The sequence below is a fragment of the Leptodactylus fuscus genome, chromosome 2, assembly GCF_031893055.1.
Source record: "Leptodactylus fuscus isolate aLepFus1 chromosome 2, aLepFus1.hap2, whole genome shotgun sequence".
NCBI lineage: Eukaryota > Metazoa > Chordata > Amphibia > Anura > Leptodactylidae > Leptodactylus > Leptodactylus fuscus.
In genome coordinates, this window is record NC_134266.1 from 80,323,636 (window position 1) to 80,467,814 (window position 144,179).

Sequence of the window (144,179 nt, forward strand, 5' to 3'; positions counted from 1 at the left end):
CAGTAGTAAAAATTGTGGGTGCACGTAACCCCAATATATTCTTTGAATTACCAGTCAGAAACTGGCACTATATGGCAGTAGCAAGAAATGAGGGTATTTATAACCCCAATATATTCTTTGAATTCCCAGTCAGACAATGGCACTGTATACCAGTAGTAAAAATTGTGGGTGCACGTAACCCCAATATATTCTTTGAATTCCCAGTCAGACACTGGCACTATATGGCAGTAGCAAGAAATGAGGGTATTTGTATTCCCAATATATTCTTTGAATTCCCAGTCAGACAATGGCACTGTATACCAGTAGTAAAAATTGTGGGTGCACGTAACCCCAATATATTCTTTGAATTCCCAGTCAGAAACTGGCACTATATGGCAGTAGCAAGAAATGAGGGTATTTGTATTCCCAATATACTCTTTGAATTCCCAGTCAGACAATGGCACTGTATACCAGTAGTAAAAATTGTGGGTGCACGTAACCCCAATATATTCTTTGAATTCCCAGTCAGACACTGGCACTATATGGCAGTAGCAAGAAATGAGGGTATTTGTATTCCCAATATATTCTTTGAATTCCCAGTCAGACAATGGCACTGTATACCAGTAGTAAAAATTGTGGGTGCACGTAACCCCAATATATTCTTTGAATTACCAGTCAGAAACTGGCACTATATGGCAGTAGCAAGAAATGAGGGTATTTATAACCCCAATATATTCTTTGAATTCCCAGTCAGACAATGGCACTGTATACCAGTAGTAAAAATTGTGGGTGCACGTAACCCCAATATATTCTTTGAATTCCCAGTCAGAAACTGGCACTATATGGCAGTAGCAAGAAATGAGGGTATTTGTATTCCCAATATACTCTTTGAATTCCCAGTCAGACAATGGCACTGTATACCAGTAGTAAAAATTGTGGGTGCACGTAACCCCAATATATTCTTTGAATTACCAGTCAGAAACTGGCACTATATGGCAGTAGCAAGAAATGAGGGTATTTGTATTCCCAATATACTCTTTGAATTCCCAGTCAGACAATGGCACTGTATACCAGTAGTAAAAATTGTGGGTGCACGTAACCCCAATATATTCTTTGAATTACCAGTCAGAAACTGGCACTATATGGCAGTAGCAAGAAATGAGGGTATTTGTATTCCCAATATACTCTTTGAATTCCCAGTCAGACAATGGCACTGTATACCAGTAGTAAAAATTGTGGGTGCACGTAACCCCAATATATTCTTTGAATTCCCAGTCAGAAACTGGCACTATATGGCAGTAGCAAGAAATGAGGGTATTTGTATTCCCAATATACTCTTTGAATTCCCAGTCAGACAATGGCACTGTATACCAGTAGTAAAAATTGTGGGTGCACGTAACCCCAATATATTCTTTGAATTACCAGTCAGAAACTGGCACTATATGGCAGTAGCAAGAAATGAGGGTATTTATAACCCCAATATATTCTTTGAATTCCCAGTCAGACAATGGCACTGTATACCAGTAGTAAAAATTGTGGGTGCACGTAACCCCAATATATTCTTTGAATTCCCAGTCAGAAACTGGCACTATATGGCAGTAGCAAGAAATGAGGGTATTTGTATTCCCAATATACTCTTTGAATTCCCAGTCAGACAATGGCACTGTATACCAGTAGTAAAAATTGTGGGTGCACGTAACCCCAATATATTCTTTGAATTACCAGTCAGAAACTGGCACTATATGGCAGTAGCAAGAAATGAGGGTATTTATAACCCCAATATATTCTTTGAATTCCCAGTCAGACAATGGCACTGTATACCAGTAGTAAAAATTGTGGGTGCACGTAACCCCAATATATTCTTTGAATTCCCAGTCAGAAACTGGCACTATATGGCAGTAGCAAGAAATGAGGGTATTTGTATTCCCAATATACTCTTTGAATTCCCAGTCAGACAATGGCACTGTATACCAGTAGTAAAAATTGTGGGTGCACGTAACCCCAATATATTCTTTGAATTACCAGTCAGAAACTGGCACTATATGGCAGTAGCAAGAAATGAGGGTATTTATAACCCCAATATATTCTTTGAATTCCCAGTCAGACAATGGCACTGTATACCAGTAGTAAAAATTGTGGGTGCACGTAACCCCAATATATTCTTTGAATTCCCAGTCAGAAACTGGCACTATATGGCAGTAGCAAGAAATGAGGGTATTTGTATTCCCAATATACTCTTTGAATTCCCAGTCAGACAATGGCACTGTATACCAGTAGTAAAAATTGTGGGTGCACGTAACCCCAATATATTCTTTGAATTACCAGTCAGAAACTGGCACTATATGGCAGTAGCAAGAAATGAGGGTATTTATAACCCCAATATATTCTTTGAATTCCCAGTCAGACAATGGCACTGTATACCAGTAGTAAAAATTGTGGGTGCACGTAACCCCAATATATTCTTTGAATTCCCAGTCAGAAACTGGCACTATATGGCAGTAGCAAGAAATGAGGGTATTTGTATTCCCAATATACTCTTTGAATTCCCAGTCAGACAATGGCACTGTATACCAGTAGTAAAAATTGTGGGTGCACGTAACCCCAATATATTCTTTGAATTACCAGTCAGAAACTGGCACTATATGGCAGTAGCAAGAAATGAGGGTATTTATAACCCCAATATATTCTTTGAATTCCCAGTCAGACAATGGCACTGTATACCAGTAGTAAAAATTGTGGGTGCACGTAACCCCAATATATTCTTTGAATTCCCAGTCAGAAACTGGCACTATATGGCAGTAGCAAGAAATGAGGGTATTTGTATTCCCAATATACTCTTTGAATTCCCAGTCAGACAATGGCACTGTATACCAGTAGTAAAAATTGTGGGTGCACGTAACCCCAATATATTCTTTGAATTACCAGTCAGAAACTGGCACTATATGGCAGTAGCAAGAAATGAGGGTATTTATAACCCCAATATATTCTTTGAATTCCCAGTCAGACAATGGCACTGTATACCAGTAGTAAAAATTGTGGGTGCACGTAACCCCAATATATTCTTTGAATTCCCAGTCAGACACTGGCACTATATGGCAGTAGCAAGAAATGAGGGTATTTGTATTCCCAATATATTCTTTGAATTCCCAGTCAGACAATGGCACTGTATACCAGTAGTAAAAATTGTGGGTGCACGTAACCCCAATATATTCTTTGAATTCCCAGTCAGAAACTGGCACTATATGGCAGTAGCAAGAAATGAGGGTATTTGTATTCCCAATATACTCTTTGAATTCCCAGTCAGACAATGGCACTGTATACCAGTAGTAAAAATTGTGGGTGCACGTAACCCCAATATATTCTTTGAATTCCCAGTCAGACACTGGCACTATATGGCAGTAGCAAGAAATGAGGGTATTTGTATTCCCAATATATTCTTTGAATTCCCAGTCAGACAATGGCACTGTATACCAGTAGTAAAAATTGTGGGTGCACGTAACCCCAATATATTCTTTGAATTACCAGTCAGAAACTGGCACTATATGGCAGTAGCAAGAAATGAGGGTATTTGTATTCCCAATATATTCTTTGAATTCCCAGTCAGACAATGGCACTGTATACCAGTAGTAAAAATTGTGGGTGTATATAGCCCCAATTCTATTGCTAGGGGACTTGCAGGGTATTTCTGGGGTGAAGGTGGGGGGGCACACCGTTGGAACGGGTATCGGGGTATATATCGGGTATACGGGAATACACTGACAGTGTATTCCATTCAGGATCCTGGGAAAGCTGGGTTGCGGCGATTGAGCCCGTCAGTGCCACGTTACACTGACAAGCTTCTCCCTGGAATTTAGCTCTTACAAGAGCTGTTGGTTGTCTTCTCCTTCCTATCCTAGCCTGTCCCTGCCTACCCAGAATCTAAGCCCTAGCTAGCTGGACGGAAACCTCCGTCCTCGGTGAATTGCAAGCTCAGAATGACGCGAACCTGGGCGGCGCTGTTCTTTTAAATTAGAGGTCACATGTTTTCGGCAGCCAATGGGTTTTGCCTACTTTTTTCAACGTCACCGGTGTCGTAGTTCCTGTCCCACCTACCCTGCGCTGTTATTGGAGCAAAAAAGGCGCCAGGGAAGGTGGGAGGGGAATCGAGTAATGGCGCACTTTACCACGCGGTGTTCGATTCGATTCGAACATGCCGAACAGCCTAATATCCGATCGAACATGAGTTCGATAGAACACTGTTCGCTCATCTCTAGTTGCAGGTATTTGTGAATAAAGTATCCATTTCTTCTTCACCATACGTAGGTACGGAATGTAGCACTTTTATTTTTGCATTTTCATAATGACATGAGGCAGATTGATACTGTTGTATTTTACATGACAATATTTCAGCATACATTTATGAATGACTCAGTTGGGATGGACAGGATAAGTTTCACTTTCGTTTCTCCTGAGGTTTTCTCCCTCTCTGGTTTCTGCCCCTCCTGCTTTGTGTGCATATAAATGATAAATGTTCTTTCATTTCAGTGTTACGTGTCCTACGGCAGACAGACAGTTGTCACCTGAACCTCACAGGATACTAACAGGAGGAAAAATGGCTCCTAAACAAAACATGAAAGAACGGAAAAGGGCTGGAGAGAAATTCCTACAACATCTAGATGAAACTGACAGAATGAATGTGACTAATAAAGAAGAACTGAGAAGTATCTATAATGAATTCAGAAGACTGTAAGAGCATTGAATATTATTATTATTATTTTACGATTATCTCATGTAGGTTTTTTATTAAATATAGCCAGTCAATTCTTTGACCAATTGAATTTCTGTGCTATGTATATCTCGTATTAGTTTGTCATTTGATCCAGACATCCTGGTAATGTTTTACTTTTTACAAATTGCATACTAATATTTCGTTTATCAACAATAGAACCATTAGCACAGGCTTTCACAGGACATGTTGTTGTGCAACTCTGCGCAACTAAAAACATCCAAATTTAGGTGTTTTTTTTTTTTTTTTGCTGCAGTTCACTTGCAGGAATGTTTGGCTTTCCGACTTTACATGCCCCATGTGGCCCGGGCTTGAGACTTAATGTTAAGCAATTATAACAAGATAATGGCATGCATTGCATTTTTTCTTCAGAGTTTTTCTCTGCATATTTCTTCCTCTTTTAAATATATAAGAATGATGCTCACGATTTTGCAGCTAAAATTAACATGCTTTTGTTTTGTTTTTTCAAAATCGAACAGGTTTTTGAGTACAAAACTTTTCGTCAGCCCTTTTTTTCCACAATGTCTGGATGAGATTACTGAAATCTCGTTGACTTTGCTAGTCCTGTAAAATGTCACATTTTGATCTGCTATTAGGGTTGAGCCAATCTTGAGATTTCAGGATCGTTTTTAAAATCCGATTTCTGATTATTCATCATATGAACCCAATTCCGATCCTAATTCAAATCAATAGGATTTTTTAATGATTGGAGATCGGATTTTAAAAACGATCCTATTCACTACACAGCATGGAGTCCAAAAATTGAAGGCTTAAATTTTTGGACTCCACGCTGTGTAGTGATTAAAAAATCCCCCGGCTACTTAGTCCCCTTCACTTACCTGCACAGAAGCGCTGTCGCTGCCACTCCCCGTTCTTCTCGCTCCTCTCATTCACATGTTTTCAGAGAGCCGTGCGGAATTCCGTTTCCGATCTTTTTTTATCTTTTTTTACTCGATCGCCAATCGGAACCCGATCTTTTCCGATCCCGATCGCTCAACCCTATCCGCTATATCTTCACAGCAGACAAAGCAAGCTGCAGCAAAATAAAAAACTGCAAAAAAGATCGCTATGGAAATACATTGCGTTTTTTTCTCAGCATTTTTCACAAAAAGTACGCAGAGTTTTCGTCTGCAGACTTTCTATCTCTATTATACCTATATGGAAAATGAAAAAAAAAAGAGGCATAGTACAGATGAGGGGCAGAAGAGAACTACATAGTTCCTCAAGCAACAAGTGTTATCCCCAAGTATATAGAGAAGGCCCTATATTTGTGCGTGCTCTTACCACACATACATAGCTATGAAATGAAAGATAAAGCTCTCAGAATAATAATAATAATAGCAAATTTTATTAAAGACACGATTAAAACAACATAAAAATATAAAAAGATCAGCTAGAAACAACAGTGCTGATGTCGGTGCCAGCAAACGCAGGACAGAGGCTCAATATCAATATTACAGAGAATGATGAAATATATGAAACATTATATTATGTACTGCAGAAATAGAAAAATAATTGCCCAGGGGATTGCCTGTGTATATCACATAGATAGAAACGCATTTGCTGACACCGACACCAGCACTGTTGTTTATGTCTTGTCTTTTTATATTTATATGTTGTTTTAATCATGTCTTTAATAAAATTTGCTATTATTATCATTCTGAGTGTTTTCTTATATTTATCTTTCGTTTCAAAGCAATATGGAAAATGCCAGTAAGCAATTTTTAAATGGCAGCTTTTCCTCTGCGGATTTTTTTATGCAATGTGTGGATGGGATTAGCCAGGAACCCATCTACTTTGCGGATACTGTAAAACATAGCTTTTTTAGACGCGTCCAAAACGCTGCGTTTCCACAATGTGGTGCTCTGTATACAGAGTAATTTCACATTGCCATTTTACTGTACATTGTTTTGATCCGTCAAAGGATCAGGAAGTAATCAAAATATGTGTTAGAAACAGAATAGTTTCACTGTGTATCAGATATCACTGACTGCATTTATCAACCCATTAATAGCACTAACAGACCTTTTTTTTTTTTTTTTTACAAAAAAACATTTTTTGCTGGAAAAACCCTTTTTTTTTTCTCTTTTTCCATTACTATTGCGGCTGGTCATAGACCCCCCCCCCCCCCCTTTTTTTTTTTTTTCACTATTTTATGGGAGATTCTATACATTACTATTGGAGCTGGTCATAGACCCCACACACACACACCTCCCAAAGAAAAATGTATTTATTTATTTTTTTTGCTTGACTCGACTGTAAGCCGAGGGGGGCTTTATCGGCACAAAAACTGTGCTGAAAAACTCGGCTTATACTCGAGTATATACGGTAAACAAAATTTCATCCACTTGACTGGTATTGTAAAATGCAGGGGGTTTTTTTGCTGTGTTTCTTTTGTGACCAAAACACTGTACTTCCGCATAATGAGGTCTTAGCCTCAATGTGGTGTGTATAGGGGCCTTATGAACATGAAAACTTTTCCATTTTTTCACATATTTGAAGCCATAACTGTTTAATTTTTTGCAGGACAACTTGTATTTTTCATTGGACCATTTTGGGGTGATTTATAACTGATAACTACATTTTCTTGAGACTTCCTGGCAATTTTGGCACATTTGGTAGCCCGGAATAATAGCAAAAAACAGAATACAGGTGACATGTAATTTTGATTGCGCACTGTCGGCTTTCTAGCGGTATATAATACCGCACATTGATGAGGACATGAAAGGTCCTGTTTAAGGTTGAGGGCCCATGTTGTGGAAATGAAACTTTTTTTTGTTGCAGATTTTGCCTCTTTTTTTGAGCCAAAGCCAAGAATGGGTACAAAAGGAATGAGAAATATATAGGAAGTTCTTATGCTTCTACCTTCTGCTCAATCTACTCCTGCCTTTGGCTCAAAAAACCGCAGCAAAATCTACAACAAAAAAAGCTATGTTTCTGCAACTTGGGGCCTCAGCTTAAGCGGTCAAACGTCTACTATCAGAATTTTTCCAGCCGTAATACTAATCTGCTACTTACCATGGTTCACTATTATACAATGATGATGGGCAGGTTAAATACACTGAGTGGCCAGAAGTCACGGGAAGGTACCAGATGCGCGTTAATAGTGGGTCGCCCCTCTGTAAGCCCTGATAACTGCAGCAAGATGATGAGGCATGAACTCCACGAGGTTCCAAGATTTCTGGAAGGATATTGATCCACGCAGTCTGCATTGCAGCCCACAATTGGTCCTGTGTAGTTGGCGTTGGGTCCATGGAACGGACACTGGTATTCACAGCATCCCATAAATGCTCTATGGGGTTGAGGTTGGGCAAGCGGGCAGAATAATTGAGGTCGTGAGGTCACTGGTGTGTCCATTAATCTAGTCCCGTGCCACCAACAAGCGATGACATGTTGCATTGTCCTGTTGGTACACAGCATCCCCATCAGGGAACTCCAACACCAGAAAGGGATGCAGAAGGTCTGCCATAAGTTGCATGTATCGAGCACTGGTCATTGATCCCAATTGGGCCCCAGACAATGGGGCCCAATTGTGACCATCTGAACATGGCCCAGACATGATGGAGCCACCTCCCCTCTGGAAACGTCCCTGTTGGCATGCAGAATCCATGGCTTCATGGGGCATACGCCACACTCTCACATGCCCATCGGCTCTGTACAACTGGCACCGTGATTCATCAGACCATGCCACATGCTGCCACTGTTCCATGGTCCAATAATGATGGTTGCGGGCCCATGCCAGTCTTTGAGCTTTGTGTTGCAGCATCAGCAAAGGGACACGGGTCGGATGTTCACTGTTGAAGCCTATGCGGTGTAGTTCTTGGCGTACAGTCCTGGTGGAAATAGATTCCTGGCGCCCCACATTCAAATCGGTGGTGATTTGACCTAGAGTAGATCATTGAGAGCCGTACGACTCTGCGGAGGTGATATCCATTCATCAAACACTTGTGGTCATCTGGTGTGCCGGATTACGCGGCTGCCAACGTTGTCTCTGTAATATTGCAGGTCCACCCGAGACACTGTTGACCTTGGAAAACCAAATTTCCGGGTAATCTCCAAAATGCTATGCCCCATGCGTCTTGCACCGATTATCATCCCATGTTCAAAGTCACTTTACTCGCAACATGCTGCCATGTTCACAAGACACCTGTCGGCAGCAGACTGCTCAGATATCCTGGCGACACTAGCGCTATAGGCCACATCGCATCACACTGATTGAGCGTCATATCCGACACAACCGGCACTGGGACACACCTTCCTGTGACTTTTGGCCACTGAGTGTATAACCTGTCATGTAAATAGATCCTTATTTTCCGGACAGAAAATCAGCTACCTAAGTTGCTCTGTGTGAATTCACCCTATTGTTCTCTCAGAATATTCACAGCATATCTTTACACCAATATCAGTTTGTTGGAGGCCGTAAGCCACAGCACCTATGCAAGCACTACATCTATGTATACATAGCTGTGTCTGTACAGGATATTGCAGTGACTGGAATAAAGCTGCGCTATGTATAAGGGTTGGTTCACACTAGCGCTTGTATTCCATCCGCAAGGAGTCCGCATGGAGACCCCCTGGAAGGAATACCAACGCTAATGCAAGCGCTGTGTAGTTAAGCACACGGAGCCCATAGACTATAATGGGCTCTGTGTGCTTGCCGCGCACTGCCCGCACAATTCATTCGTGCACAGCAAGCACACGGAGCCCATTATAGTCTATGGGCTCCATGTGCTTTGCAAGCACATCGCTTGCATTAGCGTTGGTATTCCGTCCAGGGGGGGGTCTCCTTGTGGACGGATTACAAGCGCTAGTGTGAATCAACCCTAAGAAAGGATGACTAAATTGCATACTTGACATAGGGTAACCCCAGAGGAACCTATAGAATTGTTACAGAATTTTTTTCTGGATTTAAAAAAAAAAAAAAAAAGTGTTTAAATAACACAGTAAAATATGGTGTGAACAAAGCTCTGCAGTTTCATGGGTAATTTATAGTGTTGAGCGAATAGTATTCGATCGAATATCTCGCCGGCATAGGAATGTGTGTAATCGGCCGAACACCAAGGGGTTAAACGCATCAAATATTTAAAGCGTTTAACCCCTCGGCGGGTTACACACATTCCTATGCCGGCAAGGTATTCGATCGAATACTACTCGCTTAACACTACTAATATACAGGAATCCTTATATAGTCTGATTCAATCCTCTGATGTTATGACACAGTAAAACACTCAAGGGGGAGAATAAATAGTAAAAAATCCCAATTTCTGAACAGCCCCCCATACTGTGACTGAAAACTAATGGGTTAAAACTCAGCTGCAGTGAAACTTCATAATTCTAATCCGATAAGTGACAGCAGGTCAGGTACATGTAAGAAGCTGAAGCAGTGCAAAATATTACTGCCACTGTGCGTATTGCTATGATGGTATTATTGGTAATAGCCTTCACATCCAGGTGCACCCTGGGAGTCCATTTAATTGATAAAAAGCAGAAAGACAACACCAGTGCATGCCCATAGTCAATGAGCCTGGTTGTATAGCCATGTATTGCTCTGCAGTTACACAGAGGCGGTGGAGCCCAATCTACACATCAGACAGAAAAGGGTAGGTGTTTGATGACATTTTAATGTGAGTCATAAAAAAAAATAGCTTACTATAGCTAGGTTCACCTCTGTCTTGGAGTCCTGCAAGGAGAACTTTAATCTCTAGCAGTTTCAATATAAAACTGGTGGACCCCCTTAGGGTCCATTCACATGGAGGAAAATGGTGAGGAATTTGGTGTGGAATTTTCCACACTGAGAAAATAAGACTGCCATTGATTTCAATGGGTTATGCTAGCTTTTTTTTCCACTAGCGCTAAACGGAACCCATTGAAGTCAATGGGATTCTGTTTTGCAGCGCTGACTCTGACACGAGTTTACTTGTCAAGATCAACGGCGCGTTACATCGTGTGAATGGACCCTAAGGCTAAGGCCCCACGTGCAGTGATAAATTGGTGCGGGAAGAACTGTTGCGTGATCGCATTGCGATATTTTTTTTTTTTTTTTTCTTCTGCGCTTTTAAGAGAAAGTTCAGAGTTTTCCTCTGTGGACTTTCTCTTAACATTATATCTACAGGAAAGGTGCCGGCGTTTCCGTAGATATAATTGACATGTTGCGATTTGCAAAGCCGCAACTGGTTTGCAAATTGCAGCGTGTCCGCATTGCGTTTTTTTCCGCAAAGTGAGCATGGGATTCGCATGAATCCCATCCCCTTTGCTTGCACTGTAAAACGCCGCAATTTTTCCCAGTATTTCCGCTGTGAGCAAATCGTGGCGTTTACGTCCCGCGGGGCCCTGGCCTAAAGGTGCTATTGACATGAAAAATTATTTTTTTTTATGTAGATTGTGAACCCCATATAGGGATCACAATGTACTTTTTTTTTTTTTTTCTCTCCTATCAGTATGTCTTTGTAGATGGGAGGAAATGCACGCAAACACGGGGAGAACATACAAACTCCTTGCAGATGTTGTTCCTGGCAGGATTTGAACCCAGTACTGCAGTGCTAACCACTGAGCCACTGTGTGGCCCCGCTATTGACATGAAATTCTCACCAGATGTCAGTAACAACTCCTCCAATCCACACAGGCAAAGAAATCAAACCATAATGTCAATAAATTATGTGTAATAATGAGAAATGACACAGGGAAAAGTTACTTACTGAAATGTATTTAATATCTTGTAGAAAAGCCATTGTTGTTGATAACAGCTTTAAGACGCCTTCTGTATGGAGAAACTAGTCACACACGTTGCTCAGGTGTGATTTTGGCCCATTCTTCCACACAAACACTCTTCAAATCCTGAAAGTTTGGTGGGCTCCTTCTGAGCTTTAGTTCCCTCTATAGATTTCCTATTGGATTCGGGTCAGGTGATTGGCTGGGTCCTTCTAGAAGCTTTATTTTTTTTTATCTAAACCAATTGAGTCAAAGCCCCACATGTCAGAAATGCCGCACAGAAAACTGTTGTGTTTTACAGTCCCTGCAAAGTGGATGGGATTCTTCTCGCGAATATATGTGCCGCAGACACGCTGCAACTTAAAAAAAAAATATAAAGCCGGCTTTACACGCACTCCCATTGAAGTGAATGGGATGTGTTTTGAAGCGCTCGTATATACATGTCTAAATGAGCGGAGCGTAAACTCCGTGTGAAGGGGTCCTTAGAAATCTATTTACTTAGAAAATTAGTAGTAGGTTTCCGATTGGCGGGTCCCCTAGAAACACTTTTTAGCTAACCTACATATGTATACAAGTGTTCTCGCCATCAAGAAGTTGCAATTGGCAATCAGTATGTCATATTTGCAATGTACTGTATGTAAAGAGCAGAAGAAGATACTGTGTTAAATGTGACTGTTTTTTTTAATTTAAAATTCACTTGGCTTTTATAACGAATAACGAAGAAATCATAATACTTGATATTGATGATTATATATATTTTTTTTTTTATTTCCTTATTAGACATGGCCCTCTACCAAATTTTTCTTCCGTACTCTATAGTCTTAAAATGGCAGGAAAGGCTTCCAGAAGAGGAGACTCCATTCATCTGAGCCAGGTGTGTTCTGTGCTAGGACATGTATTCTGTCTGTAGGTCATCTTGGCCAAATTGCAGGGATTTTTTAACATGATGCTGTAGTCACAAAAAGCTGCCATTATGTAGCATGTTGAAAAAGTCATGCCGAAACATTAGTTTGGCTGTGACAGAGGAACGCCTCCTCAGTTTTGTTTGGCAGGATGTTTCCTTTAAAGTTTTGCATGAACTATAGACGAAATAAATGTCTGAAATATTTCTGCATTGTTTGAATTGAATATTATTTTGCGCATTATGTAGATGTATTCAACTGAACCAAATCGCACCATATAACTTTTAGTTCAGCTTATTAGTGGTAGGGGTTTTGTGTAGCACAGATGCTAAAGGAGTAATAAGTAGAAATGAATGGAAGCACCTTTGCCAGCAGACTTTGCCGGCGGCCGGCCGCTTACCCCCCGCGTACCGGCTGCTTCTATTCATTTCTATGGGAGCGTGCTGTGAGCGTGCTGTTTGGAACGGCTGTTCTGAACAGTGTTCGCTCATCTCTAGTAATGAGCAATTTTTAGGCTAGGGCCCCACGGGACGGAAACGCTGCAATTTGCCTGCAGTGGAAACACCGTGGGAAAAATCACAGCGTTTTACAATACAGGCAAAGTGGATGGGATCCCACGCCCACTTTGCAGTAAAATCCGCTGTGCGGACACGCCATGACTTCCGAAACCGGGGCGGTTTTGAAAGTTGCAGCATGTCAATTATACGTACAGAAATTCTGGCGGTTTCCCCATAGGTATAATTGTAACAGATAGTCAGTGGAGAAAAACTCTGAACTTTCTGTTTTGTTTCTGGCATGCATATCAACTTTTGTATTTTTGTTGAAATCACAAAATTAAATTTTTGGTTATTTTTCACCCTCAATGTGTGTGCAGCAAAATTACTACCTTAAAGAGGTATTCCCATGTCGCATACTCACTAGTCTTCACTCCTGTAAAATCTTCTTTCTTCCTGGTTTCTTGCATCATTTGGTGGGCGGGGTTTCACATGCAACCTGCCGTTTAGCTCCGCCCCCAAATTCGTGTGTAGCTCCGCCCACCCATATTGGACTATGAAGTACAGGCAGCAGCAACTCCATTCTGTGTTAGATACAGAGACTGCCTGTCTCTGCCACAATTGAATTAGCTAGCCTGATAACTGGGAGAACAGAAGAAATGAAAGCAGCTCCTCTCCCCTATCTGAGAGCAGGACCTAGGTCACGTGGTGCAGACACAGGAATAGCTAGAAACACAGGCTCGCTCCCTGCACTTAGCCTCTCCTCCCTCCCCCCTGAGAGCAGCAGATACATCACTTGACTTTTGAGCAGATAAGTCAAGGGCTGTGTCAACAATGAATTGAATAACGTAAGATAGTGGACAAACAAAGCAGTTTTGCTGAAGCAATGTATTTAGGAAAAGTCTTACATCCACATTAACAAGCAGTATAGATAGGATCCTTGTGATGGGACAACCCCATTAAGTTTTAAATAGGCAGTGGAAGAAAAAAAAAAATCAATTGGTCTTTCCTCAGTGCTCTGGTTAACCATGCACGGTCCGGTCTTCATGGTCCCATGCTGACATGTGGCAGAAATCCCAGCCAATCACCAGCCTCAGTGAAGGGCATACGATGTCACTACCTGTGACATCATGCGTCTCTTACTAAGGCCTGCTGAGGCCGCGATTGGCCTCAGCAATAATGAGGCCACTGAGGCCAATCAGAAGCTTCATCAAAAGGGATCCAGTGAAGAGTTTCCAAGTATATTCACCCAGTCACATTGGAGCAGATTTACTAAATGAACTAGAATTCTTAATTTGCACTACAAAAGTGACCAACATTTTATTTATTTATTTTTTTTACCAGAAAAATCGATGTTCTGATGGAAATGCTAAGGATGGCAGCCAACAACACTAATGGCTATAGATGAGCCCGAGTGTTTTGACTGCAGGAGGCAGATTTCCCTGTACAACCACTAGAAAGCGTCACATGACTTCATTGCATCTCTGTGCACGCTGGTGTCATGTGATGCCATTTCATGTATATAATGTCAAGTGCTGTGTATACCTGACGACATCTCTTGGTTTTCATATTTTTACAAATACAAAATGAATTAGACAAGGCCTCATACGTGTTTACAATTGAAATTGAATGCACATTAGTAGTAGTTGTACCTGCTGTATATGTTTTCATGTTATTCAGTTGACAATCTTTGTATAGGTTGCAAAGAAAAAATCGGTGTTGGCTGATCAGTATTCAGCTAGTTACCAAGCCCAGGAACCATCATCTAGTCAGCCCGCTCAGGATGGGAACAATTATACAAGAGGACAAGCACGACTAATAATTCGGTGGCTGAAACAAAGTCGGTATGTATTATGCCATATTATAACATGTTTTTGAATGGTAAAATAGACTAAATGCAGGAGGGTCCGATTTCCTTATTTTGCAGGCAAGAGTTCATCCGGAACAAATGTGGAATTGTGATTAAATCGGGCCATGATCTCGCAGATGGTCGGATAAGGTTTCCCTTGGCACCGAATGAACCAAAGATGGTGCCCATATATATTGAGAATACTTCTGACGAAACAATTACATTTGTCCAGTACAAATTTCTACGTAGAATGAGAATCTTTTCTCTTCAAGATGAGCACAATGTATCTACTATCAATACTAAAACTTTGAATCCAGGTGAGCAGATCTAGAAGATCAAATCAAACTCTTTGCATCTTTTAACACCTTGCACATTCTGATCTATTCTGGCACAGCTGCCAAGGACAGTGCAAACCACCGTAATAGTACGATAATAATAGTGTGTTAAGTAGTCACAATGTCCAGTGACAGTAGCCAATCTTTTCATGTAGCCTAGGGAAATATGGTACCAATAGCAGCTTTGTGGGAACAAATCCAATACCTCTAGCAGTGACTGGTGCCATGCATAGCACTAGTCCGTGATCCAAGTTACTAATTGCATCAGTGTATTTATTTAACTTTTTTTTTTTTTTTTTTTTTCTTTATAATGTAGATTGTGAGCCCCATATAGGGATCACAATGTACATTTATTTTCCTATCAGTATGTTTTTGTAGAATGGGAGAAAATCCACGCAAACTTGGGGAGTACGTACAAACTTCATGCAGGTGTTGTTTCAAACCCAGGACTTCAGCTCTGCAGTGCTAACCACTGAGCCACCATGTTGCCCCTATGTGTGAGTGTGTCAAGAGTGTCAGTATGTCTGTAAATCTTGTGAACTATTTGCATGCATGTTTGTGTATTGTGAGTGGACAAATGGCACCATCTGGAATACCCAAACTTCATAGCTCCATGTGTCATTGATGTGACAGCCAAGCGTTAGCTACAAAGGTGAGTGAGTGCCAGCCTATGTGCTACAAAGGGGCAGCTGACCTTGAAAATAAATCAGGGGGCTAACAGACATGTGCCTAAAACAGTTCAGTGAGCCTTACTTCATATAGGGCTTGAAAGCAGACAGATGGTCACTGCACCTATGCTAACAAACATGTATCGGATAAAAAAAAGCTTCAGCTTGCTCACCCTACAAGTATTACTGGAAAAACACAGGCTGGTGGCGGCAACATTATGGTCTAACTTTTTTTTTTTTTTTTTTTATTCCTGGCATTCTTCCACGTATCCAGGTGGAAGGTACAGTGAGCTAGTTAAGGCGTGAACCCATGTACAGTACATGTATACATGTTATCTTCTTTGGCACAGATGGAATTTTCCAGCAAGACAACGTGACATGTCACATGGCTAGAAATGTCCAATATTGGTTGGAATAGCATAACCAAGACTTCCAAGTACTTCCCTGGATTCCACTGGCCTCTGCTGCACATGGTGTATACTCTGGATATTTAGGCAGTTTTAGTACAGGGTCTTTTAGTGCTGTAGCACTTTTTATATTAAAGTTGTAGAGATGGGTGATTGAAAAATTCTCATGTCCCAAAGAAAAAAATACTATATTTTTTGAGGGGTGTAGTTTCCAAAATGGGGTCACTTTTTAGGGGTTTGCCCTGTTCTTTCACTTTAGGGGCTCTGCATATGCGACATGGTGCATGAAACGGATTCCAGCAAAATCTGTCATCCAAAAAGATCAATAGCATTCCTTCAGTGCCCATACAACAGTTTACATCCAAATGTTCTTTGTTGTCTGGCTTACCATAGCCATTCTATCCTTTGTGGCGATCAGTGTCTGATAAAGGTCCAGGAGGCCCAAACGTTACAAATTGACATTATTGTATGGATTTCTATATTGTCAAAAATCACTTCGATATGGAGAGCATTGGTCATTGTATGCTTATGATTAGAAGTGAGTTTTTCCTTTTAGAAGGAGTGCCATATTACCATAACATTAGGATATAACCACTCTGAAACTGCTCATGGTCCTGAGAACTCAGCACCCTATCTCTCCAGGGAGTAGTGAGTCATGTCACCCATTCTATGATGCTAGTTAAGATAGAACAGGTCAGGGACCAAGAAAACCATGTGTATAAAAAAAAAAAAAAAAATTATAGGCAAATGAAGCAGGCTTTTAGGAAAGCTTTTAGAAGTTTAGGAAATCTCATGAATTTGCGTAAGCTAGCCATATAAATAGGATCTTTGATCTGGGAATACCCCTTTAAGGTTACCTTGGTGACCTGGGAAACTTTTGCAATGCTAGTTCTATGGACTTATCCAAGCATCTGAAGAGCTTTCTCCGCAGCCAGGTGCCTGCTATTGATTGTACCTGAACTGGCTTTCATTGTTTGATGTACAGCTTCATTCTGTCCATTGACTTGATACTGGAAAACCAATTGTCTCCTGAAGTTTCTCATGTTTTTTGGTTTCTGATTGTGGAGCATTTATTTCTTGTATGGTTTCTGTGGTGATAACTTGGAATCCATATTCAGCACAACTCCATCTGGTTGGTGCTGGTGAAGGGGTTTGGGCGTTTGGAACCTCTCTCAGTGCTGTATAGGATTTAAACCACTACTGCTCTATCAGCCAGATCCTGCGAATTTCTGGAGGGTTTCTATCAGAGGCCTTTCAAGGCCCCTTCAGAACTGAATTGGTCTCTTGAAAAAAAATTAGTTTTTGCATTTTAAAGTTTCACTCTTTGCCTTTCAGAAGCCATCATTTTTTTTTTTTTATCTTTCCACTGATAGAACTGTATAAGGGTTTAATTTATGTGGGACATTCTATTTTGTAATGGTATTGTTTTTCTATTCAATGTACTGGAAAGCTGGAAAAAAAAAAAATGGAATGGCGTGGAATTGGATAAATTCTGTTTACGCAACTTTCTTACAACCTTCATTTTTTAGAGTTCACTTTGAAGCCAAAATGACGTTTTCTGTGTTTTGTAGATCAGTGTGATTATGGCAATATTACATTTATAGTTTTTATTACATTTTAATACCTTTAAGAGATACTGGCCTCTGCCCGTGACTTCGTCTGCGGGTTGTTAGCGTCGATGTTTCGCCTATATTCAGCAAATTGCTGCCATCGATGGTTTGCCTGCTCCGGCATTTTAGCAGCTCTCAAGCTGTCCTGCTGCTGACCTTGTTCCTCACACTGTGATTGTTCCAGCATCTCAGCAGCTGTCTGGGACACCACATAATGAGCATGTTGTTGGTGTTGATGATCCGCCTGCTCCAGCGTTTCGACAGCTGTCAAGCACTCGTTCCTCACGCTGTGCCTGTGATTGTTGTGGTATCTCAGCAGCTCGCTTGGAAGCCATATAATGAGCGTGTTGTTGGCGTTGATGATCTGCATGCTCCAGTGTTTTGGCAGCTCTCAAGCTGGGCTGTTGCTGAACTTGTTTCTTGCACTGTGCCTGTGATTGTTCCAGCATCTCAGCAGGTCACTGGAACGTCATATAATGAGCGTGTTGTTGGCATTGATGGTCCGCCTGCTCGAGAGTTTCGGGAGCTGTCAAGCTGGCCTGCTGCTGAACTCGTTCCTCGAGCTGTGCCTGTGATTGTTCTGGTATCTCAGCAGCTCACTGGGGCACCATATAACGAGCGTGTTGTTGGCGTTGTTGATTCCCTTCAACTCTGCTTGAGGAGAGCTCTGTGACTTCTGGCTTCCTTCATAACTGCCATTTGCGACAAATTAGATTTTCTTTTTCCAGGCGTGTTTAAAATGGGCAAACTGCCAATTTGGATTAAGGGCGATTGCTCAGAGATAACAGCCCTGGCTTTCACAGAAGGTGAGATAAGAGCAGTGTAATATAGTATGTGACCTGAAATTCATAACTGTCATGAAGCCATGTCATTTACTGGGATAAAAAGTAGCCTATATTTTAATCGAAGTTACTATCTATCTGTGTGCCAAATTTCATCCAAATCCGTTGAGCCCTTTTTGAGTGATTGAGGAACAAACACACAAACATCCAAACCCACAAACTTTCACATTTATAATATTGATAGGATAGGATTCAAAGCTTTAAAGCTTTTATTTTTAAACACCACCACCACCTTAGAGGTCTTGAACCCCAGGGCATCTAATCGCTAACACAATACATTGCAATGTTAATGCAGTGTTTTGTACAATACAGTGGATAGTCATAGATAGTGTGGTTTGTCTGGTTTCTTTTGTGTTTTAGAATCTCTGTAATAGGCTCCCAGCTGTTATGGTAATGGATCGCTGCCCCGTATTACGTTCAGCGATCAACCCCAAGCTGCCAGTACCCATGTACTGCTGGGAAAACGGTGCTTTGGGCAGGCTTGACCAAGACATCAGATGAGTATCTGCGATCAGAGTGGACAATAATCATGAATATTGTGCCTCTTGGAAAAGGGTTAAAAGAAAAGGCAAATAGTAGACGCAATTACCATAATCAGCAAATTGATTAGAGGAAAAAAGTTTCTAGAGGTCTAGAGCTTAATCATTAATGGGAGCTGACGAGTGCCCATTGAAGAAGTAATATATGACTTTATATAGCTGATCTTTTTAGAACCGCTTCCTGTTCAGAAGGAAGCTGTAAGGCTTTAGTAGGGTTTCAGAGAATTTGTATTCCAGTTACTTGAGAAATTATATTAAAGGTTTTGGTCCAGTAACAATAGATCACCAGACACTACCACTACAAACAGTATACATGTAAGATCATATCGCCCCCACCCTCTTCAGCACACATTAATTTCTTATGGAGTTCTTCTGAAGCTGCTAATTGGCCCCAGCAGTCATGCGACCACACAGGCCTCAGGAAGAGACCTCATGCCGTCATCCGTTTTGCCCAGACAACCTTTTTTTAAGTAGCACCATAATATTTAGTAATGTTTGATAGACAGTTTGTGAGTCATAGTTCATACACCCATACATGATTAATAGTAATATAGTGTAGTTGCCTCAGAAAGAACCTTGGCAAACTGATTATTAATGTTCAAAGTTTATAATATTAGGTGTAATCATTTTAATACTGAATCGCCCTCTTATCCAGGAAGTATAGCTGTGAGTATGATTGCAAAATGTAAGGGATTGAGGAGAGGAGCAGGGCATAATTATGTTCAATATAATAGTGTTTGAGCTCGTTCATAACACTTTCAGTTTGGAACTCTACCATTGGTCCATGCTAAGGGGAGCAACAACTTATCTTGCTGTGTAGCAAGGTCCAGGTGTTTATAAGGTAGTTAGGAGTTATTTGTTTGCTTTAAAATGTACTTTTCCAAATTCAGAGATGAGATCTCACTTATCGTAAAATCCGTATTTATCACTCGTATTTGAGACCTACTATTGGTTTCGTAAAGTGTATCTAATGAACAATGAGAAGCCAAAAACAGACTAAACCCTCCTTAGGTATCCCTAATGTTGAATTCCTTCTCTGCATCCAAAACTAGGAGCAGAGAAGGCTTAGGCCTAGTTCACATCCATGCATGTGTTTCTAGTCGAGGAGACCACTTGGGGACACCCACCCAATGGAAACCAAATCCGCATAAAAAGCGGTTACCTTAGGGAACTGGGTACGCCTTAGACTATAATGGGGTCTGTGTGGTTTCCGCATGAAAAAATGGAAGGAAACTGACCCAAACACAGATGTGAACCGGGCCTGTAAACAACTCTGGACAAAATGGCAGGTTAGCAAATTGTGTGGTTGTGTTTGGGTTTGTGGGGTTTGTCAGGTGCCAATCTGCTCTCCAGTTGACTAGTTTGTCAAGTAAAGTAAACAGTATCTTTACATGTCATCTAAGATCTGCATTTAATAAAGAATAGAGATGAGCGAACACTAAAATGTTCGAGGTTCGAAATTCGATTCGAACAGCCGCTCACTGTTCGAGTGTTCGAATGGGTTTCGAACCCCATTATAGTCTATGGGGAACATAAACTCGTTAAGGGGGAAACCCAAATTCGTGTCTGGAGGGTCACCAAGTCCACTATGACACCCCAGGAAATGATACCAACACCCTGGAATGACACTGGGACAGCAGGGGAAGCATGTCTGGGGGCATAAAAGTCACTTTATTTCATGGAAATCCCTGTCAGTTTGCGATTTTCGCAAGCTAACTTTTCCCCATAGAAATGCATTGGTCAGTGCTGATTGGCCAGAGTACGGAACTCGACCAATCAGCGCTGGCTCTGCTGGAGGAGGCGGAGTCTAAGGTCGGACCTGAATGGAGACTGGTGTGGAGCGATCTTAGACTCCGCCTCCTCCAGCAGAGCCAGCGCTGATTGGCCGAATTCCGTACTCTGGCCAATCAGCGATGGCCAATGCATTCTATTAGCCCGATGAAGTAGAGCTGAATGTGTGTGCTTAGCACACACATTCAGCTCTACTTCATCGGGCTAATAGAATGCATTGGCCAATCAGCGCTGGCCAATGCATTCTATTAGCTTGATGAAGCAGAGTGTGCACAAGGGTTCAAGCGCACCCTCGGCTCTGATGTAGCAGAGCCGAGGGTGCACAAGGGTTCAAGTGCACCCTCGGCTCTCCTACATCAGAGCCGAGGGTGCGCTTGAACCCTTGTGGAGCCTCGGCTCTGCTACATCAGAGCCGAGGGTGCGCTTGAACCCTTGTGCACACTCTGCTTCATCAAGCTAATAGAATGCATTGGCCAGCACTGATTGGCCAGAGTACGGAATTCGGCCAATCAGCGCTGGCTCTGCTGGAGGAGGCGGAGTCTAAGGTCGGACCAGAATGGAGACTGGTGTGGAGCGATCTTAGACTCCGCCTCCTCCAGCAGAGCCAGCGCTGATTGGCCAAAGTACGGAATTCGGCCAATCAGCGCTGGCCAATGCATCCCTATGGGAAAAAGTTTATCTCACAAAAATCACAATTACACACCCGATAGAGCCCCAAAAAGTTATTTTTAATAACATTCCCCCCTAAATAAAGGTTATCCCTAGCTATCCCTGCCTGTACAGCTATCCCTGTCTCATAGTCACAAAGTTCACATTCTCATATGACCCGGATTTGAAATCCACTATTCGTCTAAAATGGAGGTCACCTGATTTCGGCAGCCAATGACTTTTTCCAATTTTTTTCAATGCCCCCGGTGTCGTAGTTCCTGTCCCACCTCCCCTGCGCTGTTATTGGTGCAAAAAAGGCGCCAGGGAAGGTGGGAGGGGAATCGAATTTTGGCGCACTTTACCACACGGTGTTCGATTCGATTCGAACATGGCGAACACCCTGATATCCGATCGAACATGTGTTCGATAGAACACTGTTCGCTCATCTCTAATAAAGAACTTGGATAAACATTGGTAGAGGGTGATAGAGGGTTTTCCCGGTTGGGGGAGGCATAACTAGGGTGGCTACAAGCCTTTTGGACAGTTGTGTGTCCCATTCACATATTGCAGAAAAAAATCTGCTGTGGAAAAGCTGCGGTTTTAAAAGTTGTAGCATGTGAATTATACTAAAAGTCCGTAGAGTCAAAACTGCGATATCTCAACGAAAAAAATAAAAATGCGAAAATGTTTAATGCGTTTTCGTGGGGTTTTTTCCGCTGTGTGTGTATTTTGCTGCAAGGGTAGCCTAGACTTTTCGCTGAAGCTCCCTCAACTTGGCAGTAATAGAAAGAGTCACCAGTTTATTTTGATTATGATCTCTAAGCTATGGATTTTAGGGTGGTCTTTCACTGCTTGGTCCCTCTTCACACAACCCCACAGTTCTACTGCACACAGTATCAATACGCAGCTTTACTGCACACACTCATCCAGTTGTGCACACAGTATATTCACATAGCTCAACACATACACAAAGTACATATATACACACTGCTCTGCTACACAAAGCCTGCTCCCCTTGATATATTTACACAGTTCTACTGCACATGCTCAAGTACACACACAGCCCTGCTATATATAAATGCACAGCCTGCTGCACACAGTTTATTCACACAGCACTCTAAAAACAAACTAGTATATCATAATACCCATTATTCCCTCCAATAGTAAAGCCTTGTTGCTTCTCCTCCCATGCATGTAACTGGTCGCGTGTTCATTACATCATGAAAAGTCTGTGACTTTAGAATCTGACACTGCTGAAGTCAGTGGTGCAGAATCTATTAAGGATGGTAAAAGCTCCTAAATTTAAGGGGGCCACACGGTGGCTCAGTGGTTAGCACTGCAGCCTTGCAGCGCTGGAGTCCTGGTGTTCAAATCCCGCCAAGGGCATAAAACCATCTGCAAGGAGTTTGTATGTTCTCCCCGTGTTTGCATGGATTTCCATCCCATATTCCAAAAAAGACATACTGATAGGGAAAAATGTACATTGTGAGCTCCATGTGGGGCTCACAATCTACATTTAAAAAAAAAAAGGAAAAGCTCCTAAATTTAAACAATACCTCCAGTTTTATAAACCACTTATCATAAATGATTGTTGCATTTGAATGAATGTTCTGCCTTTTATTGTCAATCTGCCTACTTGTTTCCATTATATTCATCTCTGTATTCAGACTCACACGTACAGCTCTATGGAGAAGGAAGGAGTGGAATAGAATGCTCCTGCCAGCTGATTAATTCATCTATTCTGTGCAGTAGTAGCCTCTTATCTACAAGCAGTGTGCATGGAATAGCACAATATAACATCAATTTGATTCTTTATTTTTTCTTTCTCCCCTCTTCATAGACTAATATTTAGAAAGTAACTCTGCTTGAAAAGTGGAGAGGAAAACCCATTTCTTTAATAAGCTATATTAAGTTTCATATATTAACCTAAACGTTTCATGTATGACAAGGTATTTATAACTGGGGGTACACTTTAAGCGAGCACAAGTTATATAGAAAGTTGGGCAGATCCTCCAACATCAGAATATTCCTACATGTGAACACCCATTGAAATTTTAGCAACTTTTTGGAGGTGTTTTAGTAAATCAACTACCGTATACAGTCATGGCCAAAAGTTTTGAGAATGACACAAATCTTATATTTTCACATGATCTGCTGTCCTCTGGTTTTTATGTGTGTTTGTCAGATGTTTTTATCACATACAGAAATATAATTGCAATCATATTATGAGTAACAAAAGCTTATATTGACAGTTAGAATGAGTTAATGCAGCAAGTCAATATTTGCAGTGTTGAGCCTTCTTCTTCAGGACCTCTGCAATTCTCCCTGGCATGCTCTCAATCAACTTCTGGACCAAATCCTGACTGATAGCAGTCCATTCTTGCACAATCAGTGCTTGCATTTTGTCAGAATTTGTAGGTTTTTGTTTGTCCACCCGTCTCTTGATGATTGACCACAAGTTCTCAATGAGATTAAGATCTGGGGAGTTTCCAGGCCATGGACCCAAAATCTCTCAAAGCCATTTAGTTATCACCTACCTTTGCTTTATGGCAAGGTGCGCCATCATGCTGGAAAAGGCATTGTTGATCGCCAAACTGCTCTTGGACGGTTGGGAGAAGTTGATCTTTTAGGACATTCTGGTACCATTCTTTATTCATGGCTGTGTTTTTAGGCAAGACTGTGAGAGAGCCGATTCCCTTGGCTGAGAAGCAACCCCACACATGAATGGTTTCAGGATGCTTTACAGTTGGCATGAGACAAGACTGGTGGTAGCACTCACCTCGTCTTCTCCGAATAAGCTGTTTTCCAGATGTCCCAAACAATCGAAAAGGGGATTCATCAGAGAAAATGACTTTACCCCATTCCTCAGCAGTCCACTCCCTGTACCTTTTGCAGAATATCAGTCTGTCCCTGATGTTTTTTCTGGAGAGAAGTGGCTTCTTTGCTGCCCTCCTTGAGACCAGGCCTTGCTCCAAGAGTCTCCGTCTCACAGTGCGTGCAGATGCACTCACACCTGCCTGCTGCCATTCCTGAGCAAGTTCTGCACTGCTGGTAGTCCGATCCCGCAGTTGAAACACTTTTAAGAGACGGTCCTGGCGCTTGCTGGTTGGTCTTGGGCGCCCTGGAGCCTTTTTGCCAACATTGGAACCTCTCTCCTTTGAAGTTCTTGATGATGCGATAGATTGTTGATTGAGGTGCAATCTTTCTAGCTGCAATACTCTTCCCTATTAGGCCATTTTTGTGCAGTGAAATGAATAAAGTGCACATGTTTCTTTAGAGATAACCATGGTTAACAGAAGAGAAACAATGATGCCAAGAACCAGTCTCCTTTTAAAGTGTCCAGTGGTGTCATTCTTACTTAATCATGACAGATTGATCTCCAGCCCTGTCCTCATCAACACCCACACCTGTGATAATGGAGCAATCACTGAAACGATGTTAGCTGGTCCTTTTAAGGCAGGGCTGCAATGATATTGAAATGTGTTTTGGGGGATATAGTTCATTTTCTAGGCAAATATTGACTTTGCAAGTAATTGCTGTTAAGCTGATCACTCTTTATAACATTCTGGAGTGTATGCAAATTGCCATTAGAAAAACTGAAGCAGTAGACTTTGTAAAAATTAATATTTGTATCATTCTCAAAACTTTTGGCCATGACTGTATACTTGAGTATAAGCTGACTTTTTTAGCACATTTTTCATGCTGATAAAGCTCTCCTCGGCTTATACACGAGTCAGGGTCCACGGAGCACAGAAAACTGGAAGTGGAAGGTCCTTTAGTGCTACTGCTCTGTGATTGGCTGGTCACGTGACTGTGATGTCATCAAAGGTCCTGTAGCTACTGGTATGTAACATCTGCAGATAAGGTTGAGTCTAAATCCTAGTAGCTCCGCCCACACCAGATTCCGATCACATGGTCATGATGTCATCAGAGGTCCTTTAGCACACTAGGATTTAGCATCTACCCTGCAGATGAGTGGCCAGGATTCATTGTGTCTTATGGAGGAGAGGAAGCTACAGTAAAGTGAAGCACACAGGGACCTTCCTTTAGTTACTCTGCCTAGTAATGTCAGGCATTTGGGGTTATTAATTTAATTTAGTTTCAGTAACTCCATGCGCCTCACATTAATAACAGTTAACCCCATCATGTCCCTCATATTAACCCCTGTGTGCCCCATATAAGGGTTACTAATATGTGAGACACATGAGGGTACTAATGAAGGACCTTAATTATGAAGATACCTAATTATTACCTCCATATGTCCCACATATCAGAAATTTATGTGAGGGACATGATGGGGTTAACTGCTATTACTATGAGGCACATGGAGTTACTAAGCTGCAATGCACATGGCCAGACTTTTTATCTGTAATGGTGGATTTCCCCCCTCGGCTTATACTAAAGTCAATAAGTTTTCCCAGTTTTTTTGTGGTAAGATTAGGGGTCCCTGCTTATATTCAGGTCGGCTTATACTCGAGTATATACGGTATATTGTTTTAATTCCATGTTCTTGGTCTTTCCTTCACTTTAGGAGATATATACAAAATTTCTGTGAATGCTGTAGCAGCGTATTATGGCTATTATCCTGTGACTATTGTGTTTGAGTTCACAAGAGGAAGTGCAGAATCCGAGCAGAAATTTCTTATTGGGAGGTTCATTTCTGCAGTTTCTAACAGTAAATTAGCTGAGGATCTGGCACCAACATCTAGATATGTCCCCTATCAAAGAAGCCTTTTAAAGACCTTCACAAGAACGGAGGAGGATGGAATCCCACCTGACAGGTCAGATTCAGTTCTTTCAATAGTAATTGAATTTTTTTTTTTCTTTTTTTTCATTCTTGTATCTTTAAATATTGCTTCACTATTTAAATAGGATCTTTCACCAAGAAGTCTCTTTTCATCAATTAATAGCTTCTGCTTCACTGATTCTGACAGAGTTAATGCTGTTAATTTTGGTGCCTGATAAACTATATATACTCTGTATATTCAGGAGGGCAGTGTCAGACTGGAGCCAGCAGAGTGTGAGTCTGAGCTTTGGCACTGGCTGCCTCTGATTGGAGCTCTGAATCATGTCCCCCTGCCTGACACTGCCTTCTGGCATTACAAAGCTTAAATAGCATATTGGACACCAAAAGTGTATGTTCTTTGTGCTCAAGAATGGTGGTGGCTAGAGAAATTCAAACTGTGCTGGAATTAGTGGAGTGGAGCTCATTAACAGTTCTAAGAACTTAAATTAATGGAAGTGGTGGGAGGTTGAGTATCCAGGACCAGAAAGCAACTTGTTCAGGTTAATCTGAATATCTAGACATTCCTAAGGTATAATTGGTGATCTGTTCTAATTCTTTCCCCAGGTCTGTAGTCTATTCTTTGGAACAGAAGGTTCCACTTGATCAGTTTCGCCCCCTGTTAAGCCTGAGAGAAGCTATAAGACACGGACAGTTCTCAAGGTACAGTAGGATGCAAATGGTATTTATATTTAGTTTGGTTTATCACTGTGCTAAGATGCCAGATGCAGTTTTAGAAGAGGGTCTGTGAATATTTGCACATTTGTTTCACAACATGCAAAATGCAATTCTGTCTTCTAAAACTGTGGCTGGTGAGGGATAACGCTCATGGTAATAAAATTGGGTGATCTAAGGTAACCACTCTGCCTTCAACTATGGAGCACGTTTCTGTATTTAGAGAGATTAGTTATTTAAGTTAAAAAAATAAATCCACATTTTTTTTTTTTTTTTTGGGGGGGGGTTGTGTGTGTTGTGCTATGTATACATAGTTGGTTCTCAGTAACACTTGTCTTGTCCTGTATTATCAGTACAATTATCTCATCTAAGTCTTTGTGGCTCTGATCTTTTAAAGGGAGTCTACCAATATCAATGTTTAAATAAGCATATCTCTGCATAGCCTTTAGAAAGGCTATTCTATGCATACCTTTCATTCATTGATCAGTGCCGCTGTGTTTGAATTAGCCTGGATTTTCTCATATGCAAATTATTCTGCAGGAGCTCCGGAAGCCTACTAGTGATGGACTTGTCAGGTCACATGCCCCTTCATCTGCAGAAGAAATCTTAATATATTACAGATTCAGAGCAGGATCATGCTTTATCTAGCACTTTTGGGAAAGTAATGATGGTGACAGCCTCTCTAAACAAATCAGTGGAAAAACTCATCACAGCTCAGAAAAGCTGCTTATGCAAGATGGCTGCCCAGTTTTCAGTTCTAGAAATCTGAATTTATAAAAAAAAAAACAAAAAACACTTTAGCTTAAATTTTTTGACCCGGAAAACCTCCAAACCATTACAACAAACAGAACAATTTTGTGATCTGTTTTCCTGCAAAATCATAAGGCCACATAACAATCAGATTAAAACCTGTAGTTTTTGACCAATGGCAGTGCCGCACCATGTGACTACATGCTCTACCCTAATGCTAGTCATGGACATGAGATTTGTCTTATTTGTAATAATACATTGGCATAACAAACACTTAGTGATCGTTTTTTGGCTGGCTAACAACCAGGGAATAAATCTAACTTGGCAGGTGGACAGTTATTGGTTGTGCAAAAGTGTGTTACAACCTAATGGCGAGAAGCGTGAATTGTGTGTTTCAACTGATATTTATGTGAAAGAGTTTTTAATATGCAGAGTTATGGCTCAACTTTATCATATAAAAGTGTATAACACTTATGAATACATAAGTCTCCGTACATTACTATATTTGAGATTCTACTCTTCATCTGTAAGAAAAGGCTTTTTTTTTTTTCTGTAGATTGTGAGTCCCACATAGAGCTCACAATGTACTTTTTTTTTTCCCTATCAGTATGTCTTTTTTTTTTTGGGGGGGGGGGGGGGAAATATGGGATGGAAATCCATGCAAACATGGGGAGAACATACAAACTCCTTGCAGATGTTTTTTTTGTCCTTGGCGGGATTTGAACACCAGGGCTCCAGCGCTGCAAGGCTGCAGTGCTAGCCACAGTGCCACCGTGCAGCCCCTGAAAAGGCATTTTCTCCTCAATATTCTTCACATTAATAGAATAAAAAGAAATCTGCAACTAATATATTAGAAGATATTCTATAAGCAAGATTTTCTTAATTTTGCAATTAGGAAACTGGAACAATTGCAAAAAAAAAAGTGCTAAAGTGTCATAGGCTAAGGCCACATATACTAGGTCCACTAAGCTATTAGCCACAACAGACACCACCTACATCAGTGGACCCACCTACAAAGCTCAAACTGGTTGGTTTTCATTGCGAGCTTTATTCCTGCAAACGTGCTAAACTCCCCCTGAACAAAGAACTGACTTGCTGCAAGTTGAAAATCTGCAGTATTATGCTTTTTTTTTCTTTTTTTTTAGCAGTATGGTGGAATCTGTATAAAACCTCTTCACTTAGTTAACCTGCTGTGATTACGTCACGTACGGTCCTAGTCCATGTTCTTTAAGTGAAAATGTTTATAATTCTATGATTTCAGTAACTTGCTGCTCACACCTCTTGCGTTTAACAACTATGATGAGAAATTTCACTTGCTGCTACACCTTGAAGAGATACAAATGGAGATTGACATCCGAAAATATGATAAACATCGGCAGAAAATGGAACGTGATAGAAGGGACAACCATCTCTTAATTCTTGATGTAAGTGGGCTTCCGTTTTAAATTGTGATTTTTAATAATGGCTGTAAAGACAAATGGAGGGATGGGGGAAGATGGAATTTGTCAAACCCTGCACTCCAGAATTCTGGCATAGATAGAAGATGTCTGCTCCACCCTCTCCAGTTTTTGAAGAAGTTACAAAAATTCACTCCCAGAATCAGCATGACAGTCCTGGATTTGCCTCTCTGCTGCGGAGTACAGTGGTGAAGCAGTGCTCTGCATTATCATTCAGCTCCTGTCTTTCCATAGAAGCAGGCATGGGCAATGTAGCATTGTGAAGAACAGGACAAAGTTACCGTAGTTGTCGTGTTTTTTTTTTTTTTTTTTGTTTTTTTCCTACTCTATTTTACTTGGTGGGAAGGGGGGGAACACAATGAGGGAGCACTGAACTGTGTGGGAAACAATAAGGAATCCTAGTCTGGAGGCCTCGTTTAGGGAGCATTATACTGTGTGGGGGCTGCAAAGAGGACATTATTCTGTGTGAGTATCACGGGGAGGAGGTGTTGTACCGTGTGAGGGAAAAAAGAGGGGCATTATAATGTGTGTGGGGCCTAGGTGGCACTGGACAGGGTCAAGGAGACATGAGTGGTGGTAGAGGCATGGTTTATATATAAATTGAGCCATACTCCCCAAATTTTGTCTCTATTTCAGTTCTCTGATAGCTAGATGGTATGCAAACTAAAGTACTGGGTCACCATTTTACAGCATAGTCCCCTCTGGAAGATAACTTTTTATGGCGTATATGCTCTCACCTTAACACTGCACAATTATGTTTTCTTTTCTGTTGTCTTAGGTGCCAGGTGTAGCTGAAAGTAGACCTTCTGTACTAAAGGGAGATCACCTCTTTGTAACTAAGTCTGATGAACCCGAATCTCCTCAAAAAATTAGCTACAAGGGCTATGTGCATGGTATCGAACTGGAGAGGGTCAAACTTGGATTTTCTCACAAGTAAGCACTTCAATGTTACCTTCATGTATTTTATATACCTTTTAACTAAAGAGACCAAGGATTTAAAAGGGGGTTTTCTGAATTGACTAGAAGGGGTAAATGTGATCAAACTTATTCGGTTACCATTACAGCACTGCTGCTCCTGTATAATCTATTTGCTTGTAATGGTATATGGCACAGGACTGCTGACGCCTGTCTTTTACTACAATATTTACATGGCTACATTGCAGGTGTTGGTGACCTCAAGTCTATTGGATCAATGTTGTCAGTAATCTGTATAAATTGTAATGTTGGTTAGCTGCAGATCCCTTCTTCAAAGCATGCTCCTCTCCAAATTGCATTTCTGGAAGACTGTGGTGTTTTTGAGCCATCATGGTTTTCCATGGCAACATCCTGAATGCTGGCAAAAAACTCCCTACATTCTTGGTCCCACTGCAGAACATGCACTTTTTAGTGTAATTTGTGACTCTGAGCTGATCTTTTCATGTACTTACTGGTTTCTTTACAAGTCCACCCCTAGATGTTTCCAATATGTATATTTGCATTCTGATGATGCAGGTTGATTATCAATATACTAATTGAAGGCAAACTGTGATCTTTTATTTATAACCTACTACTTCGTCCTGGCCGCCTGGGACTTAACGCAAATGGTCGTAATCATACGTCCTATGTCGCCCTCCTGCTCACTATGTAACTAATGGCTAACTTCAACTCTATTACCCCACAGTTGGCGCTAACCTCTCAAATGCAGCTGTCAAATATGAGCATGGCATTTAAGGGGTCCACTTTCATAATGCCCCACCTGTGGGGTGAGATCGGGGGTGCCAGTATGTATTTTCAACAGCTCGTGGTCTGACCAGTGACTCCAGGCTGCCAAGACCCCACATATCTGGGGGCGATGATCCTGCTGTGATGGGAGAGTCTGAATTTCTCTATATACTGCTATCCATGTGTATTGCAGTTTATTGTACTGAAACTAGTTCAATAAGTTATAGGCACCCAAAAAATGGTGTCATTACAAAATGCATATCATCCCGCAAAAAACAGCCCTCCTATAGATATGGCTAAATCACAAGAAAAATAGAAAAAAAAAATATAGCTCACACAATGTGAAGGCAAAAACAATAAAAATCACCAAAACGTTAGAACAAAACTGGCAGGTGGGAAGAAATATGTAAGTGTCGAAAGACACCAGAAGTGATCATAGGAGCTAATGGACAAATAGTAGGGAATTTGGGGTTCCCAATGCACTTCGCACATGTCGCATGTCACAGGAAACTAATGCACACTACACCCATTGATAAATTCTTAAATGAAAGATGGCTTTTCAAAATGGGGTCACACCCTTGTGGATACCACTGTACTGGTACCTTAGGGGCTCTGCAAACATAACATGGTGTCCGCTCTAAAAGCCACATAGCTCCCCTTCCTTTCCCTTTTTGTTATGTAGATTGAGCCCCATATAGGGATCACAATGTACTTTTTTTTTTTATTTTTTCCTATCAGTATGTCTTTTGTAGAATGGGAGGAAATCCATGCAAGCACAGGGAGAACATACAAACTCCTTGCAGATGTTGTTCCTGGCGGAATTCGAACCTAGAACTCCAGCACTGCAAGCCTGCAGTGCTAACCACTGAGCCACCATGTTGCCCCTTAGAGCTCCCCTTCCTTTCTGTGCCCTGCTGTGTGCCTAAACAGTTTGTGCCCACATGTATGACACTGTTGTACCCAGGGTAACATACTTAAACTTCTCTTTGGATACAACCCGGCACAGAAGGGAAGAAGTGACATGTGGTTTTTGTAGCATAGACATTTTGGATGACATGATTTTTTTGCAGAGCCCTGAAATGTCATGTCAATTTTTCCAGGAATACACATTTCAGTGTCCAAGATGTTGTGCCCAGCTTTCATCATAGATGAACATTGCAAAAGCCATTGTACCTTACACAAGCTTGCTGCAACATATCGAGCACTGAAGTGGCATTTCTCTGGAAAAAATTAAATTTCTTTTTCCACTTTTCATCATTCATTTCTGGAAACTAAATTAATGCAAAACTCAAGGGTTAAAAATGCTTGCTACCTCAATTGTTCCTTTTGATGATTTTATTTTTCTGTGTAAAGACTGTAATGAGCGAGAAGAAGGGGGGAGGGGATGCTCGCTACACTACTTCATAAATCCAGTGATGCAGTTTCCAAAATGGGTTGCATCTGTGGATTCCACTTCACTGGCAACCCATTTGAATGGGTTTGTCCTGCATGTCCGACTTTGTGAACTGTTAAATAAAAAAATTAAAAAAAAGTTTCACCGCGGAGACCACAAAACACGAACGGGTGGACACTGTCTGCCGGGTTTCCGTCTCCTGTCGGCAGACAGTGACAAAGGTGTGAAGCCGCCCTCCCCTGTATTTTGCGGGTCAGCGTGATCAGCGATACCAAACTTTTATATAGAATTTGTAATGTTTTGATACCTTTTTTTAAAAAAATTATCGCAACTATTAGCTCAATACAGCCAGCACCTGACGCTCTCTCCATGCACCACTTCACACGCAACCATGTACATATACATGATTTTACATGAAGGGGTTAAAAACTGAGACTTTTTCTCCTTCATCCCCTTGTGAAAATGAGAACTTTGGGGATAAAGTGTAATTTTAGTAATTTTTCATTTCCACATCTCAGTTGAGTATTGTAAGCTGCCATTTTCTTGCGGATGAAGGCGGTGCTGGAGAGTTCTCTCGCAGCATTGGGGACGCCCCCAGTGCTGTTTGAGTTTTGGAGCCCTGCCCCCAGTACTGTGAAAGAACTCATTTGCATACTGACGAAAACCGGATATATTAATATACATGGTAAATGTATTTGAGTAGTATGACTGTCTGAAAAGCAGAGCATTTCACTTTTAAACATCTCTAAATCTGCTCCTGACTCCCTTTGAAATACATGGGGGTAGTTTTGCTTTAAACTTACCCTAACTAATTTTCTATTTATTTATTTTTAGTCTTGTGCAGAAATTTATTCCTGGAATGCTGTTTGATGTCACCTTTACTTTTAACCGCTTGCCACTGATGATCCAACACAGGGCAGCAGATCTAGCCAAGAAGAAAAACCTGCAAGAATGCCTGTTTCCAACTGGATCACGACAACAACGCCTTGTTAATATAGACAGACTGAGGTAAACCTTGTCTTCATTTCTGAGGAAAGATGAGTGCATATGATATGAATCTTAATAGGCTCTCCAAGATTTAGGTTATTGATAACCTCCCCCCAGTGTACATTTCAGGTGATTGGCACAAGGCTATAATTCACTGCATAGCCATTACTATATAGATGACCAGATCCTTATCAGTCTGACATATCACTGTTCTCAGGGTTGGACATCAAACTTAAAGCCTCCAATTACTCCTTTACTGTAGCAGCAATATACAAACCTCCTGCTATTGAACCAAAGTTACTTTTTTCATGTGCTATGTGGCACTGGTAGTTGACCCTTGGCATATTATGCAGGACACTGCTAAATGTCTGTATCTGAAGGTTGCATAGATGGCTGTTTTCATGTAAAGATAGTGGCTTAAATGATCATGATTGATTTAAAGAATTAGAGAGTGTGTGTGTGTGTGTGTGTGTGTGTTACGTTACCAGTGCAGCAATATAAACCTAGTTAATGATGATATAAACAATATATAAAACTATTGTACAATCATAACAAGCTCCAAAAAATAACTTAAGAAATGTCTGACACAAGGCCACGGATATTAGGGGGGCCTGGCGGGTCCCTATTGTTGCAGAGTGCAGTCGCAGAAGAAAGCTTCAGAGTAGATTATATGGGTTAATCTTCAGTTTACTTATCAGAACATGAGGTAACATCCATCAGCATCTCTATATACAGCAATATAACAAGGAATACACTGGAAAGGAGTAACCATAGATAGATGCAGAATTCTGAGATATAGACAAGTCTCCATAGCATTATCATTACATGTATTCAGCACATAACAATAATAACATCGCCATCTAGTGTCCGGAAGCTGTAAGTTCCTCCAACACAGTATAATACAATAAGTCTATATCTGTTGCACATCTGTATATACCAACACCCTTTCTCAACAATAAAGACTTATTCAGTCAAACTTAATTTCTTCATCAGTTTCTGATGTCTTTCAGCATTCAATGCCTTAGTGAGAATATCGGCTGTCATGTCTTCAGTTGGACAATATTCTAACTTCAGCATTCCTTGCTCCTGGTAATCCCTCAAAAAATGAAACTTTATATCAATGTGTTTTGTTCTTGGATTAACTCTTTCCGTCTGAGCAAGAACAATGCAACCTTGATTGTCTTCATACAACTTTGTTGGTTCCAACAGTTGTTCTCCTAAGTCTGTCAGTAGTTGTCTCAACCATAAGACTTCTTGAGCTGCTTGTGCTGCGGCAACATACTCCGCTTCTGTTGTCGACAGTGTCACTATTGATTGTTTTTTACTAGCCCAACTAATTGGTCCACTTGAGAGTAAGAAAACATAACCACTGGTAGATTTTCTGTCAAGTGTATCTCCAGCCCAGTCTGCATCCACATATCCAGTTAAAATGCATTTGTTACTTGCAGGTAGTTTTAGTTTAACATCGATAGTTCCTTTCAAGTAACGTATTACTCTCTTCACGGCATTCCAGTCCATTTTATTTGGTTTTGACACCTTTCTGCTCAAGATTCCTACTGCTGCTGAAATGTCTGGTCTTGTAACAGTTGCAAGATACAGTAATTTTCCCATTGCTTTTCTGTACTGTTCGTTGTCTGGCAACATATTTTGTTCACTGTTCATCTCCTTCAGATAGTTGATTTCCATTGGAGACTTTATTGGTTTCGCATCTTTCAATCCAAATGTTTCAATAATGTCCTGAATCATGTGACTCTGGTTAAGAAGATAACTTCCATCTTCTTCTCTTTCTACTTGTATCCCTAGGTACTGTTTCACATTTCCCAAATCTTTGATCTCAAAGTGTTGATCCAGAATTTTCAGTATTTCTGTTACATCCCTTTCTTTTTCAAAACAAACTAAAATATTGTCCACATATATGAGTATATAGATCCATCTGTCTCCCAGTTTCTTTGTGTATAGACACGGATCTGCTTTACTTCTTTGAAAATGTTCATTTGTGAGCACTTCTGCGACTTTATCATTCCAGGCTTTAGCGGCTTGCTTTAAACCATAGATACTTTTCTGTAGCTTACAAACCATGTTTGGTTTTCTTTTATCTTTGTATCCTGGAGGTTGTTCCATGTAGATATCTTCTGTTAAATCTCCATTTAGGAACGCTGTCTTTACATCCAGATGTCTCAATTGCATTTGTTTTGTTGCTGCAACTGCAAACAAGGTTCTAATTGTAGTATATTTGACAACTGGTGCAAAAACTTCATCATAGTCTTCTCCATATTTCTGAGTATAACCTTTAGCTACGAGTCTCGCTCGATATCGTTCAGCTGTGCCATCCGTTTGATATTTTACCTTAAAAACCCATTTACATCCTATAGTTTTTCTTCCTTCTGGTAATTCTGTCAGTGTCCAGGCCTTATTATCACGCATGGATTTCATTTCTGTTTCTGTTGCTTTTATCCACTTGTTAGCTTCTTCTTCTGAGAGTTTTGATATGTCTTCCCAAGATGTAGGTTCATATATCTTGTTTGTACTCTCCTTGTATGAAAGACGTACAGGTGGTTTTCCCTTGTTCTCTCTTATTGAATGTCTTGGTTCATTGTTTGCCTGTTCTTGTATCTCTTTACTTTCAGTGTTTTGATTTTCGGCAATTTCTACTTCTTTCTCATCAGATAGTCCTGCATTGATATCACTGCTTTCATCATTTCTCATTTCCAGTGATGTCATTATGTCATCATTTAGATCCTCAATGAATGTCACACTGTTACTCACTGTAACTCTGTCTGTCTTGGGATCTAGGATTCTGTATCCTTTGCAGTTTTCACAGTATCCAACAAATATTCCTTCTATGGCTCTGTTTTGAAGTTTGGATCGTTTCTCTTCTGGAATAAACACAAAGGCTTTACAACCAAAAACTCTTAAATGCTTCACACTTGGTTTATTACCTTGCCATAGCTCATATGGGGTCTTTTTCAGTTTCCTTGAAAAAAGTCTGTTTTGCAGATAAGTGGCCGTCATTGCTGCTTCGCCCCAATATTTCTCTGGTAGTTTGGAATCTGTCAGCATACATCTTATCATTTCAGTCAAAGTTCTGTTTTTTCTTTCTGCTAACCCATTCTGCTCGGGTGTGTATGAAACAGTCTTTTGATGCTCTGTTCCATTCTGTTTTAAGTAGTTTTCTATTTGGTGTCCTGTAAATTCACCTCCATTATCACTTCTAATGATGATTGGCTTCCTTCGAAACTTGTTACTCGACTTTGTCACATAGTCTTGTAATTTACTGAAATCTTCACTTTTGTTCTTTATTAAGTATGTGACTGTGTATCTTGAATAGTCATCTATGAAAGTCACCATGTATCTATTACCTCCTGATGTGGTCACTTTCATGGGTCCACATACGTCAGTATGTACCAAGTCAAGTGGTCTTTTGCTTCTTGTTTCACTTTCTTTAGACACTGACACTCTTGTAGCTTTTGATTTTATACAACATTCACACTTCATGGTCATTGAGCAATTAGATATTAATAGATCTTTTGTCAGATGTTTCTTCTGTAATGCCATTATACTTTCAGGATGTCGGTGTCCTAGACGTCTATGCCATACATGAATACAATTCTTGTGATCATGTGTACATAACTTCACCTGTTCCTGTACAGTGTCTAGATGATATAATTGTTCTCCTGCAGTTACACTGACTATAACCTTGTCTCCTGCTAGGATTGTACACTTATCATCTTTGAATTTTACAGTAAGTCCTTTAGCTGTTATACGTTTTACGGATAACAACCCTCCTTCTAGTCCTGGAACATACAATACATCCTTTACTAGTACTTTTACATTATTTCCAGATTTATCAGAACAGATCAACATTCCTTGTCCAATACCTTCTGCTGTTATTCTGCTCCCATCTGCAAGATAAATGGCTTCCTTCTTATCTATATCAAGCTCAGTAAAGAAACTTCTATTACTTGTCATGTGACTTGTTGCTCCTGAGTCAATAAACCAATTTGATGATAATGATGATGACTTTTTATCAGCTGCTTTAAACGTACCATTGCAGTGATCTGCATGTGAGTTAGAAATGGAGCTTTTCACTTTCTGTTTACTGTCTCTCTGTTGTAATTTTTGTTGTTCTGCTTTCCATATAGTACAATTTTTCTTTAAATGACCCTTTTTCTTACATCTGAAACTCTCTTGTTTCTGTCTTGTGGCGCTTTTTATCTGTAACTTTAAGAGCATTCCCACTAACCTCTTCTGTGGATTCTTGTGTTTGCTCTTTCCTTCTCTGGTATTCATCTATGAGTCTGGTCTTTACAAACTCTAGTGTGATCTCTGCTTCAGGTCTTGTTTCTAGAGCGTTTATTAGAGCAGTATACGAATCTGGTAAGCTGCATAATAATATCGCTGCTATATGACTTTCCTGAATATCTTCACCAATAGATCTCAGCTGTGTTATCACTTCCATCATGGTGTATATGTGCTCATGCATGTCTTGCTCTGCACTTAATCTCATCTTGTACAGTTTCCTTAGCGAAAATAACTTGTGATTTAAGCTGGATCTTTCATGTAACTTTTTCAAAACTTGCCACATTCCCATTGCTGTATTCTCATTCATTATGTGAATGAGCTGATCATCCTCCACTAATAAGCTGATAGTAGCTCTAGCTTGTCTGTCTTTCTTCTCCCATGTCTGATCATTCTCATTGGGTCTATCTGTGGTGATTACCTCCCATAAATCATCCTTAGACAACAACATCTCCACTTTGAACTTCCATAACTGATAGTTCTCATTGTTCAGCTTAGCTACTGTAAGTCTGAGCTCTGAGCTGCTGTTCATCTTTAACTTATCTTACTTGGTTGTACAGACTTGTTCTGGAGAATTGTTTTGCATTCACAGAGTCCTCTTGTCTTCTCTGCCTGGTTGCTAGGCCTGGGTCTGTCTGGGTCCTGGGTGCCTGGGTCTGTCTGGGTCCTGGGTGCCTGGGTCTGTCTGGGTTCTGTGCCTGTGCCTGGGCCCATAACCTGTTGCAGAGTGCAGTCGCAGAAGAAAGCTTCAGAGTAGATTATATGGGTTAATCTTCAGTTTACTTATCAGAACATGAGGTAACATCCATCAGCATCTCTATATACAGCAATATAACAAGGAATACACTGGAAAGGAGTAACCATAGATAGATGCAGAATTCTGAGATATAGACAAGTCTCCATAGCATTATCATTACATGTATTCAGCACATAACAATAATAACATCGCCATCTAGTGTCCGGAAGCTGTAAGTTCCTCCAACACAGTATAATACAATAAGTCTATATCTGTTGCAAATATGTATATACCAACACCTATTGGGGTGGTTTTTGTTTTCTTTGTTAATTAACAGGCCGTTACCTGCTGGAGTAACCCCTTCTGTTTTCCCCTTCTGTGTCCCATATCATATTGCTGAGGCCCTGTGGAGGGCAGAAGGGGAAGCTGCTGTGAGCACGAGTGGAAATCAGTAAATGGGCATGCAATCCCCAACAAATACTGTTGTTTTACTCTGGTTTCTTTCCCAATCCCAGAATATAATGATTGGAGGGCCAGGGAAGGTGAGGGGACATAAAAGAACCAATTATACTCTCCTCTCCTTCGCTTTGGCATGACTCCCTGCAATCTTTAGGCCCCTGTAGTGACATCCCAGATGTAATGTGACATGTGCCACCATCATTATATGTCGTGGCACTGGCCTTGCCCAGTGAAGTCTGTGTCAACACTGAAAAGGGCCAGAAGCCACAGGGAGTGTGCCGGAGCCTAGGAGAGGTAAGTAACAGTGTTTTTTGTTTTTGTTTTTTTGTTTGTCACCTCCCCTTGGTCTCTGATCATTATACTATGGGAGCAGAATACTGTGTGCAGGGGCTGCTGTGCGACATAAGTGTGTGTAAATGGAACTTTATACTGTGTGGATGCCAGGAAAGGGGGCACCATGCTGTGTGGGGGTCCCCCAAGTCAAAACTATTCTGGGGTTGTCAACCTTTGCTTGTTATGCCCCTGGACTGGTCTAGCCATTTAGATATTTTTATTATGCCCGCCCACAAAAACGCACACCCCTAAATATTAAAAAAAAACAAATAATGTAGTAAAACTATAAAATTGCATAATTGAGACTTATAATAACTTTTATTAAAACTTACCGTGCTTTGCCTCTGGTCAATTGTCACAATCAAAACCTCAAACGTTCCCCAAAATGGTATAAATAAAAAGTATATCTGGTCAGGCAAATGCTCCTCAAATAGCTCCATATATTTCCACTCAAAAAGAATCCAAAACTTTGGGAGGAAAAAAAAAATTCTTTAAGGAATAAAAACAAAACTAACAAAAACTATATAAAATTGATATTGTTATATTCATGCCAACCCATAGAATACTTGTAATGTCATTTTGACTGCACAGCGATTGTCATAAAAACGAAGTCCTTAAGTATGTTGCACAAACTACTTTTTCCGCTAATTACACCTCATTCTAATTTTTTTTTTTTTTTTTTTCCAGCTTCCTAGTACATTGTATAGAATATTAAATTGTACCAATATGAATTATAATTTGTCTTGCAAAGATTAAGCCCTTGTACGGCTTGGTGAACGGAAAAATTAAAAAAATTATGGCTTTCGGAATGGAGGGGGGATATTTTAAAAGAAAGGAGGGGGGGGGACGGGGGAGAGCTGTGGCAGGAAGGGGTTAATATTTTGTGGTATCTGATTTTTAGGTCGTATAAGAGTACAAGCAAAAATCTACAAAGGTGTACATGGCCTTTAAAGAAGTCCGACTCACATGAAGCCTATGGGAGTTGCAAATAGTGGCAATAGTAATAAATAAGGTACCTCTTCTCTACCTGGTCCTTGGTTTCCAGCGGTGGCTGTTGTAGTGTGCCATTTGTGAAGAGGTGTTAACTGAGACCTGTGATTGTCGACAGTGGTCACTTTGCATAAACTAGACGTCACTTCTAGACATGAGCGAACAGTGAAATGTTCGAAATCCGATTCGAACAGCGGCTCAATACTCGACTGTTCGATCGAATATCGAACCCCATTATAGTCTATGGGGAAAAAATACTCGTTAAGGGGGAAACCACTATTCAACTCAGGAGGGTCACCAAGTCCACTATGACACCCCAGGAAATGATGCCAAAACCCTGGAATACAGCAGGGGAAGCATGTCTGGGGGGCATCTAACATGCCCAAATCACTGTATGACGTCTGGATCCCTGTCAGCTTGCGATATGCGGGAGCTGACTTTTTTCCCATAGGAATGCATTGACCAGCGTTGATTGGCCGAATGCCATACAGAGTACAGCATTTGGCCAATCAACGATGGTTCTGCCGGAGGCTCGTCTGTGAGGAGGCGGAGTTTGATATCAGACCAGAATGGAGACTGCTGTGGACTGATCTTAGACTCCGCCTCCTCCGGCAGAACCAGCATTGATTGGCCGAATGCTGTATTCTGTATTGCATTCGGCCAATCAACCCTGGTTAATGCATTCCTATGCCGAGATGTAGCAGTGCTGGCCGTGCGCTCAGCTCGACTGCATCTCTGGTTTAGCCGAGCTGAGCGCACGGCCAGCACTGCTACACTGGAGATGTGAACCCTGCTGCACACTCAGCTCTGCTGCATCAGAGATGCGCTGAACCCTGCTGCACACTCGGCTCTGCTGCATCAGAGATGCGCTGAACCCTGCTGCACACTCGGCTCTGCTGCATCAGAGATGTAGCAGAGCTGAGTGTGCGCTGAACCCTGCTGCACACTCAGCTCTGATGCATCTCAGCAGCCCTGAGTGTGCAGCAGGGTTCACATATCTGATGTAGCAGTGCTGGCCATGCGCTCAGCTCAGCTGCATCTCTGGTGTAGTTGAGCTGAGCGCACGGCCAGCATTGCTACATCTCGGAATAGGAATGCATTGACCAGCGTTGATTGGCCGAATGCCATACAGAATACAGCATTCGGCCAATCAACGCTGGTTCTGCCGGAGGAGGCGGAGTCTAAGATCGGTCCACAACAGTCTCCATTCTGGTCTGATCTTAGACTCCGCCTCCTCACAGAAGAGCCTCCGGCAGAACCAGCGTTGATTGGCCGAATGCTGTACTCTGTATGGCATTCGACCAATCAACACTGGTCAATGCATTTCTATGGGAACAAGTCAGCTTGCGCATATCGCAAGCTGACAGGGAACCCGACCAGATAGAGCCCCAAAGAGCTGGGTGAGTAACATTCCCACCGAAATAAAGGTAATCCCTAGCTAACCCTGCCTGTACATCTATCCCTGTCTCAGTCACATAGTTCACAGTCTCATATGAACCGGATATTAAATCCACTATTCATATAAATTGGAGGTCACCTGATTTCGGCCGCCAATTACTTTTTCCGATATTTTTTTATTTATTTTTTTTCCCGATGCCTCCATTGTTGTAGTTCCTGTCCCACCTCCCCTGCGCAGTTAGGGTGCATTCACACTGAGTAAACGCTAGCTTATTTTGTAGAGTAAAATTACACTTGTAAATTTTGCTATCCCATTGACTTCAATGATTTTTTACTGGCGTATTTTTTACTGGCGTATTTTTTACTGGCGTATTTTTACACTTGTAAAAAAATATCATTGAAGTCAATGGGATAGCAAAATTTACAAGTGTAATTTTACTCTACAAAATAAGCTAGCGTTTACTCAGTGTGAATGCACCCTTATTGGTGCAAAAAAAGTGCCAGGGAAGGTGGGAGGGGAATCAAATTGTTAGCAAGTTTGCCACGTGGTGTTTGACTGGAATCGAACATCTCGAACAGCCTGATATCCAATCGAACATGTACTCGATCGAACGCTGTACGCTCATATCTAGTCACCTCTAATATCAGCCAGAAAACATGAAACTGCAGCTGTCATTGGAAACTAAGGGACATGAATACAAAATCGTAGCTTGGTTGTAGTAATTATATAATTTTGCCATAATTCCTAAGCTGGGCTTTATGACCATAAAGTGTTTTTGTTTGTTTGTTTTTTCCCTAGTCTGTATGACAAAAAACTTGAGAACAACCAAGAACAGTACATGGCTGTTAAGCAGATTTTGAGTGGGTTATCAAGACCAGCTCCATACCTCTTATTTGGCCCACCAGGCACTGGGAAAACTGTAACTTTGGTTGAGGCCATCAAACAGGTAAGGCTGGGCTAGCATGGAGGACTGCATTTTTTTTAATTTTTTTTTCTTCCTCCTCCCTCTGTTGTCTGTGTGTAATCACTATTTAGCACAGAGCTAGTGTGACCTTAGTTTCAAGGTCTTAACACTTTTTTTTTTTTTTTCTAAATATGAATCACCCCCCACTTCAAACATATTCAGTTTTTGTTTTTTTGAAGTTAGTAAAATACATTTGTCTGTAATATATTTCAGGACAAATATGTCTCGGGTTCCTTTCACACTGTCAATGTTTAGAAAAGTATTTGTAAGCCAAAAGCAAGAATGGAACCTACAGAGAGAAATTTACAACTGACATATTCGTAAGTCTTCTGTACCTTGGACCCACTCCTGATTTTGGCTTACAAATACTGATACAAAATGTTGACCATGTGAAAGTGGTTTTGATCTTTTTAGTTTTTATTTTCTAAATTGGTAGAAGAGGCAGATTATTTAGGGTCCTATTGGTGGGACCCCCTACAATCTTTTCTTTCTGTGTATAGCTTTCCTGTGTTTTTGGGTTATGTATTCTCATTAACCTTTTTCAGCTTTTCACCATTGTAGTAGGGTGTGGGAGCTGCACAGTTTCTGCAAGCCACTGTACAGTTATGGCGCAGGCGTAGGGTAATAACTTATACTCTGGCAGCCTAATGGATGAATCTGGGGTCGGTGACTGAACTGAGAGCAACAGTGCCTACAGTGTGTGTGCTTTTTTTTTTTTTGTTTTTTTTTGTTTTGTCTGGAAGGGATTGGACTAGGCTTATTAGCTACTAGCCGTGAGCATGAGACCTTATTACCTGCCAAGGGAACTATCACATGTTATCATGCTAGCTGCATATGTTCCCTCCCCCCCCCCCCCCCTCTGCTAAAGCTGACGCTGCCTGTGAAGTCCTCCATGCTGTTGTGAGCGATCTGCAGTTATCTCACCCCCATGCCCTGCTTCTAGTGTCGGGAGATTTCAACCATGTCTCTCCGGCATCCACTCTAATAGGCCTCGCTCAGTACGTAACCTGCCATACAAGAGACAACAAAACACTGGATTTGCTCTTTGCAAATGTAAGGGATGCATATAACTCATCTGCCCTACCGCCCCTAGGCAGATCAGATCACAACCTGGTACATCTGCGACCCACTTACATTCCACTGGTGCGCAGAGATTCGGCGGTTACCTGTACAGTGAAAATTTGGTCAGAGGGAAGTGTCGAGTCTCTAAGGGACTGTTTTAATATAACATTATGGGAAGTGTTTCAAGACTCATTTCCAGAGGATATTGAGGGACTCACACACTGCACAACAGACTACATAAATTTCTGCGTGGACAGCACGGTACCAACTAGAAAGGTGAGGTGTTTCTCCAATAACAAACCATGGATCAACTCTGAGATTAAAACTCTTCTCAAGGAAAAAAAAAAGAGAATTTTTAGGTCTGGGGACAAAAATAGCCTGGGGGCGGTGCGGAAACAGCTAAGACAATTGATCAGAGAAGGGAAAGCCAACTACAGGCGGAAGATAGAACTATAGATGGGGGAGGGTAGAATCTCGGAGGTGTGGGATAGTCTTAAGGCTATATCTGGGCACAAACAAACAACTAGGAGGCATCAGATAGGAGGGGACAGAAAGTGGCTTAACGAGCTTAATCTATTCTTCAATAGATTTGACTCCAAGCCAACACTCTCTTCACCAGCGTGTCAGTCAACTCCCCTCTCCTCACACACCAAGACCCAACCCCCACCGACCTGCAGTCAACTGCAATCTGACTATCTGATCCTGCAGGAGTCTCAGGTGTGTAGGGAAATCAAGAAGATTAAAGCAGACAAAGCTACAATGACTACTGACCCGTAGCACTGACATCCCACCTGATGAAGGTCCTAGAGAGACTGGTCCTGACACACCTACGCCCCCTAGTGAGCTCCGCTCTGGACCCCCTCCAGTTTGTCTTTCGGCCGGGCATTGGGGTAGATGATGCCACCTTCCACCTTCTTCACAGAACTCTCTCTCACCTAGAGAAACCCGGGAACACTGTGAGAATAATGTTCTTTGACTTCTCAAGTGCGTTCAACACCATTCAGCCAGGGATACTGAGGGAAAAGCTGAACCTTGGTGGTGTGGACCATCACCTGTCCAACTGGATCCTAGACTACCTGACAAACCGCCCTCAGTATGTGAGAGCTCAGGACTGTGTGTCTGACACTGTGATTTGTAGTACGGGGGCACCACAAGGTACAATTCTTGCCCCATTTCTCTTCATACTGTACACTGCTGACTTTAGGCACAACGCCTCCAGCTGTTACTTACAGATGTACTCCTTCCTGAAAGATTGGAGGCTGTTACAGAAGCGGACTCCAATTGTTACTGGAATGTAGAGTCCAAGAAACTGATAGTTCCACATTCTTCTGGCCATATATTACATTGTGTAATCTAATGATATATCTTGTGTATATATGTTACTCCTGCATTCTGATATCTCACATTACAGGTACTAAAGCACATCCCAGGGTGCCATGTTCTAGCATGTGCTCCATCTAACAGTGCATCAGATCTGCTCTGTGAGCGCTTGATGAATCACATAGATAAGAAAGATATTTACAGAATAATGGCCGCCAGCAGGGATTTCCATTTTGTTCCAGAAAATATAAAGGTATGTTTCACTTCGTATGTAATGCTTTAGGATTATCTCTAGGAACAAGAACTGAAGGCAAGGTTGTAAAGGGGATTTTTATGCAGCATTGTGAGAGCTGGATCACATCATGTGGAGTAAGTTGCTCATTGATTGCAGCTGCTTTCATTATCAAAAGGGCCGCTGCAGAATCGGTGGTGACTTCTGATTGGTTGCCTTAACTTGATAGCATCTCTTGGGATAGCGGGCATGGTGACTTGATGGTACTGTTAGCTTGGAGCCCGGGGGTAAGGAGGTGAAATCTGACCAAATGCATAATATGAATGTAATTTGCATGCTCCCTCTATGGATCGCCATTTTTTTCTTCCAAGTACCCTGGCCTCCTTTGATTTCCCAGAAAAAAAAAAAAAAAATTTCTGTGAAATTGGCTTGGTGTGTGTTAGTCTACCACTTCCCCAAAGCACATTTAAAGCATAACTAAACTTTTGGACAAGTTGTGATTTTTCTGGCAGTATTTGTGTCTTTAATAATACATTTTGTAATATACGTTACTGACAGAATTTGTCTCCTTTACGTGAAACCCCACATTTCTTTATTCTTTCCTTTGCTTCTGTATTACAAAAAAATACAAAATTAAAAGTTGCTCGAAAGTTTAGCTACGGTTTAACAAATTCCACCCCCATACAGAGCACAGTACACTGATAAACCTACTTCTGTTATATACGTCACTTTGTTAGGTTTGGAGAAAAACAACATTAAAGTCTTATGTAAATGAGGTAGTTGGTGCACTGGAGGTGGGCATTCAGACCTGGTAGCACTACTCTTACTGCTCAAGTAGTGGGAAGATCTATTCTCTCATAATTGGGGGGCAGTGGCACAGGCAGAAGATGGTAGTGGTCTGAGCATCAAAAGCTATGCACCAGAAAGCCAAAGGCCCGCCACAAGTGCACCAAGTGCTTCATTTGCAGAAGACTTCACCCGTCCCTCCTTATACCTACAAAAGTAATAGCATAACGTTTCTTATGTATGTCATCACAGTAATGTGCCGTGTAACACGGTGGTGACTGTTTAATATGTTTAAGGAGGGGGTAGACTCCCTTTAACAAAGGAAATTTAGACTGAGAAATGGGACCAGTGTGAATTACAACAGTCTATACAGCGCTGCAGAAGCCTGTACCATTTTTATAAATGAAGACCAGGCAGCATGTACCCTCTAAAGTGCTCTCTGCAAAGTTATAACTAATATCTTTACTTGTCACTTCAGTGGTTTGGCATGAGCAGACTCCTACATAAGTATATTTATTTTATTTATTTATTTTTTGCATCCACAGCCTTGTTGCAACTGGAATGCTAGAACTCTGGCATATGAATATCCTTGTAAAAATGAGCTTATGAAATACAGAGTTATCATCACAACTCTTGTTACAGCTGGAAGGTATGGGAAGAGCTACGGCATGATTCCTCTATAAATAATAGATAATCATTTACAGTCTACAGTTTTTTGAAAATGAAGCAGACTTATTGATCCGCTGTTGTTGCCAGGCGAAATTGCAGAATCTAAAAGGGAAATGCAGTATTATGTGGCAGTAATTCAGTAATTTTTCAGAATATAGTGTGACTTCATACACTCACAAAAATACTGGCATTCTTCCTACAGTTTTTTTCCTCCTTTTATGCTCCTTGCATCTAAACATTCTGCTAGTTACCGATGGAAACACAGCAGTTTTGCCCCTGTCCATTGAAAGTTATTCTATTAAGTAGTGGTTGTCCAAAGCAAGGAATCCATTTAGTGGTATTTTAATGTCTTGTTATGCTGCCATCTTGTGTTCTCCAGACTTGTTTCTGCGCAATTCCCATCTGGCCACTTTTCCCATGTGTTCATTGATGAGGCTGGACATTCAGTTGAGCCTGAGTGTGTAACAGCTATAGCAGGTATATCACTTCCATTTGTTAACTCTTTCAAAGCTGCAATTATACCATTCTGTAGTTTTCTGCGTGTTAAAGCCAAATTTCTTCTCAAATTATGTCAAATGTTGTTTTTAGGTATTCTGGATGTGATGGTAGAAGGACAGTTGGTTCTGGCTGGTGATCCGAAGCAACTAGGTCCAGTATTAAGGTCACCACTTGCTATTGAAAATGGATTAGGTTAGTACTTCATTTATTTTTTTCATTGGATGAGTCTCACGGACAACAATGTGTGACTTTTTTGATATTCAGTGTCCCTTTGAGACTTCATAACTGGTGTTTCACTTGTCATGCAGATATATCATTGCTTGAAAGGTTGATGACTCAAAATCCGCTTTATGGAAAATCCAATGGCTCTTACAATCCACAGTTTGTCACAAAGTTACTGCTGAATTACAGGTCTGTAGTATCATATGATGTGTGTAATTAATAATATGCCTGTAATATATTGTTTAGCTTGAGTTTTTGTTAGCTATAAAAAGCGACATCCCATTTTCATAAAGAATGAAATGAAGTCAGGGCTCGTTCACATCTGCGCCCAGGAGTCCGTTCTGCAGGTTTCCGTTTCCTGCACAAAACTGGGCAGGAGACGGAAACCTGCCAGCGTCTTTTCAAATCCATTAATTTGAATGGGTTTGAAAAGTGTCCGGCCGCGAGCACCGGTGAGCGTTTTATGCGAAACAGTTTTTTTTTTTAAAACCGGACACAGTCGGGCATGTAGTACTCTGTGTCTGGTTTTTAAAAAACTGTTTCACCGCAGAGAGCATAAAACGCTCACCGGCACTCACGGCATGACAGGTTTCTGTCTTCTGCATGCAGAAGATGGAAGTCTGAGAACGGACTGCCGAACGCTGGTTTGAACCCAGCGTCAGTCTGTTTTCTACCCTAAATGTAAAAGTAGATCACAACATTGGAATTACTGCTGTAAACTTGCTGTTTTATTTATGCAGTTGCATACGTAGTGAAGGATTTTGGCAGGTAAACTAAAAGTCGGATTTCTAGGACTCATCCTAGTGCTACTGGTATACAAACCATAAAAAAGTCACATCCTCACATCAGATCGGTTATCATTTGCATCAGTTTTCTGGCGTAAATGATGCTGGAGGAGCTGGTGTGGAGTTCTTAAATCTATGACGAGATGCACTTCATTATAAATTGGGCACAGAATCTGGCAGGTGGAAAATGTTGGTCTTGATAAATAAACCCTTCCATTTTCTGTATTACTCAGAGGTGTCAGTCTCAACTGCAGCATCTGAGAGGTTAAATAGCTGAGTGTGTGCCTGCTTTAATGGCTGAGAAGATTATCACTGCAGCATAATGGTACAGTGGTTGGCAAGAATAAAATTACATCCCCAGATCCTGAGGGCCTGCTGAGAGTTGTGGGGGAGTAGGGTAAAAAGTTGAAGCAGTTTCACCTGCTGATCAGCCCTTTCCTGGCGCCCATCTACTAAATACCACCTCTGATGGCCACCATACAGTGACTTTTGGCTGCTACTTGCCAAATTACTCCAGCAGGTAACAGCTGCTGTTCATTTTTACAAACCTCACCTCTGCCCTAAGCCTCCTTTTGATTCCCTTCAGTCTCTCCTTCAGATACCACTGTGTACCCCTGATCATGTTCCTATGATAAACCATGTCAACGGCATCCTAAAGCTGCTCAGTGGCATGACCTATTTGGCATTATGGGGTCCTCTGAAGGCTGAAGAGAAGATGGGGGCTGCTGTGGGCAGGAAAAGGGATTGGTAAATTAATATTTGTCATTACTGGCTGGAGTAATCCAGCAGTTAATGGTCTATAAATTCAGAAGGGGTCTGGAAGGCCCCCTAAAGGTGGGGGATTGACCAGTACCCTGCTTAGCCAATCTGAGCCTGAGTAAACCAATTTATCCGTGGATGCACCAGCATAAAGAACATCAAGTTTTCAAGAAGAATCCCTATGTTATCTACAATTGAACTTAAATGTGTTATTCAGTTTTTAAAAATATGGGCCAAATAGGAAGCATAATTACAAATGGCACTTCCTGATATACAGTATATCCTGTTCAAATTCAGCACTGTTTAACTGATTTATTTTTAGGCCATTGACCTCAGCTGTGATGTTTCATTTATTAGCCCACTACCTCTCACTGTGAGCAGTGCAGCCAGCAAACATAATTTCTCAGTAGCATGTGGCCTACTTGCTGTTTGAAGTCACTCATACTGACCTCAGATGTGGTGATTTTATTAACTGATCAAATTTTTAGAGCAGTGGTGCTGCAAGAAGTACAGTAGTGTGACACAACACAGACCCTGTAGCAGGGAGGGAGTTTGCTGTCATCACAGAGAAGGGTGGAGAAGGAGAACACAGAGAGTAAGAGCAGGCAGATGATTCATGGGACGTGTAGTTTATCCATAGCTTCACTACATGTCAATAGAAGCAGAAAGTAAAATAAAACCAAGCAAAGGGTGCATAAGGGTACAGTAAGTATTTGGCACTGCTATGGATGTATTTGCAGTTCATTTTTGGAATTTGGATAACATCTTTAACCTCCGTGCTGACTCTTATCTTGTATCCACTACATAATCCTCCCATAGATTTACTGGTTTGGCTAAACCTCACATCATAGCATTAGGATTTTTGAAAAAGTTATGCATGATTAAGGGGCTGTCCCTAGAGGGCAGCAAGCAGAGGCCGGGTTTTCCTAATTACATCCTGGAAAACAGATTTGCATATTTCCCATAATCCCCCAGTGGAGCGAAAAATGGCTTTGTAAGTCTCCTTATCCCTGGAAAGGTGCTGTTTCCTCAAGGAGTGATGTTATCCCCAGAACATAATCCTCCCAGTCGGTGTGTAGCCTCAGATGTGCTGATAAGCCTAATTCAGTCAGCATCATCAGTAACGAGTTTATGAGCTAGCTAATGGCTAGATACTTTAGTGTAACTGGTTGATGATATAACCATTTGGCTAGCAATACTTAGCGAGAACAAAACTAGTTCAGCTGAAAGAGTGGAACAGTTTCTTTGAGGCATCATTCAATTTATAGGTAAACCAAACATGGGTCAAGCAGGTAGCAAGTGGCCTGCATTTCAAGCGTTGCCTTTTCCCCCATTGATTTTGTTTCTCTGTATAGTGTTTGTTAATGACAAATGCCATTTTCCACTAGGTCCCATCCTGACATCCTCTCTGTTCCAAATGAACTTTTCTATGACAAAGAGCTGCAAGCCAAAGCTGATGAAATGGTCACACGTGCTTACTGCAATTGGGAGAAGTTGCCTATGAAGGTGATTGCTTATTCCTTCTGATGAAATGACAGCACAGGATTACAGTTTACATTACAGTTGGATTAACTAGATGGCAAAACAGAAGGAAATATTAATGTGTAATGTCACACCTTGCTTAATTTCTTTGTTATATTGTTTTTTTCTTTGCAGAATTTTCCAATCATATTCCATCATGTTTTGGGAAAAGATGAAAGAGAAGGAAACAGCCCATCCTTCTTCAATGTGCATGAGATTGAAGTGCTGGTGTCATATCTTCAGGATTTGCTAGAATCACAAGGAAAGAAAGGCATACCCAAAATTTCTCCCAAAGAAATTGGAATTATTTCTCCTTATAGAAAGCAGGTACAATTTTATGAGTTTATAATTTTTTTAAACTGAAAATTCCCTTGTATTACATCAGAATACATATAGTTCCTTTTAGAAATAAATGGGCTACGGAACTGGTTCTTGTGCCTGCAGCCTGTTGCTTTACTGTGTGTGTGGGGTTGATTGAGGTTCAGGAGCACACCGTGCCATCAACAGCATTGATTTGTCATACAGCGTGTAGGATCCTGTACAGTGACATCCAAATAACCCCTGAACACAATGCTTATGTTGAGTGTCATAATCCTGAATGCACACTATCGCCACTTGCTTAATAAACCTAATGCTAGGAAATCCTGTGATGTCTGGAATGATGTCACAAGGATTCCCTTTACCGAGGGGTCTTTGCATCTTTCTGAAGGTTTCAATATACATCTTTTGTGCAGTTCTGTTTTATACATATCACTGATAACTGTGACCTAATGGGTTGTTCCCTTTCTGTATGTATATCTTAGGATAGCAGGGAACATATAGATAATGTATTCCCCTAACAATCTATGCCTTTCGTTTTAAGAAAAAGAATTACACTGTAAAAGGTAATAAAGTAACAAAATGACATTAGAAAAATAGTAAAAACCTTAACAGTAGAGATGAGCGAGTAGTATTCGATCGAATACCTCCCTGCCATAGGTTTCCATGTAAGCCAGACAAGGACCCGCTGGACTGTGGCTCTTATAGGCCTATCAGCTTGTTAAATATTGATTATAAACTCTTGGCTAAAATGTTGGCTAACAGGCTTAATTCGGTGATTCTGGACTTAGTTCACTCGGACCAAACAGGTTTTATGCTGGGTAAATCCACGTCTGATAATCTTAGACGCGTCCAGGTGGTTGCTCAGATTTGGTCGGTCTCTTCTGGCGACTCGGCGATAGCCTCTTTAGATGCAACCATGGCCTTCGATTCGGTTGAGTGGCCCTTCCTTTTACAATCCCTACGTAAATATGGATTTGGGGAGGGCTTTATTACTTGGGTATCACTTCTGTACCGATCCCCCAGAGCGGCGTTGTCCATTAATGGTTCACTGTCCTCTTATTTCTCGTTGGGTAGGGGTACGCGGCAGGGCTGTCCACTTTCACCACTGTTGTTTGCCTTAGCTATAGAACCCTTGGCCATGCTTCTTCGACAGGACCCTATCTATCCTATTTATTGGCTCCCGGGAGGAAAGAGTTGCGGTTTATGCTGACGACCTCCTTCTTTTTCTGTCTGATCCTTCTGTGTCGCTGCCCCGCACCATGGAGCTGATAGATGTGTTTGGTAATTATTCAGGCCTGCGTACTAACTGGGCTAAATCTTCCTATATGCACGTCGGCCACCCTTAAGCAGCGGTGGGGGGGAAATGATGTGTGGGCTGCAGATAGTCTCGCCCTGTAAATATCTCGGTATCATACTCCCCAGGGACCATAAGCGGTTCCTTGATTTGAACATATTCCTTCTCCTTTCCCACTTTAAGACTAAGTTTCAAATCTGGGTTGCATTGCCCCTATCCGTGGTGGGCCAGATTAACCTTATCAAAATGATTGTCTTGCCCAAGTGCCTATATGTATTGAGCCACTCGGCAGTGCCCGTGCCCCTCCGCTTCTTTAAACAGTTGGATTCTTTGATTACCTCTTTTGTGTGGGGCCACTCTAGACCCAAGTTGAGGCTATCCGCTCTTCAGAGACCAAAACCGCTGGGGGGTGCATCTCTCCCCGACCTGTTCCTTTACTATCTAGCTGGTCAACTTCGCTTCGTTAGGCCCTGGCTTTCCCTGGAGCAGCTCCAGGGCCCAGAGGCGCATCTAGCCCATCACCTGGACTTGCGTACCCTGTGGCCGGTGTTTAGAAAATCCCCAACTATTTGGGGGCAAACTTTTGCCCCTTCACTCTCTGGCCGCACAGGTCTGGAAGCAGGCTCGGAAAGTGTCTTCCTACTCTGACACCCCTGAAGACACCCCCCCCCCCCCCCCCCCCCCGTGGGATAATCCTGGTCTGCCTGACCTCTATGGGTTACCTGATGCCCGGTCTTGGTCCCGGTATGGTGTACTCTTCCTTTCGGTCCTATATGTACAGGGGTTTTTTGTTGCATTTGATTCCCTTTCTACCTCGCGCAAGATTCCCCACCACCAGTTTTTTTTTTTGTTTTTTTTTTTCTCCAGATTCCTCATGCTCTCTCCTCTGTTTCCTATCCAGCCGAGTGCCATTTCTGAATACCCGTTGATTGGTGTGCTACATTCTCAGGGTCCACGGGGTCTGATTTCTGCCCTTTGCGAATATCTGATTTATGCTAAAGTGTCCTTGTCTGAGACCCTGGCCCTGATGCGCTGGCGCAACAATATCCCGGAGCTGACGGCTGAAACGTTTCATGATGTTTTGGAATCTCCTACGTTTCTCCTTCGGCTAACAATAAGTTGATTCAATTGTTTATCTTGCATCAATGTTACCTGACCCTGACTCGCCTCCACAAGATGGGTCGTTTGCCTGCGTCAAATTGCCTCAGGTGCCCGCACCCTCCTGCGGACTTCTGGCATATGATATGGGATTGTTCGATTATACAGGCTTATTGGAGGGGGGGGGGGTGGATCTCCTGTCAGCCGTCCTGTCCCATTTTCTCCTGAAATTTACTTATTTGGAGTTCTGGATGATGAGACCTGGCACCATCATGTCCGGAGTTTATTCTATGCCAGGAAGGCTATTGCCCTCCGGTGGATGGCCCCTCGGTCCCCGTCGGTGTCTCAGTGGCACAAACTGGTTAATTCGATCCTCCCCTTCAACCAAATTATATACAAAGGCAGGGGCTGCTCTCAGAAATTTACTAAGGTCTGGGGAGCGTGGTGCGCTGCTCCCTCCATGCGCTCAGCATTGGGCGCTTACATACCCTGAGGACAGATGTCTGCCTGGTGAATCCGTTGCCCCTTACCTATGGGTGAAATTGTGTATTTGCTGACACTATAGTGCCCCTCCGTTTTCGCATTTTTCTCTGCTCGTGGTGGAAGGGTGGGGGTGGGATGGTGCCGTGGCAGTTCTTTGATTGTTTATTTGTGTTTGTTTTTTCTATGTTTTTATTCTTTTTCCTGTTCTGTACATGTTTTTCTTGATTACCCTGTTTATTTTGTTGCGTCTCCTTCAATAAAACGAGTTAAAAAAAAAAAAAAAAAAAGACAGCATGCTAATAATGGAACATTGTAAGGGCAGCTCAGTGACTCATTGGTTAGCTTCTTTGGGTACTCAGGTTTCTTTCCACGCGACAAAATATATGGACTGGTAAATTGGCTTCGTGTAAAACAACTGACGACTCAAAACACAGGGGGTTGTGTGTAATAGGTGAGTTATTGGCTGCCATACAGATGCTCATCTACACCCAAAAGTCAATGGGTTAGAGGAGTGCAACTTTTTTTTTTTTTCTAGCCACGGTTAGTAACCATAGGTATAGCATTATCCAATTCAAGTAAAATAAGCATTTATTGTTTTCTGTTATGTGATGTCTTTCAGGTAGAAAAAATTCGGAAAGCCATTGATAAAGTATTCAAAGCGGTAGCTGACATTAAAGATCTTAAGGTATGGGTTTATATGGATGTCTCCACAAAGTGCAGCATCACATATTACATACTTGGACAATGCGGACATTATATCATGCCTTGTACGACGACAAAGTCATATGATCTGTCTCCCATTCATAAAATCCTAAAACTGCACCTACTGACATTCTTTTTGGTAATAAGGGGGCATTCACACGGAGTAACGCCGGGCGTCTGCCGTAACGTCGGCGTGTACGGCTGTGATACACACCCGGCGTTACTCCGTGTGAATGCCCCCTAAGCCTGCTATTTAGGCCTTAGCTCACTGGGGCCCCACAGTAACTATAAGGAGATGGGGCCCAGAAAGCAGGATAGTGCCTACATGTCATCTAAAACACCCAATGTGTAGGTATTTAGTGAATGAATGTATCCCCAGAGGTCAAATGTTTTCAAGGCTCTATTTACGAACATGGATTCTGCTTATACTAAATTCACACTATTGTTCAGGTCTCCATTGTTGGGTCCACATGAGGACCAAAAAGACAGAGCTTGTCTGCTTAAAAGTGGTTACCTGTGGGCCCCATAATCTTATAATGGGGTCTGCAGGGTCTACGTCGGGTTTATTTTGAAACCAGTGGAGAAGTCCTCCTTGCAGATCTCCTCTCTCCAACGATTTTTTAGATGGAATATGCAGTGGAGTTTACTACAGACACTCCAACACAGAGCCTTGTACACAAGTCATGATGCTATGTCAGGTCTGTGATCAGTAAAATCCTGTAGTGTCCGATATGGTTTTTGGTGGAATCCAGTGAGGTGCTGGAGGTTTTTCTATTCTTGCCATCAAAATGCCAGAAAGCTAAATCCTAGTGTGGAAAGAACAGTTCATATTAGTGTACAGATGTGGCAAAGCTTAGAGTTAACCTGAAGCTGACAAAGGCCAATGAAAAGTTATTGAAAAACCATATTTGAATAACTTTTCATTTGCTTTGTTGTCTTCCGATATGTTGCAGCAGTTTAAGAAATTGCAGGAATTAGGATTGTCTGCTACATTTGTATATCACTAGTCCTCTGGCAGCTTTAACATTGGATAATAATAATTAGATATATGAAGAGAGAAAAATTATTAAAGGCAATAGAACTATTTACAGTATATACTAAACTTGTAAGTAAATCAATGAAAATGATGGATGTTGTATCACTTTAATAGATTGGCTCTGTGGAAGAGTTTCAGGGTCAGGAACGGAAAGTGATCCTGATATCTACAGTGCGGAGTTGTCCGGATTATGTCAAATTTGATGAAGAATTTAGTCTTGGATTTCTAAAAAACCCCAAGGTAACTTTTGGTAGAAATGTTAGGCGTGACTATTCATATCTCAACCATACATTGTACAATACATTACAGAGCTCTGTAATAGCCTTTTTTTTTCTAGTAACAGTATGAAGTGATCTGTTGTCTTGTGAACCTTTGTTTCCCTTTCGAATCTCTTTTGCTCATGGACTAGGGCAGGGGTAAGCCACCTTCGGCAAGCCAGCTGTTGTAAAACTACAACTCCCAGCATGCTTACTTGCTCTACTGTTCTTGGAACACCCATGGAAGTGAATGGCGTATGTTGGTAGTTTTTCCCAGCAGCCGGCGTGCCAAAGGTTGCATCCCACTTTCTTTGTTTAGAGTGTGTGTCTTGGTGGTTTCAACAGCAATTCTATTTTATTTGCTGGAACTTTATTTTACTGAGGTAACAGTTGCTAACAAAGCACAGTTATAGAAATACAAAATGTCAGACCTTTTATTTCATGTTTGTTTATTTATTTTTCTTCCTCTGTGGGTATCTTGTGACATGCTCCTGTTTTCTGGCAGATGTGTGTAAGGGCAAAGGACAACCCTTTAAAATCTGAGCAAATACTTCTTGAATACATTGTCAGAATTGTGCCAGCTACTGAAATTTCAACATTCCAACTGTGCATAATGTAATGTGTTATTGCATATAGTTTCTGCCAGGATTGTGGAGTCAAGTTTGGGTGGAATCAGCAAAAATTTACTGACTCTGCTTCAAAATAAAATGAATAATTTACTTTAAATTCTGTTATAAAGTAATATTGTATAATTGGATGCATAGTTTGTTGCACATTTACTCTTAATAGGAATTTAATTAACTTGCATCTCCCCCTTAGTTAGAGGTTCTTTACTGAATCTGTCTGACCATGGCTGTCATCCATTTATGAAGGAGTCTGAGATGGGTTGTCTAAAAATAGAAGCATCTGATGTCAATTGTTTGGCCTACTATTTTGCCAGCCCTGCTTTTTGCTGTATATACATGGGTTGTTTGAGAACAGTGGTAACTTATATTATTGTAAGGAGAGTTTAATGCATTACATCCCATCACATCTTCACTACAACTGTTTTCCTGTTTTTAGAGGTTTAATGTCTCCATTACAAGAGCTAAAGCCCTCCTAATCATGATTGGTAACAGCATCATTCTTAGGAAAGACCCCAACTGGTCTCGGTAAGTAACAGCTGATACTTCATTGTCCGTTTTACCCAGTCTGTCTGAAGGTATGTCTACATGGGAGTTATGAAACCTCATACCAATCCTAAGTTGAGGTCACCAATATCAAACTGCAACAATAGAAAATTGGCCAAAACCAACAAAAGATACACAAACTGTTATATAAAGATTAATATCAATTTTATTAATTAAAAAAAATCATACAAAGTTAATATCCAAATAGGAAGGCAGATAGAATAAGCCAAAGAAATAGCAAAACAGAAGAGATAAGCACCAAGGTACACAGAGGACCACAATAATGAAAAATATATTAGAATGGCAATAGTTAGACCAAAAAGTATATATGTGAGATCACACAGCTACGCAAAGCCAAAATATACTGATTAAATAACTGATCTACGTATGCCACAATTATTTTTATGATAAATCTAAACCTAGACTAGCCAGGTATTAATCAGATAAACATCACCAGGGGCCAGCAAATTTGTGCAGTTACAAAGTACCAGACAGTGTATACAGGTAGTTTTTTGGTTACGATTAGAGATGAGCGAGTGGCAGCTTGCATTTATGGTCAATTCATTCCTATGAGAAAAAGTAAGCTCCCTCGTAACAGCAAGCTGCCAGCACTCCCGACTATCAACGCTGGTTCTGCAGCAGGTTCGTCCTTGCTAGTTGGGAAAGCTGGCAGCTTGCTGTTAGGAGGGAGCTTACTTTTTCTCATAGGAATGAATTGACCACCGTTGATTGGCCAGTGTACAGCATTCGGCCAATCAATGCTGGTTCTGACGGAGGCTCGTCTGAGGAGGCAGAAGTCTAAGATCGGACCACAGCAGTCTCCATTGTGGTTTGATAATAGACTCCGCCTCCTAACAGACGAGCCTCTGGCAGAACCAGCGTTGATTGGCCAAATGCTGTACACTGGCCAATCAACGCTGTCCAATGCATTCCTATGAGAAAAAGTAAGCTCCCAAGCTGCCAGCTCTCCCTGAACAGTACGTGATTTAGTGTGCAGCGGCTCGGAACCGCAGATGACTGTATTGTACTGCATATGTACAGTCTTCCTCGCTGCACACTAAATCACGTTCATCCATTCCTACGTGGCGTCGTATGGTATGTTTCTGACTTACGACGTTGATCCGTTCTTACGCAGCGTCATAAACCGAATTTCGACGTAAGTCGAGGACTACCTATATACTACAATAGTCACACACAACCATGAAAAATACACTGGTGTCAAAGCACAAATCAACAAAAGGCCAGAATAGCGCTGAAAAAGGTTTCATAGATAATAAATACCAGCATGTCAATCATATAGAGAAAGCGCTATTAATAAGGCCCAATAGTGAAGTATATAATCTATATAAATATACCTGCGATCATGGTTCTAAATATGTGGTCCAAGTCCAGAAAGAGTTCAGAAACACCTCAACGCGTTTCACCTAGCATCTAGGCTTCCTCAGGAGGTATAAAGGTCCTCTGTGCACCTATGGTGCTTATCTCTTCTGTTTTGCTGGCCCCTGGTGATGTGTATCTGATTAATAGCTGGCTGGTCTTGGTTTAGATTTATCATAAATATCATTGTGGCATACGTAAATTTAGTTATTTAATCACTATATTTAGGGTGTGGATTTTCCACTGTAGCCCCCACCTCTGGTTCCCTGAATTATGCAAGAGCCTTCCATTCCGTACTTCAGTTAGAAGTAGTTAGAGAAACAAAGAAAAGAGTACAGAAGGGACACCGTCTCAAAAGTCAGTTTCTGCGTAAGAGTTCACAGAAACGAGCCAAAATTTAATAAAATATATTACCACATTTATAAATGTCACAAATGCTACTGGACAATCAAATTGTGGAGAAGTTTAGTTATACTTTATTATTAATGGTAGGATTGTTCATAGAAACAATTCCATCATATATCGGACAGTGGCAACACAGCCAAAACCTAATGTGAATGGCCAGGTTAACTGTTGACTGTTTCAGTGTCCTATGTTCAGTGTTGCCTCTACGAAAGTGTCCATTGTGTACTGCTTTAAACCCTTTGGAAAAGAAACGCTGGCGCAAATCTGTTGGTTAGCAATACTAATATAACTAATAACACATAAGACTGACCCCCACAATCACAGGATTCAAGAAGGCCCTGAAGACTCAGCTATTCAGGAAGGCCTACACCCCCCAATAACACTACTGTCACCTCACCTGACATCTGTACAGTCTCCCCCTCTCCTTCTGTCTCTACCCCCCTTCCCTCATAGATTGTAAGCCCTCGCGGGCAGGGATCTCTACCCCACTGTGCCAGTCGGTCATTGTTAGTATTATATCTACCTGTATATTTTGTGTATTGTATGTAAACCCTCAAATGTAAAGCACCATGGAATTAATGGTGCTATATAAATAAATAATACTAATATAGCATATAACTGGATTCTTATGTTATACATTTATTGTACATCCACTTCCATCTTTCTTTAGGTTTTTAAAGTTTTGTTCTGATAAGGGTGGTTATCGTGGCTTCCAGGCCGGTGACCTTGATGACCTGGATGAAACAGAACTTACAGACCTCTTTGGAAACCTGAATGTAAATAACTCTCAGCCTCGTAAGTAAAGAATCCCAGGTGTCTCTTTACTGTTCCTGAATCCATCTTGTGTACTGCAAACCATCCTTGGAAGGATATGTTCACAAGTGATGGATTTTCCAGAAAAATTGAGGTTGGCTTTCAAAATTCTTCTTAGATGTGCCTGCAGATAAGCTTGAGAATTAGCTTTGTTGTCATTCAACTGGGCTAGCCAAGAGCGTTTTTAAAAAAAAATTTTATCAGATGATTTTTAACTAACAAACAGTCGACAAAACAACAGCAACACAATAACAATTCAAAGGAGATATGGAGACACAATCCAACATATAAAGGGGGAAGCCCATCTCCCAAACATCCTTCGATTAACAGCAAATAGCGCTCAGGGGATCAGGAAACAGATAAAGTAGAAATTAGATCTATCCCTAATCCTAGACTGGGAGGAAACACCAGGTGTATGAAACCAATTCTCCCCCCACACACACACACACACACACACACTTTTTATCAAATTTAGTTTGGGCCTTTATTTTTGTATATACTCCCCTCTCCAGCCTGATATTATTATTATTATTATTATTATTATTATTATTATTATTATTATTATTATTATTATTATTATTAACTCTATATATCAATACCAGGAGGGTTTTTTAATGCATGAGCTTACTGCCGTCAGACACCGCTTTTGTAAGTGCTCTGGGCACTGTGCATAGAGCAGCTCCATATTCCTTTGAGTCTCCTTTAAGTGACTGCTCTAGTTTCTGTGTAGCCTCTATCCAGGAGACTACTAGAGTCAGAAGGGAATGGCATTCATCCTATTAATATTATAAATGTGAAAGTTTGTGGGTTTGTGAGTTTGGATGTTCGGATGTTTGTTCCTCAATCACGGAAAACCCGCTCCACCGATTTGGCTGAAATTTTCCACAAACCTAGTTAATACACCCGATTGCGCAATAGGCTACTTTTTGTCACAATAGCACACATACGTTTGTGCCAGGACCCCCATAAAACCCAAACTCACACCACCATCTCTGCAATCTCACACACTTTGGACCATAGCAAGCCACAAAATTCCTATTGCCCTCTACAGCCTCGCCCCTAACCCCACACAATCACATATACAGATACTTTACCACTTTGCCCCTCACCTTAATGATACTCCAGGAGGCTACCTCTTTAACGCTCCGGAGCAGCCATGTTTGCCGACCCCCACCGCTCTGACAATCCGCGACACCGCCCACCCATGTCAATACCCCTAGGCGGTCTAATAAATGCAAAAAAAAAAGTTTACAAAAAGTAAAAAAAATATAAAAAAAATAAATAAAAAGGATTAAAAATTCAAATCACCCCCCTTTCCCTAGAACACATATAAAAGTAGTTAAATACTGTGAAACACATACACGTTAGGTATCCTCACGTCCGAAATCGCCCGCTCTACAAAGCTATACAAATATTTTTCCTGTTCGGTAAACGCCGTAGTGGGAAAAATGGTCAAAAGTGCCAAACCGCCATTTTTTCACTGTTTTGATTCTGATAAAAAATTGAATAAAAAGTGATCAAAGCAATAACATTTCCCGAAAATGGTAGAACTACAAAGCACACCCAGTCCCGCAAAAAAAGATGCCCTATACATCCCCGTACACGCACGTATAAAAAAGGTACGGCTGTCAGAATATGGCGACTTTTCAAAAAATAATTTTTAAACACAGTTTGGGATTTTTTTAAGGGGTCAAAATGTAAATAAAACCATATAAATTTGGTATCCCCGGAGTCGTAACGAAACACAGAATACAGGGGACATGTCATTTTGGTTGCACAGTGAACGCCGTAAAACCAAAGCCTGTAAGAAAGTCGCAGAAATGCATTTTTTCTTCAAATCCACCCCATTCTGAATTTTTTCCCTGCTTCCCAGTACATTATATAGAATAAATAATGGCGGCATCATGAAGAAAAATTTGTCCCAGGAAAAATTAAGACCTCATATGGCTCTGGGAGTGGAGAAATACAAAAGTTATGGGGTTTAGAAGGAGGGGAGTCAAAAACCAAAATCAAAAAATGCCATCGGCGAGAAAGGGTTAACTTCAAATACCTCTGTCCCAAAGTCACTATGTACAGTTTCTCACAACACCGTATATATAGCAGCTCAAATACAAATTAACTTCAACACAAAAGGCTCACGTATTCTCTGAATTACAGCAAAAACAAGATACAAAGTTACATTTCATATCCCATACCTTATACACACTACGAAAACCTTACCCGCGCCTGTATTTACCCACTCCTACAATCACCGCAGACGAAGTCGCGGGTAACAGCTAGTTTTAATATATTCTTCAGTTGTCTTGACTGCACCATTTCAGGCCAGTTAGATCTTCCTCAAGTTGCACACGTGTCTAGGGGCTGGACAGAAGTTGACAGAAGTCATAGGTTAAAGGGGTATTCCCATCTACATAATTATTTAAAAATTTGTAGATAAAAGTTAAACATTTTTGCAAATATAAGTAATTAAAAAATCTGCAGAGTTTTAAAGATTTTCTCTAACTTTCTTAGTGGTGACAGTCTGTTGTCTTGATCGGTTGCCATGGATACGACCGCTAATGCAGAATCTTTCTAAGGTCAGAAAATCCGCCATGATTTCCTTATTGTGGCCGGGCTATCTTCTGATACATGTAGTGTCCCCGCATGATAACCCAGCTACAATAAGAAAATCATAGCTGGGTCCTAACCAGTCCCAGACCATAGAAAGATTCTGCATTAGCGGTCGTATCCATGGCAACCGATCAAGACAACAGACTGTCACCACTAAGAAAGTTAGAGAAAATCTTTCAAACTCTGCAGAATTTTTAATGACTTATATGTGCAAAAATGTTTAACTTTTAATTATCTACAAGTATAGATATGATTATGTACATGGGAAAACACCTTTAAAAGGAATTTCTTCCAAGGAGAACCAGCAATCTCAAATGGCATAAAATTCAACTTTGCTTTACTCTTCACAGGTTTTTTTTAAAAATATGCAAAAATTATTTCTTCAAAAAATACATGACATACAGGTAGTCCTCGGGTTCCGACGGTCCCGGGATACGACGTTTCGCGGTTACGACAGCTCCCTTGTAACAGAAAACTGCCAGCACTCCCAGCTAGCAAGGACTAGCCTGCGGAAAATCAATGCTGGCAGCTTGCTGTTACAAGTGAGCTTGTAAAATAAAACCCTGAAACAGAATGTGAAACTTACCGTACGGTGCAGGGTGGGCAGGCGGGCATTCAGGCCTCCTCTTTCTCCGATGTTCCGTCCTCCTCCGGCGCTCGCAAGCTGATAATGGCCAGGGCACATGCGCAGTATCATGATGCTTCTATTACGGCTACTGCGCATGCGCCCAGGCCATTATCAGCTTGCGAGCGCCGGAGGAGGACGGAACATCGGAGAAAGAGGAGGCCTGAATGCCCGCCCGCCCACCCTGCACCGTACGGTAAGTTTCACATTCTGTTTCAGGGTTTTATTTTAAAGGGGGGGGGGTTGATCCGTTCCTACGCGGCGTCGGTATGGTAGGTTCCGACTTACGTCGAAATTCGGTTTACGACGCCGAACGGATCAACGTCGTAAGTCGAGGACTTCCTGTATATAGCAATATTTGACTCACATGGATGTGGAGAAACGCCAGGGCTGACGCGTTTCGGTACCATGTGTACCTTAGTCTTAGAAGTTGCTGTGACCCTCAGAGGCACCATTTTGATCAGGAGTGCCACTTGGGATATATTGTCGTCTTAACTAGTTGGAGACTTGGAAGGAAGGGAATGTGTAGCAGCTCAGTGGTCATTGGAGCATTTCAATATCTGATTCATCCCAAAGTGCACGCATTCCTTCAGAAGATACTCTGCTTGATTTTTGGCTCAAAAAACTGATCTGATCTCTCATCACTCTGCCGTAGATTAAACGGCCAATTTAGCGCAGTTTCAGCAAAGTAAAACGTCACTATTCTAGTCTCCTCTCCCACTTTCAACCATTCCCTCTTGTTATAAAGTGTCTTATTTATCTTGCTTACTTATACAGCACCATCATATTCTGCAGCACTTTACAGACATTGTCAATCACTGTCCCATATAGGGATCTTCTTCTACATTCCCCATCAGTATGTCTTTGGAGTGTGGGATGAAACCATAGGAAACCCGCACTCCTTGTAAATGTTGTCCTTGGCAGGATTCGAACCCAGGACTCCAACGCTGCAACGTTAGTGTTAACCACTGAGCGACCATGCTGCCCTATACTCCTTGGCATCACAGACTTGGCCCTCTCCTATATCACTTACCTTACCAGCTGCACATTCAGCGTCTCTCACTTAGACTGCCTCATCTCCGTGTCCTTTGTCCATCGGTGTAACTAAAGGCTCTGCTCTGGGATTCCTCTTTTTCTCCTTCTTCACTTTTGGCCAACTCATAGAATCTCATTGTTTTTGGCATAACAGTGGTATTGAAAACTCTTACAAATATCTCTCTGGCCCAGACATTACCACTTTGTTGTCCAGAGTGTTTAGCGCCATAGCTTCCTTCATCTCCTCCCACTCAACATGGATAAAACCGAGTACAGAATGCCTCCCCCACCACCACCAATACCAATCACAATTATTCAGGCATTTTACCTTCATTACAATTAATAGCGAATTAGGTCATGTCCTTTTTAAACCATGCTCCTTTTACAGTATGATTAAGTGGTGGGCAAACCTCACAAGATTCATTTCACAAGGTTTCTTTGCTGTCTTTGGCACTTTTGGCTGACGTAATGGACCGCTGATTGGACTTTAGAGTCATGTGACATTGTGACACCATATGACGTCAGCCAGAAGCACTGAACACTGCAGGGAGTCATGTATGTGAGGTGAGTAATACTGTTTGTTCACCTTCCCTGGGCTTCCACTTATTATAGAATGGGGTATTAAGTGAACCCCCCAGTATAATAGCAGTTTTGGTTTGGCCATGTTCAGTCCCAATGAAACGGCAAATATTTTAAAAACCAAACCGAAATAACTGACTTGAACAAAATCACATTGGCTATCTTGGTTGATGTTCAGTTTTGATTAATTTGCTTAGCCCTATACTTCAAGCCTCACATCCAAGTCTTCAACACCTCCTGCCGCTTCCTACTGCTGTAGCACCCTTCTTCATGGCCTCCCAGCAAATGCTCTCCATCCCCTTCAGTCTACCCTAAATTCTGCCTCTGTCAATTCTTTCACTAACCGTTGCCCAGTGAATATTTTAAAATGTTAACGCTGCCATACAAAGACATCTACAACCTGTCCCTTCCATACATCTTTTACCTATTGTTCCGCTACCTAGCCACATGTAACCTCCAATCCTCTCAAGATCTCCTACTACACTCCGCTCTTATCTGCTCTTCACTCAAATGTCTCCCATGCTCGGGAACTCACTGTGGTGATACATAATACGTAAGACTGTCCTTCACAGACACAAGACCTTGAAGTCTCACCTCTTCAGGATGGCCTACAACTTTCAATAACTCTGTTGCCATACCACCATTTGAACATCATGTACCCCCACATACTGTCTCTAACCCCCCCCCCCCTTCCTTTTATAGTTTGGAAGCCCTTGATGGGCCCTCTATCCTACTGTTCCAGTTGGTCACAGCTAGTATTATACTTGTTTTGTGTATTGTACGTAAACCCTCAAATGTACAGCGCTGTGGAATTAATGGTTCGCTAGAAATAACAATACTGGGATATATCATGTAGTGTGGACTAACCGTATTTACTTATGTTCTATTCTTTTGTAGATGAGCAGAGTGGAGAGAGCGCAGTGCAGCAGCAGGGAGAGCCAGCATGGAGAAATGAACATTAGCTGATGATGCTTTCAGGAGATCTTTGCCTTCTTTCTGACGACAAAAGAATGTGCAACCAGTCTTTGGAAGTTGTTTTTTTTTTTTTTTTTTTTCTTTTCTGATCGTTAATACTTCTTGCACATTCAAGAGCATTTCCATGTAAAATGTCCTCTTAACAGGTTGTGGAATATTCTGTTCATGATTTGCTTGGTAATATTTTCCTTATCCAAAACCGGCTATAATTCTCGTAGGTGATGTCAGCCATTTTTCATAGGCACCAAATCTAGATGGTTATCTTTTTTACCTTCTTTGTGTTATAGATTTACTGTTTCCTATTGTATGAAAATATGCGGGAGTCTGTGGCCTTACTGGTTCTCAAAGTTTTTTTCCAGTTTCACTTCGTTTTGTTTCTAACATTTTCACCAGCCATTACAGTATTTCTTGATGGCAAGAATAGTGTTGACTCTGGTGGTATTCATACAGCCAAAACCCTGATGGATCTTGAGGTCAGTGGGTCTATCATAATTCCCCAATATTGATTTGCTGCCTTAGTTGAGTGGAAGCCAAGAGCTAAGTGCAAATGTAAGGGCTTGTCTGTAATAACGAAAGCAAAAAAAAAATATTGCACCAGGCCTGGGCAGTAGGATTGTGTCCAGTATTGCTTTCATATGGATGGGGCTGAGCCGCAATACCTGGAAAAGCCTATGGACAAGGGTGGCACAGTTTGTGAAGCAGATGTTGTGTTTCTAAATCTGATCGACCCAAATTGAATTTCAGATGAAAAATGTTCATTTGACAAAATCCTGCAACAGAGGTTAAAATAGAAAAAAAAAATCTGATCCTGCTGACTTTTTACTACCAGTGCTTGCCAGAACCTCAAGCACAGCTTAGTTTTCCATATATTGCAACTGCAAAAATTGTTAATTTGTGGCTGACGTTTACATTTTTAAACCAAAAATGATCTTAAACAAATTTGTAATTAATTTATTAATGGTCTGGGTGAATGTAAATCTAGTCTGATTCTCGCACCACTGGCAAACTCTAACCAAGGCTCATACTATGCCTGTGGTGGTGCTTGGGATAGTTTATACCGTGTCACTATGAATAATGCACAACTCACATTGGATGTTTGCACTACAGTTGGTTACAATTTGTTAAACTTTTTATGATGGGAACAAAATTGTGAATCACTGAATTTTTGCAATAGTTTGTGTTTCCTTTCACAAATTTGTTATGAACATGAACTTTCACTGCACATTTTGCTAATGGTCCAATCTGATGAAAAGGTTTCTGATTTTCTCTATATTCAGATGTCACTGACACTGGTAATGAGGAGGGGGGCACAACAAACAGCATGGATATGAATAGGCATAACCTTGGTTAGATTTTGACATACAGGTGACACCAGACATTTTTAGCTGATCAGTGCCACCTGTCGGCTCCCTACCGATCACATATTTTTGGCCTATTCTAAGGATGGGCATTCAATTCCAAATTTCTGGACAACCCCTTTCAATTAATGTTTTGCTTACTGATAAACTCTGCACCATGTCCGGTTTTTACGCTTAAATTTTGATATGTGTTTCTTGTAAAAAAATAAAAGTTTAAAGTGTTTTAAAGTGAGAATTGACTTTGTAGTTTTAATTATATGGATAACAATCATTTTATTTATATAGCACCAACATATTCCACAGCACTTTACAAAATGTAAGGTTCAAGTACAGACAAAGACATTACAAAGTAATAAGTCAATTCATACAATGGGACTGAGGGCCCTGCTCGCATGGGCTTACTATCTGAGTAAAGTGGGTGACACGAGGTAGCATTGCTTATGCAGTGGGCCAGACATTTTTGTGATAGACACATAAGTATAGCTGTATGAACCATCACCAGTCAGTGTCCTTTACTGTGCAGATGGTGCCTGGACATACAAACGTACAGTCCGATACAACATCATATCCTATAGGAGCGTGAACAGAGGAGGGTTCATTTTAGGGATTCTAATTGCAGAAGGGTTTATATTAGGAATTGTGATTGATAGGCATTCCAGAGAAGTGGTGCAACTTGGGAAAAGCTTCTGGTAATAGAGGATGTTAGTCTTAGGTCATTGAGTGAGCATAGAGCAGGGTTGGGTGATAGAGATGTGGGAGGTGCAGCATTATGGAGATCCTTGTAGATGAGGGTGATAGGTTTATTTTGTATTCTGTAATGAATAGGCAGCCAATGTAGCGACTGGCACAGACCAGAGGCATCGCTGTAGCAACTAGACTAATAGATGAGCCTGCCCGCTGCATTCAGAATAGATTGTAGAGGATAGAGTTTAGTAAGGGGAAGACCGATTTCGTAAGGAGTTACCAGACATGTCCATCCACTCTGTGATAAGATGATTCGTATATGACATCTGCCTTTCATGAATTACTAGTGGCTAAACTGCCAATGTTTTAGGTGTCCCCCTGCATGTTATTTTGAAAGACTGCCCTTATGATCGTGAGTCAATTCCACTGACTGGTCTTTGTCTCACCGTTCCTCACTACGCTTCTATGTATACCTCTTTAGCTGCTTACTGCACATTGCCGATAACAGACCCCTCAGACACGCCCCTGGGCGGTACTATTAGTACTACGGAGTGCCGCTATCAGCTGCTCTTCGGCTGACTCAGTGCCCACACTACTGCGCATGCTCTTGGGCGGCACTCTCATTGGTTGAGCGACCTTTTTATCAGAGGACTCCAGCAGCACGCGCTCACTCCTCTGGCATGCATGCCATTTACTACTGACGGGCGGCGTCCTCCATCACAGAATTCACTTTTTTTTTTTCAAACCTAAACTGCGGACCCTGCCCTGGGAAGAAAACTGAGGTAAGGCCCTAGCAACGAGCACTCTGGGATCTCTTTGGGATCATGATGTATATATGTATGTACAAACTGGTCAAACTCATTAATCAAGCCTGCATCCTTTGCAGCCTGCTCCAAACCCACTAGGAGACCATGTACCACAAGGTGACCAATCAGAGCTCAGCTAAGAAGAATGTTGCCCACAGTGACCAATCAGAGCTCACTTACTAAGAACATCAACTGTTAGCTCAGAATGTGATGTCATAATGCCACAACTTGTATTCCGCACACACAGTGCACCTGCTGTAGTCTTGTCCAGTTGGCACAAAGATGCACACCTTTCAGCTGTAGCTCCTGTGGTCCATCCAAATTTACATACAAGGGTAAAAGAGATAAACCAAGATATACTTAGGAAAGCAAGGTAAGCAAAGAATATGAAATAGGTCAAGAGATGTAGATAAGTGGGGCTGGCAGTTCAAGTCCCCAGGTTAGTAGCTGCCAGATAGGGGCAAAAAGTAAGTCCCTTGTTTAGAATATTTAGAGGTTTAGGGAAGTGGAATTAATTTTAGTCTAGCTGCAGGAACGCTTAACTACAGCTCTGCAACTATTTCCTCCCTAACAGCCATTAAGTTGAGTCCTACAGATGGGACCACTGGTTATTCACATGAGGCATATGGATAGCGGTTGTCCTGATGAGTCATTTTCTATACTAAAGTCTATTAAAAATCTTAGAGCTGGATTCAGTCTTGACTCCCCTACGCTAGGTTCAGACTAGCATTTGAGTCACTCCGTCCTAGACTCCACTTAAAATTGACGGAAAGAAAAGTTTTGCAAGGAGGGCTTTTTGCTCCGCCAATTTCAGGATAAAATCGTCAGAAACCCTTCAGACCCCATTATAGTCTATAGTTTGCGTGTATAACCACTTTTTACATGGACAGGATTTCGGTCTTTCTGGTCCTCAGGCAGAGCCAAAGGAAGGAAACTTGAACACTAGTTTGAACCTAGCATAACTGGGGTATCCATGTTTATGGCTTCATAATTTACCATCACCAAACATGTAAGAATTGTCAAAAGTGTAAATACTGGTGTAAGACAATGCGCCTGGATTATAGCAACCAATGAGAATGTAGTTTTACTTCTTCAAGGCAGGTTTGTAGCTAAAGCAGTGACCTGACTGCTTGCTATGACAACTATGGAACTCTTTGTTGCATAATAGAATGATGTGTCTCCGAACATAACCAGTATTGTAGCTGTATATAACACATTTATAATATAATAATAATAACTAGAGATGAGCGAACAGTGTTCTATCGAACACATGTTCGATCGGATATCAGGGTGTTCGCCATGTTCGAATCGAATCGAACACCACGTGGTAAAGTGCGCCAAAATTCGATTCCCCTCCCACCTTCCCTGGCGCCTTTTTTGCACCAATAACAGCGCAGGGGAGGTGGGACAGGAACTACGACACTGGGGGCATTGAAAAAAATTGGAAAAAGTCATTGGCTGCCGAAATCAGGTGACCTCCATTTTAGACGAATAGTGGATTTCAAATCCGGGTCATATGAGAATGTGAACTTTGTGACTATGAGACAGGGATAGCTGTACAGGCAGGGATAGCTAGGGATAACCTTTATTTAGGGGGGAATGTTATTAAAAATAACTTTTTGGGGCTCTATCGGGTGTGTAATTGTGATTTTTGTGAGATAAACTTTTTCCCATAGGGATGCATTGGCCAGCGCTGATTGGCCGAATTCCGTACTCTGGCCAATCAGTGCTGGCCAATGCATTCTATTAGCTTGATGAAGCAGAGTGTGCACAAGGGTTCAAGCGCACCCTCGGCTCTGATGTAGCAGAGCCGAGGCTGCACAAGGGTTCAAGCGCACCCTCGGCTCTGATGTAGGAGAGCCGAGGGTGCACTTGAACCCTTGTGCACCCTCAGCTCTGCTACATCAGAGCCGAGGGTGCGCTTGAACCCTTGTGCACACTCTGCTTCATCAAGCTAATAGAATGCATTGGCCAGCGCTGATTGGCCAATGTATTCTATTAGCCTGATGAAGTAGAGCTGAATGTGTGTGCTAAGCACACACATTCAGCTCTACTTCATCGGGCTAATAGAATGCATTGGCCAGCGCTGATTGGCCAGAGTACGGAACTCGACCAATCAGCGCTGGCTCTGCTGGAGGAGGCGGAGTCTAAGATCGCTCCACACCAGTCTCCATTCAGGTCCGACCTTAGACTCCGCCTCCTCCAGCAGAGCCAGCGCTGATTGGCCGAATTCCGTACTCTGGCCAATCAGCACTGGCTAATGCATTGTATTGGCTTGATGAAGCAGTGCTGAATGTGTGTGCTTAGCACACACATTCAGCTCTACTTCATCGGGCTAATAGAATGCATTGGCCAATCAGCGCTGGCCAATGCATTCTATTAGCGTGAACTGAGTTTGCACAGGGGTTCTAGTGCACCCTCGGCTCTGCTACATCAGATTGCTACATCTGATGTAGCAGTGCCGAGTGTGCATCAGATGTGTAGTTGAGCAAAACTGACTCAGCACTGCTAAGTCTGCATTCGCATAGGAATGCATTGGCCAGCCTTCGGCCAATCAGCGCTGGCTCTGCCGGAGGAGGCGGAGTCTAAGGTCGGACCTGAATGGAGACTGGTGTAGAGCGATCTTAGACTCCGCCTCCTCCAGCAGAGCCAGCGCTGATTGGCCGAATTCCGTACTCTGGCCAATCAGCACTGGCTAATGCATTGTATTGGCTTGATGAAGCAGTGCTGAATGTGTGTGCTTAGCACACACATTCAGCTCTACTTCATCGGGCTAATAGAATGCATTGGCCAATCAGCGCTGGCCAATGCATTCTATTAGCGTGAACTGAGTTTGCACAGGGGTTCTAGTGCACCCTCGGCTCTGCTACATCAGATTGCTACATCTGATGTAGCAGTGCCGAGTGTGCATCAGATGTGTAGTTGAGCAAAACTGACTCAGCACTGCTAAGTCTGCATTCGCATAGGAATGCATTGGCCAGCCTTCGGCCAATCAGCGCTGGCTCTGCCGGAGGAGGCGGAGTCTAAGGTCGGACCTGAATGGAGACTGGTGTGGAGCTATCTTAGACTCCGCCTCCTCCAGCAGAGCCAGCGCTGATTGGTCGAGTTCCGTACTCTGGCCAATCAGCACTGGCCAATGCATTTCTATGGGGAAAAGTTAGCTTGCGAAAATCGCAAACTGACAGGGATTTCCATGAAATAAAGTGACTTTTATGCCCCCAGACATGCTTCCCCTGCTGTCCCAGTGTCATTCCAGGGTGTTGGTATCATTTCCTGGGGTGTCATAGTGGACTTGGTGACCCTCCAGACACGAATTTGGGTTTCCCCCTTAACGAGTTTATGTTCCCCATAGACTATAATGGGGTTCGAAACCCATTCGAACACTCGAACAGTGAGCGGCTGTTCGAATCGAATTTCGAACCTCGAACATTTTAGTGTTCGCTCATCTCTAATAATAACCAGTGTTGTAGCTGTATATAACACATTTATAATATAATAATAATAACCAGTGTTGTAGCTGTATATAACACATTTATAATATAATAATAATAACCAGTGTTGTAGCTGTATATAACACATTTATAATATAATAATAACCAGTGGTGTAGCTGTATATAACATTTATAATATAATAATAATAATAACCAGTATTGTAGCTGTATATAACACATTTATAATATAATAATAACCAGTATTGTAGCTGTATATAACACATTTATAATATAATAATAATAACCAGTGTTGTAGCTGTATATAACATTTATAATATAATAATAACCAGTGTTGTAGCTGTATATAACATTTATAATATAATAATAACCAGTGTTGTAGCTGTATATAACATTTATAATATAATAATAATAACCAGTATTGTAGCTGTATATAACACATTTATAATATAATAATAACCAGTATTGTAGCTGTATATAACACATTTATAATATAATAATAATAACCAGTGTTGTAGCTGTATATAACATTTATAATATAATAATAACCAGTGTTGTAGCTGTATATAACGAATATATATTGGGTCAACAAATATTGGGTCAACAAATGTGATCGTCAACTGTAAATAATAAACCAACAATTAGCATCAAAACATAAGTAAATGACATCAAAGAGCAGAGTAGGACATGAGGAAAAAATGAACCTAATACTAGGTATGATCAGGATTGCTGTCCGTACAAAATGCAGAGTGAAGCTAGGGAGCCTTAGATGAATGTATATTGATCATGTTATAAACATAGAGGCCACCATGGGATATATCCCTAGATGCACATATTGATTACATGTATCAGTACGTGGGGGTTATATATGAATGGAGACCATTATCATATCTCAGAGATTGCACATACATATATACATACCTCCCGACTTTTGAAGAACCAAAAGAGGGATAAGAAGTGCAAATTTAGCTCCACCCACTTTTATGTTGACTCCACCCATTCTCATTCATTTTTTATGTGCCCCCACACAGTATAATCCTCCTACTTATATGTCCCCCTCCATCTCTGTCCCTAGTTTCATATAACCCCTTCATCTGTCCCCAGTTTCATGTCACCCTTTCATCTGCCGCCAGTTTCATGTCCCTCCTCCATGTCTGTCCCACAGTTTCATGTCCCCCCATCTCTGTCCACAGTTTCATGCTGTTCTCCCCCCACCCCTTCATCTGCCACAGTGTCAAGCCGTTCTCCCCCTCTTCATCTGCCCATAGTTTCATGGGCCCCAGGGGCAAACCTGCCCCTTTCGCCGCCCGAGGCGAACTACAGAAAGCCCCCCCCCCGCACCGGGAGGAGGGGGCGGAGCGGAGGGGCGTGACAAAGTACAGGGGGCAGGGCTTAGCGCTGTTTGCCGGCATAGAGCAGGCACGGAGACGACCTGCTCTCTGCCTGAGTGTGAGAGGAGGCTGCTGGAGCAGCGCTGCTCCAGTGGCCTCCCCAAACCACCGCTCGGTGCTAAGCCAGTCCAGGACAGCTTGTCCTGGACTGGCTTAGGTAACCAAAAATGCCGCCCTCCCTGAGGCCCTGGCATAGCGCAGCCTGAAGCGGTCGCTTCAGGTCGCCTCATGGGAGGTGCGGCGCTGATGGGCCCCCTACATTATGTTCCCCCTCAATGTTTAACACAAAAAACACATACTCATCCTTCCAACGCTCCCCAGCCGCTCTCTCCGCAGTCTCACTCATTCAATTAGTTGTAGGAGCGATGTAACGTCATTACATCGTGTCTACACATACAGGAGGCGGAGCGCAGCGTTAAAGCAGGAGCTGAGCTGTGACGAGCTTTTAATCGTCTATGTATTCAACTCATCAGCGTTCTCCGTAATCCGGGACGGTTGGGTGGTATGATTATATATATAATCATCCCAAAGAGATCCCAGAGTGCTCGTTGCTAGGGCCTTACCTCTATTTTCCTCCCAGGGCAGGGTCTGCAGTTTGGGTTTGAAAAAAAAAAGTGGATTCTGTGATTCAGTAGTAAATGGCATGCACGCCAGAGGAGTGAGCGCGTGCTGTCACTGCCGGTGTCCTCCGATAAAAAGGCCGCTCAACCAATGAGAGCGCCACCCGAGAGCATGCACAGTAGTGCGGGTGCTGCGTCAGCTGAAGAGAAACCTATGGCTGATAATGAACAGATACATGAAACAATTGAATAATATATGTACTGAAACAACAGTAGACACAAAAAAAGGATGAATATAAATGGAGTGAGGAACAGAAAAAATGAAAGAAAAAATAAAAATGAGAACAAAAATTTGGAAAAATAAAAAATAAAACTGAAAATAATTTTTTTTATTAAAATGGTCAAAAAATAAATAAAATATAAAATAAAATGAAAATGAAAAGTTGAACTTGAATCCAAAATGATTCAAGAGTGTGTTGAGGAAGTTGTATGTATTACGTAAACTATGGCTGATTGGTATTTCAGTTTTGAGCCAAACCGGCCCCTGGTCTCTATGTCTCACCGTTCCCCACTACGCTTCTATGTATACCTCTTTAGCTGCTTACTACATATTGCAGATAACAGACCCCCTCAGACACGCCTCAGGGCGGTCCTATTAGTACTACGGAGCACCGCTATCAGCTGCTCTTCGGCTGACGCGGCGCCCATACTACTGCGCATGCTCTTAGGTGGCGCTCTCATTGGTTGAGCGGCCTTTTTATCAGAGGACGCTGGCGCTGGCAGCACGCGCTCACTCCTCTGGCATGCCTGCCATTTACTACTGATGCATGGCATCCTCCATCACAGAATCCACATTTTTTCAAACCTAAACTGCAGACCCTGCCCTGGGAAGAAAACGGAGGTAAGGCCCTAGCAACGAGCACTCTGGGATCTCTTTGGGTCGGACTGGGGAGTCTAGGGCCCACCAGTGGAATTGTTTTTAGGGGCCCACCGCCAGGACCCCTGTAGATGAGCTGTACAGAGACAGGGTGGCTAAAGATAATAACATATCAGGAGCCGGCTGCTCGCCTGCCATACGATGTGTACCACTACACACTACCCACTGCTACATCCTGTATGGCAAGAGAGCAGCGTGGCTCCTAGAATTGTCACCATTACCTGTAGATGCACTGTAATGAAAAAACTCATCTGCAGAGGTCCTGGCTGTTGTATCATCACAGATGTAATATTGATGGTCTATCCTAAGGACAGGCCATCAATATTAGAAACATGGATAAATCCTTTAAAGTGGTTGTCCAGGAATTGGAGCAACTCATGTGCCGGGCGGGAGGTTTAAAATAAAAAAGCATACTCACCTGTCCTCAGCAACCCGTTGTCCTCGGCCAGTGTCCATTCAGTCTCGTGCCACCACCTTCTTGCTGGGAGTCCTGCGCCTCATGTGAACGCTAAGACGAGTTGGGTACAGGATTTCCAGAAATGAGGTGTTGCCATGAGACCGAACAGACAGAGGCAGAGGACAACAGGGTGCTGGGGACAGACGAGTGTGGTGTTTGTTTTTTTTTTTGTTTGTTTTTTTAAACCTCCGGGGCTGAGGTGTAAAAATGAGGGATGAATCAGCTGTTTTAGTGAATCGTGGCATCTGTGCAAGCGCCGTGACCCCTTCTCTGTTTACACAGTGTCGTACATCTCATAGTGGCCATGTCATGTAACTACAGCCTCGTCCTATAAGCGTCTATGTGACAAGGCTGTAATTACACCACACGGTCACTATAAACAGACAGCGTGTGATATACACAGGCACCATGGCCCCTTCATACAACTGATCAGGGGGTCACTTATCTCTTATTGATGATTTATTCTGAGGATAGATCATCAATATAAATGAACCGGAAAACTCCTTAAGCTTAAGGCCCCACGTGGTGTCCTGCAGCAAAAAAGCGCTGTGAGAAAAAACGCGTCCATGACGCATCACATTTCTTCCTGCAGCCCTATGCACAGAAAGTTTGCAGAGCTTTCTTCTGTGTATTTTCTGCTTCAATTATATCGAAACCACCAGAATTTCCGTTGGTATGCTGCAATGTCTAACTTTAAGGGTAAGTTCATACGGAGTAAAATGGAGTGTATTTTGCAGTGTAATTTTATGGAGCGTTTTCGGGAGCGTTTACATGTGTAGAAAAACATGCTTCCGTAAACGCTCCGTAAACGCCACGTGTAAAAAAGCGCTCCAAAATACGCGCGTAAATTTTTTACACGTGTAAAATTACACTCCAAAATACACTCCATTTTACTCCGTGTGAACTTACCCTAAAACCAAAACTGCTTTGGAAATTACAGCATGTATCTTATTTTACCGCAAAGTGTGGATGGGGCCTCATGTGGCCTCATGTGGCGAAAACACCACGGGAAAACACGACAGTTCCTGCAATGTGAATGGGATTCTAGCAAATCCAATCCACACATTGTGGAAAATTATGTGCAGTGAATATGCTGCGATTTCCAAAACCATGGGGTTTTGGAAATCGCCAGAATATCAATTATACAATGAAAACACTGATGGTTTCCCTATAGGTGTAATGGAAGCAGAAAGTAAAAAGAGCTGCGGGAGAAAAACACAATGCGTTGCTGCTGCGGTTTTACCTGCAGCGCTATTTTGTTACAGTTTGCGACGTCAGGCCTTAGTCTTAATAAAGCCCAAGTGCCACTTTCATTAAATTAATTGCCCCCTCATAGTACGCCCCTGATCCCCCCTGACAAATACTGCACCCCTAATGACCCCTAATATCAATGACCACCCCCTTATGTTCATAATGCCTCCTAATATAACCTCCCCTTGTATTCCTAATGTCCCCTAATAACCCTTATATGAGTGACCCCCCCTTATGTCCATAATGCCCCCTCCTTATAATTATAATTTCCCCCTCCAAACAACCCCTTGTACTATTAAAATACCCACACCTTAGCTAAAAAAAAAAAAAAAAAGAGTTATACTCACCTACCTGCGATCCTGATGAACAGAGTCGCCCACTTTCCATCCAAGTGCAGGACGTCTGTGTATCAGCACAGTCGATCTAGTTAAAAATAAGATATATTAATGGCGGTGCCTGAGCCCAGAACAGCCGCCATTGGTGTAACTAAAGTTTTGTGGGCCTGGGTACAAATTTTTATCCGGGGCCCCCTATCCCCTTTCTAGAGCAAATTCTTGATAGTGGTGGTTATGGGCGCTAAAGCAATATCTCAGATACTTGAAAGGGATACAGCTTTAGTACCCACAATTGCAACTATCAAGAATACGGTGAGCAAACAGCGCAGCGCCTCACATGTAAGCAATACTGGGACAGTACAACGTGCTCCACAGGGGCCCCCAAACAGTACAACGTGCTCCACAGGGGCCCCCAAACAGTATTATGTGCTCCATAGTGACCCCCATACAGTATTATGTGCTTACCAGTGACACCCCACCCACAGTATTATATGCTCACAGTGCCCACCCCTCAGAGCCTGAACCCCCCCATTCCCCCCTTCTTGGTCACACAGCCTGCACCCCCATGTCTCCCCTCTTACTCACACAGGCTGCACCCCCATGTCTCCCCTCTTACTCACACATGCTGTCTCTTCTCTCCTTCTTCCATCAGACTGTTCCCGGCAGATTCATCTTCCTGTGTAACATTACACTCTTATACGATCCGCTTAGCTCCGCCCACATATGACATCATTACAGGTCCTTCAAGCTTTGCAACACAGAGTCTCTCTACCTTCACTACCTCACACAGTCACTTGCCCAGGTGCTGACACCAGCCCTGGGTAGACGCCTTACCGAACCTCCACTGTCTATTAAAAAAAGGCAGTGGAGGTCCGGTAGGGCCCTGAACCTGGACTATTAATGGGGCCCTACATTATGGGGCCCTACCGGACCTCCACTGCCTTTTTTTAATAGACAGTGGAGGTTCGGTAAGGCATTCCTCAGTCCCCTGGTGGGCCAGTCCGACCCTGATAGTATTAGGTAAATTTTTTCCTCATGTCCTACTCTGCTTTTTGATGTCATTTAAAACCTCAACTCATATACAGTACTTAATTATGATGAAGCCACTGTCTGTTATCTTCTCTAATGCTGCCACCTACTGACCATTACCAGCGTTTGCACAGTTGAAAGTCTCTATTATACAGCCTGCTTTTTCCCTATATGGCTTTATTTGTAAATATGTTTTGTTGTGAACTTTCAATTAATTGTTCTACCATTTATTTTCTTATTGATGTAGAGTCTGAAGAAGGTATCTGCGAATACTGAAAAACTTTTAACTCTACCATTATCACGAGTGTTAACAATAAAAAGAAAATTCACTGTCACATCCCAAGAGTGACATTCATTCTTATATGACTGCTACGGGTTGGGACCCTATGTCTACACAAAAGAGGAATCCTGGCGGAAAAGCTGGCAGAATCATGGTAGAACAGGAACATGGTACTTTACTAGATCCTACTTTATGGACCCCTTCAATAAAGCATTTTAGGGCCCAAACTAGCGATTTTCTTCAAAAGGGTCCATGCGAGATTTGGTACAATCTTAAAGATAAATTGGCTCCACATCCCTCACGAATGTGCTCCGTTGAACTTCTACCACATATGTTAGATAAAAAATTAGCTCACAAGAAGATTTCTGGAAACAACTAAAGGGGAAACACATTGATGATCTATTTTCAAATGATAAGCCAATCTCACTCAAAACTCTCAAACTACTTATCCCAAACACTAAGGTCTCATACTTACATTATGAACACTATAGATGGTGAGCCTCTTCACTTTCGAATGTTTCAGGAATGAGGAGACCCCTTTACCCCTTCTGAAACACTGATCCTTTCACGCCCCCCTAAAATGAGGAAACTTTCTATCTGCAAAAAAGCACTTATGTCCACACAACCAATATATAAGCCAGCCTACCTTTTTTCCTGGGAGAAAGATCTGGAGATCTCCTCACAAATGAAGAAGTTGAAACTGTCCTTCAGAACTTCCAGGGCTTCTCTACTTGTGTAAAATTGCAGGAAACACATTTTAAGATTGTATCTAGATGGCACAGGACTGCATCTTGGCTACACTCCAGAGGACTAGCCTCATCAGACATTTTTTGGAGGTGCAAGTCTGAAAAAGGCACACCTTTACACGTCTGGTGGTCTGGTGGTCTTTGGTAACTCCCTTTTTTTCTCAGCCTACAAGCCCATTAAACTAACCTCAGCCTATGTTCTCTTATCTCTTCCTCAACCTGATCTGATCCCCAAAAAGACTGACCACACTATTCTTTTAATAGAGGCAGCAAAAGCTGTTATTCCATTCTACTGGATGCAACCTATAAACCCCCCGATAGAACATTGGATAGAAAAGACATCAAATAGCTCGATTTGAGGAGCTGTTAAGCTGGTCTAGAGGCACTCACAGTAAATTCCAAAAGATCTGGTTGCCTTGGCTCAGATATCATGGTACTACCTTGTCATCAGATGAACTGACCTAAACTGGGAAATCTGTAGGCATGCACCACCCCCTCCCTCCCAAGAAAGAACAAGAAAGAATAAAAAGAACAAGAAAGAAGAAGAAAGAAAGAAGAATAAAAGAGATGAGCGAATAGTATTCAAAACTCTAGGAATAGGAATTAATGGAAGAGGTGGGTGTGTCACCAGTGCTTAACCCCTTCCATTCATTCTTATGGAAGCGAGGTAATCAAAATTAGAGTTTCAAATACTATTCGCTTAGCTTTAGAAAAGAACAAGAAAGAAGAAGAACAAGAAAGAAGTAGAAAGAAAGAAGAACAAGAAAGAAGTAGAAAAAAAGAAGAACAAGAAAGAAGAACAAGAAAGAAGAAGAAAAAGAGAGAACAAGAAAGACAAAGAAAAAGTGAGAAGAAGAAGAACAAGAAAGAAGGAAGAATAAGGATAAGCAAAAGGAATTCAAAACTCTAGTTTTGAATACCTCCCTCCATAGCAATGAATACAAGTGGCTGGCGCACGGCCGGTGCAAATACTATTTGCTCATCTCTAAAGAAGAACAAGAAAGAAAGAAAGAAGAATAACAATAAAGAAGAAGAAAAATGAAGAACAAGAAAGATCAAAAAGGAAGAAGAAAAAGAATGAAGAAAAAAAAAAGATCAAGAAAGAAGAAGAAGAGGTAAGAAGAAGAAGAAGTAAGAAGAAGAAGAAGTAAGAAAAAGAAGAAGAAAGAAGAACAGGAAAGAAATTAGTGAGCAAGAAGTAAGTAAGAAATAGTAGGTAAGAAGTAAGTAGTAAGAAGTAAGAAGAAGAACAATGGGAGCATGGCATTCAAAACTAGAGTTTTGAATACTATTCGCTTATCTCTAAAGAAGAACAAGAAAGAACAAGCAAGAGGAAGAACAAGAAAGAAGAAGAATAGAGATGAGCAAATAGTATTCGAAACTCTAATTTCGAAAACCTTGCTCCATACGAATGAATGCAAGTGGACAGAGCGTGGTTGGCGCATAACATCTTGGTGTTCGTCCGCTTCCATTCATTTCAATGACAGCGTGGTATTCGAAACTAGAGTTTCGAATACTATTCGCTCATCTCTAAAGACGAACAAGAAAGAAGAAGATAAAAGAAGAAGGATGAAAGAAGAAGAAAGAAAGAAGAAGAAGAAAGAAGAAAAAGAAAGAACAAGAAATAACAAGAAAGAAGAAGAACAAGAAAGAATATCAAGAAAGAAGAAGAGAGATGAGTGAAAAGTAATCGAAACTCTAGTTTCGAATAACTCACTCCATAAGAATGAATGGAATCGGCTGTTGTGCAGCTGGCAATTAACCCCTTGGTATTCAGTTGCTTCCATTCAATCTTATGAGAGAAATGTATTTGAAACTAGAGTTTCGAATACTATTTGCTCGTCTCTAAAGAAGAATAAGTAAGAAGAACAACAACAAAGAATAAGAAAGAAGCAGAACAAGAAAGAAGAAGAACAATAAAGCAAAAGAAAGAGGAAGAACGAAAGAAGATGAACAAGAAAGAAGACGAACAAGAAAGAACATGAAAGAAGAAGAAAAAAGAACAAGAGAGAAGAAAAACAAGAAAGAAGAAGAGGTGAGTGAATAGTATTCAAAACTCTATTTTAGAATACCTTTCTCTATAGGAATGAATGGAAGTGGCTAGTGTGCGGCCTGTGCTTAAAGAAGAAGAATAAGAGAGAAAAAGAACAAGAAAGAAGAACAAGAAAGAAGAAGAACAAGAGAGAAAAAGAAGAACAAGAAAGAAGAAGAATAGAGATGAGCAAATAGTATCCAAAACTCTCGCTCCATACGAATGAATGCAAGGGGACGACGCACGGCCGGCGCATAACATCTTGGTGTTCGGCCACTTCTATTAATTTCAATGGCAGCGTGGTATTCGAAACTAGAGTTTCGAATACTATTCGCTCATCTGTAAAGAAGAACAAGAAAGAAGAAGAATAAGAAAGAAGAAGAAATATCAAGAAAGAAGAAGAATAGAGATGAGTGAATAGTAATCGAAACTCTAGTCTCGAAAAGCTCGCTCCATAGGAATGAATGGAATTGGCTGGTGCGCAGCCGGCAATTAACCACTTGGTATTCAGCCACTTCCATTCAATCCAATGAGAGAAATGTATTTGAAACTAGAGTTTCGAATACTATTTGCTCATCTCTAAAGAAGAATAAGTAAGAAGAAGAACAAGAAAGAATAAGAAAGAAGAACAAGAAAGAAGAACAATAAAGCACAAGAAAGAGCAAGAATGAAAGAAGCTGAACAAGAAAGAAGAACATGAAAGAAGAAGAAAGAAGAACAAGAGAGAAGAAGAAGGAAAAGAAGAACAAGAAACAAGAAAATAAAAGATGAGCGAATAGAATTAGAAACGCTAGTTTTGAATAGCTCTCTCCCTAGGAAAGAATTCCACTTGGCGGCGTGCGGCCGGCGCATAACCCCTTGGTGTTCGACCGCTTCCATTCATTCCAACGGGAGCGAGGTATTCGAATTCTATTCGCTCATGTTTAAAGAAGAACAAGAAAGAAGAAGAAAGAAGAAGAAAGAAAGAAGAAGAACAAGAAACGAGAACAACAAGAAAGAAGAAAAAGAAGAAAGAACAAGAGAGAAGAAGTAGAAAAAAGAACAAGAAAAAACAAGAATTAAGATGAAAAAGGAGGGAAGAAAAACAAGAAAGAAGAAGAAGAAAGAAGAAAAACAAGCAAGAAGAAGAACATGAAAGAAGAAAAACAAGAAAGAAACAGATCAAAAAAGAAGAGCAAGAAAGAAGAACAAGAAATAACAAGAACAAGGAAGAAGAAGAACAAGGAAAAAGTAGAATAGAGATGAGTGATTAGTATTAAAAACTCTATTTTCGATTACCTTTCTCTATAGCAATGAATAGAGGTGGCTAGTGCGCGGCCTGCACTTAAAGAAGAATAAGAGACAAAAAGAACAAGAAAGAAGAACAAGAAAGAAGAAGAATAGAGATGAGCAAATAATATTCGAAACTCTAATTTTGAATACCTCGCTCCATACAAATGAATGCAAGTGAATGGCGCGAGGCCGGCGCATAACATCTTGTTGTTCGGCCACTTCCATTCATTTCAACGGCAGCGTGGTATTCGAAACTAGAGTTTTGAATACTATTCGCTCATCTCTAAAGAAGAACAAGAAAGAAGAAGAAGAAGAAAGAAGAACAAAAAATAACAAGAAAGAAGAATATCAAGAAAGAAGAAGAATACAGATGAGTGAATAGTAATCAAAACTCTAGTTTCGAATAACATTAAAGCACAAGAAAGAAGAAGAATGAAAGAAGCAGAACAAGAAAGAAGAAGAACAAGAAAGAAGAACAATAAAGCACAATAAAGAGGAAGAACAAAAGAAGCTGAACAAGAAAGAACAAGAAAGAACATGAAAGCAGAAGAAAGAAGAACAAGAGAGAAGAAGTAAAAGAAGAACAAGAAACAAGAAAATTAGAGATGAGCGAATAGAATTAGAAACACTAGTTTTGAATAGCTCTCTCCATAGGAAAGAATTCCACTTGGCAGCACACGGCCGGCTCATAACCCCTTGGTGTTTGACCGCTTCCATTCATTCCAACGGGAGCGAGGTATTTGAAACTAGAGTTTTGAATTCTATTCGCTCATGTTTAAAGAAGAACAAGAAAGAAGAAGTATAAGAAAGAAGAAAAAGAAGAAAGAATAACAAGAAAGAAGAAGAAGAAAGAACAAGAGAGAAGAAGAAGTAGAAAGAAGAAGAACAATAAAGAACAAAAAATAAGAAGAAAAGGGAGGGAAGAAAAACAAGAAAGAAGAACAAGAAAGAAGAAGAACAAGGAAGAAGAAGAACAAGGAAGAAGAAGAACAAGAAAGAAGAAGAATAGAGGTGAGTGAATAGTATTAAAAACTCTATTTTCGAATACCTTTCTCTATAGGAATGAATGGTAGCGGCTAGTGCGTGACCTGCGCTTAAAGAAGAAGAATAAGAGAGAAAAAGAACAAGAAGAGAAGAACAAGAAAAGAAGAACAAGAAAGAAGAAGAACAAGAAAGAAGAAGAATTGAGATGAGCAAATAGTATTTAAAACTCGAATTTCGAATACCTTGCTCCATACGAATGAATGCAAGTAGCCGGCGCGTGGCCGGCACATAACATCTTGGTTTTCCGCCACTTCTATTCATTTCAATGGCAGCGTGGTATTCGAAACTAGAGTTTTGAATACTATTCGCTGATCTCTAAAGAAGAAGAAGAAAGAAGAAGAAGAAGTTAGAAGAAGAAGAAATAACAAGAAAGAAGAAGAACAAGAAAGAAGAATATCAAGAAAGAAGAAGAATAGAGATGAGTGAATAGTAGAGATGAGCGAACACTAAAATGTTTGAGGTTCGAAATCCGATTCGAACAGCTGCACACTGTTCGACTGTTCGAACAGGTTTCGAACCCCATTATAGTCTATGGGGGGAAATGCTCGTTTCACGGGTAGGCATCATTCAATCAAATTCTACTTACCAAGTCCATAAATGAGGGTCGGGCTGGATTCTTCTCCCTGCGCAGCGTCCCCTCGTCCTCTTCCGGCCTTGAATTTACTCTGCTAGGCATCGGTCCTGGGCAGAGCCGACTGCGCATGCCCGCACTATAAGCGAACATGCGCAGTCAGCTCTGCCCAGGCTCGATGCCTGGCAGAGTGAATGCAGAGCTGGAAGAGGACGCGGGAGGGCTGCGCAGGGAGAAGACTTCTAAAGGTAAGAGAAGAACCAGCGTTGATTGCCAATGTATAGCATTGTGCCAATCAACGATGGATCTGCATCGAATCTTAACTTCGAACAGGTAGTAGTACTCGATCGAGTACGAGTATTTTGAATACCGTAGTATTCAATCAAACACCTACTCGATCGAGTACTACTCGCTCATCTCTAGTGAATAGTAATCGAAACTCTAGTTTCGAAAAACTTGCTCCATAGGAATGAATGGAATCGGCTGGTGCGCAGTCGGCAATTAACCCCTTGGTATTCAGCCGCTTCCATTCTATCCTATGAGAGAAATGTATTTGAAACTAGAAACGTATAAGAATAAGAGAGAAAAAGAACAAGAAAGAACAAGAAAGAAGAACAAGAAAGAAGAACAAGGAAGAAGAAGAACAAGAGAGAAGAATTAAGATGAGCAAATAGTATTCGAAACTCTAATTTCGAATACCTCGCTCCAGACGAATGAATGCAAGTGGATGGCGCGCAGACGGCGCATAACATCTTGGTTTTCCGCCGCGTCTTTTCAATTCAATGGCAGCGTGGTATTCCAAACTAAAGTTTCGAATACTATTCGCTCATCTCTAAAGAAGAACAAGAAAGAAGAAGAATAAGAAAGAAGAAGAAAAAGAAGAACAAGAAAGAACAAGAAATAACAAGAAAGAAGAATATCAAGAAAGAAGAAGAATACAGATGAGTGAATAGTAATCGAAATTCTAGTTTCGAATAACTTGCTCCTTAGGAATGAATGGAATCGGCAGATGCGCAGCCGGCAATTAAACCCTTGGTATTCAGCCGCTTCCATTCTATCCTATGAGAGAAATGTATTTGAAACTAGAAACTTATAAGAATAAGAGAGAAAAAGAACAAGAAAGAAGAAAAACAAGAAAGAAGAAGAACAAGAAAGAAGAAGAACAAGAGAGAAGAAGAACAAGAAAGAAGAATTAAGATGAGCAAATAGTATTCGAAACTCTAATTTCGAATACCTCGCTCTCCATACGAATGAATGCAAGTGGACGGCGCGCGGACGGCACATAACATCTTATTTTTCCGCCGCTTCTATTCAATTCAATGGCAGCGTGGTATTCCAAACTAAAGTTTCGAATACTATTCGCTCATCTCTAAAGAAGAACAAGAGAGAAGAAGAATAAGAAAGAAGAAGAACAAGAAAGAACAAGAAATAACAAGAAAGAAGAAGAACAAGAAAGAAGAATATCAAGAAAGAAGAATATCAAGAAAGAAGAAGAATACAGATGAGTGAATAGTAATCGAAATTCTAGTTTCGAATAACTTGCTCCTTAGGAATGAATGGAATCGGCGGGTGCGCAACCGGCAATTAAACCCTTGGTATTCAGCCGCTTCCATTCTATCCTATTAGAGAAATGTATTTGAAACTAGAAACTTATAAGAATAAGAGAGAAAAAGAACAAGAAAGAACAAGAAAGAAGAAGAACAAGAAAGAAGAACAACAAGAAAGAAGAAGAACAAGAGAGAAGAACAAGAAAGAAGAATTAAGATGAGCAAATAGTATTCAAAACTCTAATTTCGAATACCTCGCTCCATACGAATGAATGCAAGTGGACGGCGCGTGGACGGCGCATAACATCTTGGTTTTCCGCCGCTTCTATTCAATTCAATGGCAGCGTGGTATTCCAAATTAAAGTTTCGAATACTATTCGCTCATCTCTAACGAAGAACAAGAAAGAAGAAGAATAAGAAAGAAGAAGAACAAGAAATAACAAGAAAGAAGAAGAACAAGAAAGAAGAATATCAAGAAAGAAGAAGAATACAGATGAGTGAATAGTAATCGAAATTCTAGTTTCGAATAACTCGCTCCTTAGGAATGAATGGAATCGGCGGGTGTGCAGCCGGCAATTAAACCCTTGGTATTCAGCCACTTCCATTCAATTCTATGAGAGAAATGAATTTGAAACTAGAGTTTCAAATACTATTTGCTCGTCTCTAAAGAAGAATAAGTAAGAAGAAGAACAATAAAGCACAAGAAAGAAGAAGAATGAAAGAAGCAGAACAAGAAAGAAGAACAAGAAAGAAGAACATGAATGAAGAACAATAAAGCACAAGAAAGAAGAACGAAAGAAGCTGAACAAGAAAGAAGAAGAACAAGAAAGAACATGAAAGAAGAAGAAAGACGAACAAGAGAGAAGAAGTAAAAGAAGAACAAGAAACAAAAATTATAGAAGAGCGAATAGAATTAGAAACTGTAGTTTTGAATAGCTCTCTCCATAGGAAAGAATTCCAGTTGGCGGCGGGCGGCCGGCGCATAATTCCTTGGTGTTCGACCGCTTCCATTCATTCCAACGGGAGCAAGGTGTTCAAAACTAGAGTTTCAAATTCTATTCGCTCATGTTTAAAAAAGAACTAGAAAGAAGAAGAAGAAACAAGAACAAGAAAGAAGAAGAAGAAAGAACAAGAGAGAAGAATTAGAAAGAAGAAGAACAAGAAAGAACAAAAATTAAGAAGAAAAATGAGCGAAGAAACCCAGAAAAAAGAAGAACAAGAAAGAAGAAGAAAAGGAAAGAAGAACAAGAAAGGAAAAGATCAAGAAAGAACAGCAAGAAAGAAGAACAAGAAAGAAGAAGAACAAGGAATAAGAAGAACAAGGAAGAAGAAGAATAGAGGTGAGTGAATAGTAATCGAAATTCTAGTTTCGAATAACTTGCTCCTTAGGAATGAATGGAATCGGCGGGTGCGTAGCCGGCAATTAAACCCTTGGTATTCAGTCGCTTCCATTCTATCCTATGAGAGAAATGTATTTGAAACTAGAAACTTATAAGAATAAGAGAGAAAAAGAACAAGAAAGAACAAGAAAGAAGAAGAACAAGAAAGAAGAAGAACAAGAGAGAAGAACAAGAAAGAAGAATTAAGATGAGCAAATAGTATTCGAAACTCTAATTTCGAATACCTCGCTACAGACGAATGAATTCAAGTGGACGGCGCGCGGACAGCGCATAACATCTTGGTTTTCCGCCGCTTCTATTCAATTCAATGGCAGAGTGGTATTCCAAACTAAAGTTTCGAATACTATTCGCTCATCTCTAAAGAAGAACAAGAAAGAAGAAGAATAAGAAAGAAGAAGAAAAAGAAGAACAAGAAAGAACAAGAAATAACAAGAAAGAAGAATATCAAGAAAGAAGAAGAATACAGATGAGTGAATAGTAATCGAAATTCTAGTTTCAAATAACTTGCTCCTTAGGAATGAATGGAATCGGCGGGTGCGCAGGCGGCAATTAAACCCTTGGTATTCAGCTGCTTCCATTCTATCCTATGAGAGAAATGTATTTGAAACTAGAAACTTATAAGAATAAGAGAGAAAAAGAACAAGAAAGAACAAGAAAGAAGAAGAAGAAGAAGAAAGAAGAAGAAGAAAGAAAAAGAACAAGAAAGAAGAAGAAAAAGAAAGAAGAATTAAGATAAGCAAATAGTATTCGAAACTCTAATTTCGAAAACCTCACTCCATACGAATGAATGCAAGTGGACGGCGCGCGGACGGCACATAACATCTTGGTTTTCCGCCGCTTCTATTCAATTCAATGGCAGCGTGGTATTCCAAACTAAAGTTTCGAATACTATTCGCTCATCTCTAAAGAAGAACAAGAAAGAAGAAGAATAAGAAAGAAGAAGAACAAGAAAGAACAAGAAATAACAAGAAAGAAGAAGAACAAGAAAGAAGAATATCAAGAAAGAAGAAGAATACAGATGAGTGAATAGTAATCGAAATTCTAGTTTCGAATAACTTGCTCCTTAGGAATGAATGGAATCGGCGGTTGCGAAGCCGGCAATTAAACCCTTGGTATTCAGCCGCTTCCATTCTATCCTATGAGAGAAATGTATTTGAAACTAGAAACTTATAAGAATAAGAGAGAAAAAGAAAAAGAAAGAAGAAGAACAAGAAAGAAGAACAAGAAAGAAGAAGAACAAGAGAGAAGAACAAGAAAGAAGAATTAAGATGAGCAAATAGTATTCAAAACTCTAATTTCGAATACCTCGCTCCATACGAATGAATGCAAGTGGACGGCGCGTGGACGGCGCATAACATCTTGGTTTTCCGCCGCTTCTATTCAATTCAATGGCAGCGTGGTATTCCAAAATAAAGTTTCGAATACTATTCGCTCATCTCTAAAGAAGAACAAGAAAGAAGAAGAATAAGAAAGAAGAAGAACAAGAAAGAACAAGAAATAACAAGAAAGAAGAAGAACAAGAAAGAAGAATATCAAGAAAGAAGAAGAATACAGATGAGTGAATAGTAATCGAAATTCTAGTTTCGAATAACTTGCTCCTTAGGAATGAATGGAATCGGCGGGTGCGCAGCCGGCAATTAAACCCTTGGTATTCAGCCGCTTCCATTCTATCCTATGAGAGAAATGTATTTGAAACTAGAAACTTATAAGAATAAGAGAGAAAAAGAACAAGAAAGAACAAGAAAGAAGAAGAACAAGAAAGAAGAACAACAAGAAAGAAGAAGAACAAGAGAGAAGAACAAGAAAGAAGAATTAAGATGAGCAAATAGTATTCAAAACTCTAATTTCGAATACCTCGCTCCATACGAATGAATGCAAGTGGACGGCGCGTGGACGGCGCATAACATCTTGGTTTTCCGCCGCTTCTATTCAATTCAATGGCAGCGTGGTATTCCAAATTAAAGTTTCGAATACTATTCGCTCATCTCTAACGAAGAACAAGAAAGAAGAAGAATAAGAAAGAAGAACAAGAAAGAACAAGAAATAACAAGAAAGAAGAAGAACAAGAAAGAAGAATATCAAGAAAGAAGAAGAATACAGATGAGTGAATAGTAATCGAAATTCTAGTTTCGAATAACTCGCTCCTTAGGAATGAATGGAATCGGCGGGTGTGCAGCCGGCATTAAACCCTTGGTATTCAGCCATTTCCATTCAATTCTATGAGAGAAATGAATTTGAAACTAGAGTTTCAAATACTATTTGCTCGTCTCTAAAGAAGAATAAGTAAGAAGAAGAACAATAAAGCACAAGAAAGAAGAAGAATGAAAGAAGCAGAACAAGAAAGAAGAACAAGAAAGAAGAACATGAATGAAGAACAATAAAGCACAAGAAAGAAGAACGAAAGAAGCTGAACAAGAAAGAAGAAGAACAAGAAAGAACATGAAAGAAGAAGAAAGACGAACAAGAGAGAAGAAGTAAAAGAAGAACAAGAAACAAAAATTATAGAAGAGCGAATAGAATTAGAAACTGTAGTTTTGAATAGCTCTCTCCATAGGAAAGAATTCCAGTTGGCGGCGGGCGGCCGGCGCATAATTCCTTGGTGTTCGACCGCTTCCATTCATTCCAACGGGAGCAAGGTGTTCAAAACTAGAGTTTCAAATTCTATTCGCTCATGTTTAAAAAAGAACTAGAAAGAAGAAGAAGAAACAAGAACAAGAAAGAAGAAGAAGAAAGAACAAGAGAGAAGAATTAGAAAGAAGAAGAACAAGAAAGAACAAAAATTAAGAAGAAAAATGAGCGAAGAAACCCAGAAAAAAGAAGAACAAGAAAGAAGAAGAAAAGGAAAGAAGAACAAGAAAGGAAAAGATCAAGAAAGAACAGCAAGAAAGAAGAACAAGAAAGAAGAAGAACAAGGAATAAGAAGAACAAGGAAGAAAAAGAATAGAGGTGAGTGAATAGTATTCAAAACTCTAGTTTCGAATAACTCACTCCATAGGAATGAATGGAATCGGCTGGTGCGCAGTCGGCAATTAACCCCTTGGTATTCAGCCGTTTCCATTCTATCCTATGAGAGAAATGTATTCGAAACTAGAAACTTATAAGAATAAGAGAGAAAAAGAACAAGAAAGAACAAGAAAGAAGAACAAGAAAGAAGAAGAACAAGAAAGAAGAAGAACAAGAGAGAAGAACAAGAAAGAAGAATTAAGATGAGCAAATAGTATTCGAAACTCTAATTTCGAATACCTCGCTACAGACGAATGAATGCAAGTGGATGGCGCGCGGACGGCGCATAACATCTTGGTTTTCCGCCGCTTCTTTTCAATTCAATGGCAGCGTGGTATTCCAAACTAAAGTTTCGAATACTATTCGCTCATCTCTAAAAAAGAACAAGAAAGAAGAAGAATAAGAAAGAAGAAGAAAAAGAAGAACAAGATAGAACAAGAAATAACAAGAAAGAAGAAGAACAAGAAAGAAGAATATCAAGAAAGAAGAAGAAGAATACAGATGAGTGAATAGTAATCGAAATTCTAGTTTCGAATAACTTGCTCCTTAGGAATGAATGGAATCGGCGGGTGCGTAGCCGGCAATTAAACCCTTGGTATTCAGTCGCTTCCATTCTATCCTATGAGAGAAATGTATTTGAAACTAGAAACTTATAAGAATAAGAGAGAAAAAGAACAAGAAAGAACAAGAAAGAAGAAGAACAAGAAAGAAGAAGAACAAGAGAGAACAAGAAAGAAGAATTAAGAAGAGCAAATAGTATTCGAAACTCTAATTTCGAATACCTCGCTCAATACGAATGAATTCAAGTAGACGGCGCGCGGACAGCGCATAACATCTTGGTTTTCCGCCGCTTCTATTCAATTCAATGGCAGAGTGGTATTCCAAACTAAAGTTTCGAATACTATTCGCTCATCTCTAAAGAAGAACAAGAAAGAAGAAGAATAAGAAAGAAGAAGAAAAAGAAGAACAAGAAAGAACAAGAAATAACAAGAAAGAAGAAGAACAAGAAAGAAGAATATCAAGAAAGAAGAAGAATACAGATGAGTGAATAGTAATCGAAATTCTAGTTTCAAATAACTTGCTCCTTAGGAATGAATGGAATCGGCGGGTGCGCAGGCGGCAATTAAACCCTTGGTATTCAGCTGCTTCCATTCTATCCTATGAGAGAAATGTATTTGAAACTAGAAACTTATAAGAATAAGAGAGAAAAAGAACAAGAAAGAACAAGAAAGAAGAAGAAGAAGAAAGAAGAAGAAGAAGAAAGAAAAAGAACAAGAAAGAAGAAGAAAAAGAAAGAAGAATTAAGATAAGCAAATAGTATTCGAAACTCTAATTTCGAATACCTCACTCCATACGAATGAATGCAAGTGGAGGGCGCGCGGACGGCACATAACATCTTGGTTTTCCGCCGCTTCTATTCAATTCAATGGCAGCGTGGTATTCCAAACTAAAGTTTCGAATACTATTCGCTCATCTCTAAAGAAGAACAAGAAAGAAGAAGAATAAGAAAGAAGAAGAACAAGAAAGAACAAGAAATAACAAGAAAGAAGAAGAACAAGAAAGAAGAATATCAAGAAAGAAGAAGAATACAGATGAGTGAATAGTAATCGAAATTCTAGTTTCGAATAACTTGCTCCTTAGGAATGAATGGAATCGGCGGTTGCGCAGCCGGCAATTAAACACTTGGTATTCAGCCGCTTCCATTCTATCCTATGAGAGAAATGTATTTGAAACTAGAAACTTATAAGAATAAGAGAGAAAAAGAAAAAGAAAGAACAAGAAAGAAGAAGAACAAGAAAGAAGAACAAGAAAGAAGAAGAACAAGAGAGAAGAACAAGAAAGAAGAATTAAGATGAGCAAATAGTATTCAAAACTCTTAATTTCGAATACCTCGCTCCATACGAATGAATGCAAGTGGACGGCGCGTGGACGGCGCATAACATCTTGGTTTTCCGCCGCTTCTATTCAATTCAATGGCAGCGTGGTATTCCAAACTAAAGTTTCGAATACTATTCGCTCATCTCTAAAGAAGAACAAGAAAGAAGAAGAATAAGAAAGAAGAAGAACAAGAAAGAACAAGAAATAACAAGAAAGAAGAAGAACAAGAAAGAAGAATATCAAGAAAGAAGAAGAATACAGATGAGTGAATAGTAATCGAAATTCTAGTTTCGAATAACTTGCTCCTTAGGAATGAATGGAATCGGCGGGTGCGCAGCCGGCAATTAAACCCTTGGTATTCAGCCGCTTCCATTCTATCCTATGAGAGAAATGTATTTGAAACTAGAAACTTATAAGAATAAGAGAGAAAAAGAACAAGAAAGAACAAGAAAGAAGAAGAACAAGAAAGAAGAACAACAAGAAAGAAGAAGAACATGAGAGAAGAACAAGAAAGAAGAATTAAGATGAGCAAATAGTATTCAAAACTCTAATTTCGAATACCTCGCTCCATACGAATGAATGCAAGTGGACGGCGCGTGGACGGCGCATAACATCTTGGTTTTCCGCCGCTTCTATTCAATTCAATGGCAGCGTGGTATTCCAAATTAAAGTTTCGAATACTATTCGCTCATCTCTAACGAAGAACAAGAAAGAAGAAGAATAAGAAAGAAGAAGAACAAGAAAGAACAAGAAATAACAAGAAAGAAGAAGAACAAGAAAGAAGAATATCAAGAAAGAAGAAGAATACAGATGAGTGAATAGTAATCGAAATTCTAGTTTCGAATAACTCGCTCCTTAGGAATGAATGGAATCGGTGGGTGTGCAGCCGGCATTAAACCCTTGGTATTCAGCCATTTCCATTCAATTCTATGAGAGAAATGAATTTGAAACTAGAGTTTCAAATACTATTTGCTCGTCTCTAAAGAAGAATAAGTAAGAAGAAGAACAATAAAGCACAAGAAAGAAGAAGAATGAAAGAAGCAGAACAAGAAAGAAGAACAAGAAAGAAGAACATGAATGAAGAACAATAAAGCACAAGAAAGAAGAACGAAAGAAGCTGAACAAGAAAGAAGAAGAACAAGAAAGAACATGAAAGAAGAAGAAAGACGAACAAGAGAGAAGAAGTAAAAGAAGAACAAGAAACAAAAATTATAGAAGAGCGAATAGAATTAGAAACTGTAGTTTTGAATAGCTCTCTCCATAGGAAAGAATTCCAGTTGGCGGCGGGCGGCCGGCGCATAATTCCTTGGTGTTCGACCGCTTCCATTCATTCCAACGGGAGCAAGGTGTTCAAAACTAGAGTTTCAAATTCTATTCGCTCATGTTTAAAAAAGAACTAGAAAGAAGAAGAAGAAACAAGAACAAGAAAGAAGAAGAAGAAAGAACAAGAGAGAAGAATTAGAAAGAAGAAGAACAAGAAAGAACAAAAATTAAGAAGAAAAATGAGCGAAGAAACCCAGAAAAAAGAAGAACAAGAAAGAAGAAGAAAAGGAAAGAAGAACAAGAAAGGAAAAGATCAAGAAAGAACAGCAAGAAAGAAGAACAAGAAAGAAGAAGAACAAGGAATAAGAAGAACAAGGAAGAAGAAGAATAGAGGTGAGTGAATAGTATTCAAAACTCTAGTTTCGAATAACTCACTCCATAGGAATGAATGGAATCGGCTGGTGCGCAGTCGGCAATTAACCCCTTGGTATTCAGCCGTTTCCATTCTATCCTATGAGAGAAATGTATTCGAAACTAGAAACTTATAAGAATAAGAGAGAAAAAGAACAAGAAAGAACAAGAAAGAAGAACAAGAAAGAAGAAGAACAAGAAAGAAGAAGAACAAGAGAGAAGAACAAGAAAGAAGAATTAAGATGAGCAAATAGTATTCGAAACTCTAATTTCGAATACCTCGCTACAGACGAATGAATGCAAGTGGATGGCGCGCGGACGGCGCATAACATCTTGGTTTTCCGCCGCTTCTTTTCAATTCAATGGCAGCGTGGTATTCCAAACTAAAGTTTCGAATACTATTCGCTCATCTCTAAAAAAGAACAAGAAAGAAGAAGAATAAGAAAGAAGAAGAAAAAGAAGAACAAGATAGAACAAGAAATAACAAGAAAGAAGAAGAACAAGAAAGAAGAATATCAAGAAAGAAGAAGAAGAATACAGATGAGTGAATAGTAATCGAAATTCTAGTTTCGAATAACTTGCTCCTTAGGAATGAATGGAATCGGCGGGTGCGTAGCCGGCAATTAAACCCTTGGTATTCAGTCGCTTCCATTCTATCCTATGAGAGAAATGTATTTGAAACTAGAAACTTATAAGAATAAGAGAGAAAAAGAACAAGAAAGAACAAGAAAGAAGAAGAACAAGAAAGAAGAAGAACAAGAGAGAACAAGAAAGAAGAATTAAGAAGAGCAAATAGTATTCGAAACTCTAATTTCGAATACCTCGCTCAATACGAATGAATTCAAGTAGACGGCGCGCGGACAGCGCATAACATCTTGGTTTTCCGCCGCTTCTATTCAATTCAATGGCAGAGTGGTATTCCAAACTAAAGTTTCGAATACTATTCGCTCATCTCTAAAGAAGAACAAGAAAGAAGAAGAATAAGAAAGAAGAAGAAAAAGAAGAACAAGAAAGAACAAGAAATAACAAGAAAGAAGAAGAACAAGAAAGAAGAATATCAAGAAAGAAGAAGAATACAGATGAGTGAATAGTAATCGAAATTCTAGTTTCAAATAACTTGCTCCTTAGGAATGAATGGAATCGGCGGGTGCGCAGGCGGCAATTAAACCCTTGGTATTCAGCTGCTTCCATTCTATCCTATGAGAGAAATGTATTTGAAACTAGAAACTTATAAGAATAAGAGAGAAAAAGAACAAGAAAGAACAAGAAAGAAGAAGAAGAAGAAAGAAGAAGAAGAAGAAGAAAGAAAAAGAACAAGAAAGAAGAAGAAAAAGAAAGAAGAATTAAGATAAGCAAATAGTATTCGAAACTCTAATTTCGAATACCTCACTCCATACGAATGAATGCAAGTGGAGGGCGCGCGGACGGCACATAACATCTTGGTTTTCCGCCGCTTCTATTCAATTCAATGGCAGCGTGGTATTCCAAACTAAAGTTTCAAATACTATTCGCTCATCTCTAAAGAAGAACAAGAAAGAAGAAGAATAAGAAAGAAGAAGAACAAGAAAGAACAAGAAATAACAAGAAAGAAGAAGAACAAGAAAGAAGAATATCAAGAAAGAAGAAGAATACAGATGAGTGAATAGTAATCGAAATTCTAGTTTCGAATAACTTGCTCCTTAGGAATGAATGGAATCGGCGGTTGCGCAGCCGGCAATTAAACACTTGGTATTCAGCCGCTTCCATTCTATCCTATGAGAGAAATGTATTTGAAACTAGAAACTTATAAGAATAAAAGAGAAAAAGAAAAAGAAAGAACAAGAAAGAAGAAGAACAAGAAAGAAGAACAAGAAAGAAGAAGAACAAGAGAGAAGAACAAGAAAGAAGAATTAAGATGAGCAAATAGTATTCAAAACTCTAATTTCGAATACCTCGCTCCATACGAATGAATGCAAGTGGACGGCGCGTGGACGGCGCATAACATCTTGGTTTTCCGCCGCTTCTATTCAATTCAATGGCAGCGTGGTATTCCAAACTAAAGTTTCGAATACTATTCGCTCATCTCTAAAGAAGAACAAGAAAGAAGAAGAATAAGAAAGAAGAAGAACAAGAAAGAACAAGAAATAACAAGAAAGAAGAAGAACAAGAAAGAAGAATATCAAGAAAGAAGAAGAATACAGATGAGTGAATAGTAATCGAAATTCTAGTTTCGAATAACTTGCTCCTTAGGAATGAATGGAATCGGCGGGTGCGCAGCCGGCAATTAAACCCTTGGTATTCAGCCGCTTCCATTCTATCCTATGAGAGAAATGTATTTGAAACTAGAAACTTATAAGAATAAGAGAGAAAAAGAACAAGAAAGAACAAGAAAGAAGAAGAACAAGAAAGAAGAACAACAAGAAAGAAGAAGAACATGAGAGAAGAACAAGAAAGAAGAATTAAGATGAGCAAATAGTATTCAAAACTCTAATTTCGAATACCTCGCTCCATACGAATGAATGCAAGTGGACGGCGCGTGGACGGCGCATAACATCTTGGTTTTCCGCCGCTTCTATTCAATTCAATGGCAGCGTGGTATTCCAAATTAAAGTTTCGAATACTATTCGCTCATCTCTAACGAAGAACAAGAAAGAAGAAGAATAAGAAAGAAGAAGAACAAGAAAGAACAAGAAATAACAAGAAAGAAGAACAAGAAAGAAGAATATCAAGAAAGAAGAAGAATACAGATGAGTGAATAGTAATCGAAATTCTAGTTTCGAATAACTCGCTCCTTAGGAATGAATGGAATCGGCGGGTGTGCAGCCGGCAATTAAACCCTTGGTATTCAGCCACTTCCATTCAATTCTATGAGAGAAATGAATTTGAAACTAGAGTTTCAAATACTATTTGCTCGTCTCCAAAGAAGAATAAGTAAGAAGAAGAACAATAAAGCACAAGAAAGAAGAAGAATGAAAGAAGCAGAACAAGAAAGAAGAACAAGAAAGAAGAACATGAATGAAGAACAATAAAGCACAAGAAAGAAGAACGAAAGAAGCTGAACAAGAAAGAAGAAGAACAAGAAAGAACATGAAAGAAGAAGAAAGACGAACAAGAGAGAAGAAGTAAAAGAAGAACAAGAAACAAAAATTATAGAAGAGCGAATAGAATTAGAAACTGTAGTTTTGAATAGCTCTCTCCATAGGAAAGAATTCCAGTTGGCGGCGGGCGGCCGGCGCATAATTCCTTGGTGTTCGACTGCTTCCATTCATTCCAACGGGAGCAAGGTGTTCAAAACTAGAGTTTCAAATTCTATTCGCTCATGTTTAAAAAAGAACTAGAAAGAAGAAGAAGAAACAAGAACAAGAAAGAAGAAGAAGAAAGAACAAGAGAGAAGAATTAGAAAGAAGAAGAACAAGAAAGAACAAAAATTAAGAAGAAAAATGAGCGATGAAACCCAGAAAAAAGAAGAACAAGAAAGAAGAAGAAAAGGAAAGAAGAACAAGAAAGGAAAAGATCAAGAAAGAACAGCAAGAAAGAAGAACAAGAAAGAAGAAGAACAAGGAATAAGAAGAACAAGGAAGAAGAAGAATAGAGGTGAGTGAATAGTATTCAAAACTCTAGTTTCGAATAACTCACTCCATAGGAATGAATGGAATCGGCTGGTGCGCAGTCGGCAATTAACCCCTTGGTATTCAGCCGTTTCCATTCTATCCTATGAGAGAAATGTATTTGAAACTAGAAACTTATAAGAATAAGAGAGAAAAAGAACAAGAAAGAACAAGAAAGAAGAACAAGAAAGAAGAAGAACAAGAAAGAAGAAGAACAAGAGAGAAGAACAAGAAAGAAGAATTAAGATGAGCAAATAGTATTCGAAACTCTAATTTCGAATACCTCGCTCCAGACGAATGAATGCAAGTGGATGGCGCGCGGACGGCGCATAACATCTTGGTTTTCCGCCGCTTCTTTTCAATTCAATGGCAGCGTGGTATTCCAAACTAAAGTTTCGAATACTATTCGCTCATCTCTAAAAAAGAACAAGAAAGAACAAGAATAAGAAAGAAGAAGAAAAAGAAGAACAAGATAGAACAAGAAATAACAAGAAAGAAGAAGAACAAGAAAGAAGAATATCAAGAAAGAAGAAGAAGAATACAGATGAGTGAATAGTAATCGAAATTCTAGTTTCGAATAACTTGCTCCTTAGGAATGAATGGAATCGGCGGGTGCGTAGCCGGCAATTAAACCCTTGGTATTCAGTCGCTTCCATTCTATCCTATAAGAGAAATGTATTTGAAACTAGAAACTTATAAGAATAAGAGAGAAAAAGAAAAAGAAAGAACAAGAAAGAAGAAGAACAAGAAAGAAGAACAAGAAAGAAGAAGAACAAGAGAGAAGAACAAGAAAGAAGAATTAAGATGAGCAAATAGTATTCAAAACTCTAATTTCGAATACCTCGCTCCATATGAATGAATGCAAGTGGACGGCGCGTGGACCGCGCATAACATCTTGGTTTTCCGCCGCTTCTATTCAATTCAATGGCAGCGTGGTATTCCAAATTAAAGTTTCGAATACTATTCGCTCATCTCTAAAGAAGAACAAGAAAGAAGAAGAATAAGAAAGAAGAAGAACAAGAAAGAACAAGAAATAACAAGAAAGAAGAAGAACAAGAAAGAAGAATATCAAGAAAGAAGAAGAATACAGATGAGTGAATAGTAATCGAAATTCTAGTTTCGAATAACTCGCTCCTTAGGAATGAATGGAATCGGCGGGTGCGCAGCCGGCAATTAAACCCTTGGTATTCAGCCACTTCCATTCAATTCTATGAGAGAAATGAATTTGAAACTAGAGTTTCAAATACAATTTGCTCGTCTCTAAAGAAGAATAAGTAAGAAGAAGAACAAAAAAGAATAAGAAAGAAGAACAAGAAAGAAGAAGAACAATAAAGCACAAGAAAGAAGAAGAATGAAAGAAGCAGAACAAGAAAGAAGAACAAGAAAGAAGAACATGAATGAAGAACAATAAAGCACAAGAAAGAAGAACGAAAGAAGCTGAACAAGAAAGAAGAAGAACAAGAAAGAACATGAAAGAAGAAGAAAGACGAACAAGAGAGAAGAAGTAAAAGAAGAACAAGAAACAAAATTTATAGAAGAGCGAATAGAATTAGAAACTGTAGTTTTGAATAGCTCTCTCCATAGGAAAGAATTCCCGTTGGCGGCGTGCGGCCGGCACATAACTCCTTGGTGTTCGACCGCTTCCATTCATTCCAACGGGAGCAAGGTGTTCAAAACTAGAGTTTCAAATTCTATTCGCTCATGTTTAAAAAAGAACTAGAAAGAAGAAGAAGAAACAAGAACAAGAAAGAAGAAGAAGAAAGAAAAAGAGAGAAGAATTAGAAAGAAGAAGAACAAGAAAGAACAAAAATTAAGAAAAAAAATGAGCGAAGAAACCCAGAAAAAAGAAGAACAAGAAAGAAGAAGAAAATGAAAGAAGAACAAGAAAGAAAAAGATCAAGAAAGAACAGCAAGAAAGAAGAACAAGAAAGAAGAAGAACAAGGAATAAGAAGAACAAGGAAGAAGAAGAATAGAGGTGAGTGAATAGTATTCAAAACTCTAGTTTCGAATAACTCGCTCCATAGGAATGAATGGAATCGGCTGGTGCGCAGTCGGTAATTAACCCCTTGGTATTCAGCCGCTTCCATTCTATCCTATGAGAGAAATGTATTTGAAACTAGAAACTTATAAGAATAAGAGAGAAAAAGAACAAGAAAGAACAAGAAAGAAGAACAAGAAAGAAGAAGAACAAGAAAGAAGAAGAACAAGAGAGAAGAACAAGAAAGAAGAATTAAGATGAGCAAATAGTATTCGAAACTCTAATTTCGAATACCTCGCTCCAGACGAATGAATGCAAGTGGATGGCGCGCGGACGGCGCATAACATCTTGGTTTTCCGCCGCTTCTTTTCAATTCAATGGCAGCGTGGTATTCCAAACTAAATTTTCGAATACTATTCGCTCATCTCTAAAAAAGAACAAGAAAGAAGAAGAATAAGAAAGAAGAAGAAAAAGAAGAACAAGAAAGAACAAGAAATAACAAGAAAGAAGAAGAACAAGAAAGAAGAATATCAAGAAAGAAGAAGAATACAGATGAGTGAATAGTAATCGAAATTCTAGTTTCGAATAACTTGCTCCTTAGGAATGAATGGAATCGGCGGGTGCGTAGCCGGCAATTAAACCCTTGGTATTCAGCCGCTTCCATTCTATCCTATGAGAGAAATGTATTTGAAACTAGAAACTTATAAGAATAAGAGAGAAAAAGAACAAGAAAGAACAAGAAAGAAGAAGAACAAGAAAGAAGAACAAGAAAGAAGAAGAACAAGAGAGAAGAAGAACAAGAAAGAAGAATTAAGATGAGCAAATAGTATTCGAAACTCTAATTTCGAATACCTCGCTCCATACGAATGAATGCAAGTGGACGGCGCATAACATCTTGGTTTTCCGCCGCTTCTATTCAATTCAATGGCAGCGTGGTATTCCAAACTAAAGTTTCGAATACTATTCGCTCATCTCTAAAGAAGAACAAGAAAGAAGAAGAATAAGAAAGAAGAAGAACAAGAAAGAACAAGAAATAACAAGAAAGGAGAACAAGAAAGAAGAATATCAAGAAAGAAGAAGAATACAGATGAGTGAATAGTAATCGAAATTCTAGTTTCGAATAACTCGCTCCTTAGGAATGAATGGAATCGGCGGGTGCGCAGCTGGCAATTAAACCCTTGGTATTCAGCCACTTCCATTCAATTCTATGAGAGAAATGGATTTGAAACTAGAGTTTCAAATACTATTTGCTCGTCTCTAAAGAAGAACAAGAAAGAAGAAGAATAAGAAAGAAGAAGAAAAAGAAGAACAAGAAAGAACAAGAAATAACAAGAAAGAAGAATATCAAGAAAGAAGAAGAATACAGATGAGTGAATAGTAATCGAAATTCTAGTTTCGAATAACTTGCTCCTTAGGAATGAATGGAATCTGCGGGTGCGCAGCTGGTAATTAAATCCTTGGTATTCAGCCGCTTCCATTCTATCCTATGAGAGAAATGTATTTTAAACTAGAAACTTATAAGAATAAGAGAGAAAAAGAACAAGAAAGAACAAGAAAGAAGAAGAACAAGAAAGAAGAAGAACAAGAAAGAAGAAGAACAAGAGAGAAGAAGAACAAGAAAGAAGAATTAAGATGAGCAAATAGTATTTGAAACTCGAATTTCGAATACCTCGCTCCAGACGAATGAATGCAAGTGGATGGCGCGCGGACGGCGCATAAAATCTTGGTTTTCCGCCGCTTCTTTTCAATTCAATGGCAGCGTGGTATTCCAAACTAAAGTTTCGAATACTATTCGCTCATCTCTAAAGAAGAACAAGAAAGAAGAAGAACAAGAAAAAAGAAGAACAAGAAAGAACAAGACATAACAAGAAAGAAGAAGAACAAGAAAGAAGAAGAATACAGATGAGTGAATAGTAATCGAAATTCTAGTTTCAAATAACTTGCTCCTTAGGAATGAATGAAATCGGAGGGTGCGCAGCCGGCAATTAAACCCTTGGTATTCAGCCGCTTCCATTCTATCCTATGAGAGAAATGTATTTGAAACCAGAAACTTATAAGAATAAGAGAGAAAAAGAACAAGAAAGAACAAGAAAGAACAAGAACAAGAAAGAAGAAGAACAAGAACGAAGAAGAACAAGAACGAAGAAGAACAAGAGAGAAGAAGAACAAGAAAGAAGAATTAAGATGAGCAAATAGTATTCGAAACTCTAATTTCGAATACCTCGCTCCATACGAATGAATGCAAGTGGACGGCGTGCGGACGGCGCACAACATCTTGGTTTACCGCCGCTTCTATTCAATTCAATGGCAGTGTGGTATTCCAAACTAAAGTTTCGAATACTATTCGCTCATCTCTAAAGAAGAACAAGAAAGAAGAAGAATAAGAAAGAAGAACAAGAAAGAACAAGAAATAACAAGAAAGAAGAAGAACAAGAAAGAAGAATATCAAGAAAGAAGAAGAATACAGATGAGTGAATAGTAATCGAAATTCTAGTTTCGAATAACTCGCTCCTTAGGAATGAACGAAATCGGCGGGTGCGCAGCCGGCAATTAAACCCTTGGTATTCAGCCACTTCCATTCAATCCTATGAGAGAAATGGATTTGAAACTAGAGTTTCAAATACTATTTACTCGTCTCTAAAGAAGAATAAGTAAGAAGAAGAACAAAAAAGAATAAGAAAGAAGAACAAGAAAGAAGAAGAACAATAAAGTACAAGAAAGAAGAAGAATGAAAGAAGAAGAACAAGAAAGAAGAATATGAATGAAGAACAATAAAACACAAGAAAGAGGAAGAACGAAAGAAGCTGAACAAGAAAGAAGAAGAACAAGAAAGAACATGAAAGAAGAAGAAAGACGAACAAGAGAGAAGAAGTAAAAGAAGAACAAGAAACAAAAATTATAGAGGAGCGAATAGAATTAGAAACTGTAGTTTTGAATAGCTCTCTCCATAGGAAAGAATTCCAGTTGGCGGCGTGCGGCCGGCACATAACTCCTTGGTGTTCGACCGCTTCCATTCATTCCAACAGGAGCAAGGTGTTCAAAACTAGAGTTTCGAATTCTATTCGCTCATGTTTAAAAAAGAACTAGAAAGAAGAAGAAGAAGAAACAAGAACAAGAAAGAAGAAGAAAGAACAAGAGAGAAGAATTAGAAAGATGAACAAGAAAGAACAAAAATTAAGAAGACAAATGAGCGAAGAAAACCAAGAAAAAAGAAGAACAAGAAAGAAGAAGAAAATGAAAGAACAAGAAAGAAACAGATCAAGAAAGAACAGCAAAAAAGAAGAACAAGAAAGAAGAAGAACAAGGAAGAAGAAGAATAGAGGTGAGTGAATAGTATTCAAAACTCTAGTTTCGAATAAATCGCTCCATAGGAATGAATGGAATCGGCTGGTGCGCAGTCGGCAATTAACCCCTTGGTATTCAGCCGCTTCCATTCTATCCTATGAGAGAAATGTATTTGAAACTAGAAACTTATAAGAATAAGAGAGAAAAAGAACAAGAAAGAACAAGAAAGAAGAACAAGAAAAAGAAGAACAAGAAAGAACAAGAAATAACAAGAAAGAATAAGAACAAGAAAGAAGAATATCAAGAAAGAAGAAGAATACAGATGAGTGAATAGTAATCGAAATTCTAGTTTTGAATAACTTGCTCCTTAGGAATGAATAGAATCGGCTGGTGCGCAGCCGGCAATTAAACCCTTGGTATTCAGCCGCTTCCATTCTATCCTATGAGAGAAATGTATTTGAAACTAGAAACTTATAAGAATAAGAGAGAAAAAGAACAAGAAAGAACAAGAAAGATGAAGAACAAGAAAGAAGAAGAACAAGAAAGAAGAAGAACAAGAGAGAAGAAGAACTAGAAAGAAGAATTAAGATGAGCAAATAGTATTCGAAACTCGAATTTCGAATACCTCGCTCCATACGAATGAATGCAAGTGGACGGCGCGCGTACGGCGCATAACATCTTGGTTTTCCGCCGCTTCTATTCAATTCAATGGCAGCGTGGTATTCCAAACTAAAGTTTCGAATACTATTCGCTCATCTCTAAAGAAGAACAAGAAAGAAGAAGAATAAGAAAGAAGAAGAACAAGAAAGAACAAGAAATAACAAGAAAGAAGAAGAACAAGAAAGAAGAATATCAAGAAAGAAGAAGAATACAGATGAGTGAATAGTAATCGAAATTCTAGTTTCGAATAACTCGCTCCTTAGGAATGAATGGAATCGGCGGGTGCGCAGCCGGCAATTAAACCCTTGGTATTCAGCCACTTCCATTCAATTCTATGAGAGAAATGAATTTGAAACTAGAGTTTCAAATACTATTTGCTCGTCTCTAAAGAAGAATAAGTAAGAAGAAGAACAAAAAAGAATAAGAAAGAAGAACAAGAAAGAAGAAGAACAATAAAGCACAAGAAAGAAGAAGAATAAAAGAAGCAGAAGAAGAAAGAACAAGAAAGAAGAAGAACATGAATGAAGAACAATAAAGCACAAGAAAGAAGAACGAAAGAAGCTGAACAAGAAAGAAGAACAAGAAAGAACATGAAAGAAGAAGAAAGACGAACAAGAGAGAAGAAGTAAAAGAAGAACAAGAAGCAAAATTTATAGAAGAGCGAATAGAATTAGAAACTGTAGTTTTGAATAGATCTCTCCATAGGAAAGAATTCCAGTTGGCGGCGTGCGGCCGGCACATAACTCCTTGGTGTTCGACCGCTTCCATTCATTCCAACGGGAGCAAGGTGTTCAAAACTAGAGTTTCAAATTCTATTCGCTCATGTTTAAAAAAGAACTAGAAAGAAGAAGAAGAAACAAGAACAAGAAAGACGAAGAAGAAAGAACAAGAGAGAAGAATTAGAAAGAAGAACAAGAAAGAACAAAAATTAAGAAGAAAAATGAGCGAAGAAACCCAGAAAAAAGAAGAACAAGAAAGAAGAAGAAAATGAAAGAAGAACAAGAAAGAAAAAGATCAAGAAAGAACAGCAAGAAAGAAGAACAAGAAAGAAGAAGAACAAGGAATAAGAAGAACAAGGAAGAAGAAGAATAGAGGTGAGTGAATAGTATTCAAAACTCTAGTTTCGAATAATTCGCTCCATAGGAATGAATGGAATCGGCTGGTGCGCAGTCGGCAATTAACCCCTTGGTATTCAGCCGCTTCCATTCTATCCTATGAGAGAAATGTAATTGAATCTAGAAACTTATAAGAATAAGAGAGAAAAAGAACAAGAAAGAACAAGAAAGAAGAACAAGAAAGAAGAAGAACAAGAAAGAAGAACAAGAGAGAAGAACAAGAAAGAAGAATTAAGATGAGCAAATAGTATTCGAAACTCTAATTTCGAATACCTCGCTCCATACGAATGAATGCAAGTGGACAGCGCGCGGACGGCGCATAACATCTTGGTTTTCCGCCGCTTCTTTTCAATTCAATGGCAGCGTGGTATTCCAAACTAAAGTTTCGAATACTATTCGCTCATCTCTAAAGAAGAACAAGAAAGAAGAAGAATAAGAAAGAAGAAGAACAAGAAAGAACAAGAAATAACAAGAAAGAAGAAGAACAAGAAAGAAGAATATCAAGAAAGAAGAAGAATACAGATGAGTGAATAGTAATCGAAATTCTAGTTTCGAATAACTCGCTCCTTAGGAATGAATGGAATCGGTGGGTGCGCAGCCGGCAATTAAACCCTTGGTATTCAGCCACTTCCATTCAATTCTATGAGAGAAATGAATTTGAAACTAGAGTTTCAAATACTATTTGCTCGTCTCTAAAAAAGAATAAGTAAAAAGAACAAAAAAGAATAAGAAAGAAGAACAAGAAAGAAGAAGAACAATAAAGCACAAGAAAGAAGAAGAATGAAAGAAGCAGAAGAAAGAACAAGAAAGAAGAACATGAATGAAGAACAATAAAGCACAAGAAAGAAGAACGAAAGAAGCTGAACAAGAAAGAAGAACAAGAAAGAACATGAAAGAAGAAGAAAGACGAATAAGAGAGAAGAAGTAAAAGAAGAACAAGAAGCAAAATTTATAGAAGAGCGAATAGAATTAGAAACTGTAGTTTTGAATAGCTCTCTCCATAGAAAAGAATTCCAGTTGGCGGCGTGCGGCCGGCACATAACTCCTTGGTGTTCGACCGCTTCCATTCATTCCAACGGGAGCAAGGTGTTCAAAACTAGAGTTTCAAATTCTATTCGCTCATGTTTAAAAAAGAACTAGAAAGAAGAAGAAGAAACAAGAACAAGAAAGAAGAAGAAGAAAGAACAAGAGAGAAGAATTAGAAAGAAGAAGAACAAGAAAGAACAAAAATTAAGAAGAAAAATGAGCGAAGAAACCCAGAAAAAAGAAGAACAAGAAAGAAGAAGAAAATGAAAGAAGAACAAGAAAGAAAAAGATCAAGAAAGAACAGCAAGAAAGAAGAACAAGAAAGAAGAAGATCAAGGAATAAGAAGAACAAGGAAGAAGAAGAATAGAGGTGAGTGAATAGTATTCAAAACTCTAGTTTCGAATAACTCGCTCCATAGGAATAAATGGAATCGGCTGGTGCGCAGTCGGCAATTAACCCCTTGGTATTCAGCCGCTTCCATTCTATCCTATGAGAGAAATGTAATTGAAACTAGAAACTTATAAGAATAAGAGAGAAAAAGAACAAGAAAGAACAAGAAAGAAGAACAAGAAAGAAGAAGAACAAGAAAGAAGAAGAACAAGAGAGAAGAACAAGAAAGAAGAATTAAGATGAGCAAATAGTATTCGAAACTCTAATTTCGAATACCTCGCTCCAGAAAGAATGAATGCAAGTGGATGGCGCGCGGACGGCGCATAACATCTTGGTTTTCCGCCGCTTCTTTTCAATTCAATGGCAGCGTGGTATTCCAAACTAAAGTTTTAAATACTATTCGCTCATCTCTAAAAAAGAACAAGAAAGAAGAAGAATAAGAAAGAAGAATATCAAGAAAGAAGAAGAATACAGATGAGTGAATAGTAATCGAAATTCTAGTTTCGAATAACTTGCTCCTTAGGAATGAATGGAATCGGCGGGTGCGTAGCCGGCAATTAAACCCTTGGTATTCAGCCGCTTCCATTCTATCCTATGAGAGAAATGTATTTGAAACTAGAAACTTATAAGAATAAGAGAGAAAAAGAACAAGAAAGAACAAGAAAGAAGAAGAATAAGAAAGAAGAAGAACAAGAAAGAAGAAGAACAAGAGAGAAGAACAAGACAGAATAATTAAGATGAGCAAATAGTATTCGAAACTCTAATTTCGAATACCTCGCTCCATACGAATGAATTCAAGTGGACGGCGCGCGGACAGCGCATAACATCTTGGTTTTCCGCCCCTTCTATTCAATTCAATGGCAGCGTGGTATTCCAAACTAAAGTTTCGAATACTATTCGCTCATCTCTAAAGAAGAACAAGAAAGAAGAAGAAATAACAAGAAAGAAGAAGAACAAGAAAGAAGAATATCAAGAAAGAAGAAGAATACAGATGAGTGAATAGTAATCGAAATTCTAGTTTCGAATAACTTGCTCCTTAGGAATGAATGGAATCGGCGGGTGCGTAGCCGGCAATTAAACCCTTGGTATTCAGCCGCTTCCATTCTATCCTATGAGAGAAATGTATTTGAAACTAGAAACTTATAAGAATAAGAGAGAAAAAGAACAAGAAAGAACAAGAAAGAAGAACAAGAAAGAAGAAGAACAAGAAAGAAGAAGAACAAGAGAGAAGAACAAGAAAGAAGAATTAAGATGAGCAAATAGTATTCGAAACTCTAATTTCGAATACCTCGCTCCATACGAATGAATGCAAGTGGATGGCGCACGGACGGCGCACAACATCTTGGTTTACCGCCGCTTCTATTCAATTCAATGGCAGCGTGGTATTCCAAACTAAAGTTTTGAATACTATTCGCTCATCTCTAAAGAAGAACAAGAAAGAAGAAGAATAAGAAAGAAGAAGAACAAGAAAGAACAAGAAAGAAGAAGAACAAGAAAGAAGAATATCAAGAAAGAAGAAGAATACAGATGAGTGAATAGTAATCGAAATTCTAGTTTCGAATAACTTGCTCCTTAGGAATGAATGGAATCGGCGGGTGCGTAGCCGGCAATTAAACCCTTGGTATTCAGCCGCTTCCATTCTATCCTATGAGAGAAATGTATTTGAAACTAGAAACTTATAAGAATAAGAGAGAAAAAGAACAAGAAAGAACAAGAAAGAAGAAGAACAAGAAAGAAGAAGAACAAGAAAGAAGAAGAACAAGAGAGAAGAACAAGAAAGAAGAATTAAGATGAGCAAATAGTATTCGAAACTCTAATTTCGAATACCTCGCTCCATACGAATGAATGCAAGTGGACGGCGCACGGACGGCGCACAACATCTTGGTTTACCGCCGCTTCTATTCAATTCAATGGCAGCGTGGTATTCCAAACTAAAGTTTCGAATACTATTCGCTCATCTCTAAAGAAGAACAAGAAAGAAGAAGAATAAGAAAGAAGAAGAAAAAGAAGAACAAGAAAGAACAAGAAATAACAAGAAAGAAGAAGAACAAGAAAGAAGAATATCAAGAAAGAAGAAGAATACAGATGAGTGAATAGTAATCGAAATTCTAGTTTCAAATAACTTGCTCCTTAGGAATGAATGGAATTGGCGGGTGCGCAGGCGGCAATTAAACCCTTGTTATTCAGCTGCTTCCATTGTATCCTATGAGAGAAATGTATTTGAAACTAGAAACTTATAAGAATAAGAGAGAAAAAGAACAAGAAAGAACAAGAAAGAAGAACAAGAAAGAAGAAGAACAAGAAAGAAGAAGAACAAGAGAGAAGAACAAGAAAGAAGAATTAAGATGAGCAAATAGTATTCGAAACTCTAATTTCGAATACCTCGCTCCATACGAATGAATTCAAGTGGACGGCGCGCGGACAGCGCATAACATCTTGGTTTTCCGCCGCTTCTTTTCAATTCAATGGCAGCGTGGTATTCCAAACTAAAGTTTCGAATACTATTCGCTCATCTCTAAAAAAGAACAAGAAAGAAGAAGAATAAGAAAGAAGAATATCAAGAAAGAAGAAGAATACAGATGAGTGAATAGTAATCGAAATTCTAGTTTCGAATAACTTGCTCCTTAGGAATGAATGGAATCGGCAGGTGCGTAGCCGGCAATTAAACCCTTGGTATTCAGCCGCTTCCATTCTATCCTATGAGAGAAATGTATTTGAAACTAGAAACTTATAAGAATAAGAGAGAAAAAGAACAAGAAAGAACAAGAAAGAAGAAGAACAAGAAAGAAGAAGAACAAGAAAGAAGAAGAACAAGAGAGAAGAACAAGACAGAATAATTAAGATGAGCAAATAGTATTCGAAACTCTAATTTCGAATACCTCGCTCCATACGAATGAATTCAAGTGGACGGCGCGTGGACGGCGCATAACATCTTGGTTTTCCGCCCCTTCTATTCAATTCAATGGCAGCGTGGTATTCCAAACTAAAGTTTCGAATACTATTCGCTCATCTCTAAAGAAGATCAAGAAAGAAGAAGAAATAACAAGAAAGAAGAAGAACAAGAAAGAAGAATATCAAGAAAGAAGAAGAATACAGATGAGTGAATAGTAATCGAAATTCTAGTTTCGAATAACTTGCTCCTTAGGAATGAATGGAATCGGCGGGTGCGTAGCCGGCAATTAAACCCTTGGTATTCAGCCGCTTCCATTCTATCCTAAGAGAGAGAAATGTATTTGAAACTAGAAACTTATAAGAATAAGAGAGAAAAAGAACAAGAAAGAACAAGAAAGAAGAAGAACAAGAAAGAAGACGAACAAGAAAGAAGAAGAACAAGAAAGAAGAAGAACAAGAGAGAAGAAGAACAAGAAAGAAGAATTAAGATGAGCAAATAGTATTCGAAACTCTAATTTCGAATACCTCGCTCCATACGAATGAATGCAAGTGGACGGCGCGCGGACGGCGCACAACATCTTGATTTTCCGCCGCTTCTATTCAATTCAATGGCAGCGTGGTATTGCAAACTAAAGTTTTGAATACTATTCGCTCATCTCTAAAGAAGAACAAGAAAGAAGAAGAACAAGAAAGAACAAGAAATAACAAGAAAGAAGAAGAACAAGAAAGAAGAATATCAAGAAAGAAGAATAATACAGATGAGTGAATAGTAATCGAAATTCTAGTTTCGAATAACTCGCTCCTTAGGAATGAATGGAATCGGCGGGTGCGCAGCCGGCAATTAAACCCTTGGTATTCAGCCACTTCCATTCAATCCTATGAGAGAAATGAATTTGAAACTAGAGTTTCAAATACTATTTGCTCGTCTCTAAAGAAGAATAAGTAAGAAGAAGAACAAAAAAGAATAAGAAAGAAGAACAAGAAAGAAGAAGAACAATAAAGCACAAGAAAGAAGAAGAATGAAAGAAGCAGAACAAGAAAGAAGAACAAGAAAGAAGAAGAACATGAATGAAGAACAATAAAGCACAAGAAAGAAGAACGAAAGAAGCTGAACAAGAAAGAAGAAGAACAAGAAAGAACATGAAAGAAGAAGAAAGACGAACAAGAGAGAAGAAGTAAAAGAAGAACAAGAAACAAAAATTATAGAAGAGCGAATAGAATTAGAAACTGTAGTTTTGAATAGCTCTCTCCATAGGATAGAATTCCAGTTGGCGGCGTGCGGCTGGCACATAACTCCTTGGTGTTCGACCGCTACCATTCATTCCAACGTGAGCAAGGTGTTCAAAACTAGAGTTTCAAATTCTATTCGCTCATGTTTAAAAAAGAACTAGAAAGAAGAAGAAGAAACAAGAACAAGACAGAAGAAGAAGAAAGAAAAAGAGAGAAGAATTAGAAAGAAGAAGAACAAGAAAGAACAAAAATTAAGAAGAAAAATGAGCGAAGAAACCCAGAAAAACGAAGAACAAGAAAAAAGAAGAAAATGAAAGAAGAACAAGAAAGAAAAAGATCAAGAAAGAACAGCAAGAAAGAAGAACAAGAAAGAAGAAGAACAAGGAATAAGAAGAACAAGGAAGAAGAAGAATAGAGGTGAGTGAATAGAATTCAAAACTATAGTTTCGAATAACTCACTCCATAGGAATGAATGGAATCGGCTGGTGCGCAGTCGGTAATTAACCCCTTGGTATTCAGCCGCTTCCATTCTATCCTATGAGAGAAATGTATTTGAAACTAGAAACTTATAAGAATAAGAGAGAAAAAGAACAAGAAAGAACAAGAAAGAAGAACAAGAAAGAAGAAGAACAAGAAAGAAGAAGAACAAGAGAGAAGAACAAGAAAGAAGAATTAAGATGAGCAAATAGTATTCGAAACTCTAATTTCGAATACCTCGCTCCATACGAATGAATTCAAGTGGACGGCGCGCGGACAGCGCATAACATCTTGGTTTTCCGCCGCTTCTTTTCAATTCAATGGCAGCGTGGTATTCCAAACTAAAGTTTCGAATACTATTCGCTCATCTCTAAAAAAGAACAAGAAAGAAGAAGAATAAGAAAGAAGAAGAAAAAGAAGAACAAGAAAGAACAAGAAATAACAAGAAAGAAGAATATCAAGAAAGAAGAAGAATACAGATGAGTGAATAGTAATCGAAATTCTAGTTTCGAATAACTTGCTCCTTAGGAATGAATGGAATCGGCGGGTGCGTAGCCGGCAATTAAACCCTTGGTATTCAGCCGCTTCCATTCTATCCTATGAGAGAAATGTATTTGAAACTAGAAACTTCTAAGAATAAGAGGGAAAAAGAACAAGAAAGAACAAGAAAGAAGAAGAACAAGAAAGAAGAAGAACAAGAAAGAAGAAGAACAAGAGAGAAGAACAAGACAGAATAATTAAGATGAGCAAATAGTATTCGAAACTCTAATTTCGAATACCTCGCTCCATACGAATGAATTCAAGTGGACGGCGCGTGGACAGCGCATAACATCTTGGTTTTCCGCCCCTTCTATTCAATTCAATGGCAGCGTGGTATTCCAAACTAAAGTTTCGAATACTATTCGCTCATCTCTAAAGAAGAACAAGAAAGAAGAAGAAATAACAAGAAAGAAGAAGAACAAGAAAGAAAAATATCAAGAAAGAAGAAGAATACAGATGAGTGAATAGTAATCGAAATTCTAGTTTCGAATAACTTGCTCCTTAGGAATGAATGGAATCGGCGGGTGCGTAGCCGGCAATTAAACCCTTGGTATTCAGCCGCTTCCATTCTATCCTATGAGAGAAATGTATTTGAAACTAGAAACTTATAAGAATAAGAGAGAAAAAGAACAAGAAAGAACAAGAAAGAAGAAGAACAAGAAAGAAGACGAACAAGAAAGAAGAAGAACAAGAAAGAAGAAGAACAAGAGAGAAGAAGAACAAGAAAGAAGAATTAAGATGAGCAAATAGTATTCGAAACTCTAATTTCGAATACCTCGCTCCATACGAATGAATGCAAGTGGACGGCGCGCGGACGGCGCACAACATCTTGATTTTCCGCCGCTTCTATTCAATTCAATGGCAGCGTGGTATTGCAAACTAAAGTTTTGAATACTATTCGCTCATCTCTAAAGAAGAACAAGAAAGAAGAAGAATAAGAAAGAAGAATATCAAGAAAGAAGAAGAATACAGATGAGTGAATAGTAATCGAAATTCTAGTTTCGAATAACTTGCTCCTTAGGAATGAATGGAATCGGCGGGTGCGTAGCCGGCAATTAAACCCTTGGTATTCAGCCGCTTCCATTCTATCCTATGAGAGAAATGTATTTGAAACTAGAAACTTATAAGAATAAGAGAGAAAAAGAACAAGAAAGAACAAGAAAGAAGAAGAACAAGAAAGAAGAAGAACAAGAAAGAAGAAGAACAAGAGAGAAGAAGAACAAGAAAGAAGAATTAAGATGAGCAAATAGTATTCGAAACTCTAATTTCGAATACCTCGTTCCATATGAATGAATGCAAGTGGACGGCGCACGGACGCCGCACAACATCTTGGTTTACCGCCGCTTCTATTCAATTCAATGGCAGCGTGGTATTCCAAACTAAAGTTTCGAATACTATTCGCTCATCTCTAAAGAAGAACAAGAAAGAAGAAGAATAAGAAAGAAGAAGAAAAAGAAGAACAAGAAAGAACAAGAAATAACAAGAAAGAAGAAGAACAAGAAAGAAGAAGAATACAGATGAGTGAATAGTCATCGAAATTCTAGTTTCAAATAACTTGCTCCTTAGGAATGAATGGAATCGGCGGGTGCGCAGGCGGCAATTAAACCCTTGGTATTCAGCTGCTTCCATTGTATCCTATGAGAGAAATGTATTTGAAACTAGAAACTTATAAGAATAAGAGAGAAAAAGAACAAGAAAGAACAAGAAAGAAGAAGAACAAGAAAGAAGAAGAACAAGAAAGAAAAAGAACAAGAAAGAAGAAGAACAAGAAAGAAGAATTAAGATAAGCAAATAGTATTCGAAACTCTAATTTTGAATACCTCGCTCCATACGAATGAATGCAAGTGGACGGCGCGCGGACGGCACATAACATCTTGGTTTTCCGCCGCTTCTATTCAATTCAATGGCAGCGTGGTATTCCAAACTAAAGTTTCGAATACTATTCGCTCATCTCTAAAGAAGAACAAGAAAGAAGAAGAATAAGAAAGAAGAAGAACAAGAAAGAACAAGAAATAACAAGAAAGAAGAAGAACAAGAAAGAAGAATATCAAGAAAGAAGAAGAATACAGATGAGTGAATAGTAATCGAAATTCTAGTTTCGAATAACTCGCTCCTTAGGAATGAATGGAATCGGCGGGTGCGCAGCCGGCAATTAAACCCTTGGTATTCAGCCACTTCCATTCAATTCTATGAGAGAAATGAATTTGAAACTAGAGTTTCAAATACAATTTGCTCGTCTCTAAAGAAGAATAAGTAAGAAGAAGAACAAAAAAGAATAAGAAAGAAGAACAAGAAAGAAGAAGAACAATAAAGCACAAGAAAGAAGAAGAATGAAAGAAGCAGAACAAGAAAGAAGAACAAGAAAGAAGAAGAACATGAATGAAGAACAATAAAGCACAAGAAAGAAGAACGAAAGAAGCTGAACAAGAAAGAAGAACAAGAAAGAACATGAAAGAAGAAGAAAGACGAACAAGAGAGAAGAAGTAAAAGAAGAACAAGAAACAAAAATTATAGAAGAGCGAATAGAATTAGAAACTGTAGTTTTGAATAGCTCTCTCCATAGGATAGAATTCCAGTTGGCGGCGTGCGGCTGGCACATAACTCCTTGGTGTTCGACCGCTTCCATTCATTCCAACGGGAGCAAGGTGTTCAAAACTAGAGTTTCAAATTCTATTCACTCATGTTTAAAAAAGAACTAGAAAGAAGAAGAAGAAGAAACAAGAACAAGAAAGAAGAAGAAGAAAGAAAAAGAGAGAAGAATTAGAAAGAACAAGAAAGAACAAAAATTAAGAAGAAAAATGAGCGAAGAAACCCAGAAAAAAGAAGAACAAGAAAGAAGAAGAAAATGAAAGAAGAACAAGAAAGAAAAAGATCAAGAAAGAACAGCAAGAAAGAAGAACAAGAAAGAAGAAGAACAAGGAATAAGAAGAACAAGGAAGAAGAAGAATAGAGGTGAGTGAATAGTATTCAAAACTCTAGTTTCGAATAACTTGCTCCATAGGAATGAATGGAATCGGCGGGTGCGTAGCCGGCAATTAAACCCTTGGTATTCAGCCGCTTCCATTCTATCCTATGAGAGAAATGTATTTGAAACTATAAACTTATAAGAATAAGAGAGAAAAAGAACAAGAAAGAACAAGAAAGAAGAAGAACAAGAAAGAAGAAGAACAAGAAAGAAGAAGATAAGATAAGATAAGATAATCCTTTAATAGTCCCACCTTGGGGAAATTTCAGCATGTTACAGCAGCATAGTAATACAGATACAGGATAATACAGAGTAATATGTTACAGACGTAGACACAGATAAGCTGAGAAGAGAAGATATACTAGGAGTCCATGGCAGCTAAGGAAAAACAGAAGAGAAAGAGGAAGACCTCATGGTCATCCTCATAATCATTAGTTCTCTGTGCGGAGAGCTCTTCGTTTGGTCTGATGTAGATTATACAGCCTGGTCGCGGTTGGAAGGAAGGACCTGCGATAGCGCTCCTTCTCACACTTGGGGTGAAGCAGACGGTCGCTTACAGTGCTGCCAAGTCCCATCAGGGTCCCATACATGGGGTGGGATTTGTTCCCCCGCATGGAGGTCACCACAGACAGTATCCTTCTGTCACCCACCACCTGTACTGGGTCCAAGGGGCTCCCCAGGACAGAGCTGGCCCTCCTGATCAGCCTGTCAAGTCTATTTCTGTCCCTGGTTGATATACTGCTTCCCCAGCAGGCCACACCGAAAAAGATGGCTGAGGCAACCACAGAGTTGAAGAAGGCCCTAAGAAGTGTCCCCTGGACTCCGAAGGCCCTCAGCCTCCTGAGCAGGTAGAGTCTGCTGTGGCCCTTTCTGTGCAGCGCCTCCAGGTGATCAGCCCAGTCTAGTTTATTATTGAGGAGCACGCCCAAGAAGAACAAGAGAGAAGAAGAACAAGAAAGAAGAATTAAGATGAGCAAATAGTATTCGAAACTCTAATTTCGAATACCTCGCTCCATACGAATGAATGCAAGTGGACGGCGCATAACATCTTGGTTTTCCGCCGCTTCTATTCAATTCAATGGCAGCGTGGTATTCCAAACTAAAGTTTCGAATACTATTCGCTCATCTCTAAAGAAGAACAAGAAAGAAGAAGAATAAGAAAGAAGAAGAACAAGAAAGAACAAGAAATAACAAAAAAGAAGAAGAACAAGAAAGAAGAATATCAAGAAAGAAGAAGAATACAGATGAGTGAATAGTAATCGAAATTCTAGTTTCGAATAACTTGCTCCTTAGGAATGAATGGAATCGGCGGGTGCGTAGCCGGCAATTAAACCCTTGGTATTCAGCCGCTTCCATTCTATCCTATGAGAGAAATGTATTTGAAACTAGAAACTTATAAGAATAAGAGAGAAAAAGAACAAGAAAGAACAAGAAAGAAGAAGAACAAGAAAGAAGACGAACAAGAAAGAAGAAGAACAAGAAAGAAGAAGAACAAGAGAGAAGAAGAACAAGAAAGAAGAATTAAGATGAGCAAATAGTATTCGAAACTCTAATTTCGAATACCTCGCTCCATACGAATGAATGCAAGTGGACGGCGCGCGGACGGCGCACAACATCTTGATTTTCCGCCGCTTCTATTCAATTCAATGGCAGCGTGGTATTGCAAACTAAAGTTTTGAATACTATTCGCTCATCTCTAAAGAAGAACAAGAAAGAAGAAGAATAAGAAAGAAGAAGAACAAGAAAGAACAAGAAAGAAGAAGAACAAGAAAGAAGAATATCAAGAAAGAAGAAGAATACAGATGAGTGAATAGTAATCGAAATTCTAGTTTCGAATAACTTGCTCCTTAGGAATGAATGGAATCGGCGGGTGCGTAGCCGGCAATTAAACCCTTGGTATTCAGCCGCTTCCATTCTATCCTATGAGAGAAATGTATTTGAAACTAGAAACTTATAAGAATAAGAGAGAAAAAGAACAAGAAAGAACAAGAAAGAAGAAGAACAAGAAAGAAGAAGAACAAGAAAGAAGAAGAACAAGAGAGAAGAACAAGAAAGAAGAATTAAGATGAGCAAATAGTATTCGAAACTCTAATTTCGAATACCTCGTTCCATATGAATGAATGCAAGTGGACGGCGCACGGACGCCGCACAACATCTTGGTTTACCGCCGCTTCTATTCAATTCAATGGCAGCGTGGTATTCCAAACTAAAGTTTCGAATACTATTCGCTCATCTCTAAAGAAGAACAAGAAAGAAGAAGAATAAGAAAGAAGAAGAAAAAGAAGAACAAGAAAGAACAAGAAATAACAAGAAAGAAGAAGAACAAGAAAGAAGAAGAATACAGATGAGTGAATAGTCATCGAAATTCTAGTTTCAAATAACTTGCTCCTTAGGAATGAATGGAATCGGCGGGTGCGCAGGCGGCAATTAAACCCTTGGTATTCAGCTGCTTCCATTGTATCCTATGAGAGAAATGTATTTGAAACTAGAAACTTATAAGAATAAGAGAGAAAAAGAACAAGAAAGAACAAGAAAGAAGAAGAACAAGAAAGAAGAAGAACAAGAAAGAAAAAGAACAAGAAAGAAGAAGAACAAGAAAGAAGAATTAAGATAAGCAAATAGTATTCGAAACTCTAATTTTGAATACCTCGCTCCATACGAATGAATGCAAGTGGACGGCGCGCGGACGGCACATAACATCTTGGTTTTCCGCCGCTTCTATTCAATTCAATGGCAGCGTGGTATTCCAAACTAAAGTTTCGAATACTATTCGCTCATCTCTAAAGAAGAACAAGAAAGAAGAAGAATAAGAAAGAAGAAGAACAAGAAAGAACAAGAAATAACAAGAAAGAAGAAGAACAAGAAAGAAGAATATCAAGAAAGAAGAAGAATACAGATGAGTGAATAGTAATCGAAATTCTAGTTTCGAATAACTCGCTCCTTAGGAATGAATGGAATCGGCGGGTGCGCAGCCGGCAATTAAACCCTTGGTATTCAGCCACTTCCATTCAATCCTATGAGAGAAATGAATTTGAACCTAGAGTTTCAAATACTATTTGCTCGTCTCTAAAGAAGAATAAGTAAGAAGAAGAACAAAAAAGAATAAGAAAGAAGAACAAGAAAGAAGAAGAACAATAAAGCACAAGAAAGAAGAAGAATGAAAGAAGCAGAACAAGAAAGAAGAACAAGAAAGAAGAAGAACATGAATGAAGAACAATAAAGCACAAGAAAGAAGAACGAAAGAAGCTGAACAAGAAAGAAGAACAAGAAAGAACATGAAAGAAGAAGAAAGACGAACAAGAGAGAAGAAGTAAAAGAAGAACAAGAAACAAAAATTATAGAAGAGCGAATAGAATTAGAAACTGTAGTTTTGAATAGCTCTCTCCATAGGATAGAATTCCAGTTGGCGGCGTGCGGCTGGCACATAACTCCTTGGTGTTCGACCGCTTCCATTCATTCCAACGGGAGCAAGGTGTTCAAAACTAGAGTTTCAAATTCTATTCACTCATGTTTAAAAAAGAACTAGAAAGAAGAAGAAGAAGAAACAAGAACAAGAAAGAAGAAGAAGAAAGAAAAAGAGAGAAGAATTAGAAAGAACAAGAAAGAACAAAAATTAAGAAGAAAAATGAGCGAAGAAACCCAGAAAAAAGAAGAACAAGAAAGAAGAAGAAAATGAAAGAAGAACAAGAAAGAAAAAGATCAAGAAAGAACAGCAAGAAAGAAGAACAAGAAAGAAGAAGAACAAGGAATAAGAAGAACAAGGAAGAAGAAGAATAGAGGTGAGTGAATAGTATTCAAAACTCTAGTTTCGAATAACTTGCTCCATAGGAATGAATGGAATCGGCGGGTGCGTAGCCGGCAATTAAACCCTTGGTATTCAGCCGCTTCCATTCTATCCTATGAGAGAAATGTATTTGAAACTATAAACTTATAAGAATAAGAGAGAAAAAGAACAAGAAAGAACAAGAAAGAAGAAGAACAAGAAAGAAGAAGAACAAGAAAGAAGAAGATAAGATAAGATAAGATAATCCTTTAATAGTCCCACCTTGGGGAAATTTCAGCATGTTACAGCAGCATAGTAATACAGATACAGGATAATACAGAGTAATATGTTACAGACGTAGACACAGATAAGCTGAGAAGAGAAGATATACTAGGAGTCCATGGCAGCTAAGGAAAAACAGAAGAGAAAGAGGAAGACCTCATGGTCATCCTCATAATCATTAGTTCTCTGTGCGGAGAGCTCTTCGTTTGGTCTGATGTAGATTATACAGCCTGGTCGCGGTTGGAAGGAAGGACCTGCGATAGCGCTCCTTCTCACACTTGGGGTGAAGCAGACGGTCGCTTACAGTGCTGCCAAGTCCCATCAGGGTCCCATACATGGGGTGGGATTTGTTCCCCCGCATGGAGGTCACCACAGACAGTATCCTTCTGTCACCCACCACCTGTACTGGGTCCAAGGGGCTCCCCAGGACAGAGCTGGCCCTCCTGATCAGCCTGTCAAGTCTATTTCTGTCCCTGGTTGATATACTGCTTCCCCAGCAGGCCACACCGAAAAAGATGGCTGAGGCAACCACAGAGTTGAAGAAGGCCCTAAGAAGTGTCCCCTGGACTCCGAAGGCCCTCAGCCTCCTGAGCAGGTAGAGTCTGCTGTGGCCCTTTCTGTGCAGCGCCTCCAGGTGATCAGCCCAGTCTAGTTTATTATTGAGGAGCACGCCCAAGAAGAACAAGAGAGAAGAAGAACAAGAAAGAAGAATTAAGATGAGCAAATAGTATTCGAAACTCTAATTTCGAATACCTCGCTCCATACGAATGAATGCAAGTGGACGGCGCATAACATCTTGGTTTTCCGCCGCTTCTATTCAATTCAATGGCAGCGTGGTATTCCAAACTAAAGTTTCGAATACTATTCGCTCATCTCTAAAGAAGAACAAGAAAGAAGAAGAATAAGAAAGAAGAAGAACAAGAAAGAACAAGAAATAACAAAAAAGAAGAAGAACAAGAAAGAAGAATATCAAGAAAGAAGAAGAATACAGATGAGTGAATAGTAATCGAAATTCTAGTTTCGAATAACTTGCTCCTTAGGAATGAATGGAATCGGCGGGTGCGTAGCCGGCAATTAAACCCTTGGTATTCAGCCGCTTCCATTCTATCCTATGAGAGAAATGTATTTGAAACTAGAAACTTATAAGAATAAGAGAGAAAAAGAACAAGAAAGAACAAGAAAGAAGAAGAACAAGAAAGAAGACGAACAAGAAAGAAGAAGAACAAGAAAGAAGAAGAACAAGAGAGAAGAAGAACAAGAAAGAAGAATTAAGATGAGCAAATAGTATTCGAAACTCTAATTTCGAATACCTCGCTCCATACGAATGAATGCAAGTGGACGGCGCGCGGACGGCGCACAACATCTTGATTTTCCGCCGCTTCTATTCAATTCAATGGCAGCGTGGTATTGCAAACTAAAGTTTTGAATACTATTCGCTCATCTCTAAAGAAGAACAAGAAAGAAGAAGAATAAGAAAGAAGAAGAACAAGAAAGAACAAGAAAGAAGAAGAACAAGAAAGAAGAATATCAAGAAAGAAGAAGAATACAGATGAGTGAATAGTAATCGAAATTCTAGTTTCGAATAACTTGCTCCTTAGGAATGAATGGAATCGGCGGGTGCGTAGCCGGCAATTAAACCCTTGGTATTCAGCCGCTTCCATTCTATCCTATGAGAGAAATGTATTTGAAACTAGAAACTTATAAGAATAAGAGAGAAAAAGAACAAGAAAGAACAAGAAAGAAGAAGAACAAGAAAGAAGAAGAACAAGAGAGAAGAACAAGAAAGAAGAATTAAGATGAGCAAATAGTATTCGAAACTCTAATTTCGAATACCTCGTTCCATATGAATGAATGCAAGTGGACGGCGCACGGACGCCGCACAACATCTTGGTTTACCGCCGCTTCTATTCAATTCAATGGCAGCGTGGTATTCCAAACTAAAGTTTCGAATACTATTCGCTCATCTCTAAAGAAGAACAAGAAAGAAGAAGAATAAGAAAGAAGAAGAAAAAGAAGAACAAGAAAGAACAAGAAATAACAAGAAAGAAGAAGAACAAGAAAGAAGAAGAATACAGATGAGTGAATAGTCATCGAAATTCTAGTTTCAAATAACTTGCTCCTTAGGAATGAATGGAATCGGCGGGTGCGCAGGCGGCAATTAAACCCTTGGTATTCAGCTGCTTCCATTGTATCCTATGAGAGAAATGTATTTGAAACTAGAAACTTATAAGAATAAGAGAGAAAAAGAACAAGAAAGAACAAGAAAGAAGAAGAACAAGAAAGAAGAAGAACAAGAAAGAAAAAGAACAAGAAAGAAGAAGAACAAGAAAGAAGAATTAAGATAAGCAAATAGTATTCGAAACTCTAATTTTGAATACCTCGCTCCATACGAATGAATGCAAGTGGACGGCGCGCGGACGGCACATAACATCTTGGTTTTCCGCCGCTTCTATTCAATTCAATGGCAGCGTGGTATTCCAAACTAAAGTTTCGAATACTATTCGCTCATCTCTAAAGAAGAACAAGAAAGAAGAAGAATAAGAAAGAAGAAGAACAAGAAAGAACAAGAAATAACAAGAAAGAAGAAGAACAAGAAAGAAGAATATCAAGAAAGAAGAAGAATACAGATGAGTGAATAGTAATCGAAATTCTAGTTTCGAATAACTCGCTCCTTAGGAATGAATGGAATCGGCGGGTGCGCAGCCGGCAATTAAACCCTTGGTATTCAGCCACTTCCATTCAATCCTATGAGAGAAATGAATTTGAACCTAGAGTTTCAAATACTATTTGCTCGTCTCTAAAGAAGAATAAGTAAGAAGAAGAACAAAAAAGAATAAGAAAGAAGAACAAGAAAGAAGAAGAACAATAAAGCACAAGAAAGAAGAAGAATGAAAGAAGCAGAACAAGAAAGAAGAACAAGAAAGAAGAAGAACATGAATGAAGAACAATAAAGCACAAGAAAGAAGAACGAAAGAAGCTGAACAAGAAAGAAGAACAAGAAAGAACATGAAAGAAGAAGAAAGACGAACAAGAGAGAAGAAGTAAAAGAAGAACAAGAAACAAAAATTATAGAAGAGCGAATAGAATTAGAAACTGTAGTTTTGAATAGCTCTCTCCATAGGATAGAATTCCAGTTGGCGGCGTGCGGCTGGCACATAACTCCTTGGTGTTCGACCGCTTCCATTCATTCCAACGGGAGCAAGGTGTTCAAAACTAGAGTTTCAAATTCTATTCACTCATGTTTAAAAAAGAACTAGAAAGAAGAAGAAGAAGAAACAAGAACAAGAAAGAAGAAGAAGAAAGAAAAAGAGAGAAGAATTAGAAAGAACAAGAAAGAACAAAAATTAAGAAGAAAAATGAGCGAAGAAACCCAGAAAAAAGAAGAACAAGAAAGAAGAAGAAAATGAAAGAAGAACAAGAAAGAAAAAGATCAAGAAAGAACAGCAAGAAAGAAGAACAAGAAAGAAGAAGAACAAGGAATAAGAAGAACAAGGAAGAAGAAGAATAGAGGTGAGTGAATAGTATTCAAAACTCTAGTTTCGAATAACTTGCTCCATAGGAATGAATGGAATCGGCGGGTGCGTAGCCGGCAATTAAACCCTTGGTATTCAGCCGCTTCCATTCTATCCTATGAGAGAAATGTATTTGAAACTATAAACTTATAAGAATAAGAGAGAAAAAGAACAAGAAAGAACAAGAAAGAAGAAGAACAAGAAAGAAGAAGAACAAGAAAGAAGAAGATAAGATAAGATAAGATAAGATAATCCTTTAATAGTCCCACCTTGGGGAAATTTCAGCATGTTACAGCAGCATAGTAATACAGATACAGGATAATACAGAGTAATATGTTACAGACGTAGACACAGATAAGCTGAGAAGAGAAGATATACTAGGAGTCCATGGCAGCTAAGGAAAAACAGAAGAGAAAGAGGAAGACCTCATGGTCATCCTCATAATCATTAGTTCTCTGTGCGGAGAGCTCTTCGTTTGGTCTGATGTAGATTATACAGCCTGGTCGCGGTTGGAAGGAAGGACCTGCGATAGCGCTCCTTCTCACACTTGGGGTGAAGCAGACGGTCGCTTACAGTGCTGCCAAGTCCCATCAGGGTCCCATACATGGGGTGGGATTTGTTCCCCCGCATGGAGGTCACCACAGACAGTATCCTTCTGTCACCCACCACCTGTACTGGGTCCAAGGGGCTCCCCAGGACAGAGCTGGCCCTCCTGATCAGCCTGTCAAGTCTATTTCTGTCCCTGGTTGATATACTGCTTCCCCAGCAGGCCACACCGAAAAAGATGGCTGAGGCAACCACAGAGTTGAAGAAGGCCCTAAGAAGTGTCCCCTGGACTCCGAAGGCCCTCAGCCTCCTGAGCAGGTAGAGTCTGCTGTGGCCCTTTCTGTGCAGCGCCTCCAGGTGATCAGCCCAGTCTAGTTTATTATTGAGGAGCACGCCCAAGAAGAACAAGAGAGAAGAAGAACAAGAAAGAAGAATTAAGATGAGCAAATAGTATTCGAAACTCTAATTTCGAATACCTCGCTCCATACGAATGAATGCAAGTGGACGGCGCATAACATCTTGGTTTTCCGCCGCTTCTATTCAATTCAATGGCAGCGTGGTATTCCAAACTAAAGTTTCGAATACTATTCGCTCATCTCTAAAGAAGAACAAGAAAGAAGAAGAATAAGAAAGAAGAAGAACAAGAAAGAACAAGAAATAACAAAAAAGAAGAAGAACAAGAAAGAAGAATATCAAGAAAGAAGAAGAATACAGATGAGTGAATAGTAATCGAAATTCTAGTTTCGAATAACTTGCTCCTTAGGAATGAATGGAATCGGCGGGTGCGTAGCCGGCAATTAAACCCTTGGTATTCAGCCGCTTCCATTCTATCCTATGAGAGAAATGTATTTGAAACTAGAAACTTATAAGAATAAGAGAGAAAAAGAACAAGAAAGAACAAGAAAGAAGAAGAACAAGAAAGAAGACGAACAAGAAAGAAGAAGAACAAGAAAGAAGAAGAACAAGAGAGAAGAAGAACAAGAAAGAAGAATTAAGATGAGCAAATAGTATTCGAAACTCTAATTTCGAATACCTCGCTCCATACGAATGAATGCAAGTGGACGGCGCGCGGACGGCGCACAACATCTTGATTTTCCGCCGCTTCTATTCAATTCAATGGCAGCGTGGTATTCCAAACTAAAGTTTCGAATACTATTCGCTCATCTCTAAAGAAGAACAAGAAAGAAGAAGAATAAGAAAGAAGAAGAAAAAGAAGAACAAGAAAGAACAAGAAATAACAAGAAAGAAGAAGAACAAGAAAGAAGAATATCAAGAAAGAAGAAGAATACAGATGAGTGAATAGTAATCGAAATTCTAGTTTCAAATAACTTGCTCCTTAGGAATGAATGGAATTGGCGGGTGCGCAGGCGGCAATTAAACCCTTGTTATTCAGCTGCTTCCATTGTATCCTATGAGAGAAATATATTTGAAACTAGAAACTTATAAGAATAAGAGAGAAAAAGAACAAGAAAGAACAAGAAAGAAGAACAAGAAAGAAGAAGAACAAGAAAGAAGAAGAACAAGAGAGAAGAACAAGAAAGAAGAATTAAGATGAGCAAATAGTATTCGAAACTCTAATTTCGAATACCTCGCTCCATACGAATGAATTCAAGTGGACGGCGCGCGGACAGCGCATAACATCTTGGTTTTCCGCCGCTTCTTTTCAATTCAATGGCAGCGTGGTATTCCAAACTAAAGTTTCGAATACTATTCGCTCATCTCTAAAAAAGAACAAGAAAGAAGAAGAATAAGAAAGAAGAATATCAAGAAAGAAGAAGAATACAGATGAGTGAATAGTAATCGAAATTCTAGTTTCGAATAACTTGCTCCTTAGGAATGAATGGAATCGGCAGGTGCGTAGCCGGCAATTAAACCCTTGGTATTCAGCCGCTTCCATTCTATCCTATGAGAGAAATGTATTTGAAACTAGAAACTTATAAGAATAAGAGAGAAAAAGAACAAGAAAGAACAAGAAAGAAGAAGAACAAGAAAGAAGAAGAACAAGAAAGAAGAAGAACAAGAGAGAAGAACAAGACAGAATAATTAAGATGAGCAAATAGTATTCGAAACTCTAATTTCGAATACCTCGCTCCATACGAATGAATTCAAGTGGACGGCGCGTGGACGGCGCATAACATCTTGGTTTTCCGCCCCTTCTATTCAATTCAATGGCAGCGTGGTATTCCAAACTAAAGTTTCGAATACTATTCGATCATCTCCAAAGAAGATCAAGAAAGAAGAAGAAATAACAAGAAAGAAGAAGAACAAGAAAGAAGAATATCAAGAAAGAAGAAGAATACAGATGAGTGAATAGTAATCGAAATTCTAGTTTCGAATAACTTGCTCCTTAGGAATGAATGGAATCGGCGGGTGCGTAGCCGGCAATTAAACCCTTGGTATTCAGCCGCTTCCATTCTATCCTATGAGAGAAATGTATTTGAAACTAGAAACTTATAAGAATAAGAGAGAAAAAGAACAAGAAAGAACAAGAAAGAAGAACAAGAAAGAAGAAGAACAAGAAAGAAGAAGAACAAGAGAGAAGAACAAGAAAGAAGAATTAAGATGAGCAAATAGTATTCGAAACTCTAATTTCGAATACCTCGCTCCATACGAATGAATTCAAGTGGACGGCGCGCGGACAGCGCATAACATCTTGGTTTTCCGCCGCTTCTTTTCAATTCAATGGCAGCGTGGTATTCCAAACTAAAGTTTCGAATACTATTCGCTCATCTCTAAAAAAGAACAAGAAAGAAGAAGAATAAGAAAGAAGAAGAAAAAGAAGAACAAGAAAGAACAAGAAATAACAAGAAAGAAGAATATCAAGAAAGAAGAAGAATACAGATGAGTGAATAGTAATCGAAATTCTAGTTTCGAATAACTTGCTCCTTAGGAATGAATGGAATCGGCGGGTGCGTAGCCGGCAATTAAACCCTTGGTATTCAGCCGCTTCCATTCTATCCTATGAGAGAAATGTATTTGAAACTAGAAACTTCTAAGAATAAGAGGGAAAAAGAACAAGAAAGAACAAGAAAGAAGAAGAACAAGAAAGAAGAAGAACAAGAAAGAAGAAGAACAAGAGAGAAGAACAAGACAGAATAATTAAGATGAGCAAATAGTATTCGAAACTCTAATTTCGAATACCTCGCTCCATACGAATGAATTCAAGTGGACGGCGCGCGGACAGCGCATAACATCTTGGTTTTCCGCCCCTTCTATTCAATTCAATGGCAGCGTGGTATTCCAAACTAAAGTTTCGAATACTATTCGCTCATCTCTAAAGAAGAACAAGAAAGAAGAAGAAATAACAAGAAAGAAGAAGAACAAGAAAGAAGAATATCAAGAAAGAAGAAGAATACAGATGAGTGAATAGTAATCGAAATTCTAGTTTCGAATAACTTGCTCCTTAGGAATGAATGGAATCGGCGGGTGCGTAGCCGGCAATTAAACCCTTGGTATTCAGCCGCTTCCATTCTATCCTATGAGAGAAATGTATTTGAAACTAGAAACTTATAAGAATAAGAGAGAAAAAGAACAAGAAAGAACAAGAAAGAAGAAGAACAAGAAAGAAGACGAACAAGAAAGAAGAAGAACAAGAAAGAAGAAGAACAAGAGAGAAGAAGAACAAGAAAGAAGAATTAAGATGAGCAAATAGTATTCGAAACTCTAATTTCGAATACCTCGCTCCATACGAATGAATGCAAGTGGACGGCGCGCGGACGGCGCACAACATCTTGATTTTCCGCCGCTTCTATTCAATTCAATGGCAGCGTGGTATTGCAAACTAAAGTTTTGAATACTATTCGCTCATCTCTAAAAAAGAACAAGAAAGAAGAAGAATAAGAAAGAAGAATATCAAGAAAGAAGAAGAATACAGATGAGTGAATAGTAATCGAAATTCTAGTTTCGAATAACTTGCTCCTTAGGAATGAATGGAATCGGCGGGTGCGTAGCCGGCAATTAAACCCTTGGTATTCAGCCGCTTCCATTCTATCCTATGAGAGAAATGTATTTGAAACTAGAAACTTATAAGAATAAGAGAGAAAAAGAACAAGAAAGAACAAGAAAGAAGAAGAACAAGAAAGAAGAAGAACAAGAAAGAAGAAGAACAAGAGAGAAGAAGAACAAGAAAGAAGAATTAAGATGAGCAAATAGTATTCGAAACTCTAATTTCGAATACCTCGTTCCATATGAATGAATGCAAGTGGACGGCGCACGGACGCCGCACAACATCTTGGTTTACCGCCGCTTCTATTCAATTCAATGGCAGCGTGGTATTCCAAACTAAAGTTTCGAATACTATTCGCTCATCTCTAAAGAAGAACAAGAAAGAAGAAGAATAAGAAAGAAGAAGAAAAAGAAGAACAAGAAAGAACAAGAAATAACAAGAAAGAAGAAGAACAAGAAAGAAGAAGAATACAGATGAGTGAATAGTCATCGAAATTCTAGTTTCAAATAACTTGCTCCTTAGGAATGAATGGAATCGGCGGGTGCGCAGGCGGCAATTAAACCCTTGGTATTCAGCTGCTTCCATTGTATCCTATGAGAGAAATGTATTTGAAACTAGAAACTTATAAGAATAAGAGAGAAAAAGAACAAGAAAGAACAAGAAAGAAGAAGAACAAGAAAGAAGAAGAACAAGAAAGAAAAAGAACAAGAAAGAAGAAGAACAAGAAAGAAGAATTAAGATAAGCAAATAGTATTCGAAACTCTAATTTTGAATACCTCGCTCCATACGAATGAATGCAAGTGGACGGCGCGCGGACGGCACATAACATCTTGGTTTTCCGCCGCTTCTATTCAATTCAATGGCAGCGTGGTATTCCAAACTAAAGTTTCGAATACTATTCGCTCATCTCTAAAGAAGAACAAGAAAGAAGAAGAATAAGAAAGAAGAAGAACAAGAAAGAACAAGAAATAACAAGAAAGAAGAAGAACAAGAAAGAAGAATATCAAGAAAGAAGAAGAATACAGATGAGTGAATAGTAATCGAAATTCTAGTTTCGAATAACTCGCTCCTTAGGAATGAATGGAATCGGCGGGTGCGCAGCCGGCAATTAAACCCTTGGTATTCAGCCACTTCCATTCAATCCTATGAGAGAAATGAATTTGAACCTAGAGTTTCAAATACTATTTGCTCGTCTCTAAAGAAGAATAAGTAAGAAGAAGAACAAAAAAGAATAAGAAAGAAGAACAAGAAAGAAGAAGAACAATAAAGCACAAGAAAGAAGAAGAATGAAAGAAGCAGAACAAGAAAGAAGAACAAGAAAGAAGAAGAACATGAATGAAGAACAATAAAGCACAAGAAAGAAGAACGAAAGAAGCTGAACAAGAAAGAAGAACAAGAAAGAACATGAAAGAAGAAGAAAGACGAACAAGAGAGAAGAAGTAAAAGAAGAACAAGAAACAAAAATTATAGAAGAGCAAATAGAATTAGAAACTGTAGTTTTGAATAGCTCTCTCCATAGGATAGAATTCCAGTTGGCGGCGTGCGGCTGGCACATAACTCCTTGGTGTTCGACCGCTTCCATTCATTCCAACGGGAGCAAGGTGTTCAAAACTAGAGTTTCAAATTCTATTCACTCATGTTTAAAAAAGAACTAGAAAGAAGAAGAAGAAGAAACAAGAACAAGAAAGAAGAAGAAGAAAGAAAAAGAGAGAAGAATTAGAAAGAACAAGAAAGAACAAAAATTAAGAAGAAAAATGAGCGAAGAAACCCAGAAAAAAGAAGAACAAGAAAGAAGAAGAAAATGAAAGAAGAACAAGAAAGAAAAAGATCAAGAAAGAACAGCAAGAAAGAAGAACAAGAAAGAAGAAGAACAAGGAATAAGAAGAACAAGGAAGAAGAAGAATAGAGGTGAGTGAATAGTATTCAAAACTCTAGTTTCGAATAACTTGCTCCATAGGAATGAATGGAATCTGCGGGTGCGTAGCCGGCAATTAAACCCTTGGTATTCAGCCGCTTCCATTCTATCCTATGAGAGAAATGTATTTGAAACTATAAACTTATAAGAATAAGAGAGAAAAAGAACAAGAAAGAACAAGAAAGAAGAAGAACAAGAAAGAAGAAGAACAAGAAAGAAGAAGATAAGATAAGATAAGATAATCCTTTAATAGTCCCACCTTGGGGAAATTTCAGCATGTTACAGCAGCATAGTAATACAGATACAGGATAATACAGAGTAATATGTTACAGACGTAGACACAGATAAGCTGAGAAGAGAAGATATACTAGGAGTCCATGGCAGCTAAGGAAAAACAGAAGAGAAAGAGGAAGACCTCATGGTCATCCTCATAATCATTAGTTCTCTGTGCGGAGAGCTCTTCGTTTGGTCTGATGTAGATTATACAGCCTGGTCGCGGTTGGAAGGAAGGACCTGCGATAGCGCTCCTTCTCACACTTGGGGTGAAGCAGACGGTCGCTTACAGTGCTGCCAAGTCCCATCAGGGTCCCATACATGGGGTGGGATTTGTTCCCCCGCATGGAGGTCACCACAGACAGTATCCTTCTGTCACCCACCACCTGTACTGGGTCCAAGGGGCTCCCCAGGACAGAGCTGGCCCTCCTGATCAGCCTGTCAAGTCTATTTCTGTCCCTGGTTGATATACTGCTTCCCCAGCAGGCCACACCGAAAAAGATGGCTGAGGCAACCACAGAGTTGAAGAAGGCCCTAAGAAGTGTCCCCTGGACTCCGAAGGCCCTCAGCCTCCTGAGCAGGTAGAGTCTGCTGTGGCCCTTTCTGTGCAGCGCCTCCAGGTGATCAGCCCAGTCTAGTTTATTATTGAGGAGCACGCCCAAGAAGAACAAGAGAGAAGAAGAACAAGAAAGAAGAATTAAGATGAGCAAATAGTATTCGAAACTCTAATTTCGAATACCTCGCTCCATACGAATGAATGCAAGTGGACGGCGCATAACATCTTGGTTTTCCGCCGCTTCTATTCAATTCAATGGCAGCGTGGTATTCCAAACTAAAGTTTCGAATACTATTCGCTCATCTCTAAAGAAGAACAAGAAAGAAGAAGAATAAGAAAGAAGAAGAACAAGAAAGAACAAGAAATAACAAAAAAGAAGAAGAACAAGAAAGAAGAATATCAAGAAAGAAGAAGAATACAGATGAGTGAATAGTAATCGAAATTCTAGTTTCGAATAACTTGCTCCTTAGGAATGAATGGAATCGGCGGGTGCGTAGCCGGCAATTAAACCCTTGGTATTCAGCCGCTTCCATTCTATCCTATGAGAGAAATGTATTTGAAACTAGAAACTTATAAGAATAAGAGAGAAAAAGAACAAGAAAGAACAAGAAAGAAGAAGAACAAGAAAGAAGACGAACAAGAAAGAAGAAGAACAAGAAAGAAGAAGAACAAGAGAGAAGAAGAACAAGAAAGAAGAATTAAGATGAGCAAATAGTATTCGAAACTCTAATTTCGAATACCTCGCTCCATACGAATGAATGCAAGTGGACGGCGCGCGGACGGCGCACAACATCTTGATTTTCCGCCGCTTCTATTCAATTCAATGGCAGCGTGGTATTGCAAACTAAAGTTTTGAATACTATTCGCTCATCTCTAAAGAAGAACAAGAAAGAAGAAGAATAAGAAAGAAGAAGAACAAGAAAGAACAAGAAAGAAGAAGAACAAGAAAGAAGAATATCAAGAAAGAAGAAGAATACAGATGAGTGAATAGTAATCGAAATTCTAGTTTCGAATAACTTGCTCCTTAGGAATGAATGGAATCGGCGGGTGCGTAGCCGGCAATTAAACCCTTGGTATTCAGCCGCTTCCATTCTATCCTATGAGAGAAATGTATTTGAAACTAGAAACTTATAAGAATAAGAGAGAAAAAGAACAAGAAAGAACAAGAAAGAAGAAGAACAAGAAAGAAGAAGAACAAGAAAGAAGAAGAACAAGAGAGAAGAACAAGAAAGAAGAATTAAGATGAGCAAATAGTATTCGAAACTCTAATTTCGAATACCTCGTTCCATATGAATGAATGCAAGTGGACGGCGCACGGACGCCGCACAACATCTTGGTTTACCGCCGCTTCTATTCAATTCAATGGCAGCGTGGTATTCCAAACTAAAGTTTCGAATACTATTCGCTCATCTCTAAAGAAGAACAAGAAAGAAGAAGAATAAGAAAGAAGAAGAAAAAGAAGAACAAGAAAGAACAAGAAATAACAAGAAAGAAGAAGAACAAGAAAGAAGAAGAATACAGATGAGTGAATAGTCATCGAAATTCTAGTTTCAAATAACTTGCTCCTTAGGAATGAATGGAATCGGCGGGTGCGCAGGCGGCAATTAAACCCTTGGTATTCAGCTGCTTCCATTGTATCCTATGAGAGAAATGTATTTGAAACTAGAAACTTATAAGAATAAGAGAGAAAAAGAACAAGAAAGAACAAGAAAGAAGAAGAACAAGAAAGAAGAAGAACAAGAAAGAAAAAGAACAAGAAAGAAGAAGAACAAGAAAGAAGAATTAAGATAAGCAAATAGTATTCGAAACTCTAATTTTGAATACCTCGCTCCATACGAATGAATGCAAGTGGACGGCGCGCGGACGGCACATAACATCTTGGTTTTCCGCCGCTTCTATTCAATTCAATGGCAGCGTGGTATTCCAAACTAAAGTTTCGAATACTATTCGCTCATCTCTAAAGAAGAACAAGAAAGAAGAAGAATAAGAAAGAAGAAGAACAAGAAAGAACAAGAAATAACAAGAAAGAAGAAGAACAAGAAAGAAGAATATCAAGAAAGAAGAAGAATACAGATGAGTGAATAGTAATCGAAATTCTAGTTTCGAATAACTCGCTCCTTAGGAATGAATGGAATCGGCGGGTGCGCAGCCGGCAATTAAACCCTTGGTATTCAGCCACTTCCATTCAATCCTATGAGAGAAATGAATTTGAACCTAGAGTTTCAAATACTATTTGCTCGTCTCTAAAGAAGAATAAGTAAGAAGAAGAACAAAAAAGAATAAGAAAGAAGAACAAGAAAGAAGAAGAACAATAAAGCACAAGAAAGAAGAAGAATGAAAGAAGCAGAACAAGAAAGAAGAACAAGAAAGAAGAAGAACATGAATGAAGAACAATAAAGCACAAGAAAGAAGAACGAAAGAAGCTGAACAAGAAAGAAGAACAAGAAAGAACATGAAAGAAGAAGAAAGACGAACAAGAGAGAAGAAGTAAAAGAAGAACAAGAAACAAAAATTATAGAAGAGCGAATAGAATTAGAAACTGTAGTTTTGAATAGCTCTCTCCATAGGATAGAATTCCAGTTGGCGGCGTGCGGCTGGCACATAACTCCTTGGTGTTCGACCGCTTCCATTCATTCCAACGGGAGCAAGGTGTTCAAAACTAGAGTTTCAAATTCTATTCACTCATGTTTAAAAAAGAACTAGAAAGAAGAAGAAGAAGAAACAAGAACAAGAAAGAAGAAGAAGAAAGAAAAAGAGAGAAGAATTAGAAAGAACAAGAAAGAACAAAAATTAAGAAGAAAAATGAGCGAAGAAACCCAGAAAAAAAGAAGAACAAGAAAGAAGAAGAAAATGAAAGAAGAACAAGAAAGAAAAAGATCAAGAAAGAACAGCAAGAAAGAAGAACAAGAAAGAAGAAGAACAAGGAATAAGAAGAACAAGGAAGAAGAAGAATAGAGGTGAGTGAATAGTATTCAAAACTCTAGTTTCGAATAACTTGCTCCATAGGAATGAATGGAATCGGCGGGTGCGTAGCCGGCAATTAAACCCTTGGTATTCAGCCGCTTCCATTCTATCCTATGAGAGAAATGTATTTGAAACTATAAACTTATAAGAATAAGAGAGAAAAAGAACAAGAAAGAACAAGAAAGAAGAAGAACAAGAAAGAAGAAGAACAAGAAAGAAGAAGATAAGATAAGATAAGATAAGATAATCCTTTAATAGTCCCACCTTGGGGAAATTTCAGCATGTTACAGCAGCATAGTAATACAGATACAGGATAATACAGAGTAATATGTTACAGACGTAGACACAGATAAGCTGAGAAGAGAAGATATACTAGGAGTCCATGGCAGCTAAGGAAAAACAGAAGAGAAAGAGGAAGACCTCATGGTCATCCTCATAATCATTAGTTCTCTGTGCGGAGAGCTCTTCGTTTGGTCTGATGTAGATTATACAGCCTGGTCGCGGTTGGAAGGAAGGACCTGCGATAGCGCTCCTTCTCACACTTGGGGTGAAGCAGACGGTCGCTTACAGTGCTGCCAAGTCCCATCAGGGTCCCATACATGGGGTGGGATTTGTTCCCCCGCATGGAGGTCACCACAGACAGTATCCTTCTGTCACCCACCACCTGTACTGGGTCCAAGGGGCTCCCCAGGACAGAGCTGGCCCTCCTGATCAGCCTGTCAAGTCTATTTCTGTCCCTGGTTGATATACTGCTTCCCCAGCAGGCCACACCGAAAAAGATGGCTGAGGCAACCACAGAGTTGAAGAAGGCCCTAAGAAGTGTCCCCTGGACTCCGAAGGCCCTCAGCCTCCTGAGCAGGTAGAGTCTGCTGTGGCCCTTTCTGTGCAGCGCCTCCAGGTGATCAGCCCAGTCTAGTTTATTATTGAGGAGCACGCCCAAGAAGAACAAGAGAGAAGAAGAACAAGAAAGAAGAATTAAGATGAGCAAATAGTATTCGAAACTCTAATTTCGAATACCTCGCTCCATACGAATGAATGCAAGTGGACGGCGCATAACATCTTGGTTTTCCGCCGCTTCTATTCAATTCAATGGCAGCGTGGTATTCCAAACTAAAGTTTCGAATACTATTCGCTCATCTCTAAAGAAGAACAAGAAAGAAGAAGAATAAGAAAGAAGAAGAACAAGAAAGAACAAGAAATAACAAAAAAGAAGAAGAACAAGAAAGAAGAATATCAAGAAAGAAGAAGAATACAGATGAGTGAATAGTAATCGAAATTCTAGTTTCGAATAACTTGCTGCTTAGGAATGAATGGAATCGGCGGGTGCGTAGCCGGCAATTAAACCCTTGGTATTCAGCCGCTTCCATTCTATCCTATGAGAGAAATGTATTTGAAACTAGAAACTTATAAGAATAAGAGAGAAAAAGAACAAGAAAGAACAAGAAAGAAGAAGAACAAGAAAGAAGACGAACAAGAAAGAAGAAGAACAAGAAAGAAGAAGAACAAGAGAGAAGAAGAACAAGAAAGAAGAATTAAGATGAGCAAATAGTATTCGAAACTCTAATTTCGAATACCTCGCTCCATACGAATGAATGCAAGTGGACGGCGCGCGGACGGCGCACAACATCTTGATTTTCCGCCGCTTCTATTCAATTCAATGGCAGCGTGGTATTGCAAACTAAAGTTTTGAATACTATTCGCTCATCTCTAAAGAAGAACAAGAAAGAAGAAGAATAAGAAAGAAGAAGAACAAGAAAGAACAAGAAAGAAGAAGAACAAGAAAGAAGAATATCAAGAAAGAAGAAGAATACAGATGAGTGAATAGTAATCGAAATTCTAGTTTCGAATAACTTGCTCCTTAGGAATGAATGGAATCGGCGGGTGCGTAGCCGGCAATTAAACCCTTGGTATTCAGCCGCTTCCATTCTATCCTATGAGAGAAATGTATTTGAAACTTGAAACTTATAAGAATAAGAGAGAAAAAGAACAAGAAAGAACAAGAAAGAAGAAGAACAAGAAAGAAGAAGAACAAGAAAGAAGAAGAACAAGAGAGAAGAAGAACAAGAAAGAAGAATTAAGATGAGCAAATAGTATTCGAAACTCTAATTTCGAATACCTCGTTCCATATGAATGAATGCAAGTGGACGGCGCACGGACGCCGCACAACATCTTGGTTTACCGCCGCTTCTATTCAATTCAATGGCAGCGTGGTATTCCAAACTAAAGTTTCGAATACTATTCGCTCATCTCTAAAGAAGAACAAGAAAGAAGAAGAATAAGAAAGAAGAAGAAAAAGAAGAACAAGAAAGAACAAGAAATAACAAGAAAGAAGAAGAACAAGAAAGAAGAAGAATACAGATGAGTGAATAGTCATCGAAATTCTAGTTTCAAATAACTTGCTCCTTAGGAATGAATGGAATCGGCGGGTGCGCAGGCGGCAATTAAACCCTTGGTATTCAGCTGCTTCCATTGTATCCTATGAGAGAAATGTATTTGAAACTAGAAACTTATAAGAATAAGAGAGAAAAAGAACAAGAAAGAACAAGAAAGAAGAAGAACAAGAAAGAAGAAGAACAAGAAAGAAAAAGAACAAGAAAGAAGAAGAACAAGAAAGAAGAATTAAGATAAGCAAATAGTATTCGAAACTCTAATTTTGAATACCTCGCTCCATACGAATGAATGCAAGTGGACGGCGCGCGGACGGCACATAACATCTTGGTTTTCCGCCGCTTCTATTCAATTCAATGGCAGCGTGGTATTCCAAACTAAAGTTTCGAATACTATTCGCTCATCTCTAAAGAAGAACAAGAAAGAAGAAGAATAAGAAAGAAGAAGAACAAGAAAGAACAAGAAATAACAAGAAAGAAGAAGAACAAGAAAGAAGAATATCAAGAAAGAAGAAGAATACAGATGAGTGAATAGTAATCGAAATTCTAGTTTCGAATAACTCGCTCCTTAGGAATGAATGGAATCGGCGGGTGCGCAGCCGGCAATTAAACCCTTGGTATTCAGCCACTTCCATTCAATCCTATGAGAGAAATGAATTTGAACCTAGAGTTTCAAATACTATTTGCTCGTCTCTAAAGAAGAATAAGTAAGAAGAAGAACAAAAAAGAATAAGAAAGAAGAACAAGAAAGAAGAAGAACAATAAAGCACAAGAAAGAAGAAGAATGAAAGAAGCAGAACAAGAAAGAAGAACAAGAAAGAAGAAGAACATGAATGAAGAACAATAAAGCACAAGAAAGAAGAACGAAAGAAGCTGAACAAGAAAGAAGAACAAGAAAGAACATGAAAGAAGAAGAAAGACGAACAAGAGAGAAGAAGTAAAAGAAGAACAAGAAACAAAAATTATAGAAGAGCGAATAGAATTAGAAACTGTAGTTTTGAATAGCTCTCTCCATAGGATAGAATTCCAGTTGGCGGCGTGCGGCTGGCACATAACTCCTTGGTGTTCGACCGCTTCCATTCATTCCAACGGGAGCAAGGTGTTCAAAACTAGAGTTTCAAATTCTATTCACTCATGTTTAAAAAAGAACTAGAAAGAAGAAGAAGAAGAAACAAGAACAAGAAAGAAGAAGAAGAAAGAAAAAGAGAGAAGAATTAGAAAGAACAAGAAAGAACAAAAATTAAGAAGAAAAATGAGCGAAGAAACCCAGAAAAAAGAAGAACAAGAAAGAAGAAGAAAATGAAAGAAGAACAAGAAAGAAAAAGATCAAGAAAGAACAGCAAGAAAGAAGAACAAGAAAGAAGAAGAACAAGGAATAAGAAGAACAAGGAAGAAGAAGAATAGAGGTGAGTGAATAGTATTCAAAACTCTAGTTTCGAATAACTTGCTCCATAGGAATGAATGGAATCTGCGGGTGCGTAGCCGGCAATTAAACCCTTGGTATTCAGCCGCTTCCATTCTATCCTATGAGAGAAATGTATTTGAAACTATAAACTTATAAGAATAAGAGAGAAAAAGAACAAGAAAGAACAAGAAAGAAGAAGAACAAGAAAGAAGAAGAACAAGAAAGAAGAAGATAAGATAAGATAAGATAATCCTTTAATAGTCCCACCTTGGGGAAATTTCAGCATGTTACAGCAGCATAGTAATACAGATACAGGATAATACAGAGTAATATGTTACAGACGTAGACACAGATAAGCTGAGAAGAGAAGATATACTAGGAGTCCATGGCAGCTAAGGAAAAACAGAAGAGAAAGAGGAAGACCTCATGGTCATCCTCATAATCATTAGTTCTCTGTGCGGAGAGCTCTTCGTTTGGTCTGATGTAGATTATACAGCCTGGTCGCGGTTGGAAGGAAGGACCTGCGATAGCGCTCCTTCTCACACTTGGGGTGAAGCAGACGGTCGCTTACAGTGCTGCCAAGTCCCATCAGGGTCCCATACATGGGGTGGGATTTGTTCCCCCGCATGGAGGTCACCACAGACAGTATCCTTCTGTCACCCACCACCTGTACTGGGTCCAAGGGGCTCCCCAGGACAGAGCTGGCCCTCCTGATCAGCCTGTCAAGTCTATTTCTGTCCCTGGTTGATATACTGCTTCCCCAGCAGGCCACACCGAAAAAGATGGCTGAGGCAACCACAGAGTTGAAGAAGGCCCTAAGAAGTGTCCCCTGGACTCCGAAGGCCCTCAGCCTCCTGAGCAGGTAGAGTCTGCTGTGGCCCTTTCTGTGCAGCGCCTCCAGGTGATCAGCCCAGTCTAGTTTATTATTGAGGAGCACGCCCAAGAAGAACAAGAGAGAAGAAGAACAAGAAAGAAGAATTAAGATGAGCAAATAGTATTCGAAACTCTAATTTCGAATACCTCGCTCCATACGAATGAATGCAAGTGGACGGCGCATAACATCTTGGTTTTCCGCCGCTTCTATTCAATTCAATGGCAGCGTGGTATTCCAAACTAAAGTTTCGAATACTATTCGCTCATCTCTAAAGAAGAACAAGAAAGAAGAAGAATAAGAAAGAAGAAGAACAAGAAAGAACAAGAAATAACAAAAAAGAAGAAGAACAAGAAAGAAGAATATCAAGAAAGAAGAAGAATACAGATGAGTGAATAGTAATCGAAATTCTAGTTTCGAATAACTTGCTCCTTAGGAATGAATGGAATCGGCGGGTGCGTAGCCGGCAATTAAACCCTTGGTATTCAGCCGCTTCCATTCTATCCTATGAGAGAAATGTATTTGAAACTAGAAACTTATAAGAATAAGAGAGAAAAAGAACAAGAAAGAACAAGAAAGAAGAAGAACAAGAAAGAAGACGAACAAGAAAGAAGAAGAACAAGAAAGAAGAAGAACAAGAGAGAAGAAGAACAAGAAAGAAGAATTAAGATGAGCAAATAGTATTCGAAACTCTAATTTCGAATACCTCGCTCCATACGAATGAATGCAAGTGGACGGCGCGCGGACGGCGCACAACATCTTGATTTTCCGCCGCTTCTATTCAATTCAATGGCAGCGTGGTATTGCAAACTAAAGTTTTGAATACTATTCGCTCATCTCTAAAGAAGAACAAGAAAGAAGAAGAATAAGAAAGAAGAAGAACAAGAAAGAACAAGAAAGAAGAAGAACAAGAAAGAAGAATATCAAGAAAGAAGAAGAATACAGATGAGTGAATAGTAATCGAAATTCTAGTTTCGAATAACTTGCTCCTTAGGAATGAATGGAATCGGCGGGTGCGTAGCCGGCAATTAAACCCTTGGTATTCAGCCGCTTCCATTCTATCCTATGAGAGAAATGTATTTGAAACTAGAAACTTATAAGAATAAGAGAGAAAAAGAACAAGAAAGAACAAGAAAGAAGAAGAACAAGAAAGAAGAAGAACAAGAGAGAAGAACAAGAAAGAAGAATTAAGATGAGCAAATAGTATTCGAAACTCTAATTTCGAATACCTCGTTCCATATGAATGAATGCAAGTGGACGGCGCACGGACGCCGCACAACATCTTGGTCTACCGCCGCTTCTATTCAATTCAATGGCAGCGTGGTATTCCAAACTAAAGTTTCGAATACTATTCGCTCATCTCTAAAGAAGAACAAGAAAGAAGAAGAATAAGAAAGAAGAAGAAAAAGAAGAACAAGAAAGAACAAGAAATAACAAGAAAGAAGAAGAACAAGAAAGAAGAAGAATACAGATGAGTGAATAGTCATCGAAATTCTAGTTTCAAATAACTTGCTCCTTAGGAATGAATGGAATCGGCGGGTGCGCAGGCGGCAATTAAACCCTTGGTATTCAGCTGCTTCCATTGTATCCTATGAGAGAAATGTATTTGAAACTAGAAACTTATAAGAATAAGAGAGAAAAAGAACAAGAAAGAACAAGAAAGAAGAAGAACAAGAAAGAAGAAGAACAAGAAAGAAAAAGAACAAGAAAGAAGAAGAACAAGAAAGAAGAATTAAGATAAGCAAATAGTATTCGAAACTCTAATTTTGAATACCTCGCTCCATACGAATGAATGCAAGTGGACGGCGCGCGGACGGCACATAACATCTTGGTTTTCCGCCGCTTCTATTCAATTCAATGGCAGCGTGGTATTCCAAACTAAAGTTTCGAATACTATTCGCTCATCTCTAAAGAAGAACAAGAAAGAAGAAGAATAAGAAAGAAGAAGAACAAGAAAGAACAAGAAATAACAAGAAAGAAGAAGAACAAGAAAGAAGAATATCAAGAAAGAAGAAGAATACAGATGAGTGAATAGTAATCGAAATTCTAGTTTCGAATAACTCGCTCCTTAGGAATGAATGGAATCGGCGGGTGCGCAGCCGGCAATTAAACCCTTGGTATTCAGCCACTTCCATTCAATCCTATGAGAGAAATGAATTTGAACCTAGAGTTTCAAATACTATTTGCTCGTCTCTAAAGAAGAATAAGTAAGAAGAAGAACAAAAAAGAATAAGAAAGAAGAACAAGAAAGAAGAAGAACAATAAAGCACAAGAAAGAAGAAGAATGAAAGAAGCAGAACAAGAAAGAAGAACAAGAAAGAAGAAGAACATGAATGAAGAACAATAAAGCACAAGAAAGAAGAACGAAAGAAGCTGAACAAGAAAGAAGAACAAGAAAGAACATGAAAGAAGAAGAAAGACGAACAAGAGAGAAGAAGTAAAAGAAGAACAAGAAACAAAAATTATAGAAGAGCGAATAGAATTAGAAACTGTAGTTTTGAATAGCTCTCTCCATAGGATAGAATTCCAGTTGGCGGCGTGCGGCTGGCACATAACTCCTTGGTGTTCGACCGCTTCCATTCATTCCAACGGGAGCAAGGTGTTCAAAACTAGAGTTTCAAATTCTATTCACTCATGTTTAAAAAAGAACTAGAAAGAAGAAGAAGAAGAAACAAGAACAAGAAAGAAGAAGAAGAAAGAAAAAGAGAGAAGAATTAGAAAGAACAAGAAAGAACAAAAATTAAGAAGAAAAATGAGCGAAGAAACCCAGAAAAAAAGAAGAACAAGAAAGAAGAAGAAAATGAAAGAAGAACAAGAAAGAAAAAGATCAAGAAAGAACAGCAAGAAAGAAGAACAAGAAAGAAGAAGAACAAGGAATAAGAAGAACAAGGAAGAAGAAGAATAGAGGTGAGTGAATAGTATTCAAAACTCTAGTTTCGAATAACTTGCTCCATAGGAATGAATGGAATCGGCGGGTGCGTAGCCGGCAATTAAACCCTTGGTATTCAGCCGCTTCCATTCTATCCTATGAGAGAAATGTATTTGAAACTATAAACTTATAAGAATAAGAGAGAAAAAGAACAAGAAAGAACAAGAAAGAAGAAGAACAAGAAAGAAGAAGAACAAGAAAGAAGAAGATAAGATAAGATAAGATAATCCTTTAATAGTCCCACCTTGGGGAAATTTCAGCATGTTACAGCAGCATAGTAATACAGATACAGGATAATACAGAGTAATATGTTACAGACGTAGACACAGATAAGCTGAGAAGAGAAGATATACTAGGAGTCCATGGCAGCTAAGGAAAAACAGAAGAGAAAGAGGAAGACCTCATGGTCATCCTCATAATCATTAGTTCTCTGTGCGGAGAGCTCTTCGTTTGGTCTGATGTAGATTATACAGCCTGGTCGCGGTTGGAAGGAAGGACCTGCGATAGCGCTCCTTCTCACACTTGGGGTGAAGCAGACGGTCGCTTACAGTGCTGCCAAGTCCCATCAGGGTCCCATACATGGGGTGGGATTTGTTCCCCCGCATGGAGGTCACCACAGACAGTATCCTTCTGTCACCCACCACCTGTACTGGGTCCAAGGGGCTCCCCAGGACAGAGCTGGCCCTCCTGATCAGCCTGTCAAGTCTATTTCTGTCCCTGGTTGATATACTGCTTCCCCAGCAGGCCACACCGAAAAAGATGGCTGAGGCAACCACAGAGTTGAAGAAGGCCCTAAGAAGTGTCCCCTGGACTCCGAAGGCCCTCAGCCTCCTGAGCAGGTAGAGTCTGCTGTGGCCCTTTCTGTGCAGCGCCTCCAGGTGATCAGCCCAGTCTAGTTTATTATTGAGGAGCACGCCCAAGAAGAACAAGAGAGAAGAAGAACAAGAAAGAAGAATTAAGATGAGCAAATAGTATTCGAAACTCTAATTTCGAATACCTCGCTCCATACGAATGAATGCAAGTGGACGGCGCATAACATCTTGGTTTTCCGCCGCTTCTATTCAATTCAATGGCAGCGTGGTATTCCAAACTAAAGTTTCGAATACTATTCGCTCATCTCTAAAGAAGAACAAGAAAGAAGAAGAATAAGAAAGAAGAAGAACAAGAAAGAACAAGAAATAACAAAAAAGAAGAACAACAAGAAAGAAGAATATCAAGAAAGAAGAAGAATACAGATGAGTGAATAGTAATCGAAATTCTAGTTTCGAATAACTTGCTGCTTAGGAATGAATGGAATCGGCGGGTGCGTAGCCGGCAATTAAACCCTTGGTATTCAGCCGCTTCCATTCTATCCTATGAGAGAAATGTATTTGAAACTAGAAACTTATAAGAATAAGAGAGAAAAAGAACAAGAAAGAACAAGAAAGAAGAAGAACAAGAAAGAAGACGAACAAGAAAGAAGAAGAACAAGAAAGAAGAAGAACAAGAGAGAAGAAGAACAAGAAAGAAGAATTAAGATGAGCAAATAGTATTCGAAACTCTAATTTCGAATACCTCGCTCCATACGAATGAATGCAAGTGGACGGCGCGCGGACGGCGCACAACATCTTGATTTTCCGCCGCTTCTATTCAATTCAATGGCAGCGTGGTATTGCAAACTAAAGTTTTGAATACTATTCGCTCATCTCTAAAGAAGAACAAGAAAGAAGAAGAATAAGAAAGAAGAAGAACAAGAAAGAACAAGAAAGAAGAAGAACAAGAAAGAAGAATATCAAGAAAGAAGAAGAATACAGATGAGTGAATAGTAATCGAAATTCTAGTTTTGAATAACTTGCTCCTTAGGAATGAATGGAATCGGCGGGTGCGTAGCCGGCAATTAAACCCTTGGTATTCAGCCGCTTCCATTCTATCCTATGAGAGAAATGTATTTGAAACTAGAAACTTATAAGAATAAGAGAGAAAAAGAACAAGAAAGAACAAGAAAGAAGAAGAACAAGAAAGAAGAAGAACAAGAAAGAAGAAGAACAAGAGAGAAGAACAAGAAAGAAGAATTAAGATGAGCAAATAGTATTCGAAACTCTAATTTCGAATACCTCGTTCCATATGAATGAATGCAAGTGGACGGCGCACGGACGCCGCACAACATCTTGGTTTACCGCCGCTTCTATTCAATTCAATGGCAGCGTGGTATTCCAAACTAAAGTTTCGAATACTATTCGCTCATCTCTAAAGAAGAACAAGAAAGAAGAAGAATAAGAAAGAAGAAGAAAAAGAAGAACAAGAAAGAACAAGAAATAACAAGAAAGAAGAAGAACAAGAAAGAAGAAGAATACAGATGAGTGAATAGTCATCGAAATTCTAGTTTCAAATAACTTGCTCCTTAGGAATGAATGGAATCGGCGGGTGCGCAGGCGGCAATTAAACCCTTGGTATTCAGCTGCTTCCATTGTATCCTATGAGAGAAATGTATTTGAAACTAGAAACTTATAAGAATAAGAGAGAAAAAGAACAAGAAAGAACAAGAAAGAAGAAGAACAAGAAAGAAGAAGAACAAGAAAGAAAAAGAACAAGAAAGAAGAAGAACAAGAAAGAAGAATTAAGATAAGCAAATAGTATTCGAAACTCTAATTTTGAATACCTCGCTCCATACGAATGAATGCAAGTGGACGGCGCGCGGACGGCACATAACATCTTGGTTTTCCGCCGCTTCTATTCAATTCAATGGCAGCGTGGTATTCCAAACTAAAGTTTCGAATACTATTCGCTCATCTCTAAAGAAGAACAAGAAAGAAGAAGAATAAGAAAGAAGAAGAACAAGAAAGAACAAGAAATAACAAGAAAGAAGAAGAACAAGAAAGAAGAATATCAAGAAAGAAGAAGAATACAGATGAGTGAATAGTAATCGAAATTCTAGTTTCGAATAACTCGCTCCTTAGGAATGAATGGAATCGGCGGGTGCGCAGCCGGCAATTAAACCCTTGGTATTCAGCCACTTCCATTCAATCCTATGAGAGAAATGAATTTGAACCTAGAGTTTCAAATACTATTTGCTCGTCTCTAAAGAAGAATAAGTAAGAAGAAGAACAAAAAAGAATAAGAAAGAAGAACAAGAAAGAAGAAGAACAATAAAGCACAAGAAAGAAGAAGAATGAAAGAAGCAGAACAAGAAAGAAGAACAAGAAAGAAGAAGAACATGAATGAAGAACAATAAAGCACAAGAAAGAAGAACGAAAGAAGCTGAACAAGAAAGAAGAACAAGAAAGAACATGAAAGAAGAAGAAAGACGAACAAGAGAGAAGAAGTAAAAGAAGAACAAGAAACAAAAATTATAGAAGAGCGAATAGAATTAGAAACTGTAGTTTTGAATAGCTCTCTCCATAGGATAGAATTCCAGTTGGCGGCGTGCGGCTGGCACATAACTCCTTGGTGTTCGACCGCTTCCATTCATTCCAACGGGAGCAAGGTGTTCAAAACTAGAGTTTCAAATTCTATTCACTCATGTTTAAAAAAGAACTAGAAAGAAGAAGAAGAAGAAACAAGAACAAGAAAGAAGAAGAAGAAAGAAAAAGAGAGAAGAATTAGAAAGAACAAGAAAGAACAAAAATTAAGAAGAAAAATGAGCGAAGAAACCCAGAAAAAAAGAAGAACAAGAAAGAAGAAGAAAATGAAAGAAGAACAAGAAAGAAAAAGATCAAGAAAGAACAGCAAGAAAGAAGAACAAGAAAGAAGAAGAACAAGGAATAAGAAGAACAAGGAAGAAGAAGAATAGAGGTGAGTGAATAGTATTCAAAACTCTAGTTTCGAATAACTTGCTCCATAGGAATGAATGGAATCGGCGGGTGCGTAGCCGGCAATTAAACCCTTGGTATTCAGCCGCTTCCATTCTATCCTATGAGAGAAATGTATTTGAAACTATAAACTTATAAGAATAAGAGAGAAAAAGAACAAGAAAGAACAAGAAAGAAGAAGAACAAGAAAGAAGAAGAACAAGAAAGAAGAAGATAAGATAAGATAAGATAATCCTTTAATAGTCCCACCTTGGGGAAATTTCAGCATGTTACAGCAGCATAGTAATACAGATACAGGATAATACAGAGTAATATGTTACAGACGTAGACACAGATAAGCTGAGAAGAGAAGATATACTAGGAGTCCATGGCAGCTAAGGAAAAACAGAAGAGAAAGAGGAAGACCTCATGGTCATCCTCATAATCATTAGTTCTCTGTGCGGAGAGCTCTTCGTTTGGTCTGATGTAGATTATACAGCCTGGTCGCGGTTGGAAGGAAGGACCTGCGATAGCGCTCCTTCTCACACTTGGGGTGAAGCAGACGGTCGCTTACAGTGCTGCCAAGTCCCATCAGGGTCCCATACATGGGGTGGGATTTGTTCCCCCGCATGGAGGTCACCACAGACAGTATCCTTCTGTCACCCACCACCTGTACTGGGTCCAAGGGGCTCCCCAGGACAGAGCTGGCCCTCCTGATCAGCCTGTCAAGTCTATTTCTGTCCCTGGTTGATATACTGCTTCCCCAGCAGGCCACACCGAAAAAGATGGCTGAGGCAACCACAGAGTTGAAGAAGGCCCTAAGAAGTGTCCCCTGGACTCCGAAGGCCCTCAGCCTCCTGAGCAGGTAGAGTCTGCTGTGGCCCTTTCTGTGCAGCGCCTCCAGGTGATCAGCCCAGTCTAGTTTATTATTGAGGAGCACGCCCAAGAAGAACAAGAGAGAAGAAGAACAAGAAAGAAGAATTAAGATGAGCAAATAGTATTCGAAACTCTAATTTCGAATACCTCGCTCCATACGAATGAATGCAAGTGGACGGCGCATAACATCTTGGTTTTCCGCCGCTTCTATTCAATTCAATGGCAGCGTGGTATTCCAAACTAAAGTTTCGAATACTATTCGCTCATCTCTAAAGAAGAACAAGAAAGAAGAAGAATAAGAAAGAAGAAGAACAAGAAAGAACAAGAAATAACAAAAAAGAAGAAGAACAAGAAAGAAGAATATCAAGAAAGAAGAAGAATACAGATGAGTGAATAGTAATCGAAATTCTAGTTTCGAATAACTTGCTGCTTAGGAATGAATGGAATCGGCGGGTGCGTAGCCGGCAATTAAACCCTTGGTATTCAGCCGCTTCCATTCTATCCTATGAGAGAAATGTATTTGAAACTAGAAACTTATAAGAATAAGAGAGAAAAAGAACAAGAAAGAACAAGAAAGAAGAAGAACAAGAAAGAAGACGAACAAGAAAGAAGAAGAACAAGAAAGAAGAAGAACAAGAGAGAAGAAGAACAAGAAAGAAGAATTAAGATGAGCAAATAGTATTCGAAACTCTAATTTCGAATACCTCGCTCCATACGAATGAATGCAAGTGGACGGCGCGCGGACGGCGCACAACATCTTGATTTTCCGCCGCTTCTATTCAATTCAATGGCAGCGTGGTATTGCAAACTAAAGTTTTGAATACTATTCGCTCATCTCTAAAGAAGAACAAGAAAGAAGAAGAATAAGAAAGAAGAAGAACAAGAAAGAACAAGAAAGAAGAAGAACAAGAAAGAAGAATATCAAGAAAGAAGAAGAATACAGATGAGTGAATAGTAATCGAAATTCTAGTTTTGAATAACTTGCTCCTTAGGAATGAATGGAATCGGCGGGTGCGTAGCCGGCAATTAAACCCTTGGTATTCAGCCGCTTCCATTCTATCCTATGAGAGAAATGTATTTGAAACTAGAAACTTATAAGAATAAGAGAGAAAAAGAACAAGAAAGAACAAGAAAGAAGAAGAACAAGAAAGAAGAAGAACAAGAAAGAAGAAGAACAAGAGAGAAGAACAAGAAAGAAGAATTAAGATGAGCAAATAGTATTCGAAACTCTAATTTCGAA

At 39.6% G+C, this 144,179-nt stretch overlaps 1 protein-coding gene across 1 annotated transcript; it reads left to right on the forward strand.

The window, feature by feature from the left end:
- The first annotated feature begins 4,517 nt into the window (after nt 1-4,517).
- Nucleotides 4,518-66,639, forward strand: MOV10 (Mov10 RNA helicase). Its single transcript, XM_075264061.1, has 22 exons — nt 4,518-4,704; nt 12,233-12,326; nt 14,547-14,692; nt 14,776-15,014; nt 26,069-26,318; nt 26,888-26,983; nt 29,007-29,169; nt 29,981-30,135; nt 33,131-33,304; nt 42,298-42,445; nt 44,937-45,098; nt 46,409-46,512; nt 46,912-47,009; nt 47,121-47,222; nt 47,339-47,441; nt 50,185-50,302; nt 50,453-50,644; nt 54,133-54,198; nt 55,366-55,491; nt 56,571-56,659; nt 59,130-59,254; nt 65,019-66,639. Exons 1-22 carry the CDS (start codon nt 4,571-4,573, stop codon nt 65,081-65,083), a joined length of 2,949 nt encoding a protein of 982 aa, XP_075120162.1. The 5' UTR covers nt 4,518-4,570; the 3' UTR covers nt 65,084-66,639.
- The last annotated feature ends 77,540 nt before the right edge of the window (nt 66,640-144,179 follow it).

What these genes read in the sequence shown, in the direction of transcription:
- MOV10 (XM_075264061.1), top strand. Translation starts at nt 4,571, where the DNA reads ATGGCTCCTAAACAAAACATGAAAGAACGGAAAAGGGCTGGAGAGAAA. An exon ending in AAACTTGGATTTTCTCACAA is followed by an intron (nt 30,136 to 33,130) that starts GTAAGCACTTCA and finishes ATTTATTTTTAG; the next exon opens with TCTTGTGCAGAAATTTATTC. An exon ending in TTGTTCCAGAAAATATAAAG is followed by an intron (nt 45,099 to 46,408) that starts GTATGTTTCACT and finishes TTGCATCCACAG; the next exon opens with CCTTGTTGCAACTGGAATGC.